This window comes from Eriocheir sinensis, chromosome 31 (genome assembly GCF_024679095.1).
Source record: "Eriocheir sinensis breed Jianghai 21 chromosome 31, ASM2467909v1, whole genome shotgun sequence".
In the NCBI taxonomy this organism is placed as follows: Eukaryota; Metazoa; Arthropoda; class Malacostraca; order Decapoda; family Varunidae; genus Eriocheir; species Eriocheir sinensis.
In genome coordinates, this window is record NC_066539.1 from 3,524,865 (window position 1) to 3,669,043 (window position 144,179).

General features: G+C 45.1%; 4 protein-coding genes across 10 annotated transcripts in view; 2 read left to right on the top strand and 2 right to left on the bottom strand.

Annotated features, from left to right (window-relative positions):
• The first annotated feature begins 25,659 nt into the window (after positions 1–25,659).
• On the top strand, positions 25,660–98,387 carry LOC127005805 (tyrosine-protein kinase Btk29A-like). Its single transcript, XM_050874927.1, has 13 exons — positions 25,660–25,681; positions 75,807–75,862; positions 76,933–77,007; positions 88,595–88,663; positions 88,853–88,920; positions 89,541–89,606; positions 89,745–89,876; positions 91,201–91,403; positions 92,395–92,563; positions 93,270–93,435; positions 96,777–96,895; positions 97,270–97,522; positions 98,057–98,387. The coding sequence occupies exons 2-13, from the start codon at positions 75,854–75,856 to the stop codon at positions 98,135–98,137; spliced, it is 1,410 nt and encodes a 469-aa protein (XP_050730884.1). The 5' UTR covers positions 25,660–25,681; positions 75,807–75,853; the 3' UTR covers positions 98,138–98,387.
• Positions 98,388–110,799: 12,412 nt separating this feature from the next.
• LOC127005806 (uncharacterized protein C8orf76 homolog) lies at positions 110,800–115,761 on the bottom strand. The gene is made up of 2 exons (XM_050874928.1): positions 115,568–115,761; positions 110,800–112,265 (listed from the first exon to the last, which is right to left on the bottom strand). Exon 2 carries the CDS (start codon positions 112,255–112,257, stop codon positions 111,220–111,222), a length of 1,038 nt encoding a protein of 345 aa, XP_050730885.1. The 5' UTR covers positions 112,258–112,265; positions 115,568–115,761; the 3' UTR covers positions 110,800–111,219.
• Positions 114,491–115,559, top strand: LOC127005997 (uncharacterized). The gene is made up of 2 exons (XM_050875479.1): positions 114,491–115,018; positions 115,116–115,559. Exons 1-2 carry the CDS (start codon positions 114,491–114,493, stop codon positions 115,557–115,559), a joined length of 972 nt encoding a protein of 323 aa, XP_050731436.1.
• Positions 115,762–125,407: 9,646 nt separating the features above from the next.
• LOC127005808 (uncharacterized) overlaps positions 125,408–144,179 on the bottom strand; it is a 105,276-nt gene continuing 86,504 nt past the window's right edge. For 5 of the 7 annotated variants that reach the window (XM_050874936.1, XM_050874935.1, XM_050874929.1 and 2 more), the window contains 10 exons: positions 143,797–143,949; positions 142,967–143,127; positions 142,227–142,374; positions 139,608–139,637; positions 134,649–134,848; positions 133,635–133,827; positions 132,578–132,842; positions 131,342–131,513; positions 128,552–128,695; positions 125,408–127,297 (listed from right to left, as the gene is read on the bottom strand). In XM_050874936.1, coding sequence (XP_050730893.1) covers positions 127,076–127,297; positions 128,552–128,695; positions 131,342–131,513; positions 132,578–132,842; positions 133,635–133,827; positions 134,649–134,848; positions 139,608–139,637; positions 142,227–142,374; positions 142,967–143,127; positions 143,797–143,949 — 1,688 coding nt within the window. In that variant the 3' untranslated portion in view covers positions 125,408–127,075. The remainder of the gene's footprint in view (positions 127,298–128,551; positions 128,696–131,341; positions 131,514–132,577; positions 132,843–133,634; positions 133,828–134,648; positions 134,849–139,607; positions 139,638–142,226; positions 142,375–142,966; positions 143,128–143,796; positions 143,950–144,179) is intronic. The other 2 variants (XM_050874932.1, XM_050874934.1) reach the window with 2 other exon arrangements.

Sequence of the window (144,179 nt, forward strand, 5' to 3'; positions counted from 1 at the left end):
CCATCACAGTCTGTCCTCTACTTCACTTTCTACTTAAAACATAAACACTCCATCTACTTTTTTTTTCTCCCTTTCTCTCCGCCTGTCGCTTTCTCATTGTTAACTTCTACCCCTCCAGCCGCCATAACCCGTTTCACTGCCTATAGCTTTCCCGTCCTTACCTGCTCTTATGGATTAAAGTTTTCTCGTTCCTCTCTCTCCTGCTCTATCTTTCGCTGCTGTTCTTCCGCCCATCCATTTCCCACTTTACCTTTTTTTATCTTTTGTATTCCACTCTCTCTCAATTCCCCATTTTAACCCACTGCGCCGTTTACTTTTTTCCATTCTTGCTTTTCTCTATATATTCAGGTTTCTCCATTCCCCATTTTCCGTGTCCTTTTTCCTCTCAATCCGTCGCTTCCTCCTTTTAACAATCTCTTCCGTTTACCTCCCTATCTTAACTCAGTCCACCGTTCCCTTTTCCCTTCCTTACTTTCTTCTATCAATTCAGGGCTGCTCCTTCTCCAACCATCCTTTCTGTATCTGTCTCTTCCCCATACTTAGTTGTTCCCTTTCCGCCCACCTTCCAATCTTAACCCATTCTTGCTGTCTTCTATATTCATGTCTCTCCATTCTCCACCACCTTTCCTCCTTTCATTCACTCACAAAAAGAAAGAAGACAATCTGACCGAATCCTTCCCATTGCGACACAGGCAGACCCCAGACGTATAAACATGCACCGCCTTCCTACAACGATACCATCTCGACCTCATTCTTGGCGTTGCGTTCTTATTGCTCATAGACGTTCGATGGAGAGTTTTAAAGCGCATGATAGTGACAGGCGTTTACTATGTTGAAGGTTAGGGTGAGAGGGGTGTGCTTGAAGGGGGAGGTTGGAGAGAGAGAGAGAGAGAGAGAGAGAGAGAGAGAGAGAGAGAGAGTGAGTGTGAGTGTGAGTGTATGTTTCTATGGGGGAGGGGGCTCGAAGGGAGAGAGAGAAAGAGAGAGGGGGAGCTCTTGGGGAATGAAGTCGTAAGGAGAGAGAGAGAGAGAGAGAGAGAGAGAGAGAGAGAGAGAGAGAGAGAGAGAGAAGGGGGGAGTGTTTCTTATGGGTGTTTGTAGGGTGAAGGGTGTGTGTTTTGGGGTGTTCGTAGAGTGATGTGTATTTTGGGGGGATGTTCGCAGAGTGAGAGAGGGATGTGTTTCTTGGTGTGTGTTCGTAAGGTAAGGAGTGTGTTTTTCGGGGCGTTGGCAAGACGAGGAGTGAGTGAATATGAGTGTTAAGTGAGAGTGGGCTGTCGTGTGTGTGTGTGTGTGTGTGTGTGTGTGTGTGTGTGTGTGTGTGTGTGTGTGTGTGTGTCTGAATGTATGATGAGTGAAAGGTGTCGCTAAAGTGTGTTGATGGGTACGATTGTAAAATGTGAGAGGGCGACGCGAGACAGACAGACAGACACACAGACAGACAGGGACGACAAAAACACAAACCAGACAAACAGCGGAGGGGCAAGAAGAAACCTGACACACAACATCAACAAACAGACAGACAGACAGGCAGACAGACGGACGGACGGACAGACACAGGTGATAGTGACCTTGGCCAAAAGCAGCGAGATAGATGCGAGTAGAAGGGATGCTGATGGGGGAGTAGAAGGGATGCAGGAGGGGGAGGGGGGGGCTAGGGTGAGGGATAGGATTGCGTAAGGGGGAGGTGGGGAAGTGGGGGAAGGGCCGGCTCTTGCACCTTACCTCCCCCCCTTCCCCCCCTTCCCCCCACACACACCTGCATTATCCCTCTCACCTGTGCCTCTCCTGCGTCCTTACCTGTCCGTCTCACCTTCACTTGGGTTCATTCGCCGTAACTTTAATTAATCCTTTCCTAATTCCTATCTTCTAATCCTCTTCGTCTTTCTCTAAGTTCTTTCAGTGTTTCTTTAATCTTGTCTTTCCGCTTGTTGTTTTGATTCCTGATTTGTTTTGTTTTGTTTTTATTTTCATTTGTTAGCCTTCTTTGCGTTTGTGTCTCTCTCTCTCTCTCTCTCTCTCTCTCTCTCTCTCTCTCTCTCTCTCTCCCTCTCCCTATCCCCTTCCCCCTCCCTCCTCCCCTTCCCTCCCCCTCCCCCCCTCTTCCTCTCCCTCCTCCCTTCCCCACCACATTTCTCGCTTCTCCCGGGTGGCGTGTGATCATTATTGCTTTCATTAGTATTACAATCACCACTATCAGACGTACTGTTGGTCGGCCTGTTTGGTACTCGGGCGGCGCAGGTTTTATACAGAACGGCGTCATCTTATCTCGATCGGCCGGACGAGAGGAACCTGACCTGCTTGCTCGCTTGCTTTTTTTTTTTTTTAATCTGGTTACTTATTCATTTATTCACCTTTGCTCGTTAGCTTACGTGTGTGTGTGTGTGTGTGTGTGTGTGTGTGTGTGTGTGTGTGTGTGTGTGTGTGTTTTGATTTGTTTGTTTATGCATGTATCTGTGTGTCCGTTTTGCTTTTATGAATATTTAGTAGAAGAACCTGACCAGCCTGCTTATTTTATTGGTGTATTTATGTTTATTTATTCATTTGTCTTTGTTAGCTTTTTTTTATATAATAGTATTCATTTATTTACTCGTCGTTCTTTATCTCATTTCCATATCTTTTTTTTCTAGGGCCTACGAAGGGAAATGTGCAAAAAGATTTATCTGTATTTTTTTTTTTCCATTTGTGTTCATCAGCTGTTTTGTGTGTTTATGTATTTTCATGTATTATTCCTTTATTTACTTTTCAATCTGTTTTATCTTTTTATTTTTTTCATTTATTCTCGTCAAGGTTAACGGAGGGAAAGGTGTGAAAAGGTTAGTCTGTTTATTTATTGATTTGTGTTCGTCGGCTTTTATGTGTTTGTCTGTTTTCATTTATTGTTTGCTTGTTTTTGGAGCTGTTTTTGTATCTTTTTGTTGCATTTTTTTGTCAGGGTTAACGAAGGGAAAGGCGTAAAAAAGATTAATCTGTTTATTCCTCGTTCGTGTTCGTTAGCTCTTATCTGTTTACCTGTTTTCACATATTATTGATTTATTTACTAATCGATCTGTTTTTATATTTTATTTCCATTCATAATACATAAGAACATAAGAACGTAGGAGTCTGCAAGAGGCCGGTAGGCCTGTACAAGGCAGCTCCTTTGAACCTAAGCTCCCGTGTATCTAACCCCACCTAACATCGCTGTCCATAAATTTATCTAATCTATTTTTTAATGTGACAGTTGTATTGGCACTCACCACATGACTGCTAAGCCTATTCCACTCATCCACAACCCTGTTAGTAAACCAATTTTTGCCTATGTCCCTGTTGAATCTGAATTTATCCAGTTTAAACCCATAACTACGTGTCCTACCCGGTTCTCTTACCAAAAAAAAATTATGAATATCCCCCTTATTAAAGCCCTTCATCCATTTATAAACCTCTGTCATGTCTCCACGCACCCTTCGCCTTTCTAGTTCCCACAAGGTTCTCACAAGGTTCTCACAAGGTTAACGAAGGGAAAGGTGTAAAAAGATGAGTACACCTTTCTCCTCCTCCTCCATACTCCTCCATCTCTCTCTAACCATTTCACTTCGCTTAAAGGGCACATGTAGTTTTTTTAGGCGTGGCCGCAGCCCTACACGCCACACCTGAACGCGGATTAGCGAAAAGGTGATAACTCGAACCGTGGCACGCGGGAAGGCCAGCATAATCATATTCTACCTGGACGAAATTAGACCGGGAAAAAAATTGGGTGACTTGTCGTATGCGCAGCCAGATAGGAAAAGGGCAACTGCTTCACCTGTAGAGAGGGAAAAGGGTAAGGGAAAATAAAAAGGTCATCTGGCTGTGATCGGTTCAGCCCACCTTACACTCCCTTCATGACCTTGGCGGGGAAGTAAAAGTCTGATTGGCGAACACCTGGGCGTCGACGTCAGGTGGAGCTGCAGGTGAGTCTGGGTGCAACCGGTGATGTAGAGACGGGCAGGTAGGGTGGAGGTGTTGATTAGTACCCCGAGGAGGAGGAGGAGGTGGAGGAAGAGGAGGTACCGGGAAAAGGAGAGGGTCAGACATGCAGGGAAGAAAAGAAAGGGAAGGTGGGATGCGAGTGAAGGTGACAGGGAGAGAGGGGCGCGGTTTAGGAAAGAAGGAAAGGGGTTGAAGTCTGGTGTCTGGCCGAGGAGGAGGAGGAGGAGGAGGTGATGATGATGGAGAAGGAATAAAAAGAAACGTATAGAAGCAAAGAAGTAGGAGGAGGTAGTGCGGTAGTGAAGGAGGAGGAAGAGGAGGAGGAGGTAGTGGTGATGATGGAGAATTAATAAAAGGAGATAGAAGAATTAAATAAAAGAAAAGGGAGAGTTAGTGCCGTAGTGGTGGTCGTGAAGGAGAAAAAAAAGAGATAGAAAAGAAAGAAAGAGAGGAGGAGCAGGAGAGAAAGGAGGAAAGAGAGAAGGAGCAGGAGAGAAAGGAAGAGAAAAGGAAGAAAGAGAGGAGGAGCAGGAGAGAAAGGAAGAGAAAAGGAGGAAAGAGAGGAGGAGCAGGAGAGAAAGGAAGAGAACAAGAAGAGGAGCAGGAGGGAAAGGAGGAGAAACACCAGCGATATAATGCAAGGAAGGAGCGGGACAAGTAGAAACAAGGGACAGACAGATATAAATTGACCAGATAAGAGACTGCATGTGGACTAGCCTAGCGTGGCGTGGCGTGGCGAGGCGTGGCGTGGCGTGGCTAGCGAGGCGAGACAACAACAACAACAACAACAACAACAACAACAACAACACAGCAACAGCACTGGGTCAGGGCCACGCAACACACTGCTTGGACGGGTTGCAAAACGTAAGGGCGCCCTCCTGTGTGTAGCAGCTGGCACCACCCTCGCCCAGAACCCTCGTGTGTAACTCCTTTGCCTGGGTGCCGACGGGGAGGAAAGGGACGCAGGAGGAAGGAGAGAAAAGGGATGCAGAAGTAATAGGAGGAAAGAAACGCAGAAGGAAGGGAAGGAAAGGGACGCAGAAGGAAGGGAAGGAAAGGGACGCAGAAGGAAGGGAAGGAAAGGGACGCAGAAGGAAGGGAAGGAAAGGGACGCAGAAGTAATAGAAGGAAAGAAACGCAGAAGGAAGGGAAGGAAAGGGACGCAGAAGGAAGGGAAGGAAAGGGACGCAGAAGGAAGGGAAGGAAAGGGGCGCAGAAGGACAGAGAGGAAAGGGACACGTGGTATAGATTCAAACTGTAGCATCTAGTCTATTATCATTAGAAGCCATATATGAAAACAGTGAAAAATATTGATTAAAAGGAAAGTTATGGTCATTTTAGTAACAAAAGGAATATTTCCACTGATCGCGACATGCAGGTGGCGCCACCTGCCACCAGGGGGCGCTGTCAAGGTGTTTCCATATCCAGAATGATTCGCAATGGCCATATGGATGACTGTGCCAAATATCAAATTTGTTTCCAAAAGTGCAAACATTGAGCTTAGCCACTGGCCTATAGCGAGAAAAGACAAGCTTCCCAAATCTTTCCCCTCCCTCCTCCTCCTTCTCCTCCCCCTCCTCCTCCTCCTCCTCCTCTGCTGTACAGTGACTTGCCTTCCTAATGTTTTTCTTATCATTCTTACATTAATGCAGCGCGACCTCTTCCCCCCATCCTCCTCCTCCTCCTCCTCCTCCTCTCCTTTCTTGCCTCACGTCGTTGCCATTTGTTATCACGGACGATTGCAATCTCTCTCTCTCTCTCTCTCTCTCTCTCTCTCTCTCTCTCTCTCTCTCTCTCTCTCGTTAATAATACACTGAGGCGGATATGTAAAGGTCCAGTCCCATCTCCCATCCCTGCCCCTTCCCTTCCCTTCCCCCCTTCAACCCGCCCACCCTCGCCCTAGTGACATAACATTTGCAGGAGTGTGAGGGAGACGGGAGAGGGACGGTAAAAGGATGTACAGGAAAGAGAAACAACACTGTGCCAGGGAGAATAACAGTAAAGAAGAAAACAAACAGCGAGAGAGGTAACCAAGATGAATACTGAGCAAGGGAGGATAATGGAAATGATAATGATAAATGAGACAAGAGTAGAAAGTAAATAATAGAGGAAATAACAATAATAGAAACAACAGGGAGTAACAGCAAGAAAGGTTAGAAAAAAAGAAACAAATATATATCGACCAAGCAATAGCAATCATGAATATAGTAATAACAAACCCGACAACCGTAAATAATAAGTAAATGATATAAGGACAAACAATAATATAGACAACACTGATAGCGAAAGAGAATAAAAAGGAAGTCAAAAACAATATACACCGACTAATGGATAATGATAAGGGACGAACGACGGAGATAATTTACTTAGTGGATTTACGAAGGAATGCTGACTGGAGAGTAACTTAAGTGGAAGGCGATTAGGAAATGTCAGAAGGGAGAAGAGAGGCGGAAGATTTCATTAGGGAGTAAAGTTGTGGGAGAAAAAAGGAAGGGAGAGGAAGAGGTAACAAGGGGAAAGAGGAAGAGGAAAGAGGAGCATAGGGAGAAAGATTGAGAAAGTGAATCATATTTAAGGAAAACAAAGGCGAAGTAAAAGAAGAATAAGACATGTTGGGGGAAAAAAAAGGGAAAGAAGAGGAGGAGGTGAATAAAGGAAAGAGGAAGAGCAAAGAAGAGTACAAGGAAGAAAGATCAAGAAAGAGAATCATATTTAAAGATAACAAAGATAGGAAAACAGAGGCGAAGTAAAAAAAGAATAAGACTTCTGGGATATAAAGGAAAGACGAGGAAGAGGCAACAAAGGGAAAGAGGAAAAAGCAAAGAAGAGTACAAGGAAGATAGATAAACAAGAGAATCATATTTAAAGATAACAGAGATAGAAATACAAAGGCGAAGTAAAAAAAGGATAAAACTTGTTGGAAATAAAGAAAAAAAGAGGAGGAGGTGACAAAAAGGGAAGGAGGAAAAGCAAAGGATAGCAGACAAAAAATTAACAAAAAAGAATGAGACAAAACAAAGATAAAAAAAAAAAGATATAACAACAAAATATGAATAAGTAAATGAGATGAAGAAGATAACAAAAAAAAAAGAAGGAAAAACAAAGAATAACAAAGGGAGACAATAACAAAAGGAATGATGCCCAAAAATAATAAAAATAAGAAGAAACCAAAACGCAGTAGGTGAAAATTAAGATAACAATGAAAATATTAAAAAGTAAACAATAACAAAATTTCTTAAGCGATGTAACGAAGGAACATACGTAGTACAAGTTCGCCTTTAGAGAGTGTGTATATATATTTTTACTCGCCATTTCGCTTTATTATTTATATTATTGGCTTTATTGATTTATTGAATTTTTTGCGTCCCTGCTGAAATAGAAAACATCAGAGGAAGAGTCGATGTGAATGTCGTGTTTTTATGGCCCAGGAGACGGCCTTCCCTGTCTCCCGTTTTGGGTTTTTATGTTGGAAAAAAGAAGAAACTGGAAAAAAATGATAGAAAAGAAAAAGAAAAAAGGTGTTGAAATTGAGCGTTCGACAGGAAGATTGTTGTGGTGGTGGTGGTGGTAGTAGTAGTAGTAGTAGTAGTAGTAGTAGTGGTCATGTGGGTAGTACAGCGATTAACACACACACACACGCACACACACAGAGGGAGATGATGTCACTCCTTCCCTCCCTCTCTCCCCTTTTCTCTCCCCATCCCTTCCCTCCCCCCCTCCTCTTCCCCCCACTCCTCCTCTCTGCCTCCCACCATTCTTCCCATATTATTTTCTCCGGCAATCTCAGCTGGTTTAGGGCGTGAGACGGAGCTTAAGAGACTGATACCCACCATCTCCTTCTCTTCCACCACCACCACCGCCACCGCCACTCCGGGGAAGAAGAAATCAGTGGTTATGGTTGAGTCGTGATTTTCTCTTTTTGTCTATTTCTTTGTATCTATGTATCAGTTCTCTGTATCTATCTATCTTATTCCACTTCTCCCTCCACCCAAGTTTGTCTAATGTTACGAAAAAACGTCTTAATTTTGTATGTGTTTATTTTTACTCCATGAAGCTGGATCACGCACAAAAAAATGTATAATTCACTTGTCATCACTATCATTCCTTTTTCGCCTTAAAGACTGTGCCATTCCATTTATTTTCCTCCCTCTCCCTTGTCTTCACTAACGAGTTTGTCTACGGGAAAGGAATGACCCAGGAGGTGTTTACGTTTTCCATCCAATCACTGTCTGCAGCGGCCCTTGATTTCCTTCCTTATACGTTCGCCGTCTTGCATCACCCGGCACCTCCAAGGCTCCAGATGTCTATGGAAAGGGAGGCTGAGGAGGTGTTTGTATATTTTCCCTCTTGTCATTGTTTGGATTTGGCCTCTGACGTCCCTCTCTCTCCCTTCATTTCCTCTTAAGTTCATTCCTGTTTGTCTCTTTTAACTACTTCGGAGACGAGAGAGCGTGGGGGAGGAAAGGTCTAAGAGTTATTTGTATATTTTTCCTCTCGTCATTGTTTGAATTGTCCCCTTCCTTCCCTTTCTCCATTTTCTCTTACGTTCAGTCTTGTCTCGTAATCTCTAAACACCTCCAGGAGTCAAGAGGGTATTGGAAGGAAAGCCTGAGACGTGTTTGTATATTTCCCTCTCGTCATTGTTTGCAGCGGCTCCTTTGACGTTCTTTCACTTCATATTACGTTCATTCCTATTTGTCTCTTAACACCTCCAAAGTCAAGAGGGTATTGGGAGGACAGGCCTAAGAGATGTTTGTATATTTTCTTCTTGTCATTGTTTGCAGCGCCCCTCTGCGTCCCGTGCATCGCGTCACCCCAGAAAGTCATGGTTTTCTCCCAGCACCTGACGGGGGAGACCTTCGGGTGTTTGCCTTGTAGATTATCATGTGTTTTCACCTTCCCTCCAAGATGACGTAATGTTCCTAAGGCTGGCTCGTGTTGTTCTTACTGTATGTTTTTCTCCCGTGTTTCTAATTCCAGCCGTGTCTGTGTAATTTTTTTTCCCTTCATCAAGTGACGTGATTAGCGGCCTCTCGTTGGCCTTTGCTTATTTGTGGATTTTTTTTTCTGTGGTATTTTTGCAGTTTCTATCTTTTCCTGTTTTTTTCCGCCTCTGATGGGTAAGTTGGCAGCCCTGACGCCTCCTGCTGGTGCACGCCTCGGTCCTGCTGAAGGCGGCGGGGTGGAGGAAGAGTTTGTTTTCCTCTCATTGTCTTTTGTTGCCCCCCCCCCCCCCCACACACACACACACACACACGCACACGCACACACCTCTTCCCCTGCAGACTGGCCCTGCCGCTGCCTGCACACGCCGCCAGCGTTGTCGCCGCCCCGTGCACGCGACGCCCCGCACACACCTGTGCTCCTTGACCCGGGGCTTCGGGCCGAGGTGTGCTCCATCGCAAAGATTACGCCTTGAGATGTTTTATGCATACACGCGTAGACCTGGCACACGGCATGACCATAAATGTCGAGATGCTGGACAGTGTGCAGACCTTAGGGGAGGGGGTGGCGCCGTGACCCCTCACCTGAGGGGAAGGGGGGACGCCGCTCCCACCCACGACACACACGTCCAGCCGCCACTCCTTTACGCCTTCAAGAGCACAAAACCTTGTTTTAACTACAACACGAAATGTTCAGCTTTGGTTAGTGGTGATTATAACTGTTTGGCTCATGTTGCAAGTAAAGAAAAAAATATGAGAATAAAAGTAGAGAAAAAATGTATTAATGATAAGATAATCATATGTTTGCAAGTTTGCCGTTGGTTTGATCCCTTCGTGTGCATGGCGACGGCGTTGTGGGCTGTGGCTAGACGCCAGGAGGTGACGGGCGAGGAGGCCGGCTCCTGCATGAGAGCCTGGCGTAGCATTCTCCCCGGAGGACTTTCTCAACACCAGTGTGTAGCGGCGTAGTCTGTGTCCACACAGACGACTGTTTGGTATGCGGGCACTTCCTGTCCAACTGTTTATGGATGTGCGACATGGACACCAACGTGCTAACTGATGACTCCTGTTGGCGCCATAGACATAAAACGCTAACACGAGGTAAATGAGTAGCAGCAGAAGGAGGTACTGAAGGACTGAATCAAGGCCCTTACGGCCGGCATGCTTTTAGTAGCTCCGGTAGTAGCCAACTCTTGCCGTGTGGACATCCGACAGGTGGAGGAAGCCAATGGAACTTCTCCAAAGCTCGTTGTATGGGCTGTGTTCAAGGTCGAGTCCTCTGAAGTGTGCACCTTTTTGTGCTCAGAGAATTAAAACTTATTATCATTATTATTATTATTATTATTATTATTATTATTATTATTATTATTATTATTATTATTATTATCATTATCATTATTATTATTATTATTATTATTATTATCATTATCATTATCATTATCATTATTATTATTATTATTATTATTATTATTATTATTATTATTACTATAAAAGCATGTCGATCTTCTATACGAACATTATGCCCACCGGTGTCCACTGAACCGGAGCTGCGAGCGCCGGGTCCACCTGGCCTGGTGACGCCACCCTCCCTGCACCGCCCGAGCTGCTCCTCACCAAAAGGGCACATTTTTCCTTGATCACTTTGCAGACTTGCCGGTGCAGGTCTGAGAAGACTTCATTTAGTGTACATGCAAGGGAGCATCGCCCCACTGAGGTGCAGCTTTCTTCCCGACACACCCGCGTGCCATGACGCGGATGGGCTTCCACTCGTCATCAGCCGTGAGGCAACACTGACTAATTGACATTTGGGTGATTACGTCAGGCCGGATTAATTTATTTTTTGCTCCGACCACAGAGTCGTGACCAACGCGGCCTCGACCCTGACGGAGTCGCCGACACCGCTACCACCACCACCATTACCTGCGCCCCCACCACCGCCAGCATTACCAACCACAACCACCAACATCATTGCCAACCTCCCCTAATACCACCACCATTGACATTCACCTTGTCCACCACTACCTCCAGCATTATCAACCACAACCACCGTCTTCCTTAACACCACCACCGCTACCACCATTCTCCCTAAAACAACTACAACCATTTCTAACCACCACCACAATTACCCATGAAACCACTACCACTATTACCAACCACCACAACCACTATACACCGAAGCTATTACCAACCTCCACCACCGAGAGGAGCCAGAAGGACTTGCCCTGCCTCATTGCCCACTACTGCCCGCCGCTGCCCACCGCCGCCCCCACCCCACGTCAGCGTCGGGGTAGCGGTGGTCGGCGCCTCCGTGGCCCGCGCGGCACGAAGCACCTGTCCACCGCCTCACGCCGCGGCTACGTTTCCAGATAATTGGAGGCCGTGTAATGGCGGTACTTTGTGTGGAAAAAGGTCGCCCTGTGTTGCTGCTGCGGCTACGTGTGTGTGTGTGTGTGTGTGTGTGTGTGTGTGTGTGTGTGTGTGTGTGTGTGTGTGTGTGTGTGTGTGTCCTGGAGGAGTCACGGACCTTGAACTGAACGTTTAAAAGATTAACCACATTGCAAGGTATCTCATGGAAGGCCCTGGACACCTCACATTACGTTTTACCACCCACTCGCCACGCCCTATCTCTCCCTGCGCCCTCCTCGCCTCCCCCTGCAATGTCCTGTCCCTTCATGCGTCCCCTTCCCTTCTACTGCAATGTCCCGTCCCTTCCTATACCCCCCTTCCCTTCTACTGTAATGTCCTGTCCCTTCCTATACCCCCTTCCCTTCTACTGCAATGTCCCGTCCCTTCCTATACCCCCCTTCCCTTCCTATACCCCCCTTCCCTTCTACTGCAATGTCCTGTCCCTTCCTATACCCCCCTTCCCTTCTACTGCAATGTCCTGTCCCTTCCTATACCCCCCTTCCCTTCTACTGTAATGTCCCGTCCCTTCCTATACCCCCCTTCCCTTCTACTGTAATGTCCCGTCCCTTCCTATACCCCCCTTCCCTTCTACTGTAATGTCCTGTCCCTTCCTATACCCCCTTCCCTTCTACTGCAACCTCCCGTCCCTTCTTATACCCCCCTTCCCTTCTACTGTAATGTCCTGTCCCTTCCTATACCCCCCTTCCCTTCTACTGCAACCTCCCGTCCCTTCCTATACCCCCCTTCCCTTCTACTGCAGTGTCCTGTCCCTTCCTATACCCCGCTTCCCTTCTACTGTAATGTCCTGTCCCTTCATGCGTCCCCTTCCCTTCTACTGCAATGTCCCGTCCCTTCCTATACCCCCCTTCCCTTCTACTACAATGTCCTGTCCCTTCCTGCGTCCCCTGTGCCTCATCCTGCTCCCATCCTATCCCCTTTCCTCATACTGTTGCTCCCTGTCTTTTTCTGCGTACCTTTTGCCTTCTGTTGCCATGTCCTGTCCCTTCCTTCGTCCTCCCTCCTATAGCCGCGTCCTGCCTATCCCTTCCTGCGTCCCCCTTTCCTCCTGTGCACTCTATCCCATCCGATGTTCCTCCGCCACCTATTGCTTCTTCTACCCTTTTTCCCGGTTATGCAAGTCTCGCGTCCCCGCCATCTCGCTGTGGAGCTCTGAAGCGTAAGCTCGACGCGCCACCATCGTTAGGAAAGCTCTGAAGGTCGTTGCTAAACCCTCCTCGCCTTCCCTCTACGCCCATTCCACCTCCACCTAAACCCAATTAGTGCCTCAGTTATCGCCACTAATTCCTATGTCGCTGCGTTTCATGATTTTGTTTGTCTGTTGCCTATTTTTTTCATCCTCGCTTCTGTTTCACTTATTCCTCTACTCCTTAATTCCTCCATCTCCTCATCCTCACTCATGCTTCACGGCTGTTTCACTCTTCTTTCAATTTTGTTTCTGCAGTGTCTTTCTCTCAACCCGACTTTCACAGCTTCCTTCTTTCCTTCCTCACTCTTCTTTCAATTTTGTTTCTGCAGTGTCTTTCTTTCAACCCTACTTTCACAGCCTCCTTCTTTCCTTCAATCCTGCCTTATCAAATTCTATGGGATCCAAGTTCTTCCCATCGCAACTTTCTTTTTCAATACTATTTCTCCAGTGTTGCCTTTCTTTCAACCCGACTTTTACACCTGGCTTCCTTTCCTCCATCCTACCTCACCTGATTCCAGAGTTCCTCCCGTTCCAACTCTCACTTTCACTCTCACTCATTCGCATCGCCCGGCTCTCCTTCCACCCCCCCCCCCCCCTCTCGCCATTTTTGCCTCACTATCTCTCCTCTCCCTTCATTATCCACGCCACATAACTCCTCCTCGCCGCCCCACAACGCTCTGCTCCCTCATCCAGACGACCTTCACTACAAGCACCACCTCGAGAGACCTCTGACTACCCGACTATACACACACACACACACACACACACACACACACACACACACACACATATGAAAATAGCCTTAAAGTGGAAAACGCAAGAGTGGTGTAAGCTGTACTATGGAGTGGGCGAGGAGGAGGAGGAGGAGGAGGAGGGAGGTTGAATGAAGAGCACGAGCGGTTGGCCTTCACTCGATTGCAGGAGCTACTTTTTTGCGACCTTTTTCTCCCCACGTATCCAGTTAGTAAATTACTCAGTGATTCGGCGGCGCTGGTCAGAGGGTCGAGTCTCCCGCGCTAACCCTGCCATCCTCTCGCCCCTCTGGACTCCGCCGCGCGTGGGGACTTTTTTCATCTGCCAGGCGTGGATGTTTTGGGTTTGGGGAAAGAGCGAAAAGTGTTGTTATCGCTGCTTTAGATACAGATGAGCTTTTTTTGTTTGTTTATTTTAGGGTAAAGGTGCGAGGAAACGTGCGCGTGCTGTTGGTGGTGGTGGTAGTGATGGCGTATAGGAGATAGGTATGTGGGTGGGTTGTGGTGGTGGTGGTAGGTGGGCGTGGGGGTGGTGGTGGTGGTGGTGGTTATGTGCTGCTCTCTACCGTCAACCTTATTTACCAGGTAGTTTAGAGGTAATAGTAGGGGTGTTTCGAGTGATGTAGAGGGCCGTTGTTGTTGTTGATGGTGGTAGTGGTGGTTGTGGTGGTGGCGGAAGGTTGAGGCAGCCCCCCCCCCCCCCCCCACCCCACACACACACCGATTATTATTACACACACACACACACACAGGGACACAAAGGCTATTAATTAAGACTTCAATTTTTGTTCCCTTTTTTTCCTGTGAGTTTCCTAAAGGTGTCGTTCTGGTTGACTTCTCTGGGGTCTCCGGTGCGCGTCCCTTCGTTAGAACCTGCTAAGAAGTGCGGCGGAGAGAGGAGAAAGAGATGTTAGAGGAATAGGACTGTGAATAAGAGAAAAAGAAGTTATATTAAAGAGGAAGAGGACTGTGAATATTAAAGAGGGTTACATTTAAGAGGAAGAGAAATGAATAATAAAGGAAAAGGGTTGAAAATAAGGAAGGAACTGTAAGAATAGAGAAAGAGTTAGAGGAATAGGACTGTGAATAAGAGAAAAAGAAGTTATATTAAAGAGGAAGAGGACTGTAAATATTAAAGAGGGTTACATTTAAGAGGAAAAGAACTAAATGATAAAGGAAGAGGGTTGAAAATGAGGAAGGAACTGTAAGAATAGAGAAAGAGGACTGTAAGCTATTAGGAAAGGGTGTTATGTTAAAGAATTAAGAGGGAGACTGTAAATATTAACGAGAGAGTCATAGAAAAAAAAAGATTAAGATGACTGCGCATATAAGGGACTGCACTGGCTTGAAACATTAGTCACTGTCTCTTGATATTACTTGATATTTTGTTCTTCCTTTCATGATTTCCCGCGGCTGTATAAACTCAACAACAACTTTATCATTAACTGAGAGATGATGGCTTAGTTGTTTATCTTTTCTCCTTCCGTCTCCTCCACCGCAATCTCTACTCTCCTCTCAATCTTCACCGTTTTTTGACCGCTAGTTCCCTCACGCTATCAGATGTCTTCCTCCCATTTCCATCGGGTTCAAAAAGATGATAATAGTAATGATGATGTTAATAATGATGATGAAAATGACAATAGGAATGGCGGTGGTGGTGGTGGTGATGACAGCTGCAGCGACTTTGGTTAACCTGCTCAATTTCTGTGGTGGTGATGGTGGTGGTAGCTGTAGCGGCATTGGTTAACCCGTTCAATTTCGGTGGTGGTGGTGGTGGTGGTAGCTGTAGCGGCATTGGTTAGCTCAGTTTTGGCGGCGGTATTGTTGGTGGTGGTGGCGGCGGCCGAGGTAGCAGCCCCATAACACCACCGCCCTTCAGGCCCAGCTGGCGGGTCTTCCTTCCTGGAGGGCTCGTGAGCGGGTCGTCACGGGCATTACAAACCCACCAAGCGAGGGTCGAGGCCGCGCAGCCCTGTCATTAAAGGCAATACATCGGCTACTTCCTCCTGGGCCGCCTTGAAGCTGCTGGAAGGGACCGCGGGCGAAATTGGGCCGGGAAGGAGGGGCGGGGAAGGGGAGAAAAGAACATAAGAACGTAAGGAGTCTGCAAGAGGCCGGGAAGGAGGTCGATTGGGCGAGGGGAAGAGGAAGGGGGCGGCTTAAAAGATGTGGATTCGTGTGGATATATGAAGATAGGATGGAGGTGTTGGGAGGTGGAGAGATGAAACTGCTGAAGAGGTGGATATTTCTGGGAGCAAGATGAGAGTTGGATGGATAAAATGAATTCTTAAAAGATGGGAACGGATAGAATGAATGGTGGGGACGGATGGAATGAATGAAGGATTGTGGATATATTGAAGATGGGGACGAAGAGAATGAATGACGGATAGAATGAACGCTAAAAAGGTGAGGACGGATAGAATGAGGATGCAGAAAGGACGAAGGAAGGGGATTTAGTTCAGTTGGGGAGAAAAAGGTCAAAGGGGGAGAATTTTGAGGATTAATTGGGGGAGAAACGGATGGAATGAAGATGCAAGAAAGACGAGGGAAGGGGATTATAGGATCAGTTTGGGTGGAAAGGTTGTAAAATAGTTGAGTACTTTGAGGAGCAGTTTGGGTGGAAAAAAAAAAAGGCAAAAAGATGGAGTTTGGGATGGCGTGAAGAGGAGCGGATGGGAATTTCAGGCTAAATTTGAGGAACGAGAAACTGTGTGGAGGCGAAATGGGTCTGGGTACGGGAGGTGTGTGGGCCGCGCCGAGTGAGGACAGAATGCTGAGTGGGAGGGGAAGGCTTCGTGCTGAGTGCTGACCGTGTGGCTGTGTTTTCATTACCTTCGTTTCGCTTCATTTTGGTAAGTTCTGTATGGTTTTCTGTATGGTATGTATGTATGGAGCAGCAAGTAGCGGGCTTTTTTTTTTCATAATTGTTTTCTTTTTTTTACGCCTTGCACTGTCTCCTCTGCTGTAAAAAAAAAAAAAATACCGCAAAGAGAGCACAAGATATATAAAAAAGAATTACGGCTTGGACCTTAAGTTATGGAAATGCGTAAAAAAAAAAAGTAGCCCCCGCAACATTCGGCTCCCAATAAAGACTCAAATAAAAAGGAGTTTCCAAAAATTTCCACGCCCAATTTATTTCCAGAAGAGTCTCATTGTTGCGTTCATCGCCCGTTCCGCCCTGTGTGTATGTGTGTGTGTGTGTGTGTGTGTGTGTGTGTGTGTGTGTGTGTGTGTGTGTGTGTGTGTTCCTCGCCAGCCCGGGGCATCAGGTGGCTCGTCGGTGGTGCATCTCAATTATTTAACAATTGCAAATGGTCTGGAGGCTGCGGCGGCGATGGTGGCGGTGGTGCAGAGTCAAGAGGGCCATTTATAGTGAAGGATGGTGGTGGTGTGTGTGAGGGGGGCGATGGTGGTAGTGGTGGTGGTGTGTGAGCGAGTAAAGGCTGGTAGTCGTGGTGGTGGTGGTGGTGGTGGTAGTGGTGGTGGTGGTGGTGGTGGTGGTGAATGGTAGGTAATTACACCGCCAAGGAGCTGCCTTTTCTGTATGTCCTTTTCGTCACAGCACCTGACCCTCCCTCCCATTCCTCCTTTCCTCCCTCCTTCCCTCTTTCCGTCTCTCCTCCCTTCCCTTGTCTTACCTTACCTAACCGTGTCTTGTCTTGCCTTGTCGCACCTCACCTTACCGAACCTTACCTTGACGTACTTCATCTTACCTTAGTTTACCTTACCTTTATCTTAACCTCTCCCAACATTACCTTATTTTACGTATCTAACCATCCAGCTAACCTTCCCTACCCTACTTTTCTTTTCTTCGACTATTCTTCCTCCCCCTCCATACCCTTACACTACCTTTCTTGACCTTCCCATTTCTCTTTATCCACTCCCCTCCCTTCCACTTCCCTTCCATTCCATTCCATCCCCTTCCCTTCCCTTCCATTTCATTTCATCCCCTTCCCTTCCCTTTCCTTCCCTTTCCTTTCCTCTCCTCTCCTTTCCTTTCCTTCCCTTCCCTTCCTTCCCGTTCCCCTCCATTCCCTTTCCTTCCCCTCCTTCCCTTCCCTCCCCTCTCTCTTTCTCCCCTTCCCCTTCCTTTACATCCATATACTTCCCTTTTTTTTCCACCCCCACCACCACCACCCCCACCCCCACCACCACCACCACTATCACTTGTCATCTCGCCTCCCACCACTCCCTTCTCGCCCATCCATTCCAGGCTCCACGCTCATTAACTCACCGCCTTACTCACTTAACTCATTCCATCACTCACTCTTTCGCCACGCAAGATCCTGTTTTCCACGCTTCCTTTTTTTTTTCATGCCCCTCACTTCTCCTGATGGTGGGGGGGGAGGGAGGGGGGGGGGAGGCTGAGCTGTGGATGCTGTGGAGATGAAGAATGTGGAGTTTTCTGTATATGCTTTCTTTCTTTCCCTTTTTTTTCTCTTTTCCTTCCTTCCATTTCTCTCCGTTATTCCTTTCATTCTTCTCCCTTCTTCCCCTTTCCCCTATTCTCCTCTCCTTTTGATTTTTGCTTCCTTCCATTCTTCTTTTTTTCCTTTGCTGTCTGTTCTCTTTTCCTCCCTCAATTAACATCATTCTGTCCTGTTTCTCCGTTTCTCCCTCCGCTTCTCTCTTGGCTCCATTTCTTTCACCCTTCTCCCTTTTTTTTTTATCTTTTACGTATTCTTACATATTGATCTTCCATTTACCTCCAGTCCCTCCATTTCTCCATCTCTCCTCTCTTTTCTATTTTTCATCTTCCATTCCCACCTCCTGATCTCCTTCCATTTACCTCCAGTCTCTCCATTTCTCCTACTCTCCTCTCTTTTCAATTTTTCATCCTCTAGTCTCACCTGACCTCCTACCATCTATCTCCCGTCTCTCAAATAAACAAACACAATAACATCCATTACAACACACTAACAACCCTAAATAAGCCCCAAATCACACTCTCCGCCTCCTCTTCTCCCACTCTCCTCCGCTTCCTATCTCATCCTCCATTCTTACCTCCGGGCTTCCTTCCATCCTTCATTCTAAACAAACCCCAAATCACACTCTCCGCCTCCTCTTCTCCCACTCTCCTCCGCTTCCTATCTCATCCTCCATTCTTACCTCCGGGCTTCCTTCCATCCTTCATTCTAAACAAACCCCAAATCACACTCTCAGCCTCCTCTTCTCCCACTCTCCTCCGCTTCCTATCTCTCATCCTCCATTCTTACCTCCGGACCTCCTTCCATCCTTCATTCTCGAGCAAGCAGGGGAAAAAATATTAAAGTCCTTACCCCTCTGCTAATTAGTGCCCCGAAACCTTCCGGGCCACTGTAGCCTCAAGCCCCTTCACCACCTGGGCTTCCCCACTCCCAGACTCGTTACCTGGCCCGCCCCTCCCTTCCCCAGCTCTCCTTCCTCCAGTGCAGTGTTCTTCTTTATTTTCCACCACCCTTCCCTTCCCTTGCCTTGCCTTCCACTCTGTTTTCTTGTGTTCTTCGCCTCCCCTGCTTTTGTATCATCTATTATTTCTTATCTCACTCCCTCTTTCTCACCACCTCTTGTGTTCTTGGCCTCCCCTGCTTCTCTGCTATCTATTATTTCTCTTCTATCTCTTTGTCTGTGCCTCTCGCTTTCTCTCACGACATTTACTTCCTTGGTTTCCTCAGTTTCTTTCCTTCCTCCTTCTTCCACATCTCCCTCATTTTCCTTTTTTCGCTTCGTTATCCGTTCTTCTCTTGTCTCCCTCCCCTTCCCATGCCTTATATATACTCATCCACCTTTTCTTTCCATTTCTTTCTTCATTTCTAATCTGTTTCTCTCATCCTATTCACCCCTTTTGCTCTTCTCATTTCCCTTCCATTCCCCCCACACCTTCATCCATATTTTTTTTTCTTCTGTCTCCCACTCGCCTTTTCTTCCCATTTCTTCCTTCGTTTCTCCTTTATTTCTCTCATCCTATTCACCCCTTTTGCTTTTCTCATTTCCCTTACATTCCTCCCACACCTTCATCCATATTTTTTTTATTCTGTCTCCCACTCACCTTTTCTATTTCCATTTCTTCCTTCCGTCCTCTCTTTCCCTTACTGTTTTTTCCCTCCCCCTCCTCTTACCACACCTCCTTCATCCATTTCCCCTCCTCCCTTCTCCTATAGCCCCCACCACCACCACCATTCCCATGCCTTACTTCCCCCTTCGCCTCGCCATTACGCGTTCATGCCGCTTGGATATAGCAGAAGGTAATTGGGTTATCAGCGGCAGTGGTCGGGCATCCCTAATGAAGCAGCGCTCGCCTTTATCAGCGGGTCGTAAGGCTTCCGTGCCGACGCTCCGCCGTGATTACCTCTTTGCCGGCCGACTTAATAAGGAGGAGACAGAGCGAGGCGTGGTATTAACAAGTCGGCGATCGGCAGCACAGAGGCCAGACCCGTGTTTACAGCCGAGGACGAGGGCTACCGGGGGTCTACTTATCCGTGGTCTGCTTCTTCTTCTTGTTCCTTCTTCTCCTCCTCTTTTTTTTTCTTTTGTCGACGTATTTATTATTTCTCTTCCTTCTTCTCCTCTTTCCCCTCCTTCTCCTCCTCTTCTTTTTATTTTATTTTGTCTACATTTTCATTATATTTTTCTTCCTTCTTCTCCTCTTTCCCCTCCTTCTCCTCTTTTTTTATTTTATTTTGTCTACGTATTCATTATATTTCTCTTCTTTTTCCTCCTCTTTCCCCTCCTTCTCCTCCTCTTTCCCCTCCTTCTCCTCCTCTTTCCCCTCCTTCTCCTCCCCTTTCCTCTCCTTCTCCTCCCCTTTCCTCTCCTTCTCCTCCTCTTCTTCTCTCTCATCTTTATATGCCATCTGTTTCTCCTCTTTTTTTCTTTTCTTTTGCCTAAGTATTCATTATTTATCTTCCTTCTCCTCCCCTTTCCCCTCCTTTTCCTTCTCTTCTTCTCTCTCGTCATTATATTCCGTCTGTTTCTCCTCCTCTTTTTTATTCTTCCCTTTGGTCTCTGTATTCCTTCTATTTCTCCTCCTATTCCTCTTCTACTCTTTCGTCCTTATTTGCCTTCTATTCCTCCTCCTTTTCTTCCTCTTTCTATTTTTTTTCTTTGCCGTCTCCGTTTTCTTTATAATTTTCTTTTCCTCGACGTTTTCTCCTGTTCCTCTGTTTATGTCTTTCGTCTTTTTCCTTCTCTTTCTCTTTTGCCATAACCTTCTCCTTCTCTTCTTTCTTCCCCTTCTCCTACACCTTCTCTGCCTCTTCCTCCTCCTCCTCTTCCTCCTCCTCCTCCTCCTCCTGTTGTTGTCGGGGTATTCTAATGTGAGGTTTCAACAAAGGTAGCAGAAAAAAAAAATATTTCAGGTAATTTGACCTAACACGCTCGCTCCAACAACAACAACAAAAAAAAAATGAAAGAAAAGAAAATTACTTACTGTTGAGGTGTTGTTAAGGTGCTTGGGTGTTAGTTGTGGGGTGTGGCGGGGAGAGGTGTGGTGGTGGTGGTGGTGGTGATAATGGTGGGTGTCATTCTCTCAAGGTCCAATCACGTGCTGGACTCGTAATTCCCATCCAGTTTATTCACTCTTTGTTTTGAGCTTGTAGGGGATAGATTTGTGTGTGTGTGTGTGTGTGTGTGTGTGTGTGTGTGTGTGTGTGTGTGTGTGTGTTGAAAGTGAAGATAAAACGAGTACAATAACCTGTGTGTGTGTGTGTGTGTGTGTGTGTGTGTGTGTGTGTGTGTGTGTGTGACTTAATAATGCACTCTATAATATTTCACTTCCTTTCCCGACCAAACACTCAACTGTCTTTGAATCGCCAACACAAAAAGTCGCGGGAACAACTTTTATCCCGACCATTCCACACGCAGCAATATTTTCTTGGACGTGTTTTGACGAGCTCGGAAAACTCATAGAACAATATTATGCGGCGGGTGACGAGAGAGAGAGAGAGAGAGAGAGAAAGGAGGAGGAAGGAGAGGGAACTGATGAAGGAAGGGGAGAGAGGCAGGAAGGGAAGGAGGGGAGAAAAAAGGGGAGGAAAGGGGAGCAGGAGGGAGGAAAGGGGGGCAGGAGGGAAGGTAGAAAAAGAAGGAACAGGGAAAGGGATAAAAAGAGGAGGAAGGTTTGTGTTATGTTAAAGGAGAGAGAGAGAGAGAGAGAGAGAGAGAGAGAGAGAGAGAATTACATAAATGACACACTATTTTCGTTCTATGCAAATTTAAAGAAAAAAATCAAACACTTTTAGTCTCAAATCACAGTTATTGTTTTTAAGGGCGCAAACATTTAACACCAAGACATTTTCATATTTCTATTTATATCATATTCTATAAAAAAAAAAAAGTCTTTCCCCTCTTCCCCCTTTTTTTCCCCTTTTCCTGTAATCCTTTAAAAACCTGAGTCACGTTCCCAAGCCAGAAAGAGAGGAAGGGACGCAGCAGATACATATTTACACACGAGGAAGGGAGGAAGGATAAAAAACCACACTTCCAAGTCATCTGAAGTGTATCGCCGTGTCATCACCCTCCTGACGGCGATGATGTTATACTGTTGAGGGAGTCACTGAAGGGCGTCTGTGGAAGGAGGGGCCAGTGAAGGCTTTGGTAGGGTGATTAAATTTAGCCTTTGAGCGGGAGATTACGTAATGTGTGTATAGACGTGAAGAAGAAGAAAAACAAGAAGAAAAACAAGAAGATTAAGAAGAAAAAGAAGAAGAAGAAGAAGAAGAAAGCGAGGGAGAGCAGGAAGCAGAGGAAAAATAAGCAGTAGAAAATGGAAAAGAAGTAAGAGAAGAAAGAAAAAAAACAAAAAGAAAAATAAGGAGAAAAAATAAAATAAGAAAATGAGTAAAAAAACCTAAAGGATGAAAACGAAGAAATAAAAGAAGAAAAGTGAAGAGACAAAAGAAGGAAAAGAAGACAAGGAAACATAAGAAGGAAAACAGGAAAAAAAAACGAGTAATGTGGCTAAGAGGTATTATCTGTCCGAGTCTACGCATTGAGGGTCACGCATGAGGTTGTTTGTGTACAGGCTTAAGAAAGAATGGGGAAGGCGCATATATATGGGAGACTTTAATACTTTGCCGAGTCACCGTTGCCCTTCCTCCCCGTCCTTCTCATAGCTGTCTTCTCCTTCTCCTCCTCCTCAGCGTTGTCTTCCTCGTTCTTATCGCGCTTTTACCTCCCATTCCTCCTCCTCCTCCTCCTCCTCCGCGGTTACATAGCCTCCTCGTGAAGGTACTGGGCACGCAACATCCCTTTCCCCCATAAAATGTATCATTGTTGTATACGGGAGGACCTACCTGGAATGGCCTCGTGTTTCTCTCTCTCTCTCTCTCTCTCTCTCTCTCTCTCTCTCTCTCTCTCTCTCTCTCTCTCTCTCTCTCTCTCTCTCTCTCTCTCTCTCTCTCTCTCTCTCTCTCTCTCTCTCTCTCTCTCTCTCTCTCTCTCTCTCTCTCTCTCTCTCTCTCTCTCTCTCTCTCTCTCTCTCTCTCTCTCTCTCTCTCTCTCTCTCTCTCTCTCTCTCTCTCTCTCTCTCTCTCGTTTCCCCCCACCCACTCCCCTCCTGCCCTCGAGCCTTCCATGATATAGCACACTCTTGACCCTCCTCAACATGTACCGTACCTGGTGGGCCCACGTCTCAGCGGCGGTATCATCCAGGAAGCTCATTTGCTCACCCTCGTTAATTATGCAGCGGGAGGGCGGCTCGTGTAAAGGTTAAAGGTATGTGGAGCGAGGCGGCGGTCGGGCAGGTGTATCAGTGGGTGCCCCCCCGTAGAGAACCTAGTGGTGGCGTAGAATGTCCCTGGTGAACCTCTTATTAACCACACTACTCATGGTATTTTCTTTTTCTGACGGTGTTTCTTCATATTCTTTTCTTTTGTTCTCCTTTTTCATCATATATTTCTTCTTGATTTTCTTTTCATGTGTCTTCTTATTTCATCTCTTAAACTCACTTCTTTTCATATTCCACTGCTCTTCTTTTAAATACATTCCTTTATCTTTTTTTTTTTTCGATCTTTATGTGTTGTTCCTTTTCTCACCTGTGAACTAAATTTAAAGCCCCTGAGATTGGCCCTGGCGACCTTTTACTACGCTTTTCTTTTTAATTTTTTCTCCCTTTTCTTCTTTTATTTCTTCGTTTTCATCTTTTAGGTTTTTTCTCATTTTCTTCTTTTAGTTTTCTCCTTTTTTTTTTTTGTATTTCTTTTTCTTCCTTCTCTTATTTCTTTCTTCTCTCTTTATCTTTCTATTTCATTCGTTTGGTCTGTGTTCTTTCCTTTCCTCACCTGCGAACTAAATCTACAGGCTCTGTCCCTGGTAACACTTTTTCTCTTTTTTTCATACATTCCTTTATCTTTTATTGGACTTATTTTATTTTATTTTATTTATTTATTTATTTATTTTTGTCTTCTTCCTCCCCCTCCTCACATGCGAACTCAGCCTAGAGGTCCAAGTGACATTGCAAGTTTTGGGGATGACTTTAAGATCAGTTTGTGGACGTATTTTAGCATGTATAGAGGTATTATGTAGGAGCATGTATGTAGTTTATTAGATTTGAAATATGTTAGACTTATTTAATATTTTCTTCCTTTTATCAGTTCATTTCACAGGTGTTCTCATGGTTTCCCGCCGCGATCAATTATGTTATCTTCGTTCTATCCGTCAAATTCATTATTATTATTACTTGTTATCATGTCAGCGGTGTTTTTTCCCGTATTAATGACGAAGCAACACGCCATATCGACTCAAACGACTTTTTTTCAGTTACAACGCTTATCTACCCACCGTATCCCTCATCGCGTTTGCTTCCGTATTATCGATGAAGCAGTGCGCCATCTACACTATATTACCGATGAAGCAATGCGCCATCTACACAATCGGTTTCTTTTCTGTATTTCGTGACGATCATCAACAGTCACCCACTTCCTGGTTGTTTTTTCTCGACGCTGTGGTCTTCGGGCTCTCAGCGGTACACAAGGTCCGCGGCGCCCTACCAGGTGACGCTCAGGTATGCCACGCCTGAGTTATGCGGCCCTGGCAGCCTCGAGGTCACGCCGGTGGGGGGGTGGGGTTGGAAGGGGGGAACGGATGACCTCACGACACAAAACCAATCTGGAGCAGCGTTGGACACCCCACTGTCGTTTGTTTTGTTTGCCTTTTGCTCCACTCTCTCCACCCCCTCCCCGCCCTCCACACTGATGGCCATATTCGTACACTCATAGTATCAAACGTTTGTGGCTCTTGTTACGAACGTTTTTAAGGCCAGAGAGGAGCTATGTCAGGTTGTCACGAGTGTTTGTCCCGTTCACAGCGCGATAGCCTTGCAAAACTTCCTCCGGGATCATGAAACTGCCAATGGAAACTCGGACAACTTCCACGAGAACCTTTTGAAATAGATGGACTGAGGCTTCGAAGAGTTTGATAATATTGACCTTAAGCATTTCGGTCCCCAAGCACACACATTTGATTGACAAGGATTTCGTAGCAGTTGTGAGCTTTTCCTTGGGTAGTTTTGTGACTCGGGTGAGAGTTTAATGAAGTTTCTGTACCATGAACGTGAAAAAAAAACACTCAAGAGAACGTGACCAATCTTAATTTCGGCCCTTGGAAAGAGTTGATATGAGAGGTGAAAACGTGTGCAAATACCGACCTGTCTCGTTCTGGGGTGAGGCTGAGGCGGGGCGGGGTGAGGAGGGTGAATGAACGTCCTCTGTATTCTTAACCCCTTGGATACGGATTTCTTGCAAGAAGACATCACCAAGCTTCAGGAGTGGAACAAAAAGTGGCTGCTACAATTTAGTGAAGAAAAATGTGAAGTCATGCATCTTGGGAGGGGAAATCCAGCATATCAATAGCACATGGGAAACACTCCACTACCCACCACAGAGGGACAGAAAGACCTGGGAGCATATGTTACCAGGCTACCAGTGAAGGCGAAATCCGTGTCAATCGCAGCGGACCGGTTATGTGAAGTATCCTACGTATTTCGGGCTTCTTTTTTTTTTTTATCTTTTTTCTCTCCCGTACAGTAAAAGGGCAAAGGGTATGAGGGAAGCCATTTAAACCAGGCTTTTTTGTTTTATTTTCGGCGTTTTTTGCGTGTTTGTTTTTGTCCTTGAACTGCTTCCTTTAACACAAGAAAAAAAAAACACTGATTAGGACATGATTAGGCGAATTAACTGACCTTTTTTTCCGTATCGCTAAAGGTTGAAGGTGGATTTAAAAAGCTGCGTATGAAGGTAAAGGTAAAAAGGAGTTTGAATTTGTGTGTCCAAGACTTGATTTTATTTTTATTTCTCGTTCCGAACTTTGATGTATTCGACTTGACTTGAGGGGTTTTAAATATGGTCATGTTCAAGTTTTCCCTTTCACCCGTCACCTGTTGGCTTTTCTGATTTGTGTTTTCTTTCTCTCCCCCACAGGTAAGACCAACAGGCGGAATGCGTCAGGTAAAGTGAAATGTTGTGTCTGCTTTTGGTTAAACTTCTTCCCTCCTTTTCGTTATTTTTTTTTTCAGTTTTCTTCTTTTTCCACTCATTTTTTTTTTTTAAGATATTTTACTCCTCCATGTTGTGTCTGCTTTTGGTTAAACTTCTTTCCTCCTTTCCGGTATTTTTCTTAGTTTTCTTCTTTTTTGCCATCACTGTGTTTTCTTTTTAGATATTTTATTCCTTCATTCCCTCTTTCTTTATCTGTCTTCTTTATTCTCGGTCTATGTTTTCCCTCATTACATCCTTCCTTTCTTTCTCTGTGGCTTCCGTCCTTGCTCATTTCTCTTGATATCGTCTTTTTTTTCTAGCGTGTTATGAAAACTAGCCTAATACTAAGACACTTTAACTTGTATACCAGAAATTTATGTGCGCTGATGTGATGTGTGTATTAGAATTTGTGTGTATGAGTTTAGTTTCGTTTATGTCTGTGTAGTGGTCTGAAGTGTTGCCTTTGTGTATCTCGCTGGCTTCTACACCTAACTGATCTTGTATAACACCACTCCGCCCTTACCTGTCTCCCCTTCGTGTTGGGTGCTCAGGTTACATTCATTTAAGTGAGTCAAGTCTTATCAAGATTATCTTATTCGTGTACTTCTTTCGTATAGCTACCTGTGTCCCGGTCAGGTTCCAGCTCCTCTTAGATTAGTTATTCTCTCTCTCTCTCTCTCTCTCTCTCTCTCTCTCTCTCTCTCTCTCTCTCTCTCTCTCTCTCTCTCTCTCTCTCTCTCTCTCTCTCTCTCTCTCTCTCTCTCTCTCTCTCTCTCTCTCTCTTGTACCTGTAATTCTTCTTCCTTACCTGTATTTAATCAGATCCTCTCCTCTCCTACATTACTCTCTCTCTCTAGCTCTCTCTCTCTCGCCCTCTCTCTCCCTCCCTCCCGCACTACCTGTAACTTAACATATTGGCCCATAAAGGTACCGACAGGCCTCTCCGTCTTCTTAGCCTGCCAGGAACAAGGCCTCCTCAGCACACCTTGAAGCCAGCAGGAACCCCGACAGCCGCCCAGGACCCGCGCACGCCATCCGTCTCCGCAAGGGGCGTAATGAAGGTGTTAGGCGGTGCGAGTGAAGCGCCGGGGACGAGGTGTGAACAGGGCGGGGGAGGCCTTAGCGAGGTAAACACGGGCTCTGGGAGTGGGGAAGGGAAGATAGAGGAGGTTGTTGATGGCCGCGGCGGTGGTTGTGTGGATTTGGGAAGTGGTTGTCTTGGCTGGGGAATGAGAGGGAGAGAGGAGGAGCAAGAGAAGATGAAGATAGGCAAGAGGGAGTCAAGGAAGAGGAGGAGGAAAAGGTAAATTAAGGGTGAGAGAGAGAGAGAAAGAGGAAGTGGAGGAATAGACGGAGGTTCAAGAAGAAAGCAGAAAGTAGGCAATTCTAGGGGAGGCAAGTGAAGGAAAAGGAGGAAAAGGAAGAGTTGTACTGATGGAGAGAGAGAAGAAATGGAGGAGAAAGAGAAGCAGAAAGTGGGCAAATAAGAGGACGCAAAGGAAGAAACAAGAGGAGAAAGTGTTGTACTGAGGGAGAGAGAGAAGAAATGGAGGAGAAAGAGGAGGGTCAAGAAGAGAAGCAGAAAGTAGGCAAATAAGAGGAAGCAAAGGAAGGAAGAATTGGAGGAGGAGGAAAACTAAGAACGAAGTTGTCTATATATGTGATGAGAGGGAACAACAGGAGACGAAGCAAAAAAGTACACAAGCCGGAGGAAGAAAGAGGAGGAGTAGATGAAGGGAAGAGTGAGTACGTATATTATGGATGGGATTACCTTGTCTATAGGATGAGAGAGGAGATGGAGGTAGAGGAGGAGGAGGAGGAGCAACAGCAGGGAGAGAAGCAGGAAGTAGAAGGATGGGGTAATGGGATAAGGGAATGAAAAAAAGATGAAGAGGGGGAAGGGGAGGAGAAGGGTTGGTATATATATTATGGATGGGATTGTCTTGTCTATAGAGTGAGGGGAGGAGAAGGAGAAGGAGGAGGAGCAACAAGAAGAGAACCAGGAAATTAACAAGTAGGAGGAGGAAAGAGAAGAAAAAGAAGAAAGGGGGATGAGGAAGAGGAGGAGGAGCAACAGGAAGCGAAGCAGGGAATGGACACAAAGAGAAGGAGAAATAAGAGGAAAAGAAAGGGAGAAAATTTGGGGTTGTTTTGTTTAATTAAAGAAAGAGAGAGAAGAGATAGAGGAGAACAAGAAAGAGAAGCGGAGAAGAGTAGGAGAAGAGGAAGAGGAGATGTATTTGTGGTTAAGTAGACAGAGAACGAGAAAGAGAAACAGGAAGTGGACAGGTTGAAAAAGAGGGAAGGATGCAGAGGAGAAAGAAAAAAGAAATGCGAAGTAATATCAGTAATAGATGGAAGTCCTACCAGATTGTTTAACAGGATGGGAGAGAGAGAGACCGAAGAAGAGAGATAGGAAGAAGGGAAAGGAAGGATGCAGAAGAGAAGGAGGATGAAGAAGAAGCATGGTGATAATAGCTGTAATAGATGGAAAGGGCTGTCAGATAGTAGATGATAAGTACATGGGAGAGATTATACCCATAGTCTGTGTCTGGGGTCTGTAAGGGAAACACCTGCCGCCCATTAGCGTCTGATGTATGGCTGTATTGTGAAAGTGTGGGAGGGATTGTTGCCTGGTAGCCTGTCGTCATTAATATCCCATCACCCATTCCTGCCTCCCATCACCGCTGACTTTCTCTCCCTCTCTTCAGAACTTCTCCTGTCTATGTATCCAACGCTATCTATGTATCCTACGCTATCTATGTATCTTACGCTATCTATGTATCCAACGCTATCTATGTATCCAGCGCTATCTATGTATCCTACGCTATCTATGTATCCAACGCTATCTATGTATCCAACGCTATCTATGTATCCAACGCTATCTATGTATCCAACGCTATCTATGTATCCAACGCTATCTATGTATCCAACGCTATCTATGTATCCAACGCTATCTATGTATCCTACGCTATCTATGTATCCAACGCTATCTATGTATCCAACGCTATCTCTGTCTTCTGTCTTTTATTTTGTTTTCTCTTGTCTTTGTTTCCATTTTTCTCGTTATCTTTCCTTTTCTCTCTTTTCACCTTCTCCTGTTTTTCTTTCTCTTCTAGTCAATTATCATCCTTTTTTTCCCTTGTTTTCTTTTTCCAGTTCTTTCTTTTCCCTAGTCTTTGTTTCCACTTTTCTCGTTATCTTTCCTTCTCTCTATTTTCACCTTCTTTTTCTGTTTTTCCTTCTCTTCTAGTCCATTATCATCCTTTTTCTCTTGTTTTCCCTTCTATTCGCCTCTTCTTTTCTCTTTCCAGCCCTTCCATCCATCTCCTGTCCTCCCTTTTTTTCTCTTCTCTTTTCCTTCGCTTCTATCTATTACTTTCCTCTTCTCTCTTCTCCTCTCGTTTATTCTTTCCTCTTCTCTCTTCTCTCGGTTATTCTTTCCTCTTCTCTTCTCTTTTATTCTTTCCTCTTCTCTCTTTTCCTCTCGTTTATTCTTTCCTCTTCTCTCTTCTCCTCTCGTTTATTCTTTCCTCTTCTCTCTTCTCTTCTCGTTTATTCTTTCCTCTTCTCTCTTCTCCTCTCGTTTATTCTTTCCTCTTCTCTCTTCTCTTCTCGTTTATTCTTTCCTCTTCTCTCTTCTCCTCTCGTTTATTCTTTCCTCTTCTCTCTTCTCCTCTCGTTTATTCTTTCCTCTTCTCTCTTCTCCTCTCGTTTATTCTTTCCTCTTCTCTCTTCTCCTCTCGTTTATTCTTTCCTCTTCTCTCTTCTCCTCTCGTTTATTCTTTCCTCTTCTCTCTTCTCCTCTCGTTTATTCTTTCCTCTTCTCCTCTCATTTATTCTTTCCTCTTCTCTCTTCTCCTCTCGTTTATTCCTTCCTCTTCTCTCTTTTCCTCTCGTTTATTCTTCCCTCTTCTCTCCTGTTCTTCCCTCTCCACAAGTTTTCTTTCCTCTCCTCTCTCTCCTCTCCTCGTTTAATCTCTCCTCTCCATTTTCTTTCATCCCCTTTACTCGTCTTTTTCTCTCTTCTAATCTCACTCCTCTCTCATCCTCCAGCTCCTTTTATCTCTCCTCTCCTCTGCTCTTCCTTCGGCTGCTCTCTTTGCTCCTGTTCCTCAAGCTCCTTCCCGCCACTCCTGAATTGCTAAGGTGACTCTTTTTTTAAACCTTCCCTGCCTCCTTCCTTCCTCCAGCTTCCTTCGTTCCTTCCTGCCTTCTTATCTGCCTCCCTTCCTTCTTTCCTACCTTCTAATCTTCCTCCCTTCCTTTAACCTTCCTCCCTTCCTTCAGCCTTCCTCCCTTCCTTCAGCCTTCCTCCCTTTCTATCATTCTCTCTTCTTATCTACCTCCCTTCCTCCTACTCTCCATCCTTCTTACTTTTTCCTCGCTTCTTTTCCCTTCCTACTTTCCTACCTTCCTCCCTTCCTTCAGCCTTCCTCCCTACTTAGTTTCTCGCTTCCTCCCTTCTTCCCCTCCTCCCTTCTTTCTTTTTTCTTATCTGTCTCCCCTCCTCCAGCCTTCCTTCCTTCCTTCCCTCAACTTTTCCTCCTTTCCTCAGTTCTAATCTACCTATTTTTTCTCTCTTCCTCCCTTCCTCACTCCCTCCTTTCCTCCCTTCCTACTTTCCCACTTCTATACCTCCCTTCTTCTCCTCTTATCTGTTTCCCTTCCTCTCTTCCTCCCTTCCTCACTTCTTACCCGCCTCACGCTCCACGCCCTCACGTAATCACCGGGGAAGGAAAAACACTTAACCAAGGATCTGAGTGGCACTTGATGTTTTGCGAAGTGGCTCTCAAGGCTATCTATCCCTTCTTGTTCCCGCGCCTTCCTTACCCCCCCCCCCTTCCTAATCCTCCTCCTCCTCCTTGCCTTCCTTCCCCTCCCTTTCCTCGCCTTCATGCACTCTGTTTCTTTCTCCTTCACCTCATCTTCATCCTCTTCCTCCGTGATGTTTTGTGAATTGCCTCAAGGTTCTCTGTCTTATCCCTTCTCCTTCCTTCACCTTCCTTCTCTTCACCTCTTCTTCTTCTTCTTCTTCTTCTTCTTCTTCTTCTTCTTCTCTTCCTCCTCCTCCTTATTCCTCTTTCCTCGTGTGCTTGGCGTTTCTCTTTGTTGTTTTTCCTTGTATCATGCGTTTCTACCTTCATTTCTCTTCTTCCTTTGCTGTTTCCATCTTTATTTTCTATTCTGTTTCTCATTCATTCATCCATCCTCCACATATGACGTTTTCTCCACCTGCTTTCCTCCACCCTGTTTTTCCTCTTAACTCTTCTTTCTCTTCCTTCCTTGCACTCTATTTCTCCTCTTGGTTCTTCCTCCTTTTGTTTCCTTGCACTCTTTCTCCTCTTGATTCTCCATCCTCTTGCTTTCTCCACCTCCTCCTCCTCCTCCTCCTCCTCCTCCTCCTCCTCCTCCTCCAGCAGCCTCCATCCTCACCCTCTTTATTGATCCTTCGTAAAGCAAATTTGACGTCACGCATCGCCATTCCATTGATCATTGTTACCTGCATGTGTGTGTGTGTGTGTGTGTGTGTGTGTGTGTGTGTCCCTGTTTCACGTACTCAAGGTAGAAGGAGGAAGAAGAGGAGGAGGAGGAGGAGAGGTATGACGGTATGGCGAAGCTGGGAAGGGGGAGATACAGAGAATTATGAGACTCAGTAATTACGGGTTGGGTTAGGTAATGCTTGGCTGGGTTAGGCTTGAGCGGAGATCTCTGGCAGGGGGGGTACTGGATGCTGGCAGGGGGGTAGGAGGGCACGGCAGGGGGCTACAGGGCTTGAAACGAGGTAAGGATACACCGCCTGAATGAAGGAAATTGGCAAACACTCAAGGTGATTCTCAGGTGTGTAGGAAACCAATGAAACTCTGATAGATAAATTGTTCTTAAGGTGTTGTGTTGGCGTGGATGTGTGTGTGGGGGGGGGAGGGGAGGGGGGGGTCCGCGTGTGCGTGGGAGGCTGTTTACCTTGGCGGGTGCTGGTGCAGGTGTGAGGGAAACGTGAGAATGCAGGGGATGTGGAAAGGTGTGTAAGATAAGGGTGCACATTGGGCCGTAAAGCGAAGGGGTGAGATAAGGAACAGGTGAATATAAGTGTTAGGGGACTCAAGTGGTATAAGGGACACGTTTATCTACTACGCAATGACTAACGTATGAAGACTCGGTAATATAAGTGATGTAAGATAAGCATCAGGTAAAAGTGTAAGGGGGATTCAAGCGGTATAAGGGACACGTTTATCTACTACGCAATGACTAACGTATGAAGACTCGGAAATATAAGTGACGTAAAATAAGCAGCTGGTGGAAGTAACTGTAGGAAACAAAAGAGGGTATAAGGGACACGGTTAACTACTATACAATGACGAACTTACGAATACAGACTCAGATATATAAACAGACAACGGTGAAGACTTAAACGGTTAACTACCATACAATGACGAACTTACGAATAAAGACTCAGATATATAAACAGACAACGGTGAAGACTTAAACGGTTAACTACTATACAATGACGAACTTACGAATAAAGACTCAGATATATAAACAGACAACGGTGAAGACTTAAACGGTTAACTACTATACAATGACGAACTTACGAATACAGACTCAGATATATAAACAGACAACGGTGAAGACTTAAACGGTTAACTACTATACAATGACGAACTTACGAATACAGACTCAGATATATAAACAGACAACGGTGAAGACTTAAACGGTTAACCACCATACAAAGACGAACTTACGAATACAGACTCAGATATATAAACAGACAACGGTGAGGACTTAAACGGTTAACTACTATACAATGACGAACTTACGAATACAGACTCAGATATATAAACAGACAACGGTGAGGACTTAAAAGAACGTAGAAGTATATGAAGCCAATGTTTAGGAGATGACAAACAGGTGAAAGTGTACAAAAGAAACAGGGAAAGGAATAAAAGGCTTGTGAAAGTATGACAGGGAGGAAAAGAATACATAAAAACACTGATATTTGTGTAAAGCGAATTTGTAAGAGATGAGAAACAAGTGAAAATGTAAAAAGAGGGACACAAGAAGGGGAAAAAAAAGCCATGTAAAGGTGTGAGAGGAAGAAAAAATTAGATAAGAAACACTGAAAAAAATATAAACGAAGGAAGTGTTGAGACAAAAAAAATATTAAAGGTTTGGCATTACGCGATTGTGCTGGAGATGAGAGAGAAAAGTGAAAGAATAAAAGAAATAATATAAAAGAAATACAGGAGAGGATGAAAGGCCCGTAGAAGTATGAGCGAGAGAAAATAAAATGAGATAAAAAAACACCTTAACATAAAAAAAAATATTTAGACCCACGAAAAGTAGTGCGAGACGTGAAAATAAAAAAAAAGGAAAGAGGGAAAATCTGTACCTATTGATGAAAAATAAAAAGCAAATACAAAAACACTCAAATATATAAAGATCAAAGTGCCAAGAACCAGTGAAAGACCTGAGCATGACGTGAAAGGCGAAGAGGATAAATCAGCGCGCCTGTGGAATGTCAGGTCATCAGGGGCTGTAATTTACGAGGTCAAGACAGATGGCTGTAGTGTCGTTTGTCTCGTGTCGTCGCCGAGCATTAGATGGGTATTGCAGGCCGTGTGACCGTGAGGGGGGGGCTGAGGGGGTGACAGGACCAGGACGCGCGGACACTGGCTCTCATATACCGCGTCCAGGGATTTATGGGACACACACACACACACACACACACACACACACACACACACACACATAAACCTTCTCCTCCTCTTCCTCTTCCTCCTTCTTCCCCTCCCCCTCTTCTTCTTCCTCCTACCTTGAATACGTGAAATAGAAACACACACACACACACACACACACACACACACACACACACACACACACACACACACACACGCCGGAATGGATCGTTATCTTCGTGTTATCTTCACTTTCTATCTCGTTAACGATCGCCGAGGTTCTCCGCCCACCTGCTGTTCTTACCTGAGCGCTCTGTGTTGCACTTACCTGTAGCACACCTGCGGGAAAGTCGTTTTCGTGGCTGGGTTTAATGAGTTACGTGTTTGTTAATTTATTTGTTCTTTCTCTTTTAATTTTTTGTAGTATGTATAATTTTTCAGTTTTAATTTTTGGCGTTCTTTTTGTTTGTTTATCAGTGTTTGTTTGTTTGTTTTAAGTTGTTTGTTTGTTTTGAAGTTTTGTTTTAAGCATGCATATTTTTGGGGGGACACCTTTAATACTGATTCGTTTGTTTAGTATGTATGTTTGTTTTCGTCTCTTCATTCCTCTACCTCTCTCTATGTATCTTCATTTTTAATTGTGTTTTTAGTATGTGTAAATGTTGTCACTTTTAACTTAGGCGTTTTTCTGTGTATGTTTTTAAGTATGACTCGTGTGGGCTCGTTTCTGCATTGTGTGTGATCGTTTTAGTTTCTTCATTTCCATCTCAATGTCTCTTTCTCTTAGTCATGCGGCCTTGCAACTTCATCTCTTCCCACGTCTGTTTTTGTCTCTGTCTCCTTATCACTCTGCCTCTGCCTGCGTGTTTGTCCCTGCCTGCCTGCGCCTCCCCCGTCCCTCCTTCTCTCCCTCTCCCTCTTCCTCAACCTCTCCCCCTCCTCTCTCTCTCTCTCTCCGTCCCCGTCTTGGTTCTTTTTGATGACGAACGCGCGCCAGCAAGGAAGAGACGGCCAGCAGCAAGCCATCAACGCCCGCTCCCTAATTAATGTTCGTTCCTTCCTTGGAGTGTGTGTGTGTGTGTGTGTGTGTGTGTGTGTGTGTGTGTGTGTGTGTGTGTGTGTGTGTATACCTGTCAGAGGGAAGATGACACCTGTTTGTCGTGCACGGTTTTATATGTAGGACCAAGAGGAAGAGGAGGGAAAGTAAAAGGAAGAGGAAGAGGAGGAGCATTAAGAAGAGGAGGGAGAGAAAAAGGAAGAGGAAGAGGAGGAGCATTAAGAAGAGGGGGAGAGAAGAAAAGGAAGAGGAAGAGGAGGGAGAGAGAAAAGAAGGAAGAGGAAGAGGAGGAGGATTAGGAAGAGGAGCGAGAGTAAAAGGAAGAGGAGGTGGAGAAAAAGAAAGACAAAGAGGAGGAAGAGAAAAAGGAAGAGGAAGAGAAGTGGGAGGCTTAAGCGTTTTATCCTCCAAGAAACGAGCATGTCATATCGATCATAGTCTCCCCCCCTTACCCCCCCCTTACCTTACCCCCCTCCCCCCCCCCCCCCACGCAGGCACAGCACGCATGGATGGTTGGGGGAAAAGGCGGAGCAGGTCAAGGGCGGAGCGCATAGGTGGTGGGGAGGAAGAGGAGGAGGAGGAGGAGGAGGAGGTTGAGGCTCTCTTGCATGCGAAGCCCCCCTCTCCCCCACTCTTCATTCCCTCTTCCACCTCCTCCTCCCTCTTCCACTCTCTCCTTTGATCGTTCGCCTCACAGTTACTCCATGCAAACGCCCCCCGCATCCTCCTGTCACTGGGGAAAAGTGGAAGAGTGGAGCTGCGTCTGCGTGCTGTGACTGGTACTGTCCCCTTCCCTCTTCCACCTCCTTCCCCCTCCACTCTCTCCTTTGATCGCCCTGTATCCTCCTGTTACTAGGGAGAAAGGGAAGAGGGAAGAGTGGAGCGTGATGTGACTGGTACTGTTCAATGTTTTTTTTTTCTTTTTTTTCTTTTTTGGCAACAAGGGAGGCAGCGCGAGGGCAAAAAACAAAACAAAAAGACAGACACACGAAAAGACGCTGCTCATATACGAAAGAAAACAGAACGAGAAGCGAGGAGAGAGGACAAATTAGAGTGGTTACCAGATGCTCCTCCATAAATCAGAACGAGAGACCAAAGGAGAGGGAGGTCAATTTCGAGTGGTTACCAGAATCCCGTACTCAGAACACTGCCTTTACGCATCAGTTCCGGACCCAAAACTGTCGTACACCCACACAAACAACGATAGAAGTTATTATTGAAACCGCTAATTATCGATGTGGGTTTTTATCATATGTTATAAGTCAGAAAACGGGAAATACAATATGCAGAGGACGACAATCTAGAATGTAGTGTTGTGGTACTCTTTTTGCCGCAGTGCTGGGAGGTAAGAATGACAGGTTAAGGAGAGAAGGGAGGCATAAGGAAGAGAATGGAAGTTAGAAAGAGATTGGGAAAGAGGAATAAATGGAGTAAGAAGAGAAACAGAGGTACATAAGAAGGGCAGACTGATGGAAATAAAGGAAGGAAGGGTAAGGAGAAAGGAAAGACGTGAAGTAGAGAATAGTAGATGGAAAGAGATTGAAGAAGGGGAGTTAATGGAGTGGAAGGAGAAGTGGGTGTTAAAGGAAGACTGAGAGGAAAGAAAGACTAATGAAGAGGGAGGGAGAGAGAGAGGAGAAGAGGATGGTAGAGGGTAGAAGCTCGAGCGGAAGAAAAAGGGAGTTGGTGTTGCAGAAGGGAGGTAGTGAAGAGAGGAAAGCCAGAGGTGGAAGAGGATAGTTGATGCTCTGTGGGAAGAAGAGGTGGAGAAGAGAGGATAGGCAAATGTGGAAGAGGAGAATTGATGCTGTGAGAAGAAGAGAAGAGAGGGAAAACAAAGTGGAAGAGGAGAGATGGTGCTGTGGAGAGAAGAGAAGAGAGGAAAGGCAAATGTGGAAGAGGAGACTCGATGCTGGGGAGAAGAAGAGGAGGGAGGGAAAGGAGAGGTAGAAGAGGAGAGTTGATGCTGTGAGAAGAAGAGGGAGGAAAAGGAGAGGTAGAAGAGGAGAGTTGATGCTGCGGGAAGAAGAGAAGAGAAGAGAAGGAAAGCAGATGTGGAAGAGAAGAGTGGAAGAGAAGAGATAGAAGAGCAGATGTGGAAGAGAAGAGTGCTGGTGTGGAAGAGGAGTGTTGATGCCGCAGGAAGAAGAGAAGAGATGGAAGAGCAGATGTGGAAGAGGAGTGGAAGAGAAGAGTTGATGCTGTGGGAAGGGAGGTCGAGGAGGAGGGAGAGCAGGCAGATGTGGAAGTGGCCAGCGCCTCGGGGAAGAAGGAAGGAAGAGGAGGAGAGGAAGGCGGAGGAGGAGGAGGAGGAGGAGGACACATCCGGGTTGGTCGGTGTGGTCGTTTACCTTCGCGGAGTTTTTGTTTAACTTTAGATTAAACCGTCGCCGCCTAATGCCAACCCACTTTCTTACGGCCGAGGTTTATGAAGATGGAATTTGCGAGTTCAACAGCTGCGGCCAAACACGGAGGCTGAGATTCACGCGTTGATGCTGTAGCTTTGTCTTCTGTGTGTGTGTGTGTAGGGGGGGGGGAGGGGGGGGGGGCAGCTACTGGGGCGAGGGAGAAGAGACGGGAGTGCTTTGAGGCGGCTGAGGGAGAAGAGAAGACGAAAGAGTTTTTAGATGGCGTTACCAGAGGAGAGGGGAAGGTTTGAGGCGGCTTTGAAGAGAGAGAGGGAAGAGGTCTTGAGAGGGCTGAAGGAGAGGAGAGGGAAGAGGTCTTGAGAGGGCTGAAGGAGAGGAGAGGGAAGAGGTCTTGAGAGGTCTTGAGGAGAAGAGAGGGAAGAGGTCTTGAGAAGGCTTGAGGAGAAGAGAGGGAATAGGTCTTGAGACAGTTGGGTAAGAGGAAAGGGAAGAGGTCTTGAGAGGGCTTGGGGAGAGAGAGGGAAGAGGTCTTGAGACGGCTTGGGGAGAGAGAGGGAAGAGGTCTTGAGAGGGCTGAAGGAGAGGAGAGGGAAGAGGTCTTGAGACGGCTTGGGGAGAGAGAGGGAAGAGGTCTTGAGAGGGCTGAAGGAGAGGAGAGGGAAGAGGTCTTGAGAAGGCTTGAGGAGCAGAGAGGAAATAAATCTTGAGAGAGTTGGGTTAGAGGAAAGGGAAGAGATCTTGAGACGGCTTGGGGAGAGAGGGGAGAGGTTTGAGACAGCTTGGGGAGAAGAGAAGGAAAAGAACTTGAGTAGGCTTGGGGAGAGGAGAGGGGAGAGATTTTGAGAGGGCTAAGGGAAGGGAAAGAGGAGAGCTTTGAGACGGTTTGGGGAGAGGAGCATCCAGGGAAGAGGTCTCAAGATGGCTGAGGAAGAGAGAAGGGAGAGCTCTGTCGGTTTTGGAAGAGCGAGAACGGAATGAACTTGTATATCATGTTTGTAGTAGCGAAGAAGACCCGCCTCAAGGGACTGGAGAAAATAAACAATTGAGTTGTCGAGGTTAATCTTTGGCCTGTAATGTTTTTGTTTGTTGAGAAAAACTGCCGTGAGGGAGATGAATAGTTGTCGAGGTGAACATTAGATAAGACTGAAGCATATTTGAGGTTGTGTTCATTCTGGTTAAATACGAAAGGGTGTAGACAGAGAGAGAGAGAGAGAGAGAGAGAGAGAGAGAGAGAGAGAGAGAGAGAGAGAGAGAATAATTTTAGGTTTGAGGGAGGCCTATCATGCGACTTGCCTTGATTATGATGATGATGGAGATGACGGGAAAGGTGATGAGATGATGAGGGAGATGAAGAAGGCGTTGGCCCTGGGCTGGACTGGCAATTTTTGGGGATGATGAAGATGAAGGTGAGTGTGATGAAGATGAGAAGGAGGAGGAGGAGGAGGAGGAGGAGGAGGAGGAGGAGAAGAAAGCACAGAAGGAGGTTGAGAGAATAATGAGATGGTTAGATAATGTAGGCTCCTTCCCACGCTCTCAAGGTATTTCTCTCAGCATTTTCAGTTTTCAGCATTTTCCCCGTTTTCATCTCCCTTTCCTCAGCATCATTCTTCCCCAGCATCTCTCTCCGTCAGCTTCCTCTCTTCAGTATCTCTTCCGGTCAGCATTTCTTTTTTTCAGCTCTTATCTCCATCAGCATTTCCTTCCCTCAGCATCTTTTATCTCCCTTTCCTCAGCAACTTTTATCTCCCTTTCCTCAGCATCTTTTATCTCCCTTTCCTCAGCATCTCTCTCTCTTTTTTTCAATATATTTCCTCGTCAGCATCTTCGTCTTCCAAGGCCATATTCTTACACATCTCGGCCCCAAGCACACACATTTGGTAGACGTTCATAAGAGTTGAGGGCATTTCCATGGGTAGTGTTATGATCCTGATGGTAGTTTGACGAAGCCTCTGTAACTTGGACGTGTAAAAAGCACTCATAAGAACCCCGATTAATCTCTACCGGGCGTTAAGATGAGTTACAGTGGGACCTCAACGCTTACAGTGCCAGAAAACAAACGGTGAAGGTCGTTTAGAGTTTCCCCTCGAGACTTTAACACGGTAGCAGCGACGGGCCAAATTTGTGGCTTTACCGTGTACCAGCGACGGGCCACATTTTTGCCATGATATAAACCCCCCAAAAATAGATGATGCATAAACTGCTCACAAATGCGTTGATATATATTATGAAATGGTTTGCGTGAGTGATGATTTTTTTCTCATTTTTCTCACTTAGAGGGGCCTTTAAGAAACATGACCCCCGCAGCTACCGGGTTAAGACTATTGATGTTGGAAGTGGAAGCTCCTGAGAAAGCGACCCCATGCAGTATTTCTCTTCCGTCAGCCGGTAATATGATGCCGAGGAGCCGAAACACAGGCATGAGATCCACGAACCCACGCCGGCCCATAAATCAAGACGAAGCGAGGGAGGACTTGATGTACGGCCGTGCTTCTCCTTCCTCCTCCTTCCTCTGCACTCCCGTCTTCACCCGTCTCTTCCTTCCTCCTCCTCCTTCATCTTCACCCGTCTCTTCCTTCCTCCTCCTCCTCTTCCTCCTCCTTCCTCTTCACTCCCGTCTTCACCCGGCTCTTCCTTCCTCCTCCTCCTCTTCCTCCTCCTTCCTCTGCACTCCTGTCTTCACCCGTCTCTTCCTTCCTCCTCCTCCTCTTCCTCCTCTTCCTTACTCCTATCTTCACCTGCCTCCCTTCTCTTCCTTACTCATGTTTTCTTTTCGTCTCCTCGTTTCAATTCCTTCTCCTTCTCCGTCTTCTTCGTCCTCCTCCTCCTCCTCCTCTTCCTCCCTCATATATCCTTTTCATCTTCTTGTTTTAGTTCATTTCACCGCTAATTGTTCACCTGTCTCTTATCTTCTCCTTCTTCCCTATAGTTTTGTTTATTTTTCTTCTTTTTGGGGGTTAATTTCCGATGCTTATTTCTCTCCCTACTTGTTTACTCTCGTCATCATTATTTCTTCCTCTGTTTTTCCTATTCCATTTCGACAAAAGGTTTCGTCTTGTGGTTGGTAGAAGTAACCTCCTCCTCCTCCTCCTCCTCCTCCTCCTCCTCTTAAATCATCATCATTACTATTCTCTCTCTCTCTCTCTCTCTCTCTCTCTCTCTCTCTCTCTCTCTCTCTCTCTCGCTCTCGCTCTCGCACACGCACACGCACACACGTCTCGCTTCAACCTTCCTTTTCCAGCGCCATCGGAACCTGAACTCCCTCCATCTCTCGCCAACACCAACGAGTTTGACTACAATTTCCCCTTTAACCTCCTCCCTTCCGTCCTAATGCGGGAGAGCTATCAACGATCTCACACGGCCAACCCCCCATCACCCCTCCCCCCCGCCAGGTACTTTCCTCCGCCCCCCTTCTTAACCCCTCACCTGCGCGCATATTACCCCCCCCTTCGCGTGCATCTCACCTCCGCTTCCTGACATACCTTTCCCCTCTTCTTACCTTCCTCGGTGAAAAATGCGATTATGGAGGTCCTGTTTAGAGAGAGAGAGAGAGAGAGAGAGAGAGAGAGAGAGAGAGAGAGAGAGAGTATAAAAAACCTTAATGATTGTTCGCGGTCTAGTGTTACGGAGACAAAAATGAAGCAACAAACACCAAAATAAGGAAAACAAAAAGTGAAAAAATACGAAGAGAGAGAGAGAGAGAGAGAGAGAGAGAGAGAGAGAGAGAGAGAGAGAGAGAGAGAGAGAGAGAGAGAGAGAGAGAGAGAGAGAGAGAGAGAGAGATGGATGGGGGAGGGGGAAGGGATGTTGACAGAAAAGAAAGGCTGCGTTCTATTGGACAACAGTTATATTGGAATTTTTATCGTATTGTTCTTGTGTCAGTCTGGTCGACGGGGGAGGGAGAGGGGGAGTGTCGGGCTGAGGGAGAGGAGGAGAAACTACAGAGAGGAGAGAGAAGAGGGACAATAATAAAGATATGGTAAAAAGGGATAAAGGAGAAAGGTAAAGAAAATAAAAAAACGTCACCTAAAAGTTATAATTAATCCTGGTTAAAAGATAATTAATATGTTAAACAATACATTCTTTCATGCATACATAAGTACGCGCATTCATCCATGCATAAATGTGTAAATACAGAGAGGGCGTGGGGAGGAGGGTTAGTTCAGATGAGTAGTTTTTTTATCATTGCGTCCGCCATCTGCAAAAAGGTCATGTTTTTCAGTGTGATTTATTTGTATGTTTGCCTGTTCAGTTTGGTTCCCTACAGGTACAGTAACGCATTACGCAAATATGGATTGACAGTTTGACATCAAATTCATACGTGAACATCCTTAGGTAAATATCTCAGGCGGGTTAAATTTTTGGAAAAGAACCATATGAACTGACTGAATGCCGGCCAAGGAATAAAAAATATATATATAAAGAATGACAGGGCGGCCACTTGGAAAACCCCGCCTCTGCTTCAAGGGTCGACCGTGAGTGTTTCCTCTCGCACCGATGTTCACCCAGCCGTGTGTGGGGACCGGAAGGGTTTTCCTGCTTCGGGGGTGATGTGTCTGTCGCCGAGAAAAAAACATTGTAAAAACTGACTGAATGAATGGCTGAATGGCAACCACCTTCAAAATCAGATTCTGGCCAATATACCGATCGATGTATTCTTTGATATTCGCCACTTAATAATTTAAAAGAAATATCAAGAGTTTTCAAGACACAGTATATATATATTGTGGTTGGGGTTATAGATTTGCATATCACAGAGGAGTCGGGTATTGTTCTTAGCGGGGATCCTCGCTCGCCGGGTGCCCTTCTAGTTTGTGGTGTTATTTGTTTTTATGTATTATAATTTGTTTGACATTCTGAGTGACCTTATCGTGTTAGTTCACCATTCACGTTCGTTTGGTGTGTGTGTGTGTGTGTGTGTGTGTGTGTGTGTGCCAATCATGCCTCAGGTGAAGGTTTTCCTACATGGCGGGGTTAGATACACGGGAGCTTAGGTTCAAAGGAGTTGCCTTGTACAGTCCTACCGGCCTCTTGCAGACTCCACGTTCTTATGTTCTTATGGTCTTAAAACTGAACCACCGAACCACTGAACCACCCCTCCTGCAGGGCTGCCAGCTGTGTGAGGGGTTTGGTGTCCCCCGCCACCCCCTCTTGGGTACCTCGTTTCACGGGGAGGGGCGTGTAGGTCCAAGTACCTCCGGGGTCGTGACTCTTGGTTTTTATTTACTCATTCTGTGATGCGTTGTTTGTGCATGCGTCAGAATCACCTCCTCTACTCGTCATACTTAGCCACTCCCTCCCTCCCCCACCATCCCCTCCCTCCTACGGGGCTCCGCAGCGGCCCCCGTGAGGCTGGACTCAGCAAGGTCACAGGTGCCGCGGGGGTGCTGCTGCTGACGTCATTTCCTGAAGCAGCTGTTTCCTTCCCGGGGGCGGTGAGGTGAGAGACATCAATCACTTCCCCAGCCTCTCCCCAAGCTTTACCCTGCTCCCATTCTCCTCTGCTCCCATCATCTGCTCCTATCCCTGCTCTCATCCTTCCTCTCTCCCATCCCCTGCTTCTATCCCCCATACCTTTTTCCCATCCCTTGCTCCCATCCCCAACATAAGCCCTAAGCCTTCTATGATCCCAAGCCCCAGTCCTCGCCACTTCATTCCCTTCCCCTTCCCCTCCTCCAGCCCTAGTCACTGCCCTCGTCCTAGCCCCAGCCTCTACCCAAACTCTGGTCCTTTACCCTGCTCCAGCCCAAGCTTTAGTCCCGTCCTCAGCCCTATCTCTAACCTAAACCCCAAACGTTCCTCTTTTCCCAAGTCCCAGTCCTCTCCACTCCATTCCTTTCCCCTTCCCCTCCCCCAACTCCAGTCTGCCCCTGCCCATGGCCCTCGCCTGTTTGCGGCAGTGATGGCTGGGGCGTAGCGAGGAGCCGCCCAGGTCAAAGGTGTCCCGCGAGGAGGAGGAATAGAGTCGTGAAGGATCCTGAAAGACCACTCCACTATAATCTGATTTTCTTGAGTGGCTTGGCGGCTGTGTGTGTGTGGCGGGGAGCGGGGGATGGGCGGCCCCCTCAGCATCTTTTGTATTTAGATTCTATTGGCTACTGTTATTAAAGCTCCTCTTCTCAGCCCTGCATGTGTGGCTAACGTGGATGATGTCAGGGTGAAGGTAATGATGATGGTGATGATTATTTTGATGAATTAATTGCTAGGCCATTAGCGTTCCACCGAAAGTTGTCAAAGAAAAATCTAATTTTTCTCCCGACCCAAGAAGCGTAACGAGGATTTCAGTTTGAGAACTAAATAAATAATGTAATACGAAACTAAGTCTTCAAGTGCTGTGTGGGAGGCTGCTTCATCTCTTCTTCACAAAATAGAATCGACAGCCGCGAGTCGAGACTGCACGTGGGGGTCCCGAGTCACCGCGGCTGCCACGGCGACGGCGCTCTCCCCGGCGCGGCATCGACTGCAAAATCCAAAGAGCTCGCAGGGAAGTGATAGTAATGGGCTTGAAACGTCCATGTTACAGAGTGACTGTGATAATTGGCTGTCAGTGAGATCACAACAGTTTATGATCCGAGGAAAACCTTCGCCGTCGTGAATGGAGAGTACAATGAATGAAAAACTTGACGTGGCGCGTCGCGGCGTCGGGGTGCAGTTCCGCGTTCCCTCACGCCGCACCACCGGCCACCACGGTGCTGACTTTCCCGGCCTGAAGCTGTCTCGTCCCGGTGATCCCAATGACGGATGCGGGACAAGGCGCCGAGAGTCACCCGGAACTTGCCGCGCGTGCAGGCGACGAGAGGGAAGCGGTCGTTTTTACTCGGGGCTCGGCGGATCAGGACAGCGATGAGCGCATCCACTGAACCGAGACGCTGAAGGGACGCCTTTGTTGTGTCTTGATGCGCTCGTTCCGGAGGCGATGGTTGTTTTATGCATCGTTCCCTGCATCATTCCTAAATAAGGTTCACATAATTTGCCAATCTATCAGTTACTAAAAGAACTCCCCCTCTCATTCAGCAGCACCGCGCAAGGCCTCCCACGCCCGGCCTTTGTCTGTGTGAAGCAATAACTGGTAAGAAAAAAGGGCGGCGGTGGATTAGTACCGTTTTGTACAGGTTAATTGCTTTATGATGCTGTTCAACACGACGACCCGCCCGCGTGCTGGCCCGAGGCGCGGCGAGGCGTCCGGGGTCACACATCTCAGATTAGGAGGAGGAAAAAAGTAGAAGGCACAGAAAAAGAAGGAGAAAAAGACCAAGAGGAAAAAAAGTAAAAAGAAAAAAAAAGTTGTTCCGGGGCGGTCTAAGAGTAAAGGTTATTGTTATTGTTAGTAATATACGATAAAATAAAATGAAGACAATGGCGAGCGTTTTTGTGAACAGTTTATTGCTCGCTATTGTTTCTCTTCCACGATCATTCAGGGCACGGTGAGGGGGGGGGGGGGGATAGGGCGCTTCCCGGAGCTGGTGGGGAAAGGCGGGTTGAGTACCGCTTCAACGCCCCTCTTTACCACTTGCCCCCCTAACCACCTGCCCCCTTTACCTCCTGCCCCCCTTACCACCTGCCCCCCTAACCACCTGCCCCCCTAACCACCTGCCCCCCCACCCACCTGCCCCCCTCACCACTTGCCCCCCTCACCACCTTGCCCCCTTAAATAGTCATACCCAACCAGCCCCGCAAAGGAGGCCACCGCTGTCTCTCTACTCTTCTTCCGCCCTTCTCCATCCTCTTCCTCCCTCCTCCTTCCTCCATCCTCTTCCTCCCTCCTCCTTCCTCTTCTCTCTTCTGCCCCTTCGTCAGTCTTCATGGGGTGTCTTGTCTCCTCTGCGCCTCCTCTACCACCAGATTATCACAGGCCATAAACCACGACTTCCTCCTCCTCCTCCTCCTCCTCCTCCTCCTCCACACCTGTCTTCATGGTCGTGTCCGGCAAATTAATGAGAAGGAAGACTCTCAGGGAATGTTTATAACTGTATTTTTGAGGAATGTGAGTACGTGATTGCTGTGGGGTCAGGAGAGGAGGTGAATGGGCGAGCTAGCGAGTGGGTGTAAATGTGCGTAAATGTGTGTTTGGGTGTAGGTGTGTTTGTAAGTGTGGGTGTTGGAAGTGGGCTTGGAAATGAGGGTTAAGAGAGTGGGTGTAAATGTGCGTGTGTGTATGGGTGTAGGTGTGAGGGTGTGTAGTGTTTGTGGGGCTGTGCAGATTCATGGGTGTTGGAAATGGGTCTGGAAAGAAACGGTTGAGAAAATGAGTGTAAAAGTGCTTGTGTTTGGGGTGGGGGAAAGAAACGGTTGAGAAAATGAGTGTAAAAGTGCGTGTGTTTGGGGCGGGGGAAAGAAACGGTTGAGAAAATGAGTGTAAAAGTGCTTGTGTTTGGGGTGGGGGAAAGAAACGGTTGAGAAAATGAGTGTAAAAGTGCGTGTGTTTGGGGTGGGGGAAAGAAACGGTTGAGAAAATGAGTGTAAAAGTGCGTGTGTTTGGGGCGGGGGAAAGAAACGGTTGAGAAAGTGAGTGTAAAAGTGCGTGTGTTTGGGGTGGGGGAAAGAAACGGTTGAGAAAATGAGTGTAAAAGTGCGTGTGTTTGGGGCGGGGGAAAGAAACGGTTGAGAAAATGAGTGTAAAAGTGCGTGTGTTTGGGGGGATGGGGGGCGCTTGTGTGCGGACGTGTTTGTGAGTGTGTGTGTGCAGATCCGTGGGCGTAGGTGGAGGACGTGGGTGCTAAAAGTGGATGTGGGTGAGGAAAAGAAAGTGAAGACGTGAACGTAAACGAGCTAAGTGGACCACATGAAACACGTTCGGGAAGACCTTGGGACACCTCGACCTTGACTCATGACCACGTGACTCGATGTAGCGTGGGCGGGAAGGCTGGTGAGTGTGGGCGTGGGAAGCGGGCGTGTGCGTGGAGAGGGTGGCGAGTGTGGGCGTGGGAAGCTGGCGATGAAACTTGGAATGTAGGCTTGGGATATAGGCGTGTGGGCGTGGCGTGGCGTGGTTATTATAAGGCAGAGAGGCTGGCGTGTATAGGCGTGGGAAACAGGCATTACTATAGGGCAGAGAAGCTGGCGTGCGTGTGTGGCCGGTGTCTGGGGCGAAGAGAATGACATAGGTGGGCGTGGGGCAGGCGTGTGTCGGCGTGGAAAGCGGGTGTTCGGGCGGCGTTTCACCCCACCGCGCGGCTGCCTGGAGGTGGCGTGGGGGCGTGAAATGTTAGGCCATTATCTTGGGCGTCGGGGGTCAGGCGGGTCGAGGCTGAGGGAGGCTAAGTCGAGGAGGGAAAAAAACGGGAGGATTACAGAGACGCGGCGCTTCTTCTGTGTCCGGGGGCGTGGGATGCTCGGAGGCACAGAAATGGGGAGGGGGGAGGGGTGAGAGAAAGGGGGTTAATACACGTCCATCCCAACACACACACACACACACACACACACACACACACACACACACACACACACACACACAAGGTTGCATGGCACTAAACAGCCTATGCGTCACTGCCAAAGGACTCGCCGTGAAATCCCGCGTCCGCCGTGATCGATGTGAGCCGCGGCGGAGCGAGGACGCGGTGGGGGGGTTGAGGATAGGAGGAGGGGAAGTGGGGGAGGGGGCTTACTTTCTTCCTGCTTTGCTCGGCCCTTAGGAAATATAAATAGATGAATAGATAGATAGATAGATAGATAGATGTAGATAGAAAAAATAGAAACATATATCCTCTCCTCCCTCTCTCAATCCCTTTCTCCTTCCTCTTCGATTCCTCCTTCTACTCTCCTCCTATTCCCCTTCCTCTTCTTCTTTCACCCCTTCCAAGACCTTTTCCTTTCCTCCTCCATTGTTTCCTTCTTTTACTCCTACTCCTCTCTTCTTCCACTTCCTCCTTCTTTCTCTTTGTTCCTTTCTTTCTCCGTTTTTGGAGGAAATCTGCAGATCCTTTTTCGTTTCAATCACTCAGTCGGAAGTCACGAATTGTAGGCCGGGGAGGAAGAGAGAAGAAGGCTGCGTGTGTCAGGTGGTGGTTGGGAGAAGGGGGGTGGGGGGGGAGGGGGAAGAGGTGCCCAAAATAACCCTCAGAAAGACGTGAAGGAGAGAATTCGCATGCGTCTCTTTTCCTCATCCTTCTCTTCCTCATCTCCTCTCTTCTTCTCTTCATCATCATCATCATCTTTGTATTTATAGAAAAGACAAAGCTAACGAATCATGTGTATCCGGAGGGCGAATCTGAAACACGGCTGCTAGATTTGGTTAAGCGGCTGACATCGACCTCATGGAAACAGGAAGAGGAACAGGAAGGTAAGGTCATAAGGAGGAATAGGAATGGTCGGCGTAAGGAGGAATAACACAGGTAGTGGTGAGGGGTGGCGGTGCTGAGGGAGGAGGGCATCTCAGAAAGGAAGCGGTGTGGGAGAGGAGTGAAAAACAGTAGGGAGTGGAGTGTGGGGAAGGAAAACAAGGGCAAGAGGAAACGGTGAGTATAAATATAGGTTGTACGGTCTTTATAATGGCGCTGTGTGTGAGTGGATGATTAATAAAGAGCAGAGAGAAAAGTTGCACCGCTGTACCATCAAAAACAGTCTGTCCGTAATCCTGCCACGGGCGTCCGAGCCTTAATAATGCATGGCGCTGAGGTTAATAACGACACGCCTGCATAACGAGACACCGTGCCATGAATACACAACCACCGCGCTCATAAATATATATTGAGGGAATATTTACAAGCCGGGGGGACGAGGGACACCGCGTCATGCCCGTGTGTGGCGGCCGCAGCGGGCTGGTGACCCGACCTCGAGGCACACTGGGCGGGGCCTCCTCCTGGCAGGCGGCCTACACACGCACACCTTTTGTTTGTTTGTTTTTCCAGCTCACACACACACACACACACACACACACACACACACACACACACACTGTCGGTCTCGCATCACAACTCCCCCCCGTGGCTGGCCCCCCTCCGCCCCCCGGTGGGTGGTGAAGAGGCGAGGGTCGTGTTGAGTGGCCCCGCATTCCCCCACGTCAGGCTGTGGCCGGCGGGCCGCACTCTGTCACCGCGTAATTCACGCCGCCATTAAGGTAATGGTGCAGTGGTGGCGGCGTGACGAAGCTTGTTGTATTGAGAGGTGAGGCGCTGTCGCCCGCAGGTGTCGGCCAGGTGTGGCGGGGCTGCGGGCGGCGGGGAACCAGGAAGCGTGGCCGCCATGCTGGCCATCAGCAACAAAGCCTCCCGTGGCTTCATCTGGGCCACTGTGGCGTCCGCATTATTGTCTCGCCGTTGTATTTTTAGCTTATGTGTTTTATGAACGAGCGGCTAAGTATTCAAATAGGTTTCCAGGTCGTTATCAGAGATCTTCCATATTCATAGTATGCGATCACCAACGCGGAGGTTTCTGCTGCAGCTGGAATGTAGATTATCTTCGTTTATTGTCAGACAAGTCACGGTGGCACTTGGTCTTGTGCACTGGCACGGGTACCCGTGCCTTCTTTGGGCGGGGCGTGTGCCGGAGGCCGCCCTCCTCGGCGTGGCCTCAGTGAGAGGGCGTGGTCACCCTGCCGAGGCTGGCGGGCCGCGGCGCCGCCATTGTCCTGGCACGCTGCTCCAGTTTAGCAATTATGTTTCCCAATTGTTGTTTTTGTTGGGTGTCCGCAGCCAAAGACGGGCCAGTGAGATCAGCGATAAGTAAACAAATCAGGCAAGAACCGTCGTTTTTGTGGCCTACCGAGCCTCGAGTTCCTGTTTGTGCACATGCTCGCCAATAATTGTTCACTGGCGTTCCTGACCACCAAGGCGGCTACCATGGCGGCCAGCATGCGGGGAAGACAACGGCAGGCGGTCAGATCAGGTCGGGCCTACCTTCAGCTTTTTAAAGATATTGTTATCCATTTTAGGGTTGCACCGATAAGCAATTTGGCCGATTACCGATTACCGATTAATCGGTAACCAATAATCGGCCGATACCGATTAATCGGCCGATTATTTATAAATTGTAAATGTGATTAATCTTCATTAATTATTGGACACTGGTACCACAAAGTTAAAGACATACCGTAACCCTCATGTTTACAACTTTGTTTACTGCCCAACTGTCATCTGCATGGAGAACAAATACGTCTAGTAATTTGTTACTTATAATTTAGCCTTGCTTTGTGGAAACATCCTGATTTTAATATGTTAGAATTTCCCAGTTTTCTCGTTCTTGTGGTGATCCTAGATGCTACTAGAAATGGTAGTGTACAGAAGGTTTATCAGTCTCTCAAGTCTTCTACTAATTTACTGTCCTATGCACGGCAGGCTTGGTGAAGAACATTACTCAGTTACTGTGCTAAGCAAGTTGAAATAAGCATATAATTTTTCTTGGTTGTAATATAAAGTAATATGTTGATTTTTTTTCTAGTTTCAAAGTTGAAGCAAATACCAGTGCTTCAGTTCATATCATAATTTTATATATCAATTTGAATTACATAATATACATTTGCATAGGGACTTGTTGGAAATAAATGCTGTGGAAAGGTATTAGAGTTTTGGTAACATCACCATCCTTACATTAACATTATTAGTACTGTGTTATGTGCACTGTATTATAAAAGAGAGAAAAAATAATAATCGGCCCCGATTAATCGGTCAAAAGACCGATTACCGATTAATCGGCAAAGTGGCCGATTAGGCCGATTACCGATTACTTACCGATTAATCGGTGCAACCCTAATCCATTTATCTCCTAGATTCTTCTCAACTAAAAATTCAAACCTAAAAGCCAAGGAACGCCTATTCATGCCGCCATTAAGGCACTCGTTTTATTTTTTTTCCTGGGCGGGCAACACTTTTGTTCGGGTGACTTAGATAACCACAACGTCGTGCTGGCGGGCGGTCAGCGGCGGGTGGCAGTGCAAGGCTGAGGGGCGCTGAGGAGGACCATTACTCTCCGTCACGCCTTGAGGGAATAGTGCCACAGGTAGAGGAGATCAGGTGTGTGTGTGTGTGTGTGTGTGTGTGTGTGTGTGTGTGTGTGTGTGTGTGTGTGTCCATGCATACACAAAATCGCGCACCTGGATCTAATCGCTGGCGCTGATCTTGAGGGGAAAAAAAAATAAGGACGATTCGGTATAATATGCAGCAGCAATGCGGAAGACAGTGTGGGATAAGACAAAGAAAACCTGCTTGAGCGCGCAAAGAACGCAACTAGAAGGAAAGAAGGGAAGAAGCGAATTAGGGAATTGGTGATAAGAGGAAAGCAACAGACAGGAACGTGGCCTTATCTTATCCAATGACGAAGAGATTTAAAAGGCAGAAAAGAACGAGAAGGAAGGGGTGGCAAGAGGAAAGCAACAGACAGGAACGTGGCTTTATCTTATCCAATGACCAAGAGATATAAAGGGCAGAAAAGAACGAGAGGGAAGGAGTGGCAGGAGGAAAGCAGCAGACAGGAACTTCGCTTAATCATATCGAACAACCAAGAAATATATGTGGGAGCAAAAAAGAACAGGAAAGAAGGAGTGGTAGGAGGAAAGGAAGACAGGAACATTATCTTATCGAACAACCAAGAAATTTAAGTAGGAGAAAAAGAACAAGTGCAGAAGGAAGGGGTGGTAAGAGGAAAGTAAGACTGGAACATTGCTTTATCTTATCGAACGACCAAGAGAAATAAATAGGAGAAAAAAGAGGAACAGTTAAACAAGGAAACTCTCAATTACACGCCATATCAAGCCTCGTTTAGAATCCCGTCCGTTCGAAAGGAAACAAGAATGAATTTAAGAAAGGAGTCGAGGGAAGGGTATAAGAACCAAGCAACAGGCAGGAGCATTACGTTATCTTACCGGACGACCAAGAAATACGGTGAAAAAAAAGAAACGAGAAGAAAGGAATGGGATCGAGGAAAGGGTAAGAAGCAAGCAATAGACAGGAACATCCCTTTATCTCGTCGAACAACCAAGAAGTATGAATAGGAGTTAATACAGGAACAGGTTAACAAAGGAAGCCCTCCATAACACGTCATACTTATAGCCTCGTTTAGCGCCCCGTCCGCTCCGCCCCGACGCACGCCAAACGGAATGCACTGTTGACTCGCCTCCGTATGTGTGTGTGTGTGTGTGTGTGTGTGTGTGTGTGTGTGTGTGTGTGTAGAGTTTTTCCCCCCACGAGACGCGAGCGATGGCGAGATAGCGTGTGTTTTTGTGCCCCGTGACTCCAGAACGTGTGTGTGTGTGTGTGTGTGTGTAGTTTTGCGTCAGCTACAGATATAGAAATTAATGCCAGCAATAAATAAGGGTCGAGAGAGAGAGAGAGAGAGAGAGAGAGAGAGAGAGAGAGAGAGATGGAATGCTGTACGTGTCCGTTACTTACGACGAAGAAGGAACCGAAGGAAGGAAAAAAAAACGCTAAATGCATATCTATAAAGAGAGAATCAATGAATAAATCTAAGAGGAACATGGACTCCATACCACAGCAACGTTCTCAACAACAACAACAACAACAACAACAACAACAACAACAACAACAACAACAACAACAACAACAACAACAACAACAACCAGGAAGAGTATTCACCTCGTGTCAGCCTGCTTGCTTTGCTTGTTTGCTTGCTTGTCGGGTTCGTGCGTGTGTGTGTGTGTGTGTGTGTGTGTGTGTGTGTGTGTGTGTGTGTAGGGTTGTCGCGTTAGTGTATTGTGTCGTGTTACTGTCGTGTCTGTGTGTGCTGAACGAAAAAAAAAAAGTAGAGGAGGAGGAGAAGCAGGAGGAGGAGGAGGAGGAGGAGGATGAAAAGAGGAAGAGAAAGAAAGACGAAGAGGAAAAAGAGGCAGAGAAGAAAGCGTCTACTACTACTACTGTTACTACTACTGTTACTACTACTACTACTACTACTGTTACTACTACTACTACTACTACTACTACTACCTAAGACTGCTACCTTCCCTGAGCACCTGTGAATTAGTTATCTCCACAGGTCACTCTTAAACTGTTCTCACTACCTCTCCCTCCCTCCTTCCATCCCAGTCTGTTCCTTCCTCTATCCCTCCTTTCTTTTGGCTATCCTCCTCCTCCTGTCTCTTATTTCTCCTCACCCACGCTTCCTTCCTCGTCCGTACTCGCCTCTCTATTATACTCTCTAGTTTTTCGGTATTTGTTTTTCGCTTCTCGTTTGTTTCTTGTTTCGTTTTTTTTATCGTGTTTTATTGGTTATTCGCAACTTTTGAACACAGTAACGCTTCCCGTGTGACATTATCTAGTTGGTTTATATGTGTGTACCCTTTGTTTACCCGTGTGTGTGTGTGTGTGTGTGTGTGTGTGTGTGTGTGTGCGGGTGCGTTTAACCTTGGAGTGCTGATGGGTAAGTGGATGCAATGTATTTTTCGTGGAGGAAGTTACCTTGGCTCCTTCTGGTGCTCCGGGGGACACTGGAAGCACTCCCTCCCGCGCGCTCCCTTCCCCGCACACTTTCTCTGCCTCCCGCTGCGCTGCTTCCCTCGACTCCCACAACCTTCCCCTCGCCTTGACAGTAACAACCCCTGCAGCACACATACATGTTCCGTAGTGAAACCATCCTTCTTGCTATCTCTCTCTCTCTCTCTCTCTCTCTCTCTCTCTCTCTCTCTCTCTCTCTCATCATTATCATCATCATCGTCAAAATCATCGTGTTTCGTAGTGAGGCAGAACAACGTCTAAAGTCATCATCATCGTTATCTTCATCATCAGCATTATCATCCTCCTCCTCCTCCTCATCATCATCATCATATCGAGTCAATTTATAATGGAGTGTTAATTATTAGTAAGGCAAAACAAGGGTTAAAGAGTCTGACGGATGCTTTACGTAAATGTTGCTAGCGGCGACATCACGGGCACCCTTTACCTACCCGCTAACATGTGTAGGGTCCACACGTCTTAACCCGGTAGCAGCGACGGGCCAAATTTGTGGCTTTACCGTGTTCCAGTGACGGGCCAAATTTGTGGCTTTACCGTGTACCAGCGACGGGCCAAATTTGTGGCTTTACCGTGTACCAGCGACGGGCCAAATTTGTGGCTTTACCGTGTACCAGCGACGGGCCAAATTTGTGGCTTTACCGTGTACCAGTGACGGGCCAAATTTGTGGCTTTACCGTGTACCAGCGACGGGCCAAATTTGTGGCTTTACCGTGTACCAGCGACGGGCCAAATTTTTCCCATGATATAAACCCCCAAAATAGATGATGCATAAACTGATCCCAAATGCGTTGATAGGTATATATTATGAAATGGTTTGCGTGAGAGATGATTTTTTCTCAGCAATTCGCTTAGAGGGGCCTTTAAGAAACGTGATCCCCGCAGCGGACGGGTTAATACAAGCATCAGGCTCACGCCGCAGGCACGTGTTTCCTATACAGACAATACTACAGGCTGATCCCCCGCCTCTCACCCCACAGACTAGCTCCATCCATCCCTGCTGCTTCCAAGGCTTATCGCCCTTTGCCATCACCAAGGCACGAGAGCCATCGCAATAAAGGGAGGTGGGGGGGGAGGGAGCCGCCGCCACAGCCATAAAGTAAACAGCATGGCGCTCTGAATGGCCTCAGGGACAGCAGAAGGCCGGTGATGTAGTGGCCTTGTTGCTGGCTAATTGGTGTGATTTACTCGCTGTGTTGTCGGAAGTATTATGGCGGCGGCTCGGGAGGCAACGAGGAGCCGCGCCGCCCCAGTACTGACTGAGCCAATGTAGGGCGCCGCGGCCTGCCCGGGAGGGTGTGTGGTGTGTGGTGGGGGTGGAGGCCATCCGACCCACTTGTTTGCTCACCAGCTTAAGACGAAGAAAAAAGAAGCGCCGACCTTCGCACCCGCAGTAAGCATCTCGTTTTTTCTTCACCCGAGGCAGGCGACGTTCCCATTGGCTTGGCGTCTGAGGGAAGGTCGAGGCGGCCAGCCAATGAGCGCCTTCCCCAGCCAGGCACCGCTGCGGGATGAAATCTGCGGGTCATTATCGACTTAAAACACAGTGCTTTTACTGGGTTTAAGTTCACTGTTTTCTCTTCGTGGGGGAAGGTCTGGCTCGCTTGTCACTCTGGAGGGGCTCGTGGGATGACGCGAAGACGCACAGGTGGCGAGGGCGAGGGCGAGGGCGGCCTTCACACGCGGCCTTCGCTCCGGACCAAGAAGACCCTCGCTGCCCTAGTGGCGTCGAGAACTTCACCTCCTGCATGCTAATTCTCGCCCCATCTCTCATCACCCCCGCCCTGACACAAGGACTGCTATTCCCCTTTCTTGAGTCCCTTTTTGGCTTCTGAATGCTCGGCCTCCTCTGCTCTTCCAACCTTCAGTTTCTCAGCATCACGTCCGCAGCATCCGATGACTATCTCTTTTGCGTAAATTAATCTCTGAAAGTAGAAAGTGTGGGTTTTCTCCTTCGCTTATATCTTTCTTTAAATCGGTAAGTGAAAAGAAAATTGAAAGAAAAGAGCGAGGAATACAAATAGAAAGGCGTATTTGTGGCAGAGGCCCCCGAGAGAGAGGATTGCCGGCCCCCTGGAGTGCCGGCCGTGACCCTCTTCACGGCACCACTCCATCGCTTCACCGGCGGCCGTGTCGATGTCATACCTTTGATGGCAATGCTGATAAGAGGCTCTTCCCCGTCCCCGGCCTCCTATCACCCACTACTCGCTATAAATACCCGCCACTGCCTTGTGTCGCCCGCTGCCTGTCCCTACCCCACCGCCCCCGCCCTGCGCCCCCTGTATAGCCCCGGGGACGATGGGTGATGGATGGTCGTAAGGTTCTCGGCTGGCGGGAGACTCTCCGGGAAATTAGTGACGCGTAACGTTGCCGGGGCAGAGGCTGAGTAATGGACGGCCTGGCTGGTGCCGCCTCGTTCACGCTATTGATCACGCCGACCCAGCAAACAGCCGCCCATCACCTCCACGCACCCCGCCGCCGTGCCCTCGTCCCGTCCCTGCCTCACACATGCTGCCCCCCTCTCCGCTCCCAGCTCAGCCCCGGCGTGGTTCCTCCCCAATGACCTAACGTTTCCCTGGGCCGCGTCTCGCCTCGCCTCGCCAGATCCATTATGACATATCTCCCCGCTGAAGACTCTTAAATGAAATTCCGCCTTGAGCTGCATTTACATTCCCGCCCACGAGGCCTGGCGGGGGGCCGGGGCGGGGGCGGCGCGCGCGTGGCCTCATCTTGCCCGCCGAGATGTTATCAGCTCATTAACATGGAAGGCGCACACGCGACCTATACGGGCCAAGGGTGTGGACGGAAGATTTTTTTTTTTTTTTTTTTTTTTTTTTTCCAGTGTCTTCTCCGTACTAGATTTTTCCCAGCTTCAGTGTCGTCTTCTCTGTACCAGCATTTGTTTTTCTTCATATTTTTGGCCAATGTTTTCGCTGTACTAGTATTTCTTTCATATCTTTGGGCCAGTGTTTTCTCTGAGCTAGTATTTTTTTATATTCTCCCAGCATTAGTGTCTTCTGTACAATTATATTTTTTTTTTTATATTTTCGCAGCATTAATGTCTTCTTTGTACTAGTATTTTTCTTCATATCTTTGCGCCCGTGTTTCTCTGTACTGGCAATAACTATCTCGCTCTAATCTTCCTTATTATCCCCTTTGACGTTGAACGGGCTATGAGTCTCCCCCACTCTTAACATCTATCTAGTTTTAATGCTTCATATATTGCAAATCTAATTATCTTCATCGGTTATCTGTGTCGAGTATCGTGATCATTAACCATTAACTAAACACACATCAAGGTGGATATATTGCGCAAGATCGCTCTCAAAGGATGTGGTAAGACCTGAGTTCACCTGATACACTAATTGACTCCCACGCTTCGGTATTACACCCATTACCTGCCGGCTGGTAAATATGCCCCCAGTGTTGCTGCATCTTGGAGAGCAGCCAAGATGAAAGGTGATAGTTTGAGAAGACCTGAAGCTGCGGGGTGGCGGAGGAGGAGGAGGAAAAGGAAGAGGAAGAGGAGGAGGAAGAGAAAGAGGAAAAGGAGGAGGAAGAAGAGAAGAAGAAAGGAAGGAAAAAAGAAGAAGAAGAAGAAGAAGAAGAAGAAGAAGAAGAAGAAGGAGAAGAGGAAGAAGAAAATAACAGTAAATGTAGAAGAAAAAGAAGAAGAAGGAAAAAAGAAGAAGAAGAAGAAGGAAAGACGGAAAATAAAATAAAAAATAAACAGAAGAACAAGATTAAGAGCAAGAAGAATAAGAAGAGAAGACAGGAAGAAAAGCACCGAGACTAAGGAAACGAAGGAACAAGGAAAGAGAGGAGAGTGTCTTGTTGACGTAGGAACCTGAACTGTGGCGGTGGTGTTCCTTACAGATGTTGACGAAGAAGAAGGAGGCGAAGGAGGAGGAGGAGGAGGAGGAGGAGGTGCATTGGGAAGGAAGGCTACTGAAAACGGCCTGGAAAAGAGACACAAAGACTCAACACACTTACCTCTCAATCCACAAACACCAACTCCCACGACTTCGATTCCCCTTACGTTAATTTTGGGTCGTATTTTAAAACATTTCGTCGCCCAAGTTCACATTATTTGACAAGGCTTTCATATGAGTTGAGAGCATTTCCAGGAGTAGTTTTATGATCCTGGTGGTGGTTTGACCCTTCCTCAGTAGCATGGGCCTAAAGAAACACTCATTAGAACCCGATTGATCCCTTTTATGACCTTTAGAAATAGGTGATGTGAGAAGCGAAAGTGTCTTATAATATCGACCAATATCCGCATCTGATGAACGGTTTGGGCTTCGAGGAATTGTGAAGAAAGAATTGCGTAAGAAATCAACATTTTTCACCCTGACTTTCCTCTGAGCCTCACGACGTCGATTTCTCCAATATATATATAATTTCAACTTTTATTTAAGGACGATTCTCTTCATGCGAGACTTTTCACGCGCGCATCTTCTTCAGGGAGGGATTTTCTTTATAAGGATATTTCCATCACTGCAGCATTTTTCTTTTTGCCGACTTTTAAGAGTGAAACCTCCGGCCAATCCACTCGATCCCTTCTTTACCGCCTCCGTCCTCGCCCCCCTCCCCCCCCCCTTACTCCCCCAAACACCCTACCCCCCTTCACACTATTACACGCCCCCGCACACACCCTCCACGCCATCACCCCCCATACATCCCGTCTTCACCCCACCCCCCATACCCTACCCCCACTACCCCCTCACACACACGGGTATTGGACGGAGCTGTGATTTATTGCCAACTCGCGTCTCCTCTCGCCCTGAGGTGACACACAGACCGCGCCGCCCTCACCTTCGCCGCCCCCCCGCCACCTCTGCCGCCCCCCTCACTGCCCTCCTCCTTTTGTGTTCCTGCTTTTATGTTTCTGATTTTAAAGAAAGACTAGCTGCTATTTTTCTGGTTTTAAAGAAAGACTAGCTACTATTTTTCTGGTTTTAAAGAAAGACTAGCTGCTATTTTTTCTGGTTTTAAAGAAAGACTAACTGCTATTTTTTCTGATTTTAAAGAAAGACTAACTGCTATTTTTTCTGGTTTTAAAGAAAGACTAGCTGCTATTTTTTCTGATTTTAAAGAAAGACTAGCTGCTATTTTTTCTGATTTTAAAGAAAGACTAGCTGCTATTTTTTCTGGTTTTAAAGAAAGACTAGCTGCTATTTTTTATGATTTTAAAGAAAGACTAGCTGCTATTTTTTCTGGTTTTAAAGAAAGACTAGCTGCTATTTTTTCTGGTTTTAAAGAAAGACTAGCTGCTATTTTTTTCTGATTTTAAAGAAAGACTAGCTGCTATTTTTTTCTGGTTTTAAAGAAAGACTAGCTGCTATTTTTTTCTGGTTTTAAAGAAAGACTAGCTGCTATTTTTTCTGGTTTTAAAGAAAGACTAGCTACTATTTTTTTTTTTCTAAAGATGTGCTTTTTCTAAGACCTACAGTGTTTTCTCTATATCTATCTATCTATATCTGTGTGTATCTATCTATCTATCTATTTTTTTCCTCACTACTAGCTTCCATTCCTCTTGCCTCGTCTTTTATCCTCATTTTCCTCCCCAGCATCTACGTAGATCTTAACTTTTATCCCTCATATAAACATTTTACCAAGCCAAGTGTGGACACATATCGATGCATATAACTACTTTTTTTGCATCGGAATATCGAATAATAATAATAATAATAATAATAATAATAATAATAATAATAATAATAATAATAATAATAATAATAATAATAATAATAATTGGTTTATCTTCATATAAAAATACATTGAGTGGTGTACAGGGAAGGGAATGTGACCTTGGAGAGAGAGAGAGAGAGAGAGAGAGAGAGAGAGAGAGAGAGAGAGAGAGAGAGAGAGAGAGAGAGAGAGAGAGAGAGAGAGAGAGAGAGAGAGAGAGAGAGAGAGAGAGAAGTTAGGAAAACAGTGAATTAAGAGGAGTAATAAAAATTGTGAGGGAAATGGAAGAGTGTTAGAGAGAGAGAGAGAGAGAGAGAGAGAGAGAAGGGGGACTGAAAGCTTTTTTATTGAGACTGCCTGGGGTGAACTATATGAAGAAGGGATTACAACACCATTACCACTACTACTACTACTACTACTACTACTACCACTACTACTACTACCACTACTACTACTACTACTACTACCACTACTACTACTACTATTACTACTACTACTACTACTACATTTTCTCTCGTCCTTGGCAAAGTCGTGTATGCATTGTTTGTCGTAAAATCATTGTCTGGAAATTTTTTGACCTCTCGCCCTCTTTCCCTTTTTTGACGCTGCCACCAGAGTAAACGCTTCCCACAGGGTTTAATTCTCTTCCCTTTTTCCTCCTCCTCCTCGTCCTCCACTTCTTTATTTCCTTCTCCTCATCCTCCCAATCCTTCACTCCCTTTTCCCCCTCTCTTCAAACACTTTTCTCCACTCTTTTTTTTATGTCATCTCTCTGCTTTTATTCTTCTGGTTTTAGTATTTTTCCTCCTCCTTCTCCTTCCCCCCTTCTCTACGTCTTCCTTCTTCTCCTCCTCCTCCTCTTCTTACTTTGCTTCCTTGTCCCCCTCTCCTTAAATACTCTCCTCTCCTACCCTCTTTCTTTTTCGTCTTCCTGGTGTTATTCTTTCCTTTTTTTTATTCCTCCTCCTCCTCCTCCACTTCTTTCTTTTCCCTCTTTTCCTCCTCCTCTTCCTCTTCTTCCTTGTCTCCCTCTCCTCATGTACTTTCCTCTCCTACCTCTTTTTTTCTTTTTCGTCTTCCTGGTGTTATTCTTTCGTTTTTTTTATTCCTCCTTCTCCTATACTTTTTTTTCTTCTTTTCCTCCTCCACCTCCTCCACTTCTTCCCTGTCTCCCTCTCCTCAAATAACCTCTTCCGCTATCCTCTTTTTTTATCTCTTCCTGGTGATGTTATTCTTCCGTTTTTGTTGTTGTTTTTTAATCGTGATCGTCCTCATCCTCGTCCTTCTTGTCATTCTTTTTCCTCTTTGTTTTCATTTTCCTGTTTCTTCTTCTCTTCATCCTCTTCCCTCTCTCTCATCTTCTCTCCTCACACTTCCTTCTTTTCGTTCTTCTCTTCTTGCAATTACTCGTTTTTTTTGTGTGTTGTTCTGTTCCTCTTTTAATGCCTTTCCTTCCTTCTCCTTTCTTCCTACTACCCTCATCTTCCTATCGTTCACTTCATGGTTAAACTCCTTCTATACATCATTTTCTTTTATTTATTTGTTTATATATTTATTTTCGTCGGCAAAATAACACAATAATCATTAGTATCCAGGTGAAACGAACCATTTTTTTTTACTTACTTTTATTTAACACACGGAAATTTTCTTCAGGTAAATTTTCTCTTCCTATATATATATGTTTTTAGCCTCGTTAATTCTCGCTTCTCATTCTCTCCGACTTTCATTCTGTGTGTGTGTGTGTGTGTGTGTGTGTGTGTGTGTGTGTGTGATCAGGTTGTCGAGTACTAATTCTTTCCCGTGTCGTTTTTCTCTCTCAACCTCAACTCGCCGCATATAAGGCTTGGAAAATATTTGACCTGCAGGGAGAGAAAGAGAGGGAAACACGAGGAGGAGGAGGAGGAGGAGGAGGATCAGTTTCTTCTCATATATTGTAGGAGGTGAAGGCTGTTGAGAGAGAGAGAGAGAGAGAGAGAGAGAGAGAGAGAGAGAGAGAGAGAGAGAGAGAATGCTGATCAGGTTAATTCTTAAAGACCCAATGCTGACTCTTCTCATCCTCTATCTTATTCTCCTCCTCCACCTCCTCCTCCTCCAAGAGCCTCTGGAGACTTTTTTTTTTGTTTACTCTTCTCTTCTCTTCTCTTCTCTCTCTCTCTCTCTCTCTCTCTCTCTCTCTCTCTCTCTCTCTCTCACCTGGGCATAGCATGTATTACCTATTAGGCTTCTTCACCTGACCTCGTCTTCAGGGCCGCTAGTGTGTGTGTGTGTGTGTGTGTGTGTGTGTGTGTGTGTGTGTGTGTGTGTTCATATATGTGTACAACCTGATAAGCACGCACGCACACTCTTTTACACACACACACACACACACACACACACACACACACACACACACAACGGCAACAACCACAACGATATAGAAGAAAAAAAAATAAACAATAAATCGTATCACAGCCTTCCTTCTACAACACGACAATGCAGTGATAACCTTCAATCCTCCTCCTCCTCCTCCTCCTCCTCCTCCTCCTCCTCCTCCTCCTCCTCCACTCCCTCTATCATCATCAATGCCCAGGAACAAGATAGTGTGTTGGGGAAGTGTATGTGATGGGGGTATTGGGGGAGCAGGCACGTGATGGGGGTTGCTTGGGGGGAGGGCACGTGATGGGGGGGTGTTGGGGGAGAGCACGTGAGAGGGGCTGCGTGTCGGGGGTGTAGGGTGAAGGTGGCGGCAAGGGTGGCGGGTGTCTGCATGCATAGATGGTGGTGAGCGAGGCCATTTAGGACCAGGAAGGTGGCACTGTGGCGGGGACCTGTGGCTTGGAGGAGGAGGAGGAGGAGAGGGAGGGAGGGAGAAAGAAGAGGAGGAGGAAAAGTACTAAATAGAAGAAGAAGAAAGAAGAAGAAGTTAAAGACAGAGAGAGAGAGAGAGAGAGAGAGAGAGAGAGAGAGAGAGAGAGAGAGAGAGAGAGAGAGAGAGAGAGAGAGAGAGAGAGAGAGAGAGAGAATTGGCGTAGGAGGAGGAGGAGAAAGAGAAGTAGAAAGAAAAGGAGTAGAAAAGACAGCTTAAGAGAGAGAGAAAACGATGTAGAAGGGAGGAGGGAGAAAGAGGAGTAGAAGGAAAAGGAAGAAGTGAAAGAAGAAGAGAGAAGTAGAGAAGACAGCTAAAGAGAGAGAAAATAGCAGAGGATGAGGAGGAGGAAGAAGAAAGAGGAGTAGAAGACAGAATTAACAGAAGGGACAGCTAGAGAGAGAAAAACGGCGGAGGATGAGGAGGAGAATGCAGAAAGAGAGCTAGAAAGAAAAGGAAGAAGTGAAGAAGAGTAGTGGAAGAGACAACTTGAGGCAGAGAAAAAGGCGGATGTGATACAATTCCCATGAGTCTGAGTTGTTTGTTAAGTACCTCATTGATGCCTGGCCGTGGCTTCAATTGGCTCTGGCGTTTATACATGAATCCAAGGGTCGTATTATGAGACATTTCGCCGCCCAAGAACACATATTTGACAAGGCTTTGGTAGGAGTTGTAGGCATTTCCAGGGGTAGTTTTATGACCCTGGTGGTAGTCTGACCCTTCTTCTGTACCATGAACCTAAAGAACCACTCATTAGAACCCGATTGATCCCCTCTTTGACCTTTAGAAATAGCTGATGTGATGTGGCAAAGTGTCTTGTAATACCAGCCTTAGTAAGAGACGTGTGGAGGTCTGTGTTGCTGCTGGAGAGGCGATTAAGAGGAAGACGAAGGGGACCAATAGAAAGAAGACTCCATTGAAATCAAACGTCATATAAACCTGACCTGCCTCCAAAGTGCCTCATTGATCCACGCTCTCGCCATAAAACGAATCACTGCGTTGTATGATACCGCTGTTCGCTCCGTTCCATTTGCATGCGTATCGGTTATTAAGCCATCCGTTTAGTGAATCATGGCCCGCCCGGTGATTCACTTTCGATACTGACGCAGAAAAAAAATAAGTAATTGCGACCCCCCGAACATTATGCAATCAGAGCACGTCCATATCTCGGCATTCGACAGTGATTTACGACAGCCACCAGTTATAGTTGTGAGCCGCTAATTGGCAGTGTTTTATGCGTTGTGGTTACTGAGGCCTGCAATGGGAGTGGAGGAGGATGAATGAGAGGCGGTAATGGTGGTGGTACGGGGGTGGGAGGGGGGAGCTGAGGCGAGGGCTGGGTTAGGCTGTGCTCAGTTAAATAGGCCGACTTGAATATCGCGACGCTGAGCTCTGTGGGTTGGCTGGGCTCAGATGGGCTGGCCTGTAGACTGGGTTAGGTTGGACTAGGTTGGGTTCTATAGGCTTGGTTGTCCTAAGTCAGACTACATGGGGCTAAAGGCTGGACTATATGTGAGCTGAGTTAGAGTGGGCCACGCTAGGCTAGGTCGGGCGGAGCAATATGTAAACTACTAGGTTGAAATACAAGCTGGGTTGGGATGGTATACATTAGCTATCGACTCTGCGTGGCGATGCAAACTGGACTGGGCTACATAGATTGGGCTGGATTACATAGGTTGGCCTGGGCTTTGCAAATTGGGATGGGCTACGTAGGTTGGGCTGGGCTTTGCAAATTGGGATGGGCTATATAGGTTGGACTGGGCGATATATGCTGGGCTGGACTATATATGCTTGGCTGGACTATATCGGTTGGGCTGGCCTATAGAGGTTGGCCTGGGTTATGTAGGTTGGGCTAGGCTGGGCTATATAGATTGGGGGGACTTATAGGTTGGGCAGGTCTTATAGGTTGGGTTGGGATATGCAAGTTAGGCTGAGCTTGTAGGTTGGACTGGGCAACATAGGTTTTGTTGGGCTACGTAAGTCGGGCTTGACTATGTAGGTCGAACGGAGGTAGTCAATATCACAGGTGTCTCCGAGCTTCTCACGCCACTAATTGATTCTTCGTAGCGACATTCAGGGATGGGACGGGCTGTCAGTGCGAGTCCCAAGTTCGAGTTAATTAAAGTCAGTTCGAACACACACACACACACACACACACACACACACACACACACACACACACATATATATGGTGCTGTGTTAACGGGGCTGTATGGGGGTCGAGTTGTGTTGGGAAGGGAGGGTGAGGGGTGTTGGGGAGGGGGGAGAGGGGTGCTGGGAAAGGGGGGTGATTGGTGTCGGGGAGAGGGGTGAGTGTCGAGGGGGAGAGGGTAATAGGGAAGGGGAGTGGGGGCTGCGTGGGGTGTGACACGGAGGGGCTGCTGTGTCCGCGTCTCGCCTGGCTGGCCACGGCATGTCTTCCGCTTAGCCAAGGGTTTTATTATTTGCTTTTTACTCTCCCCCATGGCGACGCTCAGACGAGGATGGTTGATATCTGTGTTACCATCTGACATCGATCCGGCAGTCTGTCTGTTTTCCGTCCGGGCCTGTCCATTCATCTCTCTCTCTCTGTCCTGCATTTGATGGGGAAGGTGTATACTTGTTAATTGTGTGGGGAAGGTGTATACTTGTTAATTGTGTGGGGAAGGTGTATACTTGTTAATTGTGTGGGGAAGGTGTATACTTGTTAATTGTGTGGGGAAGGTGTATACTTGTTAATTGTGTGGGGAAGGTGTATACTTGTTAATTGTGTGGGGAAGGTGTATACTTGTTAATTGTAGCTCTCTTAGTTTACTTAAAATACATCCTGGTTAATATTTACTCGTCTTACGTCAGTGGCTTGATATTATGGCGTTGGTAGAATAGAGCTTACCATTTATATAGCGAGCGTAACTTTAAAACATTTATATGCAAATCAAACAACATATGCACCGTACAGTGGACCCAACTACTCTATGCTCTACTTGTTTTGGTGTGTTCTGTTTCACTCTTCAATATATTTTGCTTGTGGCTGACCTACTAACCTCATTGTCTGTTGTGTCTACTCTAAACCAATCTCAATGTGAAAGGGTAATTACAAACCTCGGTATTAATTATCATTTTTCATCATTATGTAGTGTCCCAAAGAACGTTACTTTTATTGATTGGAGAGAGAGAGAGAGAGAGAGAGAGAGAGAGAGAGAGAGAGAGAGAGAGAGAGAGAGAGAACCATCACGTAATTTCCTCAAACCCGGAGATCGGACAAGGCCTCGAAATCGCCTTCTGAGTAAACCCCTGCGGCGTGTGTCCTTGTGCTGGCGGTGAAGGACGGGCCGAGGCGAGGCGAGGCTAGGCGGCGCTGATAAACACTTCACTACATAAACCCATCATCCCCTCTTACTGCGCCCTTACGTAGAAGTGTTGGGGCGTCGACCGTAGGGCTGCTGAAAGGGTTTGAAGTGAGACTGGTGAAGGCATTTTAGATGAACTGCACAATAGCTCGTTGGTCCGTATTCTGAGACGCTTTCGGCTCTCATGACATGTTTTCAAAGTTCACGAAGGACATTAGTCGGGTTCTCGTGTTTTTATTATTGTTTTTTATTACATTCATGGTGCAGAAACCTTGTCAGACTATCATTAGGCTCATAAAAAATAATCCACGGAAATCCCCACAACCCCTACGAAAGCCTTATCGAATTTTTTTTTTCTTTTTTTTTCATGGTGCAGAAACCTTGTCAGACTATCATTAGGCTCATAAAAAATAATCCACGGAAATCCCCACAACCTCTACGATAGCCTTATCAAATGTGAGTATGTATGTAAGTCCTGAAATGTTTGAGAGTATAATAGGCCGTTTGATCATGGGAGCACAGAGGCAAGATTCAGTTTCCCGCGAACAAACACTCCAGAAAACTAATCCCTTCCGCCTTCATTTTACGTGCCCTGAAAATGCCTGATGCGTCGATTACAGTGTGCTTCAAATATTTGTGTACATGTGCTGTTATCTCATGGGGGCACCGAGGCAAGATTCAGTTTCCCGCGAACAAACACTCCAGAAAACTAATCCCTTCCCCCCTTCATTTTACGTGCCCTGAAAATGCCTGATGCGTCGATTACAGTGTGCTTCAAATATTTGTGTACACGGGCTGTTATCTCATGGGGGCACCGAGGCAAGATTCAGTTTCCTGCGGACAAACACTCCAAAAACTTAATCCTCCCCAGTTTTACGTGCCTCGAGAATGCCGATGCTTCGAGTGTATCGGTGGCAAAGGGGACAGAGGGTAAGTTTAAAGGGGCAATTACACTGGGCAAATTTTCCATGGATCTTCAGTCAAACCACGATCTCCGCTGGCGTGGTTCTCATATTTCCGTGGTTTTCTGACGTGTCCACGATCTTCCAAAGCTACGGTAGATTTCAACGAAGGACGACGGTATTACTCACCATCATCATCAGCAGCAGCAATAACAAGAAACAAATGAGAACCACGCCAGCGGAAATCGTGGTTTGACTGAAGATCCACGGAAGATTTGTCCACTGTAATAGCCCCTTAAGGAAAATTTAACGTAACAGTACAGTAGGTCTTTTATTTGCCCAGTAAATGCTGATGCGTTGAATGTAGTGTTGGCGGAGGGAACTGAGGTTGGGTGAAGGAAATCTATCGTAACATTGCAGTAACTCGCGATTTCTTGTGGAAGAGCAAGATTCGATGTTTCAGAAGCGTCTCGACTCGTGGTTTGTCTCGCCCGTTACCCTTGCCGTTAGATGTCGCTCCTGGTTGTTGTCTCAGCCGCTCCGCCGGTCAGCCAGCAACGCGCCGCTCTCCACCGCCCCATCGCCGCCATGTCTGCCCCACAAAACATCGGGAGGGACATAACGGGGCGGCTGCCCGTGTTTACAATATTTACGTGTTTAGCATTCATCGCACACCCACCTGCCGAGACGCACCATGATCAAGTAAGATGATAAGAGGGAGACAATCACCACGATGACTATCAGTGATGCATTAGGCCTTGATGTGTGGGGAGGAAAGAAGAGGGGGGAGTGGAGTGTATGTGTGTGTGTGTGTGTGTCGCTGAGTACGTGCTTGTTCGGCGTGTCTCCTGCCAAGATATATGTTCTTGTGTAGCCATTTGTTTAACTTAGTGACGGGAAGACGTCGGCAGAGTAAATGAGGGGATAGAGAGAGGCGAGTTTCACTTTAGCTGTTAGCGGAAGGAGACACTAAAAAAAATAGATGCTGGTAAAAGATTTGAGGATATTTTGATTATTCTCTGTTGTTGCATTGTAAGTATTGGTAAAAAAAGGATGATATTTTAGTTTATGTATAAAATTAAGGTAACTTTAGGTTTTGAGGGAATTTTTTTAGTGTCGGTTTGTTGCAGATGATGGATTAGTACGGCTTCCATCCATCTTAATCAACAACTGAAGCATTATTCCTTTGTTCATCCATTGGAGTTTATTATAGTCTGATCGAAGACCCGAACGTACATAGAGCTGGGCATGGAGGGCTAAGGAACAGCTGGTGACAAAAACAAACACGAGTCACTTGGAGGGGAGGACACGACAAAGAAAACTGATGGGAGACGAGGACGGGAAGCAGATCAGGACGAGGATTAGGACAGTTAGGGCGAGTTCTTACGATTACCTTGTTAGCAATCCTGTGTTTAGTGTCGTCAACAGACCCCCTCGTTCTACATGATTGGCGCCCTCTACCTTCCCTCGGGGCATGGCAAGGAGGAGGAGAAGAGGAAGATGATGAGGAAAGGAGGAAGAAGTGGAGGAAGAGAAAGAGGAAGAAGTAGAGGAAAATAAAGAAGAGTTGAGATGAGGAGAAAAAGAATAGAAGAGAAAGAGGAGGAGGATGAGAGAAGGAGGAAGGGGAAGAAGTGGAGGAAGAGAAAGAGGAGGAGGAGGCAGAGAACTTACCCACTGTTATATTTTTCTGGCGGGGATTAGAGAAGCGACTACGCAGCAAAAATTAACAGTGCCTTGGATGCAAATTACCCAGAAAGTTGCGGATCTGACGAGAACGACTTCGGGGGGCAACAAGTTTACAAGGCCTGTGCATAATGGAAGTGTTTAGGGGGTGGGGGATTGGGTAAGGGGGGGGACTGCGGGGAGGGGGGTAGAAAGTTCGGGGCAGGCAAGGGATTTTTATATGGTAGTTTTAGGGTGCTTCAAAATTAGGGCTGAACGAGAGAGAGAGAGAGAGAGAGAGCATACGGTACTACTTTACATATATATTAGTTCTTGTTATATTTTTTTCCCCCGCGAGACATGTGTTGCTCAGTCCCTTGTGGCCGAAAACACCGCCGCTCACTGATGTCTTGATCTGCTTATTCACGCTGCTTTGAAACTCTCCCCTCCCCTTCTCCTCCTCCAACCCCCCCTCCCCTCTCCTCCTCTCTCCTCCTCGCCTCCTTTACCCTGCACGTTCCCCCTCCCCTCCTCCCCTTGTTTGTCACTCCCCACTTCAACCTTTCCCCCTCCCATGCTCTCTCCCTTGTCCTTCTTCCTCCCCTATCCCCTCCTGCCTCTCCTTGTCACCCCTCCGCCCCCACCCCACCCCCTCATCCCCGCCTGACGTCAGTACCAGCAAGGCGTCAGCTGATAAGAGAAAGGAGTGGATGTTAGTAAAAGTAAAGTAAAATAAAGTTAGGGGCATATGCCATAGCTGCGCGTGGCCTCCGTGCTAATCTCCGTCACTAGTAAAAGAGGATTTGATAATTAGTAAAGTATAAGTTGCCGGGTATGTTATGAGGGTTGGGTAATGAGCATTGAAGGGTAGTAATAGTTGTGAGATCCTTGGCTGTCGAAGGGACTGAATAGTGATTAGATAATTTTATGTTGGTGATGGTGGTGATTGTTGTTTGTGATGCGGAGTCTTCTTTTAATGTGCTGAACGTGACATTGTGAGTGGTAGGTAGGCAAAGGGTGGTAAGGTACATACGTAGAGGTGAAGGTAGGTAGGTAGGTAATGGGTGGAAAAGGTAGGTAATTAAAGGGTATAGAGGATAGGTAGGTGAGAGAGAGAGAGAGAGAGAGAGAGAGAGAGAGAGAGAGAGAGAGAGAGAGAGAGAATTATTACTAACGTTGGTATTTGAAAAGTCCATCTCCTGTCCACATTATTAGTCCTTCCAGTGTGTGTTTTGTCCGCTGAGCAAGTTGAGGCGACCCTGAGACACGAGACGGGGAGGAGAGGCAAAACGAAGGGGTTGTGGAAGGTAATCATATGGGTGAGGGGCATGAAAGAGGTGGCGAAGGTGAGTTTGAAGAGAGCCGCTCAGTGGATGTGGGAATAAAAGGAATAGTAGAGGGGTATCGAAGGGGAGGAGAGTGGATAAAAGAGGTGTGGGTTAAAAAAAAAGGGGGGATGGAGGAGGTAAAGAAGGATAGTGGTGGGGAATGAGAGGGGTGTGGAAGGGGTGGGAGATAATGGCTGGTGGAGGGGAAGGAGAGGGATGGTGGAGAGATGTTGAAAAGTGGAAGATAAAAAATGGGGTTGGAGGAGATTTGACAGGTGGAGGGAGGGGATGAAGAGGGATGGAGAATAGATGTTAAAGGGATGGGAGATTAAAATGGGTAGTGGAAAGGAACGAAGGGAATGGGGAGGGGGAAAAGGGGTGGTGGAGAGTCGTTGAGGGGTGGGAGATGAAAATGGGTAGTTGAGAGGAATGAAGGGAATGGGAGGGGGAAAGGGGGTGGTGGAGAGTCGTTGAGAGATGGGAGATGAAAATGGGGGTGGAAGGGAATAGAAAAAAATAAAGATGGGAGTAAATAAAGAAAATGAAAAAAGAAAAACAAAGATGAAAGAGGTATAGACGGAGTAAAGAAGGGGTGGGCGCCGCAGACCAAGCGTGACTCCCGGCTATTAATTACTGTAGTCGTGTCTGTTTTCTGAAGTTGATTGGCCGAGAACTGACATGGAAGGAGACGGAGACGAGGGAGAAAAAATGTGTTGGTAGTTATTCCTGGTAGTAGGGGGAAGTGCTCTCTCGCTCTCGTTCTTGTTCTCGTTATCACTCGTTTTCGCTCTCATTCACACACACACACACACACACACACACACACACACACACACACACACACACACACACACACACACACACACACCTTAGGCCTCAAGGATGAACATGGAGGTGTCGTGTTTGTGGGCCGCGTGACAAACCAGAGTGACTTGCTCGGCGGCGCGGCACTTCCAGGCATAACGGGGAAGAGCTGTCGCGCTGCCTTGGCCTTGATGCCGCCGCGGTGACGCTCTCGTAATGAAGGGGCCGAAGGGAGACGCGGACCTGCCCTCGCCCTCCCCTCGACGCTCCCGTAAGATGGAACGTCTGTCTGCTGTCACGGCCGCAAGGTGTCGCTTCTGTTGACAATAAACGAGGGGGTCCCAGGCAAGATTGAGCGGTGTTGAGGGGAAGCGTGTGTAATATAGTGAGTTTTAGGCCTCCTCTCCCTTCTATAGGCTCCCCCTCACGCAGTTACCTAACTCGTCCTCCAACATATCTTAAACTCAGACTTCCCTCACTCCCTAGGGCCTAATTTTGTTACCATGTCTCTCTCCTCCCTTAGTATGTCGCCCCTCTGCCTTCTCTACCATATTTCCTCCACTTCCACAAGTATAACGAACTTCCCACTTCCTAGGCCCTTTTTGTCACCTGTGTCTCCGTCGTCCTTCAAAATGCCGGTCCTCTGCCTCCCTGTACCACGCTTCCATCTCTTTCTAACTTAAACTTCGGGCTTCCCTCACTCCCTAGGCCCTCATTCTGTCACCTATATCTCCGTCCTCCTTCAGTATTCCGCGCCTCTGCATCCCTCTACCACGCTTCCATCTCTTTCTCACTTGAACTTGGGCTTCCCTCACTCCCTAGGTCCTCATTCTGTCACTGCATACCTCCATCCTCCTTCAGTACGCCGCTCTTCTGCTTCTGTAACACGCTTCGTCTCTGCCTAACCCAACGCAGCGCTATCGCCTTCAGCACCGCCTTCGCCTGCAGCCCCTGGTGGAGTCTCGTCATTAATCTTCGCTCCATTTGTAACGATTATCCCCCGCTTCGAATCCGCCAAGACGTTCAACGCCCACCCCATCAATTTTACCCTCGCTCGTATCTTTAAACATGGCTGCCGTCGTGTTCGGGGCAAGGAAACACCGACTCTCACCCCGGCCGCCCCGCCATCACGCGTGTCCTAAGGGGAGGTTATCGAGCTACTGGCAATCACATTCTTCCAGTCTATTAGTCTTGATATTCCCCCTCATCATTGCTATTTGGCTTTTGTCACCCTGCTCGCCTTGCCTGTCTCTACCTTACCACGCACGCCGTTGCCTCTGTTCCTCGCCGCTCCATGGGAAGTTAAAGGGGAGTATAAAGATAAGCTGTAAAGACGTGGGGATCAACAGAACAAAGCCCGTATTCTTAAACACAGCGGCCCCTCTGTTCCACTCTGTTTGCCCGTTGAAGAGAGACTCGTGGAAGGTGCTGGGAATCACATGGACTCTTTTTTTGCCTCTAGTGATAGCTTGACCCTCTTTTTTCGCCTCTAGTGATAGGATTACCCGACCTCTGCACCATGAACGGAAAAAATCACCCATCAAAACCCGATAAGTCTTCTCTGTGGCCTTGGGAAATCATAATAAAGGGAGCTCTGTACGTTTGATAATATGAAGCCAAGTCTCTTCGATGCGGAACACGAGGCGCCCCACCCGTGCGGCTCTTCCCCCTATAAGCACGTCGGTCCACTCTGTCCCTCCCTCCCTCCGCCTCTGTTTGCCTACCGCTGTTTGCATCAAGTGGCTTCCCTCCATTAGAGACGCCCGCATTGCTCCACCCTTACCTTGCCTTACCTTGCCCTCTCCAGCCCTCCCCGCCCTTCCCCTCCCGCCCCGCCCCACCAAAACACACACAACATTGCTAATCCGACTAATGGTAATAGGAAAAAAAATCCTGCAGACAAACAAAGACACGCACAATCATACTTAAGACGCAGCACATATAGACAGCTAAACAGGATCCCGAGCTGCGACGAACGTGTCTTGTGTATCCGGATCATGACAAAACACAAAAACGCTTCATTACCATAAGCACATACAGCTGCTTAAAAGTGCTCCCGAGACGTGGTTGGGAGAAGAGGAGGGAGGCGAGGCAGGCAGGAAGAGGCTCGGGGTGGTATTCATACGTTGGTATTATAAGACACGCTCGCTTCTCACATCAGCTATTTCTAAAGGTCACAGAGGGGGTCAGTCGGGTTCTAATGAGTGTTTCTTCAGGTTCATGGTACAGAAGAAGACTCACACTACCACCAGGGCCATAAAACTACCCTTGGAAATGCCCACCACAACTACGAAAGCCTTGTCAAATATGTGTTCTTGGGCTGCGATTTGTCTTGTAATACGACCCTACAGACCCTTCCACCTCTCACCTCGACTATTTCCGAAGGCCAAAAAGGAGATCAGTTGGGACCTCGTGAGTGTCTCTTTAAGCTCACGGTACAGAAGAAGGGTCAAACTACCACCAGGGTCATGAGACTACCCCCGGAAATGTCCAAAACTCAACGAATACCGCGTCAAATATGTGTGCTTGGGCGCCGAAATGTATAAGAATATGACCCTCGGCCCTGCTGGTGCATCGGGAAGCTGACGCCGCCCCGAGAAAGCCACGAAGACCCCATCAACGTGTATCGCGATCGCTCACTCCGCCACTAATGACTGCTATCAGGGAGGAAGGTCGTGACCCCGCGTGCTGCTGGGAGAGGCGGGGCAGGCAGGAGGCAGGTGGCTGGTGCACTTGAGGCAGGTGAATGAAGCTTTTGCCTGAAGGGAGGTTAAGTTAATGTAGATGGGGGAAGATTGAGGCGTGCTACTGGGAAATTAAGGCAGGTGAAGGGACCGTGATGGAGGTGTTAGCAGGCTCCGGGGCAGGTGGGGGAAGGTGGTGTGTGCGGCGACCCTCCGACCCTGGCGCGTGGAGAGTGGAATACACAATGTTAAAAGTAGTTGAATAATGGATTGTATGTTGTAAAGGTCACAGTTTCTCTTTTCTCCCATTTCTCTCTCTCTCTCTTTTTTGTCACTTCCTACACCTTATTTGGTAAGGCAGAAATGGAACGTTTAGGTTTCACTTTTCATGTCATGTCGATTCAGACCATTTAGTCTTGACCACGGGGTCTGTGTGATCTGAAAATCTATGTAAATCTATTTCAAAATCAGGTAAGGTGTATCGAGCGAGGGTCGGGGCCAGCACGGCACATTAGTGTCAGAACACGTCTCGGACCAGCGGCGGGCTTGGTGGAGGCAGCCCCGTGCTTACAAAGGCTGGGTGTGGCTCCGGAATGACAACTCGTTAAGAACTCCCGGGCCGGCCGGTTAGCCACACCAGCGTGCGATGGCGGGGGTGGTCTTGCTTAACCCTGACCTGGATGGAGGCGCTAAGAAGGCTGAGACTCATCAATGGTCTGAACCAGGGGAGGAAATGTGGTTGAGGGTGGAGGTGGGGGTCGATGGGTATTGGAGGTGGGTGTGGGTGTGGGTGAATTAGTATTGCGTATCGGCTTCCACTCCGCCCCGTCAGTTGGACTTGCCTTGGGTATTCCAGCCCTCAGTGGCTTCATTACTAAGGTTTTCTTGATAAATGGCTCGCTGATGGTGCTCACAGTTGGGTTCAGGTGGAGGACGAGGGACGCATGAGGGCCAGCAAGTGATTAGCTTTGCAGGGCCACGCCAAGGTTCGGCCGGCGTGCGAGTGCTTTAGTCCGGGGCCTCATCCAAGGGAGATGGACGGGCCGACGATTGCTGCTTCATTCACGGAAAGTGGCGTTCGTCTGGGCTAAGTGGCTCTTAGTCGCGCTAATGTAAACGTTCACTTTGTGATATACGAGAACTCCTAAGAGAGGCTGAGCGTTGATGGGAACATGTATGCTTCCTGGACGCTCCACTCCCTGTCGCAGACCTTGTAAAGCAACACCCTGTCTTTGAGGCGCGCCGCTGCACCGTTCTGAAGGGAAACAGATGGGGTCCCATACCGTGAATGTGTTATTGCTGGGTGGAGTGATGGAAAGGAGGGAGGGAAAGAGGCCATCAGGTTCCCACGGCGCATTACACCCACACTGCTGGGAGTCTTGTGGTTTGCGAGGGTGTATTTATAGAGCGTTGCCGTCCCTCTGGCGGTGGCTTAGTAGAGCGTGGCAGGTTATTACCGCTGAGTGTGGGCTGGACGGGGTTTGGCAAATCCTCTGTGTGTTTATTTGCTGCTTATGGTTATGTTGGCAGTAATGGCGGCAGAGGAAAGGAGGTGGAAGATGTTTGCTGCATTGCTGACTGCCGTGAATTGTAAATTTTATTTTTAAAGGTAACAATTTTTCAACTATAGCTTCAACTTGGAGTGAGGGACGACGATACCAACTGTATCACCACAAGAAAGGATTCATTTAACTTGAGTGTTTGCTCGAAGGCCGGAGAGTCGCCGCAGAAATGACGAGTCATGTTGGACACGAAGAACGTGAGATGGTGCAGCGGTCCGGGGTCATTTCTTAGATGGAGCGTCGAGTGGCCTCTAGACCGCGGATCGAGCATCGAAAAATCACTTCGCGGCCGCTTCCGGCAGAGTGATAGATGTGGCTATAGATAGATAGGGATATAAGGATAGAGAGATAGCTCGTTAAAGGAGGAAGCGTCGGAGGAACAGAGGAACTGTACCGACAATTCCCTCAGTCACCTAACCTTCCCCAGGGTGCCTACACGGTCTTGACAGATTTTTACATAGCCGGCTGGTGATGCCAATAATTTTCCAACGCCTCCTCATCAAAACGTGTGTGTGTGTGTGTGTGTGTGTGTGTGTGTGTGTGTGTGTGTGTGTGTGTGTGTGTGTGTGTGTGTGTGTGTGTGTGTGTGTGTGTGTGTGTGTGTGTGTGTGTGTGTAGCGACAGCGACGACGAAAAGTAAGTTTCTCGTAAGATGTGAGACAAAGCTAAAAGAAGAAAAAGGTCGTGTCTTCGGGAGTTCCCGGCTGTGCCTCGTCAACAGCGTCAGGTGCCCAAGCCCGGCGCCACGACCCTCGCCATCCGCTGCACGGCCCCTTCCTTCGCCGCTTCCTGTGCCGCCGCTCGCTTGTCAGCCGCCTTTGTCAAACTGCCTCCGTCGGACTTTGAGGATGTTTATTCATGTTGTTGCCGCCGCTAACGACCACCACACGCCGCGTCCAGGGTTGAGTGGCGCCTCGTCCCCTGCACCCTTGGCGGCGGCGTGGCTTATGCCCGCCTTAATTCTCAAACGCTTTCGGCTCTCAGCAAATCTTTCCAACAAAGGAGATTAGTTGGTACTCATGGGTGTTTTTTTTTTTATATTCATGGTGCAGAACCCTTGTCAGACTATCACTAGGCTCATAAAACTATCCATGGAAATACCCACAATTGCTACGAAAGCCTTATCAAATGTGAGTGTGTAAGCTCCGAAATGTTTGAGAGTATAGCGCCTTACCCTCTTGTGGCGATGTTGCTTCTTGTTGTGGCTCATTTCTCCTCCGCCTCGGCTCATGCGTCGCCCCACACGTCGGCCGTTATGCGTCCCTGTGTGGCGATGACCGTCGACAAATTTGATCCGCTTCTGGTTGGCGGCGCGGCTTTGTCTCGGAAAGGGAAGGACATCATTTCGGATTTAGTCGCCCGCACACGTCGGGAGCTCGCCTTGTAAGCCCTCCCTCAGCCCGACACACGAACACATGCGGTACTGCAGCGCCACCCAGAGCTGTGAGAACACAAAGGGAGAAGAGTAAGAGGAAGAGAATGGAAAAGAAAAGAAACATTGGGAAGAGGAAAAGGAAAATGGGGAGGAGGGGGAGAAGAGGAGGAGGAGAATGGGAAAGAAGAGGAGAATGGGAAAGAAGAGGAGAATGAGGAACAGGAGGAGGAGGAGGAGAATGGGGAAGAGGAGGAGGAGGAGAATGGGAAAGAAGAGGAGAATGGGAAAGAAGAGGAGAATGAGGAACAGGAGGAGGAGGAGGAGAATGGAGAAGAGGAGGAGAATGAGGAAGAGGAGGAGGAGGAGAATGGGAAAGAGGAGGAGGAGGAGAATGGGAAAGAGGAGGAGGAGGAGGAGAATTAGGAAGAGGTGCATGGGGAGAAGACGGGGAAAGGGGAAAAGAAGGAGAAGGGAGGAAAAGAGGGAAGAAGAGGAGAATGGGAAAGTGAAGAGTGAAGAAGATGAATAGGGAAAAGGGGAAAAGGAGAAGCGGAAGGAAAGACAAGGAACAGGACTACAACAAGACATCAAAGTCACATCGGGTTTTGCATTCCGTGGTGCCACCAAAGCCTCGACATCGGCGGGAAAGTAAAACAGTCGTCCGCCCGCAAATGCCAACACTTGCCGTCCACGTAACCGAAGCACCGCGCTGGGCCAATTAATCCACCTCGTTACCTCGCAGTCTCATATGCAATGCAGAATGAGTTGCCAGGGGGAGTGTTGGGGGTGTGGGTGGATGGGTATGTGGTGGGAGGGGAAGGGGGTCAAGTGTTGTGTAGTGTGGTGTCTGTGTGTGCGAGGAACGAAAATGGAAAGGTAATACATATGACCTACATGACCTCACCATCTTTGTGTGTGTGTGTGTGTGTGTGTGTGTGTGTGTGTGTGTGTGTGTGCGTGGCTGCGTGTGTACATTCATCGGCCACTTGCAGACTCCTTATGTTCATATAGATGTCTTAAAGGGATTACTTGACTCTGCCTAAGGAAATTGCGATTATCGGGTGCATAGTAAAGGATGCAGAAAGCTAAAGAAAGGAAGAGGGGGAGGAAAATGGAGAAGGGGAAGAGGAAAATGGGAAAGAGAGGGAGGAAAATGGGGAAAAGGAGCTAGGAGGAGAATAAGAAAATGAAATACTAAACTCCAAGGAAGGGAAGGAAGGAAAGGAACTATTGCAGTAGTAGAGTAGCGGGCTTTTTTTTATTATTATTTCATTTTTTTGTGCCCTTGAGCTGCCTCCTTTGTTGTAAAAAAAAAATTGACTGGTTTGTGTTGAGATGGAAGGGAGGGTTGTGTGTGCGTTGGTTGGTTTTGATCAGCACTGGACAATGTTATTAACTTTTCTTTTTCTTCCGCAGGTCACCCGACGCCCAGCCCGACCCCCCCGAACGGCCCCTTCACAGACATGATGCCGGTGAGTGGCTGTGTGTGTCGGTGTGTCTGTATGTTTGTGTATGTCTGAGTTTTTTGTTTGTTTTACCAGGAATGAGACGCTTCCGATTTTAGTTCCAATTCTTCACTTTCTTCATCAATAAAACATGTGCATAGAAGTCTTGTGGAGGGTAGAAACACACACACACACACACACCACACCACACCACACCACACCACACACACACACACACACACACACACACACACACACACACACACACACACACACACGTCATAGGTCGCGCGGAAAGTACAATATGACCCGGCCGTATAATTGGAAGGGGAGGGGCGGGAAAAGGGTTGGCAGTGGACGAGGGGAGAGGGGAGAGGAGGCAGTCGAGGGGGAGGGGAAGGGGAGGTGGGGTGGGTGAGGTGGTGTTGCAGTCGCCCTCCCCCCCCTCCTCCCCTCCCTCCTCCCCTCATGTGACTGCCAAGGCTTTTCCATGGCCTGAAGGGAATATACTCATGTGTGGAGTCTGAGGTAAAGGTGTAAGAGAGAAAGGAAATAGGAAAAGGGTACTGAGAGGAAAAGAAAATAGGGAAAGTGTACAGAGAAGGAAAACAAAACAGGGAAAAGATTTACAGAGAAAGAAGAAAATGAGTTTGGTGGTGGTGGCAGTTTTCCTGGTGAGTGGGTAATTCTGGCGGTGGGTGGTGCTGCTGGTGGTTTTATTGGTGTTTTCGGTGGTGGTGGAGATGGTGGTGATGGTGATGGTGATGGGTGGGGGTAATGCTGATTGTGCTGTAGTAGTAGTGGTGGCAATGGTCACCCTCATGAGCCGGGCAGGAATAGAACTCGACAGTGGCAGGACGCGGCGCTCTGTCTCCTTCCTTCATCCACGAGGCAGGAAAAGGAGTGCAGGAGGGCTGGAGGGGGACGGCTACACTTGCGTTGCAGTGTTTAAAGAGGCAAAAAGATAAATCGGCCGGGAATTCCCCCTCATAATACTCTTTCCACGTCCCCCTCCACCTCAACGTTCCCTCCTGTACACTCATGTTTTACCCTCTTGTTGTTTTGCTCCTCTCACCTCAGTGACCTTGTGTTTTTAGACTCGGACGAACTACAAGAAGAAACTTCCCCTCCCCAAACCGCCAGCGAAACCGGCGAGTCAGTTGGTCATACGGGTAAGTCTGGTTGACACGTAGCAGGGTTTGAGCTTGTGATGCTTCCCCTCAGCCGTACAGGAGCCCAACCAAGGCCATGCAGTATATACGAAGGCCTTGCTCCAGCCAGCCGTGTGTCCCTATCTCCGCGTCTTTATCTCCGCTTTTACTTGTCCGTCTCTGCTTAGCCAGGACCCGCCCCGCCCGTCGCCCCGTTTGTTGCCTCGCGTGTGTGTGCTTCAGTGGCGACGGGGCGGCTCGGTTCACGTTACCGTTGCTCCTGATTTGTTTGCAGGCGTGTGGCTGGCAGGGGGTTCCCGGCGTGGGTGACGAGGCTCAGGTGATGGTCAAATACAACGTCTGCATACACAAGAGAAGAGGAAGGGAGGGAGGCAGGAAAGGAATATGAATGTTCTGTGTGTGTGTGTGTGTGTGTGTGTGTGTGTGTGTGTGTGTGTGTGTGTGTGCGTGGGGGAGGGAGGGCTAGAGTTCGTGGTGAATGGAATCTTTAAGGAAGGAAACAGAGATCAAAGGATTGGCGTTTACTCAATTTGCGTCAACATATACACACTCCCAACCCTTCCCTCCGCCTCCCGCCTACTTCCCCTTCATCGTGCCTTCCCTCGCCTTCGCCTCCCTTCCCTCTCCTTTGCTTCCTTCCTTCCTGCCGTCTACCACAACGCCACTTCACTGCTCACGTTCTCGCCCTCCGACTTTTCTGGCCCTGTAATTGAATTGGAACGTTCTTGTGTGTGTGTGTGTGTGTGTGTGTGTGTGTGTGTGTGTGTGTGTGTGTGTGTGTGTGTGTGTGTGTGTGTGTGTGTGTGAGACGGGATCCGGAGGATACCCCAGTACAAACTTTTATCTTTCCCTCTTTCCTGTTTTCTACTGAGCTCGAACACACACACACACACACACACACACACACACACACACACACACACACACACACACACACACACATTTCGTAAACTAAACCAGTCAAGACGTGCCCCGCTCATGAGAGAGAGAGAGAGAGAGAGAGAGAGAGAGAGAGAGAGTGTGCTTTATAGTCTTGATTTGTGAAGGCCGGGCAGTATTGCCAGCTGCGGATAGGCTCCAGCAAACACCTATATAGGTAACCCACGAACTCATTGACACACGCAGCTTTGATTTGGTAACACTGAAAAAGGAATTTCTCTCTCTCTCTCTCTCTCTCTCTCTCTCTCTCTCTCTCTCTCTCTCTCTCTCTCATACCTTCTTCACGTTCTTTCTCATTTTCTTCTTCCTTCTTTCTCCATTACTGCCTATCTCATTCCCTCTCTTCTCTCCCTCCCTCCTTCATCGTCCCTGACCCGCCGTCCCTGAGTCAGCTAGTGTGAGGGAGGGAGGAGGAGGAGGAGGAGGAGGAGGGAGGAGACGTGGAGAGGAGGCGGCCTTTTCACGTGCGTTTATTGGGGGAAGAGGAGGAGGAAGAGGAAGAGATGGAAGAGAAGGAGGAGAAGGAGGAGGATGTGATTGTTGATGTGAAGTATTGTGTAAAGATGGCACTGGAGAGAGAGAGAGAGAGAGAGAGAGAGAGAGAGAGAGAGAGAGAGAGAGAGAGAGAGAGAGAGAGAGAGAGAGAGAGAGAGAACAACCTACACAACCATAATTCATCGGTAATGGTATGGACACCTCGCGTTACCTCAGCCACGGGGAGTTGATCGTGTGCCTGTAGCGCCTCGCCTATGTAGAGGGGGGAGCGATCGGCGTACAGGACATTCTTGAAGCGGTCAGGAGGAGGACGAGACTGGTGGGCGGGCGAGAGAAAGAAGCGAACTTACACCATACAGACATACACTACTTCTGTCTTCTCCACCTGCACCTTCTCCACTGACCCACTTCCTTATTTTTTCTATACCCCTGATTAAAAAAAAGGCGTAGATGAGGAGGGAGAGATATTGGAAGTGAAGAAGGCGTAGGGGCGAAGGAGGGAAAGAGAGAATTGGTGTGTGGTGCCGATGGGGGGCAGAGAGAGAGAGAGAGAGAGAGAGAGAGAGAGAGAGAGAGAGAGAGAGAGAGAGAGAATCCGTAATGCGTAGGGAGAGATATTGGGAGTGAAGAAGGCGTAGAAGGCGTATACGTAGGAGGCGAAGAAGGAATGTCAGAGAGAGAGAGAGAGAGAGAGAGAGAGAGAGAGAGAGAGAGAGAGAGAGAGAGGGGATGACCAAGGGCGGGAGGAAAAAGGACGAAGGCGCTCGTTTGCAGTGTGACGCGTTGGTCAACAGAAAGGTTTGTTTGAACGGCGGCGCATGAAAAGACTTGATGGCTGAGAGAGAGAGAGAGAGAGAGAGAGAGAGAGAGAGAGAGAGAGAGAGAGAGAGAGAGAGAGAGAGAGAGTTTATATAAAGACAGGAGGCTAAACAGAAAGACCGGCAGTTAAGGAGAAGCGGAGGTCATGGGGTCGCTGCCGCTGGGCCAAGAATAATACCATGGCGGATTGACGTGCAAGCTGAATACGACAGTGGTTTAATGTCTTGCTATTTTCCCTCCTTGTTTTGATGTCTGTCTTGTGTTTTCTCGCTTCCCTTTCTTTTATACTTTATTTTAATCAGCTCTTATATCATATTTATTAACTTTTACGTCACATTTTCTCTCCTTGTTTTATATCTCCATCTTGTGTTTTCTTTCTTCCCTTTCTTTTTTTTTTATTTATTTGATTCAGGTTTTGTTATTTCTTTTTCTTCCCATTTTCTCTCCTTGTTTTTATATCTCTATCTTGTTTTTTTTTTTCCTTTTTTTTCCTTTATTTGAATCGGCTTTTGTTATCTTTCTTTTCTTCCCATTTTTCGCTTTTCTTTTATTTTTTATCTTGCATTTTCTTTCTTCCCTTTCTTTTCTATTTTATTCTGATCAGCTCATTATCTTTCTTTACATTTATTTATTATCTTTCTTTTATTTTCTCGCCTCTTTATTATTTGAATCTGCTCTTTTTTTTCTTTTTTTTTCATATATTTTTTCTTGTATTTCTTTATTTCCTTTTCCTTTTATTATCAAGTTAGTCGGGTGCTGGGAGACCTGAGGAGAGGATTATCACTCCACCTGGACTTGAAAAACATAATTAAAAATCTTAACCTCACCGAGATACCATAAATATCACGGTTATTTTTTCCCCTTCGAATGTTACTCTTGGCGATTGGATGTGACTGGGAAGTGCAACGGGAATTTGGGAAGGGGGGGAGAGGGATGGAGCAGGGGGGGCGGGACGGAACTTAACCCCTGAAGCAGCGGGGATAATGTTTCTTTATAGTCCCTCTAAGCGAGAAAAATGAGAAAAAATCATCCCTCACTCAAACCATTTCATAATATATATAAAAGCATTTGTGATCAGATTGAGTATCATCTTTTTGGGGGGTTTATATCATGGCACAAATTTGGCCCGTCGCTGCTACACTGTAAAGCCATAAATTTGGCCCGTCGCTGCTACCGGGTTAAGTTGGCCACGGAGGAAGGAGGAAGGCAGCTAGGAGGGTCCAGCCTTTTATTGCCTCATTTTATTTATTTAATTTTTTTTTTCCCGCGTTTCATTCATTGTTTCATTTCATTGTTCGTGCGGCACAGCGACGCGAGGCCACACGGGCGCTAGACAGCCGTAAAATGACTGACATATTTTTTTTATTGGCGGACTTAATCATTTCATTGTTCGGCACGCACAGACAAGACTGACTAGCCGCCGGCCCCGCGTTGAATAGACTGAGATGAAGGAAAGGGGGGAGGATGTGTGTGCTGGGTTAGGTTAAGACAAGTCAGGCCTCCCCAACTAACCAGTCTCATTCCAGAGAGAAATGTTTTAGTAGTAGAAGTACTAGAAGTAGTAATAATAGTAGGAGGAGGAGTCGTAGTAGTAGCAGCAATAAAAGTAATAATAGTAATGAAATAATAATGGAAATAGTAATGAAAATAGCGTTGACAATAATAAATATAGCCAATATTTTGTTTGGTTAAGGGTCATTCACTAACCTCCAAAAATATTTTTTTTTAATACCACTTTCACTTCTCTCGAAGATTAGTTTTTTTTTTTCTTTTTTCTTCTTCTTTTTATGTGCAAACATCTTATTTCAGTCATTGCTTAACTACTGAACATTTTTTCTTCAGGCCAAAACTCGAAGGGTACATATGGCAGCCAGTAATGATAAATATGAGGAGACATTCAGCTTTGTGTCGCGAATGAAGAGTGAAGAGATGAAACGAAAGTCAAGACGAAGGTGGAGAATGGCTTTGCTGGGGGTCAGAGAGATGGGTGGGGATGGGAAGGAGACGTCTTTGTGGTGGAGATGGACGCGGAGGGAAGGGCGACACAGTGGTCAGTCTTATTTTATCCCTTGACCCTGACTGCCGTGACCCCTCAGCCTCACACACGCCACTACTTTCCCCTTCTCCCTTCCCTTTCACCTTGAATTATGTATAGATGTGTGGTGTAATGTTTCTCTCTCTCTCTCTCTCTCTCTCTCTCTCTCTCTCTCTCTCTCTCTCTCTCTCTCTCTCTCTCTCTCTCTCTCTCTCTCTCTCTCTCTCTCTCTCTCTCTCTCTCTCTGTCTGTCTGTGTCTGTGTCTATATCGATCTATCTCTCTTACACACACATGAGAGAGAGAGAGAGAGAGAGAGAGAGAGAGAGAGAGAGAGAGAGAGAGAGAGAGAGAGAGAAGAGATGCAGCCAAATCACAGCAATAAGGGGAACTACCGCTGCAAATTGCACTGCCGCTTCGAGTCAGATTGGCACATTAACACTAATTGTTCTTCCCTGCACCCTTGTCCCCCCCTCCCCTCCCCACCCCTCCCCTCCCCTCCTGCCACCCTGCAAATTAAACCCTGCAAATAGAAATCCATGTCAACGCGTCTTAGTTTGGTGTGTGTGTGTGTGTGTGTGTGTGTGTGTGTGTGTGTGTGTCTCTCTCTCTCTCTCTCTCTCTCTCTCTCTCTCTCTCTCTCTCTCTCTCTCTCTCTCTCTCGTAATGCCTTTAATTGCTAGGAAATGGACGGGATGCGTGTTCCCTCTTTATCTCTCTCCTCAACAACATAATTACCATCGTTAAGCGGCCCGTGATTCGCAGATAACACGCTCATGATTCGGTGGTTCGGAAGTGGAAGGAAGCATTAAAGTTTTATGGCTGCATTTTTATATCCGAAGAGGGAGTCATTCGTGTAAGGGTTGGGTCGCTTCATGTCTTGTTTTCTTTCATCTTGTTACCTGTGCAAGCGTTCGGTGTTTGCATTCGACTCGTTATCCCTCGCTCACTTTTTTGCTTGCTTTCCCTTTCCTGCTCTGTCATGCCTTCCTCACTCCCCTTTCCTACTACTCCCTCATATTACCATAGCCTCCCTTCCCTCCCCATCCTTGTCTTTCTCACCGACTTCCCTTTCCTTCCCTTATAAGCCCCCATTCCTACTACCCCCTCATATCATAGCCTCCCTTTCCTTCCCATCCTTGCCTTTCTCACATAGACTTTCCTTTCCTTCCGCTCCTCGTTGACCATCCTCCTACATGCTTTCCCTTTCCTTCCTCTCTAAACCCCCATTCCTACTACCCCCTCATATCATAGCAGTCCTTTCCTTCCCATCCTTGCCTCTCTTACACTGACCTTTCTTTCTTCTCTCTTCTCCTCCCTTACCATCATCTCAAGCCTTCCCTTTACTTCCCTTCCTCACGACCTTTTTTTTATCACCCTTCGTCTCAAACCTCTCCTTGCCTTTCCTTGCTCTTCACCTCGGCCTTTCCTACCAGCCTCTTGAAATTCATAGCTCTCTTACACACAGAACCGATGCCCACACCTTATATTTCTCCCTCTCCCTCTCTCCTTCGCCTTTTTTCACAGTTGTTGAGTCCTTCGGGTGATTTTGTGTCCCTTTATTATGGTATTCATTACGCTGCCTCGCTCATTATAGACCACACCTCTCTCGCCTCCCCTCCCCCCCTATCTCTCTCTCTCTCTCTCTCTCTCTCTCTCTCTCTCTCTCTCTCTCTCTCTCTCTCTCTCTCTCTCTCTCTCTCCACTTCTTCATTCTTCTTACCTTTTTTTATTTTACTTTCGACTGTGCTGTTACGCGTATTATCATTTACTGGAACTTGATGAATAAATAGGGAAGAAATGAATGAATGAGCACGATGAATAAATAGGGAATAGGGATGAGTAAATAGGGAAGAGGCCGTCTGAGAGAGCGGGAGGGAATGGTGAGTGCGCGGAAGGACGACTAACAATAAACAAGAGGCGCCAACTACTGGATTCTGGTTGTCATCTAAGACGACCCCTCGGCACTGGAGGAGCCGTGGAGTGTATGGGCGCAGAAACGACAGTCATCGAGGCGTACTCATTACCCGCGGTGGTAGTTGTTGTGGTCTTGGCCTTCCACGTGAGACGCACACCACTGGCTTCCATCTGCAGTTTGTTTCTGTAAGTGAAGGTCACGAGCCGGGGAGAGGGTGACACCTTTCTTGTGAGGGATAATCCTTTCTCAAGAGAGTTGGAGCCGTTGCTGTGAAGAATGGGAAAATGATGGCGGCGGTGACCTGGAAAGTGACGAAGGGAGAGGGAGAGAAAAATAATCCTTAATGGAAAAGCCTCCTGCGTGTATTATTTCATGGTTAACTCGTATCAGTTTGGGAGTCATTTGTGGAGATGTAGATGCTGCCCACGTTTAAACCTTGAGGTGTATATCTGTTTGGTCCGTGGCGGTGCTGCTGGGACAAGGGATGGGGGGCTTCGTGGTGCAGTGGTTAGCACACTCGGCTCACAACCGAGAGAGCCTGGGTTCGATTCCCGGGCGGTGTGGAAAAATTTGGGCTGCTTTTCCGATACCCTACGCCCCTGTCCACCCAGCAGTGAATGGGTATACCAGGTATTAATCGCGGGTTGTGTCCCGTCTCCTGGATCTGTTCCCTTCTCCTATAATTCCTTCCCCTTCTGTCTCTCTCCGGCATATGACCACAGATGTTGCGCCGACTAAACGAAACTTTCTAACTTGGGACGAGGGATCAGTCAGTCAGGTGCGAATGGGAGCCTCAGACTGAGTAATGAACGTCGTCTGTTTAGTAATGAAGGTTGACGAAGACTGTCTGGAGGCCTCGAGCACTACGCGACCTCAGGAGTGTGTTTCTGGGCGCCAGACGTGCAGGATACGGGAGCTGTGATCCGTTCAAGCACCTCAATAATTAGTGGATGTGAGACGTGACAACACCTGCAAGTCAAGCATTTGGGGTCGCTTAGACAGGTGCCAATACTAGGTCAACCAACAAAGAAACGCGAGGTTGCCTTTCCTCCCTCCCTGACCCCGCCGGCATCCAGCAGAGACACCGCGGGGGCCAGGTTTACGGAGGCAGCAATCGTGGCTTCTCGTTCGCACCACCTGCTTGGCGATGCACACCCACTTGACCCCTTCATCACGTCGCCCGTAACGGGGCATCAGGAGGGCTAGTGAGGGCAAGTCGAGCCGTGGCGGGATGTGCTCAGGCCCTTGTACCAAAAGACCATAAAGAAAGATTTGGTTACAGGGCGCGGCGGGGAAGGCGTGGGAAGATAAGGCAGCACCGCCGGGGCCTTGACGAGGCATGGGAGAGCGGCCCTTCGCTGCTCATCTCGCACTTGTGGTTTATGCAACATGCGCACCGCCCTTTGTCTTGCTCCAGCGATTCATTACTCTGAATAGATTAACACTTCGTTATGATATGTTAATATAAGTGGCGTTTGGTGTAGCGAGGTTGAATAACACGATGCTGCAGGAACAGTGCGCGAGGAGTGGTTGCGTTCAGCTTCGTTCAAGAAACATAGACGCTCCCTACACTGATGTTTTTTTTTCATAATATTTACTAGTAGTAGTAGGAGTGATAGTAATAGTGGTAGTTGTTGTATCTGGAGGAGGAGTTTCGTCTTTTACCTTGAGGAGTAAGAAATATTTTGAAGGCCTCCCCCCTCCTGTCGTCCCTGGGGTGCACGTGGGCCTGGCACCAAGGAGCGACAAGGTAGTGAAGGGGGGCGGGGCGAGGCCTCAGTGGGATTAGCCATTAGCCAGATGAACGGCACTGACTTTATATGCTCTTACTCCCCCCCCCCCCCCACCCCCCAACGGTGGCGTTAATACGAATGCCTGTACTTAAGTTGAAATGTGTAACGAGTGTGGATTTGTTCATGGTAGTGGGTGTGTGTGTTGGGGGGGGGGGGGGGGTATGGGTATGGGAGTGGGTGTAGGGTCTGTGTCCGTGTGGCGGGGGGAGGGAGGGGGGGTATTGGTGTGTGAGGAAGGTGGTGCAGGAGTTATGGCAAACCTTCCAAAAATGTAATCTTATCATTTTTTCTTATGTATCTCCCCTTCAGAAAAAAAAGCTTTGTTTAATCATTCGTGCAAATACGTATCCTTGTTCCTTCCTACAACCAAAAATCCCTTACCATCAAATTATTTTTTTTATCTACATTTTTTTCTTTTCCCAGGATTAACTGTTTTCGTTTTCGTTTCACTAGAGGCTCGACGCTCATTCTAGTTTCTTTTTATTTCTCTCCACAGCCATCAGTCTCCAAGTTATCATCATTAATATATTTTTCCCTGCCATATAATTCCCAAAACCTTAATATTTTTCTTCCATTTTTTCACCGTTTCTTTCCTGTATGTGTGTGGCGGATCGATGTGGCGGGATCCCTTATCAAGCGCCCACCTGCTGGAAGCCGTTGTGGCAGGGTTTATGGGAGCCGTTCCGGGGGTAATGCCGCGGCGAGGGAGTTACGCGGGTGTCTGGTGGCGGGAAAGGCCTGGCTGCGAGGGGCGTGAGGCGGGAAGGTGTAGTGTGGGTGTAAGGAGGCGTGGGGGTGACTGGAAGAGGTGAGATTGGAAGGTATACGTAATGGGGGGGTGAAGGAGGGGGGCGCATGGATGGAATGTGTTGTGGAAATGAAGGTGTGGGATGAGAGGCCTGGAACTCGTGGACTGGAAGGGAGGAGAGGGAACGAGTGCAGGAAAAGGGACTGGTGGAATAGGAACTAGCAAGATCCCTCCCCCTCTCTGTCTCTCTTCTCTTTCATTCTTCTCTTCGCCCTCCAACCTCAACTCTTTTCTCTCCTCAACCTCAATCCTACCCCATCTTTCCTCCCCATCCTGGCTAGCCTCATTCAAACCTACCTATCTTTTCTTTCCCCTCTTTACCTCTTTCCTTTACCTCCCCTCCCCCCACCCTTACCACCAGCCACACTCCACCTGCTCCCGGCCAAGATGAAAAGGGTGCTAGACGTTCTCATCTGGAAAATGTAACGACGGAGCTCCTATTTCCCCGCAGCACTCGAGGAGGGGCGGGAAGGGTCGTGGGCCAGCTAGGCGTTGTTATACTTCTCTGGTGGTGGTGTTTGGTTGTTGTCCGCTGCGCATTGTTCCTTGTGGACCATTCTCTATTGTCTGGTTGTTGTTGTTGTGTATCGAGGCGAGGTTTGGTTGATTGTGTAGTCTAATGAGTGCACATATTCCGGGACGAGGAGGAATGAGGATGCGATGGGTCAGGGTTTTAGATTAATTCATGTATTAGTGGTAGCGATTTGAGGCGTGGCGGGGGTATAGGAAAGGCAGGGTCGAGAATGAAAGAAGAGATGCAAGTCATGATCAGTAACAGACCAGATTATTGCTTCTCAGTGATTACACACCCACACACAAACGAAATAAAATATATACAATCATTTAAAGAATTGTACCAGCAACACACAAGTAACAACCATGTACTATACACACAAAATTGGTTTCCCCGATAAAGAAGCATTAAGACTGAGCAGGATATACAGGTTGAGGTAGTGGGAGCACATGGACACGTAGAGGCGCAGGACATCCATGAATAATTTAAAGTTGCTACATAAGAGGAAATACCGAAGCATTATGACAGGAGCACAGGCACAATCATCCATACTTAAATCCCGATAAATACAGCTCTTAATTTACGGCGTTGGCAGGTCTTATACACGGTGCGCCCTAACCATCACCACAGGCTACCGTCACCCATCACAACACAGCTTTACTCCAGAGATCAGAACCCTTCCTCTGCCACACACACATCGCTATCTCCCTTGCATGCGTCCTTCAGCGTTGTAGCGCAAAACGGTGATTTCTTACAAGTGTGGCGAGAGGTGGAGAAGCTGAGGCATCCAGGTAGTGGAGGGGACGTGGAGAAGGACAAGAGGAAGAGGTTAGGAAGCTTAGTCAATTAATGGCGGCCGAGCTAGGGAGAGCTGGTGGCCTCGAAGCACGTTCTTGTGTATACTCATATTTTTTATAAGACCTTTGTCTCTGCTTTATTGCCTGTTCCAGCCTCCCCCGCCGCCCACATAAGTACTAAAGTGTGCCCTTGTTGCATGTTGTAGGCCCATTGTAGGGGATATGGAGGGGGAACAAAGGCAGTGAGGATATGTAAGCGATCAGTCATCCTCGTCTTTCCCTCGCCTTCTCTCTTCGTCCACACAAAAGGATCCGTTTGTTGCATGTTGTAGAGGTATGGAGGGGGAACGAGGGTAGTGAGGATTTGTAAGCTATCAGTCATCCTCATCTTTTCCTTCGCCTTCTCTTTTCCTTCTGCGGCGTAGATGAGGCAGAGCATTGTAGTTACGCATCCCCCTTCCCCCGTCAGGCCGCGGCGTGCATTGTCAGCGGCCTTGTGGGGGCGGGCGGGGGCGACGGTGATGAGTTGAGGCTGCTGATAACGGAGAGGCCCCCCACCCCCCTTTTCCCTCCTCCGGTATCTTCTTTTTAATACTGGGCAGGAGCAGGAAGAGGAGGAAAATGATAATAATGCGTGGTATCGCTGTTGGCTCTGAACTTGACAAATAATGTAGTTAAGATAATGATGCAATTAGTGATGACTATATAAGCTGAAGATTGTAATTAGTGGGGAATGTTGCTGCTGCTGGTGAAAAAAAATAATACAAAAAATATCGAAGAGGGGAAGGCACTTGTGGTGGCAGTGTGAAGAAACATGTTTTAGTAGGCAGGCTTCATGAAAATTAATGACGAGAGGCCTTAATAACTCTTATAGACCGGAGCTGCCAGGGTGGCTTAGACGTAATCGCAAGAAAACAAATATTGCGGCAAAGTTTTTACAGTATATGCGGGGGTCGCCTGGACGCACCGTTGTCCGTCTCTGGTTCATCTCTGCCCACTTCTGGTTCCCATAACATTTTTTTTATATTCACAGCCATCACTTTCCAGGAATAATATTTCCTCTTCTGGCCATATCTTGTTCTCTAGTTTGTTTGTTTTACTTTTTCCTGAAACTCTTTCCAAAGTTTTCTCTCACCGTGGTTTAAGCATTCTTATGTTTAGACTCCTGCTTCATGTTTAGGCGCCACTTTGCTATTTACACCTCATTGGTTCCCCAGTGGCTTGAGTTTTGGTGCGCGCGTGTGTGTGTGTGTGTGTGTGTGTGTGTGTGTGTGCTTCATATAGCATGATGCTGAGCCACCATTTCCTGAATTTGATCAGAAGCCAGTTAAATACTCTTCTGTGCAGCCACCTTAGTCCTGAGCTGTACTGTAAGTTGTCACGAGTTTCTCATACACGTGCATCTTTATTTCTCGTCCCTCCCAGTCACAGCGTGCATACCTTATTAATGCAGTGTCTCTTCTCCAACAGCACAGGAAGATGGTTGTCGCCCTCTACGACTATGACGCGACGGAGGCCGGGGATATGTCACTTCGAAAAGTAAGTATACAGTGAACTCATTTTTAGTAGGTATATAACTCCATCAAGATAGGTAATGTCTGTTCCATGCTTATCATTTAATTCATCAGTGTTGTACTTAATGAAAAGTTTGTATGAATATAATGCTTGATCGACATCAGAGCACTGTTCCATATGCTACAGATTACTAAATTTGTTTTCATTTTCCAGCACGACGAATTGGAAGTCCTCAATGATGAACAGGAACACTGGTGGAGGATGAGGAACATCCAGACTGGGTATGATAAGGCCAATTTAAATTTATAGATGTATTGTAATCAATAAGCAACAATTAGTTAAAGCAAAAATCTTTCTGTGAAAACCAATTACATTATCATGAAAATGTAAATCAGAAAAGGTAATATTTTAGCCTCAACTGCCTCCTTATGTACAACAATGGAAAGAAACATTGCTGCCTGTGTGGTAGAATATTGTGAAATCCCATCTCCAGATATTCTAGTACCTAGAAATATTCTACCACACCTGCACTTTATAGTGGGCCGGGTGGCTCAATAGGTTTCGTGCTTGATTGACGACTAAGCTAAGGGGTTGAGAGTTCAATCCCAGCCCACAGCAGCTTCTTGGTGAGAGAGGTAGCACTCTTGTAACCCTGGTTGAGCTATATGGTCTTAGCTGCCTAGCTCTGGAGATTATTAAATCACCTTCTAATCAACAGAACGAAAGACCTTGCATAATACATTTGCCTGGAGATTGGCAAGTCATCAACCTTATTTAGTAGAAGGTGAAGCAAAGATGGAGACAATCACAATCGAGTAGCTTTAAAATGTCCTAGCCCTCCAGGACATTCTGAACATTAATAGACATGTCATTCCTTACTAACTGGCTGATTGTCTTGCAGACTTGAGGGCTTTGCTCCAAGTAACTATGTGAGGGAGCAGGGCAGCATGTGTCTACAGCAGTATGAGTAAGTAGACTACTTGCATTAATAGTTACTCTTAGCTTTTCCTGTACCATATAAATATTTATCAGAAAAAGCATTTGTTCTTGAGTTCAATTTGTGTACTCTCATATCAGTGCAATGAATGTCTGGGTGTGTTCGCAGGTGGTACTTGGGGGACGCCACCAGACAGCGAGCAGAGGTGTTGTTAATGAAACAGGAACGGGAAGGCGGCTTTGTTGTCCGGAACTCTACCACCAACTCTGGAATCTATACACTCTCTGTCTTCTCAAAACAGTAAGTGGAGGCCTTGTAAAGAGTGGAGACCTTGTAGTTGCAGTAAATGTGTTCAACTTTGTGGAGGAAACAACATTTGTATGTTGCCTTCACAAAGCTGCACTACCTCAGACGAAATATGCGAAGAAAAGTTGTCACAAAGTAAAGTCTTGTGTACGTTGCCAGTGAACATCAGGAATGAAAACTGTTCTTACCCAGTCTATGAGGATATCATTATCCTTTGGAAACTCCTCTCCTCCTCTCGTAAACTCTGGAACAGCCTTCCTTCGTCTGTATTTCCTCCTGCCTATGACTTGACCTCTTTCAAGAGGAGAGTATCAAGACACCTCACCACCTGAAATTGACCTCTCTTTTGGCCACTCTTTACTTTTATCTTGTTAGGAGCAGTGATTAGAAGGCTTTTTCTTCTACACCTTTTTTTTTGTTGTTGTTGCCCTTGAGCTGCTTCCTTTCCTGTAAAAAAAAAATAATAATAAAAAAGGCAATCAGATTGTCTGATTTAGTTGGCATTAATTGGTCCACCAACTTTAACATGTCCATAATATCATGTTTGGCTCATTTTTTTCGAAATCATCACCTGTCAATGGTTCTCTAATGTTGGTTTCATCATAGTTTATAATAATATGACTTGCAGGAGCACCTTCAAATGATTATCATAGTATTATTACACATCTTCCTCAGTAACAGCAGCTGATATTTTGGCAGACTGCAAAATAGAATATCTGAAAGGTGGTCTAAGAAACTATATATGCCCAACTCCACTGTTGAAGGAAGATTGTCAACAAACTGTTTTTCATGTTCTAGATTTCTCTTAAGAATTTCTGCATCTCTGTCTCACCTCACCCTCAGCCAATCAGGGGTCAGGAGGGACTCTGTCTTCTGCCAGTTCTCAGCTTTTTTCTGACTTGCATTACTGTTGCATGGCATGGCTGATTATAATGTAGCATTTGATTTGTTCTGAATTTAAAAAAAAAATAAAGTAATCAATAATGAATTTCAAATTCATGGTCTTGGGTTAAGTAAATAATTAAATATATTCACTAAAATCAATGTTTTCTATGTATGTTCTAGCATCAGTTCATTTTGGCAATGTATGAGTATGTACTGGTATCTACAAATTGTACTGGTACACCCCTACTAAAAAGACAGCTCTATATGCAACTTTTCAGTAGACCTAAAATGGAAAAATTAATATTGCAACTCTCCAGAATTGTCCCCCTGTCCAGGCTTGCCCAACTTGATTAATTCTTTTTTCCACAATTTACAAAATAATTCCAGCATTATTTTACAGACTGTGTACTGGTTTTATCTAATTCCCCCACTGTCTCCCCAGGTCTCGGCCGCAGGTGAAACATTACCACATCAAGAAGGACCAGGAAGGGAATTATTATCTTGCACATCATATCAAATGCCCAACCATTCCTGAACTAATATACAGGCACCAGCACAACCCAGCTGGATTATGTGCAAGACTCAGGCCACCCTTACAAGGGAGACAGGCTCCTACAACTGCAGGACTGGGCCATGGTATGTATTACACAAACCTTAACAGTGTGTAGTCTTTTAATGTTCCAATCCATATCAGACAAAGGCATTATCATTTTCCACAAAGATGTAATAGAAAAGGGAAGGTAAAACTGGGAACATACACTATAGCTGCATGTGGCCTTGGTGCTCATCTTGTAACGGGCTTGTCGGGGGGCGTTTAAAGGGTGTTCATTAAGACTTCAGCTTCCTTAAGGCGAATTATATTCGTAGCCTTTATGTACAAGAAGCGACGGAGCGAGAGCGACTGTCGTTGTGTGTCAGTCGGACTCTCGTGAAGGAGTCGGCGAGTTACAGGTTAGAAAATAATTGTTACAATTGGTCACGTATGTCAAGGTGACCTCCACGCACCATCAGAGTGCAAAGTATACAAAACTGAGACGGTAAACACTGACGGACGACATTCCTATAAGGTGGCGTGATCTATCTGTCGTGGGTTTTTCCATTGACAATTGTATGCCTAATTCGTGGTGATATTAAATAATAACAATACATTGATATCCTACTATAACAATCTCTGTAGCATTGGCCCTTGAGTCTGTGCTGGGTGAGAACATATTATCCTGGGATGCAGGGCCAGTGTAACCTCTGAGTTAGCACAGTTTGCCCTCCCAAAATTTCACCAGGTACCCATTTATAGGCCATCCTGAAAAGGATGGACACTGACTGCCTAGACCGGGATTCGAACCCAGCCTCGCAGATTCATGACTATAGGGTAACCACTAAACCATGGAGGCACTTAGATGTAGAAAGGCATCTTTAAAACTTGTTTTAACATATTTGTTTGTATGTTGTCTCATGTACTATAAACATCATTGGAAACTTTTACTTTAAAACTATTGCCTTACACTGTGAATCATTGTTGAATGCAAAATTGCACATTTCATTGCCTGTATATTTAAGTCTGCTTACAAGTTTTCAGCACGAATAATTTGATATAACCATTTTTTAAAATTTGTGACCAAACTTTCAGACAAGTGGGAGATTGACCCCAGTGCACTAAATCTGATGGAGGAGTTGGGCTCCGGACAGTTTGGTGTGGTGCGTCGTGGTAAGCTCCGCTCTCTGGACGTGGCCGTAAAGATGATGAAGGAGGGAACCATGAGTGAAGACGAGTTTATTGAGGAAGCTAAAGTGATGAGGTAAATAGCATGGATCCCTATTTTGTTCAATCACTTCTTATTTTTCATGATGAAATAATATATAGTCTATCGATTTTAACTTGAGCCCTTGGGCGTGACTCACACAATGGACAGCTCAAGTAGATCTCACTCTTGCGCCCTGCATAGCCATGCAAAAGAGAGAGAGTAATGGAGTGATGTGGCACCAGCACAGTCTCGTAGGGAATCCCTGAGTCGTGCCCAAGAGCTCAAGTTAAAATCGATAGATTTTAGTATATCAGCTAACTCTTAGTAGTAACTGCTAAAACTGCTTTTGAAAAGAAATGTGATTACTGAAGTTGAGGCATATCAGGTAGGAAACAATTTTCATTGTAAATAGAGAAGGATAATCAAAAGATCCATGACAGGTAATAATAACAGATTAAGTTAAAAAGTGGCTCTGTGATATTGAAAACAATATATACTTTTTTTATTTTAAGCACTAATTCTCAGGATCTAATTACAAACTGTATGTATATATATATATATATATATATATATATATATATATATATATATATATATATATATATATATATATATATATATATATATATATATATATATAAATATATATATATATATATATATATATATATATATATATATATATATATATTAAAATTTGTCTGCTCATTGAATTCACAACTTGCCCATGCTTTGTAATGTTTACTATAATACTTTTCAGACAACTGCGACATCAAAACTTAGTCCAGTTATATGGAGTTTGCAGCAAGCGTCGCCCAATCTACATAGTGACAGAGTACTTGTGCCATGGCTCCTTGCTGAACTACCTCCGAGACAATGAAAAAACTCTAATGAACAACACAGCTGTCTTGGACATGTGTTTGCAAGTATGTCATTTTCTTTTCTTCCCACATCAGTCATTACTATTTTATGTAGTTGTCTATTTACTTAACCCTTTGACACACCAAAAGTTTAATAAGTTTCTCTTTCCACTGCGACATCCGTCTGGGGCTCCCTAGGGGGCCTCGTGGAATGGCCTGACCGTGTAGCAAAATTTTTATCATGTTATCGATATCACCCATGAGTATTCTTTTTTTCCTGGCATTATTATATATTGTTGGTTCTGGAAGAGATTATTCTGCCTTATGAAAGAAAAAAATATCAAGAAATGCAAATAAGTAGCGAAGTTTGCTGACTCTGAAAAAACAATTTAAAGGGACGACAGTCACGTTCACAGGCTGCCTGCTGAGAGGCAACTAAACCACAGGCAATTCAAATTCAATGGCACGAGCCTGTGTCCCCATCCAGGGGGTGGCAACAATAAAAATAAAAAAAATAAATAAATAAAAAAAGGAACAGGATGCCTGTATACCAAGTTACCGCTCATAATCCAAGGCATTTTTTGCGAGATTCTTTTGCTCATAAATCAAAACACTTGTAAACTAAGGCACTCGTAAACCGAGGTATGACTGTAAATCAAGTGAAAGCTAAAATTACTTATAAAATCTTACACCCTCTCTCCCAATCTTGCCCTCATACACTTTTCTCATAAAGTTGTCCTTGTTTATCCTCATTATATGTCCAAACCATCTCAGAGTGCCATGCTTCGACCATTCCAAAATCTGCTCCCTTCAGTGTTACACCCATACCAAACCTCTCATACACACCTTCATTGCTTTCTCCATCGCATCTCTTATATAGCTCATATCCACTGTGTGTACTTGTGATTGCTGTGCTACATTCCACGTCCACGTCTCTGTTGCATATGACAGATTTTAGAGGATAAGGCTCTTTCTTATACCCTTCTTTACCCCCATTCTCACACTTCCTTTCATAACTCTACAATGCACCCATTACCTGTTTCCCCTTCACTGCCCTTACCCTCACCCCTCCCTACATGTTCCCATACTTAAATAGAACTGTCCCTAAGTATTTAAATTTCACTCCATCACTTCCTCCAACCTTTCTCTCCCCAGTCAGATCTGAAACTGTTTATGCTTTCTTTTCTAATCTATATGGCATTGCAAAATCAATAGTCTGCTCTCTTGCCCTCTCAAAACACGATATTCTTACTTATGCCAACATTTGCTTTCAACTTTCTCGTATTGTACATCACATAAATTTCATTCATAATTCTCTGCGGGACCCCCTTAGTTTCTGCAAAAAAAACACCACCATTTGCAAATAGGCCTGACACCAAAGGTTACTCTGTACCTATCACTTTCACCTTTTGTAATGTGTATATTATAATTTACATGTGAATGTATGACTGTACGTGTGGTGACATCCGGTCGGTGTCGCACAACAGGATACACAACAGGACGTGTTGTTAAACATCCTGTTGTGCGACACCGACCAGGTGTCGCCACACATACCATCATACATTCATATGTACATTATAATATACACATTACACTTTGGACCTAACTCACTCTGGGTTTCATTTCTTTCATACAAGTGTTAAACAGCCACAGTTACATCGCACACCTGTCTCACACCAACACCGAAACTTTCGCTTCCCTCCCTGTTCACTGTGCACAAAAGCTTTGTCATCCTTCTAAAAAAACATGATCCCTTCAAGTAAATGCCTTCCCCTCTTCTTTCTCTTCAGGATGTACCAGAAACCCTTACTGTCAACCCTGTCATAAACCTTTTCCAGATCCATGAAAGCAGCAAAAATCTTTTTATACTTATCTAGGTAATTTAAAATACCATTTTCAGTTCAAAAAATTGATTAACATATCTCCCTTTGGTAAGACCTACACTTTAAACACTTTTATCAGTTCATCAGTCATCTGCATTCAAAACTTTTCCAAATACATTTTCTGATACACTTAGTAAGCTTATTCTCCTATAACTGTTAAAACCATCCCTACTACCTTTTCTTTTAAGCAGTAACACAATCAGGGCCTTTCTCCAGGCTTCCAATACCCAATTCTGCTCCCATACCAGATTACAGCATTTCTGTTATATACTGTAAATTGTGGCGTACAAGTCGACCTCCAGATTATTAGCTCAAAATTATGGGTCAGGCATATATGTGCCCTGTAAATCAGCCCTAAAAATACAGTAGGTTACTGGTAGGGCAAAACTTAAATGTGGATAGGCTACTGTATGGTATACGACAACCTGTCGCAAAAACGTGTTAAGCTGGTATCCCATTGGGCCTTTTTTCACATGGCCAAGGTCAGTTACTGTATCCACAACGTAAACAAAGAACGGACCATTCACTTCTTTTTTAATTCTTCTTGGTGAAGTTTTCATGCCTGTGGTCTTGCAGCATGGGGTGTTTTCTTATCTTGTCAATTAAATAGTAAACAAAGCAGCTCTGCTGTTCACTTTACGAGTCTCTTGGATGGTCATCTTCCACTGCTCCTCACTCCTCAGCCACTGCCGCCGTCTGTTTATTTACATACATATGCAGTTGCTCATACCCACAACTGTTTTCCATCCGTACAGATAACCGACGACCCACTCCCGGTTGAGCGTACGGGCAACCGCGGTTGCCATTCGGTGGTGTAGGCTCACATTTTATTCTAGCTGTATGTCAACCCCTAGTTTTGGAGAATTTTTTTCAGGCTCAAAAAGTCAACTTGTATGATGCAATTTCCAGAAATCAGTTCGAGGATTTTCTCCTACTTTACACTTTTCCTCTATGTCGCTCCCCTCCACTTCCCCTTGTAGATACGGCCACACTGTAATCACTATTTTCATACTGGCCACTCCATGCTCTCCTTCCCACACAGTAGTCAGTCACATTCAAAATGCCTTTTCTGTAACTCCTCTATCTCCTTACTCATTTTCATTGTTACTCCATCACTTTCCTTTAGCTTGCTCATGTCACTCTTCATCTATTTTTCTTTCCAGAAGAGCTGTTTGTTCTCCAGATATTTTACTGATATTTTCTTACCATAATTGTCATTTACTCTCTTGATTTTCCCTAACCGATCTATCTACAAATACCTTACTCTCTGTATTTCCTCCCTCCTGCACTTTGAATACTATCAAGAGAGGGAAAACCTCTCTAACCAAATGTGACCCCTGTTTTTTTCACAATCTCCTCCTCCTCCTCTATTTGCACTCTATAAACCAGCAAATATGGTAATCTTTAAAATTTAATAATTTATTTCAGACTCTTCTCTTTGCTCAGCTTCTCCCATCTCTTCCTATCTACACCTCTTGCCCTTCACATGTTTGCCCTTTTGACAAGATTTTCACTTTTTTGCAGGTTTGTGCTGGTATGGAGTATTTAGAAAAGCAAAAGTTTATTCACCGTGATTTAGCAGCAAGAAATTGTTTGGTAGGAGCAAATGCTGAAATCAAAGTAGGAGACTTTGGTCTTGCACGGTAAGAAGAAACACTATCACAATGCATGTGTGACCCATTATAAGGACATGGCTAAGTTTTGTAAAAATTACATGTTAAGTTCTATCTTTTCGCTTCTATCCTGCTATTTTATCCATAGGTTTGCTTAGGGTAATGGATACTTTCAATATTTTTTTTTGTTTTTCACATGTTGCATATTGCAATATTCTGAAGATCTTAATATATCTGCACAGCTTTACATCAGTTGAATTAATATTATTTCACAGGTTTCCTTTTCCATGCCACTGATGCATTTCTTGATTTATATCTTATTTTAAAATATATACATACAGCATTTGCGGTTATTGGCATTGAGTCCTAAGTGTTATAAATATTCAAATATTGTTCCCCATCAGGTATGTTGTTGATGATGAGTACACCAGCTCTGGGGGTGCTAAGTTCCCAATCAAATGGGCTGCACCAGAAGTGCTCAATTTTATGAGATTCTCCTCCAAGTCTGATGTGTGGGCATTTGGTGTGCTGATGTGGGAAGTGTACACCTGTGGAAAGATGCCATATGGCAGGATGAAGAACCCAGAAGTGGTTGAGATGGTGCAGAGCGGACGGGTTCTGGAGCAGCCTAGATACTGCCCAGATTATGTATATTGCGTAAGTATTAAGGGGGTGGCTTGAGCAAGTTGATCAATCCTGCCATATGTCTGGAGGAACTGCTGGGTTTAGTGTCATAGGGTGGGTGAGGCAGTGTGCCCCCCTTGGCGTATGCCCCCACTGACTAATTGACAAGTCATGTTGTATTTGATACAATTATTCACTTTTAACCATAGTGTTGATATGAACCATTTACTTTTTCCCTAACTAATCACTTTGTATTTTTTCATATCCATTGATCTATTTGCACCTCATGATCTGAGATGTAGCATTATTCTAGGATGCCAGTGTCATTTCTCCAGGAAATGTAGTTAACTGCAGCTAGTCCATGGCCAATGGATAGCCAGCCTTATACAACCTTGCAGTTCTTATGCCTATAAAATATCTCTACAAGCTGAAACTTGAGTATTTAGGTTACTTTATTGCTATGCAGTTCTTATGCCTATAAAATGTCTCTACAAGCTGAAACTTGAGTATTTAGGTTACTTCATTGCTGATTTTACACTTAAGTTAACAATTTTATCATGTTTCCAGGTTATGCGGCAGTGTTGGACTCCACAGGCAGAAGCACGGCCATCCTTCAGTGAAATTTTAAGAACTTTTGCAGATGAATGAATATCACATAGCCATGTCGCCCCCACCCCCGAGCTCACACTCAATATGACTGTATAAACAGTCATTTGTAAACAGTGCAGAATGTTGTGGCCAAGATGACTTGCTAAAAGTTATTTTTAATTACTTGCAATACTATGAATGACAAAGTGTGCAATTAGATATAAGATTATATAAAATGAATTAACACTTGTGATAATAATGGACTCTTGTATATGGTAAATTCTGAAACAAGTAAAAAAATACCCTAGTACTAGGTTTTTTTTTTTTTTTAAGCTGTACATATCACAAAACTTTTGTCAAATACTTCATACTTTTGCCAACAGGTGTTGCAATTCAAATTATTTAAACTATTAATATAGTATCTTGACTGACTAATTCAGGGTAAACAGAAATTACAAATTTTTTTCTGAAAATTTGTAAGAATTTTCTGAAAATTAATGCAGATTATTCTGCATAAAGAAGGTAGAAGTAGTGCAGAAGGCATCAGGTATTTAAGTGAAGTGATAATGGTGAGGTAACACTTGTGATTTAAATTATACATGAACATTGGTGAGTGACACTACCAACCATGAGGAATCTGTAAAAAAAAAAAGTGCAATTAGACAAATTATTAAACTATTAATATATTATCTTGACTGTAATTCAGAATCAAAGAGTAGTACCGCATTTTTTTCTGAGAATTTGTAAAAAGTCTCTATGAATTAATGCAGATTATTCTGCATAAAGAAGTAAGAAAGTAAGCAGAGGGGTTTTAAGATTTAAGTGAATAAATGATGGTGACACTAAATTATTAATGAACATTGGTATATGAAAAAAAAAAAAAACAGAACTTCCACTGCTTATTCAAAGGCATTTCTATCTACTTTTTCCTGCCATGCTCTCCAACTGAGGCCCATCTTTGCATTCATCCCTCATGATGTAGTCTATATCAAAAAGTCAATTTTGTAAGTTATAGGTTAAGATAGTGATAAATTCATATCAATGCTTCCAAAGCCCTTTTATATTGAAGGAAACTTAGGGACTCTGATCCTAGAATTGCTGGCTCTTTCAGTATTCATCTTTATCTACTTTGGGGACCAGTGAGTCAAACTGAAACTCTTGCTAAGACTGAGCACACACACATATGAATCAACTAAAGTAATATTTCATACAAAACTTGAAATAAAACAGTAATTCCCAATTTTTTGATTTTGCCTACTGAAAAGTTTATTCATTTATCGGACACTTCACTATTACCATGCTTTAATCTTAGCAAGATGTTGGTGTTAATATGACCATCAACTTAGCCCAGTGGCTACCTAGTTCATTACAGTGAACCTCACATACTGTCATATATTACTTAATCCCTTATATCACTTTTCAGATAATGGAAAATGTTTAAAAAATCTTTAGCTGTAAAATTTTATACAGTAAAACCTATGTATAAGCAGAGTCAGGCTTTTATCCTCTGCAATATTATTGGAGGAATCATTTTTTAAGGATATCACTGAGAGGAATGTTAGCAACAGGAATAGTCTTGAAGATGGCAGACCTGCAGTCCATGTTGATTAACAGTATATACACAGACCCTGCAGGGATTTTTACAGATTTTGTCATACGTCTTTGAAACTTTGAATTTTATGCATATGAATGGTGCAATAGATATTAATATTAGTCAGTTCACTGTTCTACTGATCTCAGATACATGAGCTAGATACCTTTCAATCAACAAAGTTTTTAATCACAGTCAATCTCCTCTTACATCTGTAGGTCTAAATTGCATTTCTGTGAGGTTACTCTACATTTTCCTTTATTTCTATCTTAATTACCATCATACAATCTACAAAGGTTTTACTGTATAATAGTCTCAATTGATACTATTACACTTTTATAAATTTTACATTTTTATATTGGATTTTATGCTGTAATTATTGAATGAGTGAGACGTAGAGGTTCTTATCTGATAGTGATGTACCATTTACAACTGTAAATCAAAGTAATTTATAAGTTAATGTGTGTCTTAGTTAGTATATGAAAAATGAGTGAAATATTTCTGGCCACTTTCATAGTAAGAAAAATAGACCTTTTTCACACACTATACTACCTTCCGAATTTATCACATTTTCTAGATTATATTCATAAACTACATGCTAAGTAGGTGGTGTGAGTGGTAAAAGTAATCATCTGACTTTGACAGTCAATTTCCTCACCCTACAAGTATTTTCTTTTATGCTTTGTGAGGATGGATATTTACCTCACCCTCACAAAGTGTGTAGCGACAGCTAGGGACACCTGGCAACTTTTGATCCGAGCATGAAACACAAGTGAACCAAGTCTGGCACTGCAGAGTATTAGCAGAAATCTCAAAAAATTGATGAACAAGTGTCCTATCAAATTTTAATATTAAACTGGGACATTACTCTAATAATCAGGCAGGGAAAGTTGATTCAAAGGAGAAAACACTTAATGTTACCACATTATCACACTTATCAGATGGGGTTTTCTAAAGGTTTGACTTTTCACTCAAGCATAAACTGCTAAATGAAATCGTTGCAGATTGTAGTTGTTGACTATGACATAAAAGTCTGATACCTTCCTTCCTTACATTAATTGTTGGATGCTGCCATTGGCCACAAAAGTGAGGGGTAAAATATTCCTTCTTACCTTGAAAAGTACATGAAAGTGAGCATTTGTTCAAATGTTCAATGCTTATGTAGTACTGGACAACAAGAGAGCACACAGCATACTTGATGGGACATGTGAGAAGACTTGATTGTGACCAGGAATAATTTAACTCATAGAGCATTACTGTTCCTTTGAAAATTTACAATTACAGCAACACAAAAGTATTACAGAAGTAATAACCTACTTCTAGAGACGATAATATTTAAACAGTTAAAGCACCAGGTATTGTTACTACTAAGTGCATTAAATTGTGATTCTGAGGGTAAGTGTGAGGTGAGGAGTGTGTCTGGGACTAATAATACATGTCTTAAGGTGGTCACAGTATCTAGTAGTTTATAAGTGGCCTACTGATCAAAGTGTCTAGGGAAAATATGATTTATCAGATGGACAAGACAATGCTAAGAACATATGAAGTGACCTTGATAATACAATACTATAGCAGCATTACTCACTGAGTAGCTGTGGAGTGCATTCACACATCAGTTGTCTGCTGCTGATGACAGTGGTCACCAGTGCTTGTTAATGGGAAAACCACAAAAGTTCTCTGTTTAATGGAATGATATGAAATTTTAATGAATACGCACAAATTAGAATAATATTTTTTTTACCAATAGGTAAGTGACTGCAGAAATAGACACTATTTGTGATGCCAAGTGCCAACTTACTGTGCAATCTCTTAAAAATAAAAAAAATAAAAAATGAAAATCCTGCTTCAGGGTCTACCACTATCTGCCAAGGCAATAGTATTCCTTGTTTATAAAAATAAAATAAAAATTATCAAATGCAACATTGGCTAAGCACCTAAATATTATATATTAACCCCATTATGATAGCCAATTTCTGGCTTATGTATTTTTTTTTTTTTTTTTTTTTTTAATACAATATGTAAAGATGTTAAACTCAAAACATAGGTGATGTGCATAATCAGTATTATAATTCACTCCATAATGTAAGTTACTTCACTTTTATTTCTTAAGGTAGGTTTATCATGATTAGGAAAATTATCCAGTATATGCAATACTTTAGGAAATACATCAATGTACTATTATAGTTACGCACTTCAAATTCTAAAACTGTTATATAAAAGTGAAGATGATATGGCATCAGAGTTGATTCCCATCAGAAAATGCTACTCAGAATCCAATGCACAGGCTGATGCCTCAAGGTGGTGGAAGTGTTGATGCTTATGATGCATAGTTACTCAAACTCAGTGACAGTTGCTGTTTGATTGTGTATTGTTTCTTATGCAATTGAATGTCTTGAAATATTTTAAGTAATTCAAACAATACTCTATTTTTTAACCATAAATATCCAAGTCCTGTGAAACAGCTCAAGATTCCAAATAAATGTAATTACTGTATGTACTTATAATAAGTGACATAAAACACTTTTTCATAAAACACATTATGTTTACCTGCACACCTTTGTTAGATGCAAACATACACAAGATGCAGTCATTCACTTATTTTTTTAAATATTTTACCATACGTTGCATATATGGCAACTGCCTGATGGCAGTAAGCAAAAAATAATGTTTTACACACCCATTTCCTTAGTTCTCCAACCTCCTCTATCCCTTCTCCCATCCTCAGCAGTTTCCTTCCACAATATCTTATCTCTGTTGAAAGAATATATCATATTTTGAACTGTAAAATCTTCAGAGGTTTTGAATCCCCACATACTTTCAGCAAGCTTGTTTGCATGTGAGCCTATTAACTTATTCCTTTCTGAGTAGAATAACCACTTAGACAGGTACTTACTTGAGCATAGGATAATTAAGGCTGTATTCAAAAACTTTGGTATTAGCCTAATTTTACTTTTTTTCTAAGCCCATAAGCTGATCAAGTCAGCAAGTTGTTCTGCCAACAAAGCCATTCTGGAAGAGATGATCACAACTGACTGAGTCATGCCTACTCTCTGCTTGGTGAAAATGCACTACAGCATGAAAGGAGACCAACCTGAATTGTAAATGTTTACACTAAACCCAGATTGCAAACCACCCTCCAAAGTTGTTTGCTAAGTTTGCTTATCCACTACATAGTACTGCAATACAAAGCTATTAGAATAAAAAGTTCACTTTGTGAACTTAATTCTAACCACATTAAGAAAAGTACTTTGATAATGAAACATTTTGAGAAAAGATAGATTATGTATGGATAGCTGATGGTGTCCCCATATCTATTCAAACTGTAGTGACATTGAATTTTTGTATCACTGCACAAAAAACTACCTTAATTATTTCACTATAAGAATAAGTACCACTCAGGGGTTTGTGGAGGTACCTAACAGCATGACTGCAGCTAAATATATTAATTTCATACCCACATGTGCCAAGCACACAAACTGTTTCAAACCAAGAGCAACAGAATGATTAGCTATTGTCTCTTGTGCTGATTGAAAACACGCATGATTGTTTATCATTATGCAAAATCTACAATATATTTAATAACACATCACATACATCAATTGCCAGAGCATGATTATACATATATGCATGCTGCAGTGCAGTTGAAGACTGGTATAGAGGTCACCTAAATTTTGCAAACCTTGTAACATTACCTGATGGATATATACTTAAATGGTTGCGCTGAATGCTTTAAAAGCTTGACTCATGCTGCTGCCTTAACATGGGCACATTTTTACCTCCTTGTACTTATTATAAGCAAAGTCTTTGTTCAATGTATTTGATGCAGCGGACTGTGACATGAGAATGCCAAAATATAAAGCAAACTAAACTACTTAGTTTGCTGTTTATACACTTATGAAATGAGCAAAGGTGACAATTTTATTAATGATCCAATGCCTGATCACGTTTTGAATGGTCTGCCTGAGTATACCATAGTGCTTGTCAGTGCAGAAGCCCCCCACCGTTCGCGGGTATTTGGTTCTGCGAGATTCCCGTGATCCGCAAATCCGCGATCGACGGGATATTAATCAAATAGGGAAAATAGGGTTTTGTTCTACCATCTCATTCGAATAAAAAAATGTATTTCTAAGGCATTTCTAAGCATTGTTATAGTTTTACACACACAAATCACAAATTAAATATGGTCTGTACTAATTTAACACTCACTCTGTGGTTGGTTGTGGTGAGTGTGAGTGCATAGGCGGTGGTGGTTGGCAGGCGAGTGGTGTTTTTGCGGTAGTTATCAATCGGAAACTACGAAAAAATGCAATGCGATGAGTACGATAGTTTGGCAACACTGCGCATCAGTATTTACCGTCTTCCACCCAGCCATCAAGTATTAGTGAATTCTCATCTCTTACCTTTGTTCTAATATATGTATATCCATATACATCCAGTATGTTATTAATTAATTTGAGTGTTTACTGGACCCTTGGAAGGTCCATTTGTTGCTGTTCCCGGCGGTACGCCCGTACAAACTTTATACTAGTCTCCGCCATGTTTGTTTACTCCTCAAAGCAGTAGCCTCGAGTCTCTAAGAAGGACCAGTTCTGGCAGGTCCCAGTAAGTCTCAAGGATTTTAAATGTATAATATTGGGATTTAGGGCCATTTTCACAGTCATTTTCTTTTGTTTTGATTGTTACCAATGAGCGGCAATTGCCACTATGCTATTTCCACATGAAACTGGCCGATGGGGTAGTGGCGGCTGCGGGGTTAGCCCCGCCCCGCACCTTACCACACACTCTCAACACCTCTCCCTTCCTCTGCAGCCACCACTACCCCATCAGCCACTTTCACGTGGAAATACTGTGGCGGCGATCGCTGCTCATAGGTAACGATCAAAACAAACAGAAGTGACTGTGAAAGCGGCACTTAGTAAGGATCAGACCGTGTATACGCGAGTTTTCATCAGCATTCGGCGGGGGGTGTCGCAGTTACCCTACCCGTGTATAAGTGAATCCGTGAACGGCGAGGCCGCGAATGGCAGGGGGCGTCTGTGACATAAAAAGACAATTTAAGTAGCATGACTACCATAGCAAATTGGTATATGAACACAGAAATCCTCAGATGAATCAAGAGTGTTTCCATATAACCAAACAAATAATGTAGGAATGTTTGTCATTATACATGATGCTGCACAGTTAGAATATGGTAGTTGAGCCTGTTTTTAGGATATCAAATATAAACCTGAACATTAGACTTTGGTTTACTCCATATATGTTAACTTGTGATACGTGGCTTTGTACATGCCTGTGAAACTGAAGCTGGTGGTATTCATTCTAAGAATTACAAATCAAATACTCTGTATTTATTTCCCTCGGTCCTATTAATTTGATCAAAGTTGAGCATTTTAGTATGCTGGACAGGCCTTGCAAGATAAACTCAAGCCTGGCAAACTTCAGACTGTTGATCAATACATGGGTATTATCTGAGAAACGGATGGCATAAATTATGCTTTTATACAGCTTCATTATCAAGATAATTATTATCTCGCAATGAAGAGAAAGAATTGCAGCCAGTGGATACCAAAGGTACAAGACAAGGGCATGTTTAAGTAAACATTACTGCCCAATGACTCCCATCAATAGGGCAGCAGCAAGAGAAGCAGATGAGGGAACATGTACTATAGTCATGTGGTCATTATGAGTTACTGAAGAGACATAACAACAATTTGTATAACATAATGACTATCTTGGAGTCTTGCACAAAAATTACAAAAAAGTATTATTCCCTGGCATTGCATTCCACAGTGAATGTAATTAACATTATAATACATACGTGTTCTCAGTGTTTTTTTTACTCATTGTATAATTCATCCAGTAAGTTGATATATGTATATACTGTCAATATACATGGACTGGTTCACCATATATATATATATATATATATATATATATATATATATATATATATATATATATATATATATATATATATATATATATATATATATATATATATATATATATATACATACATACATACATACAGTAAACCCTGTTTAAGTCGGACCCGAATAAGCCAGATATCAGATAAGTCGGACACTCAGGATTTTATTTATTATTTTTTATTTTTTACGTTCTATCCCGAGTGCACCGGTAGGCATTTTTTGCCCTTTGATTGAGTAATTTTAAGCCACTCGGCTTATATACCGGCTAAAATACCCCTGATAGCTCTTACATCGTCCGAGTCAGTTAAGGAGTTGTCCGAGCCGCTGGAGACGCATGTGCCATGGCAATGCTGGCGCTAAAATCAGTGTTTACACAGCTGACTTAGCAAACGCATGGCAGTGTCGCCCTCAACTTTCGCTCGCTCTGTGGCCCTTATTGTTGCCTTATCATGTGTGTGTGTGTGCCGCGTGTGTATGTTTGTGCGCGCCATGTATGTAGTACCTATTTACGTAATGCATTACACAGACCATTTCAACTGTTAGTGGTAACAGGCGTGCAAAATGCTAAAAAAAAAATATATATATATATATATATATATATATATATATATATATATATATATATATATATATATATATATATATATATATATATATATATATATATATATATATATATACACACACACACACACACACACACCATGGTGCAACTGGTCAGAGCGCTGCACTGCCAGGCTTCACGGTCTGACAAAGCGGCGGCTCGAGCCCGCTCAGGCCGGATTCTTTCCGTTGACTAGGAGTGGTTACTGTCTCCCCTTGAATAAGGGGATGGGGTGTGTGGTGTGTGAGGTCCTGACAGTATCCACAGATCGACGATAAAGAGCACTTGCTCATATCGAGAGGGTATCTGCCGGTGATTACGAGTCCAACACGTGATCAGGCCATGGTGAATTACACACACACACACACACACACACACACACACACACACACACACACACACACGGCGCAGTAGCTCAGTGGATAGGGTGTCTGCCTCACAACCAGAAGGACCGGGGTTCGATTCCCCGGCCGGGTGAAGATAAGTTGGGTTTATCTTCTTTCACGTGTAGCCCCTGTTCACCTAGCAGTGAGTAGGTACGCGACGTCAGGCAAGGAGCTGTGACCTCGTTGTCACGGTGTGTTGTGTGTGAGTGGTCTCAGTCCTACCCAAAGATCGGTACTATGAGCTTTGTGCTCTTCCGTAGGGGAACGGCTGGCTGTCTCGAGAGACCCACAGCAGACCAAGAGGTGAATTACACACACACACACACACACACACACATATTCACTATCTTACAAAACAGCACTGTGTGTCACCATGCACTAAATATGAAATAATAATCTGTCTGTATAATAATCTTGCTATTTAATGTTGGCAATATCCAACGGCTGCCTGAATTTCACATAATTACTTCACTATAAACCCGTGTCTAAATTAATATCCCTTCAATTTTGGGTGCTGTTATTTTTCATCTATAAAGAATTTTAAACTTTGCAATATACATTAGTTTTTTTTTTTTTTGGTGTGAGTATTTTAAAGATTTACTTGAAATAATGAAAAGGAATACCTACCTTCTTTACAAAAAAAAATAATGTTAAGGAAAACAATCGCAAAGACAATAAAAATCAATGATACAGTATACTGGAAGTGCTAAACCATATATGCAACAAACTTTCTCTTAATCATTTATGGTGATTTACTTGCAACTATGCAATGCAAAGACATATCTGATAACAACTAAGATCTGGGCACACTTTAATGTAGGCTAGGTAACTGATGGCATGAACTAGTTATAATCTTTGGATAGGAGTGAATGACTGTACATATACATTATGAGCATGTGGTTCTTCTGTATTCATGCCCTGACAGGAAAATGCTTGAAATGCTTCAATTCCCTTCTATATATTTTTTTTCCATTGCACAAACATTCTCCAACACAAACACAGAATGCCTCCCCAAAGTTTTTATATGTATTGTGTCAAGAAATATTATTTTTTACAGAAAGAAAATTAAATTATTTACTCAGTATGTATCTTATATAATTCTATATTTCCTTCTGTCAGGGAAAAATCTTATTATATATATATATATATATATATATATATATATATATATATATATATATATATATATATATATATATATATATATATATATATATATATATATATATAAAATTGATCTGCCGTTTATAAAACAAGACAAATCCAAAAAGAAATGTATGCTTGACTTATTTCACAGATATAGGAGTGTGCTTGACTGTTATGAAAAACAAATTTTCATCAAGAAACACTGCAAAAACTTGCAAAGTTGATGAGAAAGAGAAAAAAGAAGAGTTAAACTGTCAAGTAATTTTGTGCTCAAGAGCTATGAGTATTGGCAGTTTCACTTCTGGCTGAGGAAAAGGTTGTCATAACATCTCTTATGAGGCAAACACAACCAGGATGTGAAGATATTACAAAATGTAATTATATATTCACCTATAAACATCCTTTCTTACTGGGTCATTTGAAAGAAAGACTTAAGAGTGATCTTTGGAATAAAAAGATAATTTATCTGTGCATCTTTAAACTTAGACAACGAATAATAAAAAATTGGGTTGAAGTAAAACATGGATTAAAACTAGAGCTTATACGAAAAAAAAAATGCATTAAGACACCAAAACTGACAAATTAGGGAGACATCAGACTTTGATAAAATAAAAATGTGGCAATTCATAGAGATTGCCACCAAAACTGTAATCTTTTATCAAAGGATAAAAAGATTATTTAAACAAAACAACAGACCATCTACTTTGATACCCTGTCCCCTCAGGAATTTCTACCCTGGGGACGGCCATGGCAAGAGTGTCTCCAACCTTCCCTGTTCTGGCCCCACCATTCACACATTCATTCCCTTGGCTGCCTACTCTCTCTCTTCAGCAGTCACCCTCCACTTCACTGGTGGTCTTATGACATCAATTCTATCCTAGTACACTTTATTCATAAAATCATTCTTATTAATTATAATCACCATCATCACTGTGGAATTCTCAACAATCCATTTCCTTTGCTGTTACACCCATACCAACTCATATATACAGTAGTGTTACCTAATTACTGCCGAGTGGCTTAAAACTGCCCACATGCTGTCCAGAAGACCACCTATCAACCCGGACTCTAGATTCTAGGATCAAAGATGAGCTCTGGGAGGGCAGCATGAGCCAATGCAAGATGGCGCCACTATAAATACTCGCCTTCGCCAGAACGGGCTGGGCCGACCATCAGGACCCACTGGAAAGAAGCCTTGGACTGACCATCAGGATCCACCGGGAAGAAGCCTACCGGCGCAATAGGCCGCAATGTAAAAAAAAAAAAAAAAAAAAAAAAAAAAAAAGTGAGAATATGGGCAACAGAACCACTTGCACTTAAGAAAGAAAGTATTACGTTCCATGGAAACCCATCTTATAAAGGGTTTAAGGTCAGATGCCTGCCATTATAGGCTAATTAAACCATGTAAACATAATAAAGTACAGGAAACAAAGTACATAATATAAAAAGAAACTAATAAATAAAAAAAATTCAAATGTCACTTACCTGAAATCATTTGGCTCTTGAACACTAAGGGAACAAGAGGATGGGTTTTGAGGTTCAAGGCAGAACTATTGGGCCCACAGAAATTGCAGCTTGCTGCCGTAGATGACACAGCCAAAGGAAGACTTAGGGGCTCCACGCCCACACCCACACATTTTATCTCCAATGCACCTGTTACCTGTCTGTCTTTCACTGTCTTCTCTCTTCCCTATCCCTCCTTGATTCTATGCTTATACAGAAACAGCCCTAAATACTTATATATTCAATCACTTTCTCCATCCTCTCTTCCCCAAACAAAGTTTTGCACTCTGCTGTGCTCTCTGCCCTTACTCTGTATGGTTTTAAAAGTCTCTTGCCCTCTGATATACCACTACCTTACTCTCACCAACATTTATCTTAAATATTTTGCTCTTATACACCCTGTTAAATTCATGCACAATCCTCTGCTGCATCCTCTTTCTTTTTGCCAACAACAGTGTCCAAGAGCAAAGGAAATACTGTAGAATAATGAACCAGAGACTGAGGATGCAGTATCTTTGGAGACAAAGAAAGAAGAGCAAAACAGTTAACAGCATAACAGGTTTGAAAGTACTTAGTATATACTAACACAGATGGTCTATTCTCAAAGAAGCTGGATATAAACAATATCTTAAAGGAAAAAGAGCTTGACATCATCAAGGAAGGAGAATGTCAATGTTCAGGGAGAAAATGGCAGATATCTACAACGAGAGAGAGAGAGAGAGAGAGAGAGATATATATATATATATATATATATATATATATATATATATATATATATATATATATATATATATATGCGTAATGTGGAGGAAGAGATATTGGGGGTGCAGAAGGTAAAGAAGGCATATACGAAGGAGGCAAAGAATGAAAGGCAGAATAAAATGAGTGTGTGGTGGTGATGAGAGAGAGAGAGACTATATATATATATATATATATATATATATATATATATATATATATATATATATATATATATATATATATATATATATATATATATATATATATATATATATATATATATATACAGTACCCTTCCGAGTTTCGCGCTTGCTTCGTTCTGAAGACAAAAAAATATAGCTCCCCACAAAGAAACAGAGGTTTGGAAAGATGCAGTATCGGCAAAGAGTGTGCACAACTTTAAGAAAAAGCTGGACAAATACAGATATGGAGACTGGAACACACGAGCGTAAGCCCAGGCCCTGTAAAACTACAACTAGGTAAAAAAACTAGATAAATACACACACACACACTCACACACATAGTGCACATACACATGCCATTGTGTGTACACAAACGCATGCTCAAGCACATGCACACACAAGCTTAGACATACATACACGTATGTATCATGAGCCCTTGCGCGATACCATACGCCCGTGCACTCCCATACATGCGTGTGTGTTTATGTGTGCACACACAGGTGTGACAGATGGGATTCTAAAGATGGCCTTTAGTTATTTCTTCATTGAGAATTCTTTTATAAATCAGTCATTTATTATTATTTTCATATAAAAAATAACAATTATGAATTTTAATTTCATATATAAATAAAATAACGATTATGGCTCAGAACAAATTCATTTCACAGTTTTGGAGATTCTCATTTTGGCAAAACCTTTTACAACTCCAACTATGTACTTGCAAAAATGGCAGTTCTATTGTACTTCAAAGTGTATTGATAGACAGCCATGTAACTGCTGAAGAACAGCTACGGTACTACTGCTTGGTCTCACTCTAATAACATTCTCCTTAAAAACAGGTACATTCAGGCATTTATCTGTAACACTAAAATATATTACATGAGAAGACGGCCCTGTAGGGCTGATGTGTCCTTTTCATTTGTACAGGCACTTAGGCAGCTTCCACATTTGTCTCATGGTTAATCTGGCCTATAATCCCACATCTGACTAAAGACAGTATCAACTTTATACACTCCAAGTGTTGCAAGGACACCAATCCGACATTAATTATGTCATTAATCACAAAATCCACCTGAACCACTTTTCTTCAAACTTTTCTTCAGAATCATTTTTTTCTTTATCTTCATCATCAGTTCTGCACTTTGCATTTTCATTATCATTGGAAGAAGAGGATTCTGATGAGCAACTGCTTATTTCTGTTTTATCATTTTGATGCACATTATGCCTCAGCTCTTTCAAGGAGTAATCATCTAACAGGAACTGTAAATCTCCCAGCAATTTTTCTTTAAAAAATTTTGTATTTGACACTGCAAACCCTACAGCTGTTCCCTCAGTTTTCAATAAAATGTAATATGCCCTGTGCAAGCAAGCAGCCACAATCAGTATGTCTCTTTTGGCTTTTGCCTGTCCTCTATCTTCTTGAGCAGAGTGCAGCTCTCCCTTCTGAGTACTACTTAGTAAGCAGTTTGGAGCATTTTTTTCAAAGTGAGTTGGGTCAGCTGCTGGTGCCATGCTGGTTTTCCCAGGTCCAGAAAGGTGATCATTTAATAACCTTGCAACATTGGGAAGTGTTATCTTATTAACAGACGCATACACATAGCCAAGTTTCATCCAGAAGTGGCCATTGTCAGGATGTAGTGAGATTAAATTCTGAGCTGCTATAAGAGCATCATCATATCTGCCAACAGCCAGGTAGACATCCAGAAGCATGGAATAACTTACAGTCAACTGATCATGGGTCTTAGAAGTTGAATGCAATTTCTCTACATGCGCCACTGCTTTATCTGGGAAGCCTGCCTTTATGTGGCACCTAGCCAAGTTTTCTTGACACTCTCTTCTGCTGGTGGTGCTGCTTTCAGGTAGACCATCCAGTATTTCCTCAAACTTAGCTGCAGCAACATCAAATGATTTATTGAGGTAGAGGTAATCTGCAGTAAACTTCTTAACCCCAAATTCATCCTCTTGGGAGACCAACTGATCTGGATTCACCTCCATGAACCATCCGGCCTCACACTTGCGGGCTTGGTAGTTGTTGGCCACAGTGCCCCGGGATGGCTTCTCCTCAAATAGGTCATCATCAAAGTCAGCAAACTCCATTCCAGAATCTAGTAAAATTGAATAGAATAAATCCCTTTGATTGAGATGCTGGTTTCTCTTATGGTAATATGTCAAATTTACATCATTGGATCATCTGCCAAATATTCTAGCATCCATTTAGTCAGATCCGTATTTGTAATCCACCAGATAACAGAGCTGAGATACTCTGAGGAAAGAAAATAAGAACTTCTTAAAAGGATGAATCAGACTAACTCAAAACACCTGATACTTTTTCTTGAAAACTTTTGTTGTTAAAAGAGAAATGGTGCTTGAATTTATCTTTCATTCAAAATTGCTATTGTGTTCATCGCACATTCACTGCGTTGTAAAATGTTTTGAAAATAATTATTATACCTGCTGGTGCCAAAGACAGTATTTTCTCAAAATGAGACTTAAAAAATTAGCCTGTGTCTTGGATGACAAATGTTGCATTACCCTTAGCCTAACACTTGTCGACGGACTGCGAGGGTCTGAGTGTGCCAGGTTGGCAGTGGGTCCCTGTGGGGCGTATTGTTACAGGTATGGATAAAATTTTACGAGTGCACCAATCTCACATCAGCAGATGAAACTGTTTTATTTTTTGGTAATTTTCGGAGTGTTATGAAATAATCTGCTAACTGTTTCTGTCACAAATCATTAAATAATTGACTTTTCAATGCCTGTCGTACACACGTCGCCACAGTCGCAAAATAACTCACAGAGAGAGATTCAACTTGCTTACTGTTTCTATATTTCACTCACTGCTCACAAAGATTAGAAGTGGACAAACTAGAACAAAACCAGGCAAATTAATGTTTTTCCTGCTGTGTATTCTCCCAGTGCGCATGCATGGTGGACAGCAGAGCGACTTACTTCTGTGAGGAGATATTTCTCGCTACACCAGCAGGTGTAGTGAACCACCCTCGCCGCGGCCCTGTCCCGTCATGCACGGCGTAGTTTTGCCGCATTACACCGCGTGGTAAATAAATTTAAACTAACCAAACCTAACTTAACCTAACCTAACCTACCTAATGGAGGGGCTTCACCCCCCTCGACCCCCTTAAGGGAGCCAGACGTTTTTTACCTTTTTTTCTTTAATCTTTTTTTTTTTTTTTTTTTTTTTTTACATCCCCGCCTATAGCGCCGGTAGGCTTTCTTCAGGGGCCAGATGGTTGGCCCAAGCCCATCATGGCGCAGGCAATTTTTATAGTGGTGCCAGTTATGCTCGGCTCATGCTGCCCCCCAGAACTCATTCTTGATTCACTGGACGGTTTCTTCTAGAGTCCGGGTTGATGGGTGGACTTCTGGACAGCATGTGGGTGGGTAGTCTTAGGCCACTCGGCGGTGACTGAAAAATCCCAGGTGGTACCGTGGGGATTCGAACCGACATTGTCCATGGCGTGGTGAATGTGAGCCCAGTACGCTAACCACTCAGCCATGATTTATATACCAGACGTAAAGGACACCCTACGTTTAAGATTTAGCCAAAAAAAAAAACAATCTATCACCTTTCCATTTTTACCAATGACCATTTTTGGAAAATTTGAAGGTATTTTTTTAAAAGGCTATTTCTACTATAATAATTGCTCTACATACATGGGAACAATTAATATAGTACAAGAACCATGTTTAGGCCAATGAAAGTATAGCAAAATATTATATCAGTATATAATCATTAGTTTGCAGAATATAAATTTTCACTTTCATGGTCATAATTTCCCCAAAAAATTCAGACATAAATACACCATAATTCAGTCACATCATATACAAGAAAAAACTCACTATAGTTTGATTCTTACAAGTCTAGGGATGGTTTTGGTGTTGGTTTCATCGAAATCAGTTGAAAAATGATGGAGAAATTAGAGTGCAAATGTACATAACTCACATTTTGAGTTACGGCCAGGTATCTTTGAATGCGTAACATTCAAACATAGCAAAGTGATATCATGGCATTTATCCTTTCATTTATATGTAATGATATATAAAAGGATATATCTTCATGTCCCCCCCGCCTCAGCTTGAGGCGGGGTATAAGCTCACAAAGGTGTTTCATAGCTGCCAAGCTACTCATTGTTGCCAGGTTTGTTTCAGAATGCTCATGGAGCATATGTCTCCTCTTTCTTCTTCTTTTTGATGTTCTTGGATCTCTTCTTCTTCCTCATGCTTTTCCTTTAAGTATCTTTTTCTTGAATTTTGAGTGAGTAGTCGATGTTACAAGAAATTTACTTTGTTAAATCCAAAATTATAGTGAAGGATGATGATTTGGGAACCAAATTGGACTCTTAATGCCACACCACCCCCCACCCACCACACCACGGCCCTCACCACACCACCCCCGCCCGCCACACCACGGCCCTCACCACACCACCCCACCCGCCACACCACAGCCCTCACCACACACCCCGCCCGCCACACCACGGCCCTCATCCCCCCCCCCCCCCCCCGCCCGCCACACCACGGCCCTCACCACACTACACCCTGCCCCTCACCACACCACGGCCCTCACCACACCCCGCTCCTCACCACACACACCCACCTGCCACACCACGGCCCTCACCACACACCCCGCCCGCCACACCACGGCCCTCACCACATCCACCCCGCCCGCAACACCACGGCCCTCACCACACCACCCCACCCGCCACACCACAGCCCTCACCACACCCCGCCCGCCACACCACAGCCCTCACCACACCCCCCACCGCACACCACAGCCCTCACCACATCCACCCCGCCCGCCACACCACGGCCCTCACCACAACACCCCACCCGCCACACCACGGCCCTCACCACACCACCCCACCCGCCACACCACCGCCCTCACCACACCACCCCCCCCACCACCACGCCTCACCACCACCCACCCGCCCACACCACAGCCCTCACCACACCCCCGCCCGCCACACCACGGCCCTCATCCCCCCCGCCACACCACGGCCCTCACCACACTACACCCTGCCCCTCACCACACCACGGCCCTCACCACACCCCGCTCCTCACCACACACACCCACCCGCCACACCACGGCCCTCACCACACACCCCGCCCGCCACACCACGGCCCTCACCACATCCCCCCCGCCCGCCACACCACGGCCCTCACCACACCACCCCCGCCCGCCACACCAAGGCCCTCACCACACCACACCCCGTCCGCCACACCACGGCCCTCACCACACACACCCCGCCCACCACACCACGGGCCTCACCACACACACCCCGCCCGCCACACCACGGCCCTCACCACACCACACCCCGCCCCTCACCACACACACACCCGCCCCTCGCCACACCACGGCCCTTACCGCCTCACCCTCACACTGACAACTCACCTGCCACAGAACACGGTAGCTGTGGTGAGTCAGCAGGCCAGCACAGCCATTACTGGTGTTCCCGAGTGAAGACTGGCCAGTTCCCTTGTGTGTGATGCCCGGCGAGACACACGTGCTTGAGTGGCTGCCCTCCGCGGTGACAGGCTCTGACGGCCCGCCCACCGCCAGCTGACGCTCAGGCCTTACAACGGGGGCACGGAGGGAAGGTCAGGCCTATACAAGTGTGGGCATTTACGCAAAACATTGATAAAAGTTTATTTTCGTAAGTCACTTGATAGATGTAAAAGATGACAAGGAATCCATTGGTACTTTTAAATTGGTATTTTGATCAAATGTAACACACACTTGTGAGACCAACACTGGAATACTGCTCCACGGCGTGGGATCCTTACACACACAGAAACATTGATAGGTTAGAACAAATCAACACCAAGGCGGCTAGGTTCATTACAAACAATTACACTCGAACGCCTGAATCACAACACGGATCAAACAACAGATAAACATGGAACCTCTTCACATACGCAGACAAGCACACACTTACACTTATGTACAAGATCACAAACACTCACATTGACATTGACCCACAAACATACCTACACAACGCAAACAGTCAACGTACTCGTAACACACACATCCATAAATACCAAACATATCACACTAACACTGACGCATACAAGCACTCATACTTTCCACGCACCATACGCGACTGGAACAACCTCCCTCAACAGATTTTAAGACTGCGGTACATTAATAGACGCATTCAAAAAACAAATACACACCCACTTGTCACCACAACACACCAACACTAACAATTACACTTGATTCACTTCCCTCCCCTGCACACTCGGCTCCCCCGTCCCCCCAACAGGCAACACAAATATGCGTGTTATGCACCTGTCCGGGTGCCCTGCGCATCATGTATCCAGATCCAGATCCAGAACAGAAATACAAGAATTATTGGAGTTTCTTTTTTATCTCAACGTACCCAAAATCCGTGGCAGTTATGGTTAGTGTTAATGCTATGATAAGGTTCCTATAAGTGGAAACATATAAGAGTTACCTACTACCGTAGAGCGCGCATTCCATATATATATATATATATATATATATATATATATATATATATATATATATATATATATTTTTATGCCGGACGTGTTACTTGGGTTCCGTGTCGCCGTCAGGAGACTCCGTGGGAGGGAGATATGTAAACACTTTGCACAGTTTCTGTAGTTCCTTAGTAGTACACTTCACTCTGACTCTTCACTTAACACTAGCTTACTATGACTGGGACTGGGACTCTCTCGCCCTCTTCTCCTATATATATCCAGAACAGTATAGTCTAGAATGTTACAGTATATTTTAGATCATACAAGATTAACAAGAACATGTAGCTAAAGTATGTGCGAGTTGGCAACACTTCCCGCCTGGCGCCTGGCCGCGCCCCGCGGGGCCCGGACGAGGCTTTGCTCCCCGCCCTCCTGCTCGCTTCTCAAATGCAACGTTTAGGAGCCTTCTGATTAATGTAAAATGTAAATCTATGTAAATCTCTCTCTCTCTCTCTCTCTCTCTCTCTCTCTCTCTCTCTCTCTCTCTCTCTCTGAATGAAGTGAATATTTATTTTTTCGAGAAAAAAAATAGCATGTATAGTTATTATGGATGTACTCGATCATAGTCTAATAACAATAAAAATATTTATTTGCAACCTAAAAAAGAAAAAGAATCGGACATGAAGAATTATCCAGTAACTCCAATAAATAAATCAAATAGTAAAATAATGGAAACGAGAGCTGTGATGGAAACGGAAAGCAGGACAAAATGGTGGGAACTTGGGGAGACGGTCAGCGGGGCAGTGACTCAGCGTCTACACCCAGGGCCCATACCGCGTGATACCACATGGAGGCGGGCGGGTGAGCGCCGAGCGTCACTAAGATCCTAACGGTACCGGTACTAGCGGCAATGCGCAGTGCCGAGTGATCATTAAGCTTCCCGGAACCCAAGTGATCATGATGCTTCGCGGTACCAGTACCGATACCAGTTATCGATACCAGGTACCGGCGAGTGATCATTAAGCTTCCCGGAACCCAAGTGATCATGATGCTTCGCGGTACTAGTACCGATACCAGTTATCGATACCAGGTACCGGCGAGTGATCATTAAGCTTCCCGGAACCCAAGTGATCATGATGCTTCGCGGTACCAGTACCGATACCAGTTATCGGTACCAGGTACCGGTACCTGGTACCGATACCTGGTATCGATACTGGTACCGCGAAGCATCATGATCACTTGGGTTCCGGGAAGCTTAATGATCACTCGGCACTGCACATTGTCGCTAGTACCGGTACCGTTAGGATCTTAGTGACGCTCGGCGCTCGCCCGCCTCCATGTGGTATGGGCCCTTTGTGTAGACGCTGAGTCACTGCCCCGCTGACCGTCTCCCCAAGTTCCCACCATTTTGTCCTGCTTTCCGTTTCCATCACAGCTCCCGTTTCCATTATTTTATTTATTTATTGGAGTTACTGGATAATTTTTCATCTCTGATTCTTTTTCTTTTTTAGGTTGCTAATAAATATTGTTATTGTTATTAGACTATGATCGAGTACCCATTACCCATATCACCGAGATATCCGTGCACTCACTAAGTGGTGATCTCTCTCTCTCTCTCTCTCTCTCTCTCTCTCTCTCTCATGCTACAAATCAAATATATAATCATCATATATAATTCATCAAGCAGTTATTTAAAGACAGAAACTCTCGCCAAGGATTCAAACTTTTTCGTTAATGCTTTATTGGATAAATATGATCTCTCTCTCTCTCTCTCTCTCTCCTACTCACCTCCAATATTTAATCTTATATAATACATCGTGCAATTATTTATAGCCAAAAACTCTCGCCAAGGGATTCAAACTCTTTTTTCGTTAATCCTTTATTGGATAAATGGATAAATATGATTCTCTCTCTCTCTCTCTCTCTCTCTCTCTCTCTCTCTCTAAAAGTTAACGAGTCATACGAATTTAACAGTGGCAAGTAAAAAGAAAACGAAGTCTTGGGTTAAAAGTTAGTGAGTCCCACGAGTCTTTAGAAAACGCTAATATATATTGTTATTGTTATTAGACTATGATCGAGTACCCACTACCCATATCACCGAGATATCCACTTACTAAGTGGTGATCTCTCTCTCTCTCTCTCTCTCTCTCTCTCTCTCTCTCTCTCTCTCTCTGAATGAAGTGAATATTTATTTTTTCGATAAAAAAATAGCATGTATAGTTATTATGGATGTACTCGATCATAGTCTAATAACAATAACAATATTTATTAGCAACCTAAAAAAAAAATCGGACATGAAGAATTATCAATAAATCCAATAAATAAATCCGAGCAACTGGTACCGGTACCGAGCAATCTGGTACCGGTACCGTACCGTTTAGCTGGTACCGTTAGTACCGTACTGGTACCGGTACCTGCCCACCCCTACTGTCTTCTGCTAGGTGCCTCCTGCGCGTCTGTGTCCTGGTGCGCCTCGTCGTCATCCGCTTCTTGGGGTGTCCCTGGAACATCTGCCGAAGCCGGGAGGTTATCTCTCTCGGCTGAAAGGTCCAGAAGGCCTATGTCGTCGTCGACCTCCTCTCGGTCCTGGACGTCCCTTTCGTTTTCGTCGGCTGCTGGGTGTCTGTAGTTGTTCCAGGTGTAGTTTCCCGGACCGTGGTACCTCCATAGGCGGTTGACGTGGACAACTTTCGGCTTGGTCCTTTCCGTTCTCCGGATTCGGTAAGTCACGTCGGAGAGGCGTTCTAGCACAGTGTAAGGGCCTTTCCAGGGGCTCTGTAACTTCGGAGACTGTCCTTTCTTCCTCTGCGGGTCGTAAAGCCAGACTTGGTCTCCTTCCTTGAAGTCAAAGTGGCTTGCCCTCATATTGTAACCGCGCTTCATAGCCTCCCCGGAGAACTTCAAGGCACCACGGACTTGATGGTGCACCTCTTCCAGCCGTTCCTCTATTTGACGGGCAAAACTGGAGGCGTCCCTTGGAAGGCTTTCCCCAGGAGGCCTTCCTGTCAGTAGGTCCACCGGCAATCGCAGCTCACGTCCAAACATCAGCTTTGCCGGTGAATACCCCGTAGTCTCGTGGGCGGCAGACCTGTAGGCCATGAGAAGCGCAGGCAGCTTCTGATCCCATGAAGACTGATCATTGTTGCACTGCTTGGCCAACTCCTGGCCCAACGTCCAATTAAACCTCTCCTCCATTCCTCTGACTGTGGGTGCAGAGGGGTGGTCCGGGTCTTCTTGATACCCAGAAGCTTGCAGTACTCAGCAAGGACTGTTGACTCAGAATTCCTTCCCTGGTCGGAATGGAGCTCGTTAGGCACACCGAAGCGACAGAAGAACTCCTCCACCAAAACCTTGGCGATGGTAGTGGCTTCCTGGTCAGGGATGGCGTAGGCTTCCGGCCACTTGGTGAAGTAATCCATTGTGACGCAGATGTACCTATTTCCGTTCGTCGTCAGAGGCAAGGGTCCTGCTATATCCACTGCCACTCGTTCCATGGGGGCTCCAACCTGGTAAAGTTGCAATGGGGCACGGTGACGCTTCTTGGGGCCCATCTTTGCACAGCACACCTCACACGCGTGACACCATTCTTCCACGTCCTTCCTCATGCCAACCCAGTAGAACCTTTGGCGCAGGCGACTCAGTGTCTTCTTTACCCCAAGGTGTCCGCTGGTGATGCTGTCGTGCATTTCTTTCAATACGCCTTCCCAGGACTTCACAGGTAGCACCGTGGACCAGTAGTGGTCAAGACCATCATGAGAGACCCAGCGTCGCTGCAACACCCCGTCGTCCATCCGAAGAGTGTCCCACTGAGTCCAGTAATTCTTGGTGGTAGGGCTTTCTCTCGAGATGACTTCCCACCCAGGTCGCGTTGACGACTGACTCAGCCACTCCATAATTGGTCTCAGATCTCGGTCCTCCCGCTGCAGTTTTCCCAAGTCTTCCCATGGCACCTCCGCTGTCTGTTCCACTGTAGTGCGGCGGCACATATTCTGGACGCTTTCCCTCTGGAGGCAATGTTGACACTCAGGCAGGCAGGGACGCCGGCTCAAGCTGTCCGCGTTACCGTGTGTTAGCCCAGATCGGTGCACAATAGTGTAGTGATGCTGCTCTAGTTTACCTATCCAGCGAGCAAGCTGGCCCTCAGGGTTTTTCAGTGACTTCAACCACCGCAATGCAGCGTGATCCATGCGGATGGTGAAAGTTGCACCGTACAGGTAAGCATGGAAAAAGTCAAGGCTCTTGACTACTGCCAGGAGTTCTTTCCGGGTCACGCAATAGTTTTTCTCGGCTGGGGTGAGCTTCTTGCTGAAGTAGGCCACAACCCGTTCCATGTCGGCACATGCCTGGGACAGCACTCCACCAATCCCCTCATCACTGGCATCACAATCCAGTATAAAAGGCTTAGAGGGGTCTGGGTAGGTGAGTACGGGCGAGCTGATGAGGGCCTCCTTGAGCTTTTCAAAGGCAACCTGAGTTTCCGCTGTCCACTCAAACTTGCGCCCCTTCTTCGTCAGGAGGTGCAGTGGTGCAGCAATCGTAGCGAAGCCTTTCACAAACCTGCGGTAGTATGAGCACAACCCGAGGAAGCTCCGCAGCTCCTTCACGTTGGTGGGTGTCGGCCAGTCCCTTACCGCAGCCACCTTCTCAGGATCAGTGCGTACTCCAGCCTCGCTCACGACGTGTCCCAAGTATTGGACCTCCCTTTGGAATAGGCAGCATTTCTTCGGGCTGAGCTTAAGGTGTGCAGCTCTAAACCGGGCGAAAACCTCTGATAGCCTTTCCATCTCCTGCTCGAAGGTCTGGCCAAAGACAATCACGTCGTCGAGGTAGATGAGTGCCATCTTCCAGTGGAGTCCCTCCAGCACCCTCTACATCAGCCGCTCGAACGTGGCCGGCGCGTTGCACAGGCCAAAGGGCATGACCTTAAACTGCCACAGGCCTTGACCGTAGGAGAAGGCTGTTTTCTCTTTGTCCTGCTCCACCATTTTGACTTGGTGATACCCAGACTTCATATCCAGTGTTGAAAACCACTTGGAGCCCACCAAAGCATCGAGCGTGTCGTCGATCCGTGGGAGTGGGTATGAATCCTTGATGGTGAGATCGTTGAGGGCTCGGTAATCCACGCAGCACCTGAGGGAACCGTCCTTTTTTTCTGACGAGCACTACAGCAGACGCCCACGGGCTGCTGGACCGCTCGATTAACCCCTGTTGCCGGAGATCATCCATTACCTCATCCATCTCCTTGCGACGGGCTGGTGCCATCCTTCGAGGAGCTTGCTTCACTGGGTGGTGGCTACCTGTGTAGATGTGGTGCTCTACCAGGTCCGTACACCCCAAGTCCAGGTCTCCTGTGGAAAACACATCTGCATTCCTCACGAGAAGCTCCCTGAGCTGTTCCACTTGGGGCTCCTCTAGACACTTGGAGCTCCTGTCAAACAGGTCGCGCAGGTAGTCGGGCAGCTCCTCCTGGGGCTTCGTCAGGGTTCTCCTGCAGACACAGGTTCTTGGTTTCTGGTCGATCTCTTGGCACAACCCCACCATGGTCCCTTGTTTTATTTTCTTTGGGCTGAAGGAGACATTGGCCACGACGACAGGCACTTCCGCTGCAGTAGGGTCTGCCAAAGTACTGCCCACAATCACCCCGTTTTCTACCGGACATCGACTTCCACTCTTTACCACACACAGACTAGCCGGGGGGGCACCCGTAATTTGACAGGGTTACAGCATTTCTGACCTCGGAGGAATAATGGTGGTACGGTTGACTGTCACTGGCAGGCCCTCTTTGTGCACAGTCGTCAGTGGCACCCTCCTTCCTCCTACAGTCAGTTGCTTAGCGAGGAAGTCCAGCTCGCACCTGTGGGAGACAAGATAATCCATACCTAGGATGCAGGGGTTGTCCATGTCAGCCACGTACACAGAGAGGGACTCTTCCTTTCCTCCGAACTCAAACTTCACGTCCACTGGGCCTCTGAGCTCTGCATAGTGTCCAGTGACTCCGCACAGTCGATGCGACGTCTTAGGAAGCCGACGATGACTCACCACGTCAGGCCGCACCAATGTGCGTTCCGAGCCTGTGTCGACGACCACAGGCCACAACACTCCGTCAACCTTGCCCTCCACTTGGCAGCTCGTTATGGTGGTTCTCCTGCACGTTGATATCTTCGGGGCAAGTATACAGGACAGACTGGTCGTTGTTATGCCGGACGTGTTACTTGGGTTCCGTGTCGCCGTCAGGAGACTCCGTGGGAGGGAGCTATGTAAACACTGCACAGTTTCTGTAGTTCCTTAGTAGTACACTTCACTCTGACTCTTCACTTAACACTATCTTACTATGACTGGGACTGGGACTCTCTCGCCCTCTTCTCCTATATATATCCAGAACAGTACAGTCTAGAATGTTACAGTATATTTTAGATCATACAAGAACATGTAGCAAAAATATATGCGAATTGGCAACACTTCCCGCCTGGCGCCTGGCTGCCCTGCGCGCGGACTCGCCTTGCTCCCCGCCCCCTTGCCCGTTTCTCCGGGAGCCTTCTAGAGGCCTATGGTCGCCGGGGGAAGCTTCCAGCACAACAAGCTCAAACTGAGCGCGGTAAGCCTCCCAGGAGACCTTGCCCTCAAAATCCTGAGGCTTCTTTCTAACAGGCGACTCCAGCAGACTCATGGGGCTGGCGGAACTTCTCGCGGGGGTAAACTCAGGCGTAACAGGGCTCAAACTACCCCGGACTTGCGCAGGAGAAGCATCTTGGATACAACTAGCCCCTGCAGGCACTGGCTGTCCGTTTCCAGCCAAACATGCAGTCTTCAAGGGCCTTCACTCTGTCACTTACTTCTAATATTTCTTTGTGTGTCGTCTCCCGTACCACCTCCATCTCTTGTTGAAGATTTGTGTGTTCTTTCTCCACTTCTATCAGGCGTTGTCCCAAGTTCGTGGTCACATCAGTCATTTCTCTTCGCACTGACTCACTTCCATCTTGTACTGCTTTTAGCTGTAGCTGTAATCCTGTGAAGCGATCTTCTAGCTGTTCTTTGAGTTCTTGGAGTGTTCCTTTTTGTTGATGCTGTGCTCTTTCTTATTGTTTCTCCCCCTGTAGTCTCAAGGCTTCCAAAAGTTCAGTCAACATGCCGTCCCTCTGGGCAGCTTGGGAACGAGTCTCCATGGCGAAAAAACAAATGGCTACACTCCTGACGCCAATGTTATGCCGGACGTGTTACTTGGGTTCCGTGTCGCCGTCAGGAGACTCCGTGGGAGGGAGATATGTAAACACTTTGCACAGTTTCTGTAGTTCCTTAGTAGTACACTTCACTCTGACTCTTCACTTAACACTAGCTTACTATGACTGGGACTGGGACTCTCTCGCCCTCTTCTCCTATATATATCCAGAACAGTACAGTCTAGAATGTTACAGTATATTTTAGATCATACAAGAACATGTAGCTAAAGTATGTGCGAGTTGGCAACACTTCCCGCCTGGCGCCTGGCCGCGCCCCGCGGGGCCCGGACGAGGCTTTGCTCCCCGCCCTCCTGCTCGCTTCTCCTGGAGCCTTCTAGAGGCCTATGGACGCCGGGGGAAGCTTCCAGCACAACAATATATATATATATATATATATATATATATATATATATATATATATATATATATATATATATATATATATATATCGAGTGTGTCAAACAAGTGACTGCCATGCGAGTGATTCGAGGCCTATTACCTGCATAGTCCATGAACACCAACTCAGGCTAACTGGGCATATGGCATGTTACCCAGAAGCCAACCATACTCACCTGATTATTTCTGTAAGAGATGGTATACAGGTTTTGGGCCTTGTATCTTATGCAATACGTCAAGGCCGAACTCACACCCACTAACTCGCCTCATATTTTGAAGGCTGGTCACCTTGCTAACATAAGAATGTTACGCCACCCCCGACCACACACCATCCACGGGCAGGCAGGCGGCGTGATCCCCAGAATAACCACACGGGCACCAGTCACTGACATCTGCCCACACAGAACACCGAGGGGAGGAGAGCACATTCGTAACAAGAACATAAGGAGTCTGCAAGAGCCCCCCAAGAGCCTAGCTTATTTAGAGAATATAACCTTTGAGTCACTTAACGAATCGGTCGGCGAGGTGAGGCCGGCCCTTGTTGTAGTAGCAAGTTGTAGTTCATAATATAATTAAGCGTGCTGCAGCCGAGAGAAGGGAGGGAGATGTGAACTGGCCGCAACGCAACGAGTTGCCAACTCTTACTTTCCGAAACCCCAGAATCTCCTATTCGAACCCGCTTCTGCTATCAGTAATATTGTTCGCTATCGGACTACCAATACTTCCCTAAACAACCCTTAATTCCTAACAATCTCTAGCTCTTCCAAGTCTGGCATACTCCGTTTTTAACACTGTTGCTTTCTCAACCCATTTCCATTGTCAGCTGTGTTATATCTGAAATGCTATGGCATGTTCAAAGTTGGGGGCACGTGATGTAGCTGCTCACTGTGCTGGTGCTCATCTGTCACATCAGTCTTTGAGCTTAAGGTGGGTAAGAACCCATTATCCAGGACGCTGTTAGTCTGTTATATAGGTTACCACAGTTTACCTTCCCTAGATCCCCAGGTACCCATTTCTTAACCTGCCTGAAAGGGAAGAATATACAGTTGGGTATGCTGAGCATTGACTGTCCCAGGCTGGGATTGAACATGGGCCTGCAGATTCATTGCTAGCCGTGCTAACCACTGCACCACAGAGGCGCCAGTAAGCAGGAAAGGGTAAAAATAAGCAGCAAATTATCATAACTATAATACATAATTTTATTCATAAATACTACAAAATTAGTCATCTTTATAAATGAGTACATCATAACAATAACCTTTACAGAATATACATAAAAGAAACATTTAAATAGTAAAGAATGTTTAGCATCAATTATTCTGGTCTCAGTAATACCTTATAGCACATGCACATCTGTGTCCTCTCTGGAGCAGATGTTGGGCAAGATGCAGCTCTGATGCAATATACTTATATCTTTAATGTAGGCCTACTTATAACTGTAAATACCCGGTATATCAAAAGTGTACTGGGCTTTACTTGGGATTCCTGAATGTTAGGCAATCATATTTATTTGAAATCAATCTGTCTCAGCTGCTCACTTTGGTTAACACTATTAATCAGTACTTGCTCTGTGCCAGAATTACAGCCTATTATTACTGCAGTGTTCCATAACAATGACTGCAGCCTTCATGCCACTAAGATATATTCTAAGTCCAGGTTTAGGATTTTCAAAACATAAGAGATAATAAGGAGGCTAAAAATTTGTAAAAGCTCCTAGTTATAACAAACTTTGAACAAGTTTAGGGTTATCTAAAAAATGTAATATAAAATATTTAAAAATATTACATTTGATCTGTCACTCAGGTGTGATGCTGGTGATACAACAAGAAATGTTCCTTTATCATGTGCAGAAAGTTGAACTATTAATAACTTACAGTGCAACATTCATCTTATAAACAAAATTCAACAAAATTCAGTCCTACAGTAAGTCACTGGTAGTGCCAAGTGCCAAACACTTGCCTGCTGCAAGTGTACTCCTGAAGTGCAGTGGGTTCAGGGTTTTTGATGTCGGACTGACAACATCTTTCTGCTGTTAAAGATCAGTCTCAAAACTGACACCCTTGTGGTGTTTCATACAAGTCATCACCACCTGTCCCACCTCAGTGTACACAGGCTGGGGAGTCAAAATGGCCTCGGTTATAAACAAGATGAAAACAAAGTAATAAAGATAGAAAGAGGAAAGAACACAATCATCCAATGTTCAGGAGCATGTATCAATAAATATATTGGGAAAGTAGATCACACAGTCTTTTGAAAATGTAGTTTGAGATGAGTATTTGGCAACATTAGCTTTTCCTTACAACGCTAGCCCACCACTGTACTAAACTCTTGTAGTAGATCCTTGAAGTGTGTGGGGATCCAGAGAAGTTAATCCACTGTTTCTTTAGCATCACCCCCACACAAGCACTTCTGAAGAAGGAGCACTCATTGCTATTAATTTAGAGGTTGATCCACTTGAGAAGGAGTGTATGAACAGGGAGAACTGGAGACTCTGTGGTTACATCATCAAGGGGGAATACCCACAGCAAACAGGCTATCAAAACTGTAGAGCAAATAGACAGATAAAAGAGCAGCATCTTTGACATTCATTTTGTCTTCAGTTTCAGAATATTTGCACCCATTACCCACCACAGCATTACCATTATAGTAATACTAGACACTGTGAGTTGTTAAGGAGGAAAACTGGCCTTTGAGCTCTAGTATGCTTCATGTTAATGACAGCAGTATTGAGAAAGTAGGGTGACAGTAAGGTCTTCCTCTTGAATGCTTCTTCCAGATATTGCCTTTTATGTCTAGCACTCTTATCCTGATAACCTCACAGCCTGGGTGGCACGTAGGCTAATCTAAAACTCATTCTTGAGTTTGTAGGATCTCTTCCATATCTCACATAGGCAGACAGTGACATGGAATCGGTAAAAGATGGCGAGAGGCATTGATATGTGGGAAATGATGGTCCATGCCCAGATGCCGTAAAAGTTGAGCTGCGTTGGGTGGGCGTCTGCACGGGACGTCTCGAAGGTGTTGATCGCCCACATCGCAAGATTACACACCAGGAGGAAAGTAACCTGGAACAAAATATTGCAAGATGAGACATCCCCATGTACACAGATAACTCTTGTTTTACTTTCATGACTTATTGGAAGGATGAAATTTAAAAAATCCATTTTATTTCTTATTTTGCACATTTTCTTTTCATTTCCCTTCATGCAGCCTATTTGGAAAGGCAACTCTAGTCTAAAAGGATAGTTGCCAGAGTACAAATGGGGAATAACGGAGGAGGCAAGTTAATAGACACTAGGGGTGACCCACTATACAACACGGGCAAGGTGGAAAGCTAGAAAAAGCCTCAAAAAGTAAGTCTTATCAAGTTTTCAGGTCACCTGCTGGAATAATGAATGTCTTGCTACCCTGAACTGAACTATGTGACAGTAGAAATTTATGAGATTACTGACATAGTTAGCTGAATATCTGTTTACTTTCCAGTAATATGACAACTTCCTGTAACCACCTAGCCCAGTTCAGGGTAACTCCTAGGATTTGGGATTAAAGCCTGGGCTGGTAATGTAAATGCTTCATCAATCTGAGGTAGAATCATACTTGCATGCCTCTAACTAAGTGTCATTCTCACCAACACAAGCCAACAGGTTGGGATGTATAGGTTGCAGGGTCACTGAGATGAACTTTATTAGGCGATGGAAAGCTGTTTTCTAGGTTCCCTTTCTAAGAGAGCTGGAGATTTTTTGGTGGCCCATCAATATGTTTGCATAAAATGGAAATCACAATGAGTGTAAGGATGTTGTTGGCATGATATACTGTCACAATTATCGTCTTATGAATTAACCCAGTAGCTGTGGGGATCATGTTTCTAAAAGGCCCTTCTAAGCGAATTTATGAGAAAAAATCATCACTCACGCACACCATTTTATTAAATGTATCAACGCATTTGTGATCAGTTTATGTATCCTCTATTTTTTTGGGTTCATGTCAAGACAAGAATTTGGCTCGTCACTGGTACGTGGTAAAGCCACAAATTTGGCCCGTCGCTGCTACTGGGTTAATATATGCATTCTTGTGTGTTTATTATTTTCAAATATGCATCTATTTTAATACAAAATGATAACTGATAGCATATATTCCTAAGAACATTCATACATTGCTATATTCTTCTTTTGTAATCATTTGGATGGGCTCCAAGAAGCTCTCAGGCCTCCCATGGCTCTCTTGGCTCTGGAGAAATGCACCAGCCCTGTGCCCTTCCATGGGCCATAGTAACAAAGTGTAAGTCTATAGCTACAACAAGAGTGTCCTGCTGAGCTTACCATTTCTCTTCCAGGCTTACGCTCAAGTTGGTCATGGTTGTAGCAGCAGCGACGCGTGGCATCCAGGATGAAGATGGTCTGCAGAGTGGTCTGGGTGAGTGTGATGATGGCTGACAGCAGCGGCAGCACCATGAACGATCGGTCCTGAAAAGAGAGGTGTCATTACCTGCCATGGGTGGTGGCACAGGGGACATCCAATGTGAGTGGCAATCAATTTTGAAGTGTTTCACTCAAATTATTTCTGTGTCACCCATAAGACCAATACTCAGAAAACCTTTTTTGCTTTACCCCGGTAGCAGCGGGGATCATGATTCTTAATGGTCCCTCTAAGCAAGAAAAATGAGAAAAAATCACCCCTCACACAAACCATTTCATAATATATATCAAAGCATTTGTAATCAGTTTATGTATCATCTATTTTGGGGGGTTAAAATCATGGCACAAATTTGGCCTGTCGCTTCTACACGGTGAAGCCACAAATTTGGCCTGTCGCTGCTACCGTGTTAAAGGACACAAATGGTATATCACAAATAATATGGAGGATGTAGTTATTGGGGATGAAGAAAACTTTACATGCAGTTTTATAGTTATCACTGTTGGGAAGAGGACAGGAATGAAGAGAATGATTTATGTGCCCAACTTGGTAATTCTTAATGTAACAGTAGATGAAGTAAAGAAAGCTGTGAAAAGAATTAATTAGGAAAAAGTAAGAAGATGAGATGGCCTAACTATAGACCTAAATGAAGATGGAGGCAATTTCATATTTAAAATTAGGAGAAATACTGCATTGTACATCACACATTGTCAAATGTTTGACAGGTGATAAAAACATCTTGTTAACCTGTCACAACATCAATACACTCACCACTTCATGCTGCAAAATCAAATATCTTATCTAAAGACAGTATTTTATCATTCTAAGAAACCTCTTGACAGAAGCTGTGGAGGAAAAATATGGCTGAGGAGTTGTGCGATGGAGAAGTGAATGAAACTGTGCTGCCTGTGTACCTAGCTGACAACCCTAACCTTTATCAGTGGTGACCAAAGGTGGACAATCCGCAATTAAGTCCTCAAATTGCTAATCCGCTAATAGTGAACTAACAAAAAATTTGCAGAATAACGTTAGCAGAAAATATGAAAAATTAGTGGATTTGCAGTTAGCGGAATGCCAATATTATAGTCTGCTAATGCAAACTTTAAAAAAACACCAACAATGAAATTTCCTGGAAATTCAAGAATATCCTTGAAAGTGTGGAGAAACTTCTAGATTAGGGTGGCCAGACGTCCCGGATTCTCTGGGACAGTCCCGTATTTTAATGGTTCGTCCCAGAAATAAAACTGTCCCGGATATAAAAATATAGAAAATAAATAAACATAAATTGTAAGGTAATTTTATTGGAAATTATGTTTTTAACTACCAATAAAGGGTTAGTGGACTAAAAAATGTTTAGTGGACTGTTGCGGACTTCATAAGTGGACAAAAAAAAAAAAAAAACTTATTAGTGTTAGCATTAGCGGATTTGTGATAGGAGACCGGCGGAGCCGGAAAATTTGTGGATTAGCAATTAGCGGAATGCCCAACAAAGTTAGCGTAATTGCGAATTGCGGACTAACAAAAAATTAGTGGGTGCCCACCTCTGGTGGTGACTCCAGGATCCTATTATAGGGAAGGGTTAAGAGGGTTTCTTGGTGCTAGGAGGGGGCTGGGATATTTCTAAGAAGAAGGAAAGACAACTTCTATTATGAGGTGTGCCAGGATGGGATAGAGAAAGGAATTATGGCATGTATGAGGGTTTGGTGTGGATGTAACAGTGAAAGGAGAAAATTGTTGAGGGGTTGAATGGATGAAACCTGGTGCCCTGAGATGGTCTGCACATGTGATGGGCATGAAAGAGGATAACTTTGTGAAGAGTGTATAGGGCAGGATTAAGGGTGGGGATGTAAGAGGCAGATCACCAGAGAAATGGATCAATAGAGTGGACAAGTATTAGAGAGAGTTGACAGGTGAGGAACTAAGTGTGCTGAGAGGGTGTGCTGAAACAGAAAAAGCTGGATATGATTGTGTTATGGCTAAATGACTGTGTTATGGCCATCCCCCTTTATGGAAGTTCTCACAAGGAAACAGAGTGTCATGTATGGAAAACCTTTGATCAAATTTAATGGGGGTGGCTGAAACAATGTGGGTGATAAAGCCCTCTCAAGCCTATCTTGGTGCCATCAATTACTGCTGTGCTGAAGCTTTGTGAACTGGTTGATTTGAAGCTTAACAGCCAATATACATACAACAGGATTATGTTGAAACACTAAACAATGATTAGATTAAAGCTTTAGGACAGAATCACTACAAAGTATCATGACATTAGTGAATCCTATAATGGTAAAAATAATCTATTTGTTCAATCAAAATGTGAGTTTTAAATTTTAAATAAAAATCTCTGCAGTCATGGAAAGGCAAATAAGGAGATTGCTGTGCAGTCACTGCATCAGTGGCAGTTCCTAAAGAGTAAAATTTTCTTTACAGCATAGGAGGTAGACCAAGGGCAAAACAAAATTACAAAATGAAGCAAGCAACACTCTGCCTCGGCAACATTAGCAAAGGGATGAGCCTGAGTAGAAGGTGTTGTGCAGCAAGGCCGTGGGAGGGGCAGAGGCATCCACGAGGCAAGCTCAAAAGAGCAGTGAGCATGTAAACAGCAATAAGGGATACATGGAAATGCAACTAGGCAGGATTGCTGCCTCTGAAAATTTCCCAAGCCCAGTCATAACATAAAGGAATAAGGGACAATGTACTTCACTAACGCTCATGGTGAAATGTCCCCCGATGATGGAAAAGCAAGTGTAGATGTAGACACCAGTCTGAGCGATAAGCAGCAGAATGTTGTCCAACTCTATGTCGCCTTCTGGCACAAACTCCAGCTCCCGCATCTGTATCATCCCCACCACTACTGTCACAGTGGCAACGCTGGCAAGACGAGAAATTATGAATTATAACCCGACTAAAAATATGTTTCATTTCTCCCACCATGCTTAGCCTGTGGAAAAAGGCGGTATCAATAAGTACAATATGCAAAAGTCAAACTTCTGGGAGTCAAGTTTTGCATGGATACTACTCTTCTGTGGACTTCATTTATTCCTCTACTGAACATATCATAGCCTTAGAAAGAAGGATCAACTTATATGTGAATGGCTTTTACACAAGTATAAACACCAATCATGATGTGAGAACACTACTTCTTTATGAGTGACAAAGCAAAAGGCTATTGTACTCTACTGTATCTGACTATGGGATCCATTTTGCAACAACAATTTGGTCTTCCAGCCAAGGCCAGATTTCACACATAGACATTCTAGGTTAGTGTCTAGGTAAGGTAAAGGTAAAGACGGGGGAATATGCTATAGCTGTGTGTGGCCTCTGTGCTCATCTCCGTCACACTAACCCTTGAGCCTGTGGTGGGTAAGAACCCAATACCCCAAGACAATGTCTGAGTGACATCTAGATTCCCTCAGTTTATCTTTTCCAGGTTTACCCAGCTACCCATTTATCGACTAACTCGAAAGGAAAGATGAACAGCTAGGTTAGCTACATGCCAACTGCAAAGACTGGAATATGAACCCGAGGTCATAGATTTGTAGCTAGGCATGCTAACCACTGCACCAGAGATGTGCCTAGAACAGTAATTTAATTGGGACAGCAACCCATGGAAAAATATGATAGTTTTGATTATGCTCAGTACCTCTGTTCATGCCATGGGATTTTAAATTTTGTATCACAAATGTCTGTTTTGATCAAGTAGGCTATGATCAGTCATTCATAAGCAAAGTGGAGAAAGGGAGGCTTGAGGAGGTGTAATAATATATGCTTAGAAAACCATTAACTAGCACTCAAGTCACATTGTGGCAAGCTTCAATGTATAGATGGTCAACTCTTAATTAAATAGTACTTTTCTTGATACTTAAATTTACTCCTGAATCAAATTTTTCATAGCTTCAGGTGGTTAAATTTTACACAAGGTTGCCTCAGCTCACCTGTACACAGACAGCTCAATGATGTTGGCTTCCATGATGGCCAGGGACTTGTAGGCTTCATTGTTGATGAGCACAAAGAACAGGATCAGGGAGATGATGGTCAGCACCAGCATGAGGATGCCCATGAACAGCCCACGATTGGCATGGGCACAGTCAACAGAGTAGTGGTGACGGGCCTTGCGAGCAACATATGTTGAAATGTCGGAGTCCCCGTCACATGCAACCTCTGGCTTGTTTATGTTGTTCCACACCACATACAGGACACCTGAAAAGCAGTAACAAGATGTACCAAAGTGTTCTGGCTACTTGTATCAACCTCTGTATAAAACAGTGGTTCTCAGTTGATGGTCCTTGATTGTTTCATTGGTGGTCCATAAGACTAAATGGAAAGTAAAAGGTATATTAACACAATGTGTTTAGGCACCATAGGTGTGGTGCAAGGAAAACAGAGGGAGGGAGTACAAATCTTAGGGAAAACAGCAATACTGTTATGGGCAACAGTAAAAGGTGGTGTAGTGTGCCATTATCATTGCAATCTCAGGCTTTCAATTTCCGTCTGTATGAATTAAATTTCATGACTGCACCACCAAAAGCAGACCAATAAGAGAAACTCAAGATTGTTTAGATGGCTGAGTTAAAGTACAGCATAGTTCCCAATACTATATAGGTATCTACAGTGGTACAACATTATGCAAAAGGTGGTAATCTTCCTTTACTTAGCATGCAGTGGAATCTAATGAAACATACTTTGCACACTGAGAGTTAAACTAGAACACACAAGTTCAAAAGGAGTCTACAAGAGGCTAGTCTGCCTACATGTGATAGCTCCTGAGAATCCATAATTTAAATAATGGATTTCCAGGAGCAGGAGAGCAGATGGTAATTACCATCTGCTCTCCTCTACCATGAATTTGTCTAATCTTCATTTGAATCTTTTGATGGTTTTTAACACAACCAAGAATCTGTTTAATTTCATCCACTCACCCATTCACCAGCCAGGGAATGTAACACATTTTAAAAGGTACAGTATGATGATTCATGAGGTTGGGATACAGACCAGCACACAGTAGCGAGTACTCGATGGTGCACGGGAAGAGGAAGGGCGATGCATTGTCCACCAATTCTCCCATGAGTTCTGAGCGACTGCACTCATAGATGCTGAATGCTTGTCCTCCATGGCCTCCATGTCCATGGTCTGTTTCTCCATGCGAAACAAGTGCTTCTGCATGGGGGTAGCTGCTGTTGTATACCTGAGAAGTGACAATGGTAAAAGTATTTTTTCTCAAGGCACAGAAGGCGGGGCAAGGGCAAAACAATTTTTTTAAAAACTGCCTGCAACATGCTGCCCCTATAATAAGAAGACATAGATGCTGAGAGTATAAACAATTTTGGTTTGAGATGAATCTTCAAACTTCCTTGAAACCGTGTGAGTTGCAGGATAGAGGAAATAACAGAGAAAGGAAGACAGTGCCAGAGTGTATCAGTGAAAGATAAAAGAATGAAGATGCTGTCTGAAAAATCACACTTACCTGATCATAATATACCCCTGCCTCATTTGATCAATGTGGGTTTTCTTTTCCTAAACGAAGATATCGATTACCTTTTGCAAGTACGTGTACTGGCTACAAAAAATGCAAAGTGACTGAGAAAATCAAAGATATTTGTAACTGTAGTATGGCATGATGAATACAAAAAGAAATAAGGAGACTGCTAGTGGGCAGTCAGCCAACACATGATAGCTCCTGAGAAATTTTTAACTGCCCTCCCCATCCCTCATCATGAGCCATTACTGGTCCATTGCAGGACATAAGCCTTTCAATATGTTTTCCCCTCCCTCTGTCTGTGGTTAGTTTACATCATCTTGCTCTGGTAAATACTGTAATTTACTCTCTTCTGGTTCTCTGCCTGCCCTAACTTCAACAATTCTTGGGTTGCCACTCTGTTATTTGGTTGTCCATCTATTGCCAGTTCTACACATTATATGACTTACCCAAGACCATTTCTTTTTCTAAATTGTCATTATAATTCCTGTGCATTTGATTACAATGGTTCTGATTGAAAAATTGCTCACCTCATCTACTTCATGACTGTCATGGTCATTGTGAGTGTCATTTAGAGGAGCATGAGTCACATGAGCCACAGCATCATGTCCATGGTGGCCCCCATGGGTGCCCCCACCATGCCCATGTGAACTCCCATGGCCATGGTCTCCCAACACAGCGGAATCTCCATGACCTTCACGATGGTGACCCGTCAGGTTGGTCCCACGAACTAATGATGGAGAAGAACATGAGAAAAGTCATCTGGAGTTCATGGTGTCAGAGGTCAGGAGTCCAAGCAATCACCACCAGGGCTTTGGCAACAATGAAAATGTAATGTTTCAATGAGTGTGAGACATTTGCTGGACTCACAAGGCCTCAAACTTTAAGCTGAAGTGAATTAACACAAGTATTGAAGTGAGCACAGTAAAGCTTCTATTTAACAAACTATTTGGGAAAACAGCATATCATTATATCCAAAAGTTTGTTAAAATCAAGATATTTATAAATACTAGATACTAGGTCAAGTAAAAGCAAAACCTATCTATTACAGACATTGTTTGTCAAACAAAACTTGTACTGCTTGAATTGTGTGAAAATTATTTTTATCATATATGAGAGGTACCAAACAGAAAATAAAAATATTTGTTAAAGAGAAGTTTATTAAAAAGAGAATTTACTGTTTATCTTGTGTGAGTTTTTATGGTCTTAATTTACACACGCATGTTTAATGTTTAATTCACATGTGTAACCACCATTCCTGTTTTTGCCTTGCACTACCCTCTACATCAACTCCCTCAAGACAATCAGTATTTTCTACATGCTTCCTCAGTCCATTCCTGCCCAGACCACTCCAACAAACCACTACTTTAGACTCAAAACAACCAACCCATCTGAATCAGCACGCAGCAAGGCAGGAGGAACACCGTGAAATTACCCGATTCCCTCCAACCCCCCCCACACAATGCTGCCTAACTCACACTGGACTCTCACTACATTCAAGTGCTTTACTCCATTTAGCACATGAATATATACAAGGATAGGCTTCCAGATACTAGACACAAAAGCTAAATCAGTCTGCCTGAGTGTAAAATCCTTACATACTACCATCAGCTGAAGGGGACGGGTAATGGAAGAGTACAGTGAAGATGTGGACCACTTCAATTTCATTTCATTTATACAGGCTAAGAATTACAGTACCTTCCCGAGTTTCGCGCTATCCGAGTTCCACGATCCTTGAGTTTCGTGCTCAATCCTAAATTCTTACCATCCCGACTTTTGCGCATTATCGCTCCGAATTTTGCGCTGCTTTGACACGTACGGGTCATGTCTACATATCGTTGGCGTCACGCACGATTCCTTAAGGCGGTGTCACATTGGTCGTTTTCCTCCAACCATTGGGGCTACTGGCAACCGCGGTTGCCCGTGTGCTCAACCGGAAGTGGGTTGTCAGTTGTTTGTATGGATGGAAAACGGTTGGGGGTATGAGCAACCGCGTGGCTGTATGTAAACAAACAGACGATGGCAGTGGCTGAGGAGTGAGGAGCAGTGGAAAATGGCCAACCAACCAATTAAGAAACTCGTAAAGTAGACTGGCAGAGCTGCTGTTTACTATTTAATCGATACAGGGCAACTGCATTGTTTACGTTGTGAATACGTACAACCAACCTTGGCTGCGTGTGACACACACTCGAAAAAGTTGGAGTTGCTGGTCGCCCCTATCGCCAACGTGGTCAGAGGAAAAAGGCCCAGTGTGTTACCAGCAGCTTAAAGACGCGGTCACACAAGCTAGTTTCTCAGGAATTTCCCACCGAAATTATCTCGACAAATTTCTGCCTCGAATTTGTCTTCAAGTTTGGTCACACAGAGGACTGTTGCATTCTGGGATATATCAGCTGAAAACCAAAACAAACAATGAATCCCGACATTGCAAAGTTTGCTTTGTGGTGTTTGCTGAAGAAATAGAAAAAAATGAAGAGAAAGCATTTGTTGGTTCGTGAGTGGTTAGCTCGGAGACAAAGGGAGAGTGTATTACAGCTTCCTACTGTTAAGTGCTACAAGAACTTAGCAGTGAGGACTCAGACACAATGAGGCAGTAGCTAAGCTTGAACACGACTCATGTCCAAGACCTGCTCAACCTGGTTACTCAAAGGTTATCTAGCTTTGTGGAACTCAAGTGTGGTACTGGAATAAACATACGTTTAGCTACTGAACCGATCAGCTGATATGCTCTTCTTCTTGTGACCACAATTTACTGACCTCACGTGGAAATAACCAGTATGCTGATTACTGAGTTTGAGTAGAATTTCGATGAGTTTCCCATGAAATGCAGCCGACTTTTAATCTCTGTACAAAATTCTCGAGAAACTAGCGGTTGGGTGACAGTGTTCACACGTGCTGGGGCGAGATTCACCGAGATGCGCACTAATGGCCCGCGGTAAAAGCTACAAACTAATTAATTAATGATTTAACTATCAACGTTGACTTCAGATTCACAAAGCTTTCGTTTCGTCATAGTTAGAGGCCACTGACTGGAGGACCGCCGTCAATGACATCAGACTTGGCCAATCACAAGCGTGTTTTCAGAACTGTCAGCCAACTGTAAGGCAGCCAGCCGCCTTCAGCTGTGGCTTCAAAACGACCTGTTCTTATGTCACATTTTCTTCCTTTTTACACAGTATGCATTTTGAGATAACAAGGGAGTAAAGTGGGAAAAGAAAGTCAGCTTCTCCACGGGCCGGAACAAATAAGCACTTTTTCAGTGTTTTCAATACCCCGAGTTTCGCAATCCGTGAGTTTAGTGCTATACCTGCGGAACGAAGCAAGCATGAGACTTGGGAGGGTACTGAATCAGATTTATTAAGAATTTATTTGAATATTGATTTTGTTGCACAGAAAATTGAACATTGGTAAAATTCCTGTTCCCAGGAAGCTGTGATACATTACAGACTCTACTTATTGATAGAAAGGAAGCCCGAATGAGAGGATCAAGGACGGTTATGCATGGACGAACAACTGTGTGAATGATCATGGTGCTGAAACTCCAATGGTCATATGGCTCCTTATGCATGGGGGAAAAGTGCTCAAAGGACAGAAGATATCAAGAATGGTGTGGAGATCAAAGAGAATCTCCATGAAAATTACAAAGATGTGCCAAACAAGAAAGAAAGAAAAGAGGTATACAGTGACAGGAACAAAAAAATTGTTCTTGTATGAAAAAGTGCTGAAAGGACAGAGGAAATCAAGAGCCTGTGGAGAATAAAGAGACTTTGTGCATGAAAATTACAGAGAAGAATGTGCCAGCCAAAAGAGAGAAGGAGAGGAAAAAAAAAGAGGTATATCAGATATGAAAATATCCCCGATAATGTTAATAAGATTAGTCATGGCACAATTGTACATTAATAAATACTTCCCTACTTCATAGTAGGGCAGCATTTAATTAGCATAACATATACTGCAGGGACAGGCAACTGTCACTCAGGGTGAACAACAGTTACTCTGGTGATTAACAGTTGCCAAGTGTATCACCAAATCACTGCTGGGATCACTCTCTCTCATGGTGATAAATCCCAGCCAGGCCAAAGAGAGTTAGTACAGTGGTGTTAGGCAGTTCCCTCAAATATCAATCAGGTGAAAAGGCTAAGGGAGTCACTGTGACTCTTTTAAACAGGATGGGCAAGGAAATCACTGTGACTCTTTTAAACAGGATGGGCAAGGAAATCACTGTGACTCTTTTAAACAGGATGGGCAAGGAAATCACTGTGACTCTTTTAAACAGGATGGGCAAGGAAATCACTGTGACTCTTTTAAACAGGATGGGCAAGAGAGTCACTGAGGCCCTCCTTTAAGTAATACATCTAATTAAAGTCCATTGATCCAAATACTGGTAGTCTGAAAACCCTAATAGTTTGATTTTTTGAAGGCAGAAAATTATAATTTGATAGTACTCAATAAATGTGTACATGCTTATGGTAGCTTGGCCTGCCATCTGAAAGTCTGAGAAATCTGTTAATCTAAATGGGCACCGGCCCAAGGCCATCCAAATTAACGACTTTTACTGTAACTTTTGTGTTTGTTTGGAAATTTGTATTACTTGAGTTTGCCTTGGGTGTTACATGTTCATGCATCACAATCTGTCAGAGTAAAGTATCTCCAGTGTGAGTGAACCAACCTTGCCCTCAGAACCTCTGAGAACCTCACCACCCAACCAAACCCCATCATTCCTTTCACTGCATCACAGGCTCATGTGTGTGTGTGTGTGTGTGTGTGTGTGTGTTGTGTGTGTGTGTGTGTGTGTGTGTGTATTTTTTGTGTGTGTGTGTAATTCGCCACGGCCAGATCACGTGTTGGACTCGTAATCGCCAGCAGGTACCCTCCCGTCATGAGCAAGTGCTCTTTATTGTCGATCTATGGGTACTGCCAGGACCTCACACACCACACACCCCATCCCTCTTACTCAAGGGGGGACAGTAACCACTCCTAGTCAACGGAAAGAATCCGGCCTGAGCGGGCTCGAACCGCCGCCCTGTCAGACTGTGAAGCCTGGCAGCACAGCGCTCTACCAGTTGCGCCATGGAGTGGTGTGTGTGTGTGTGTGTGTGTGTGTGTGTGTGTGTGTGTGTGTGTGTGTGTGTGTGTGTTTATGTGTGTGTGTGTGTGTGTGTGTGTGTGTGTGTGTGTGTGTGTGTTGTACCATATGAACTGATCCACTCCACCATGAGAGTTCAGACTATCTACCACAAACCACCACAAAAGGAGGATAGCCAAAAAAGCAGGAAAAAATGTATGTGAAAGTGGTTCCAAGAGTAATTTTGTCCAATGATCACTAAGTAACAGACAAATGGAAAAGGCTACACAAAAAAAACTGATAAATGATAACAGTGGTTTATATTTTCTTGTTCTTTTTCTTCACACATTATTTCTTGCATCTGCTAATCAAGCCCAAAACGCACAGGCAACACCTTCACCCTGTAACTAACGACACAGCTTACCTTCATCCAAGATCACAGCCCAAAGATTGCCTGTAATGCAAGAGTGTGATGATTATTGAGCTCATGACTTGAGTGGTGCATGGAAGCGCTGATCTGCTGGTGCTGGGCTCAAGCAATGCTAAAGTCCTTCACACACATGAGAATGTTCAGTATAGGATGTGGGAACAAACGGTTAAATCATCAGCTGAAATGCTACTGCTCTCTAAGATATATGAACTACATCAGACCTGCAGAAATACTATTACTGCATATACTTGTGCAAGAGTCAAGTTTTTAACAATATTTTTAAGGTCATTTTTTTTCAATGACTTACATGGACACTGCTTCTCTAGGGGACATAAATATATTCCTCAATTGAATAGATGAAAATTGGTTCACCAATGAAGCAGTGGTTAAGTGGAACAAATTAAGTTAATATATAAACTGAACATTTCAATAGAAGGTGAGACAGCTGTATATATTAGGGAGAAAGATGGTAAATAAATAATTCTTAGAAGCTAGCATATGCAAGCCGACCGGCCAGGTGTAAGTCTTCTCATATCCTTGCGCTATATAGCTACCATGGCCTTGGGAATCAGCTCTACATGAGGCCAATTTTTACATGAGTATCTATAGCCCTCATGGAAGGAAAAAATCTTATTAATTTTTAAGGCAAAGTTCTGAGTGCTTAGTTTTGATCTGACACTCTCTCTCCAGGGATTGAAACTAATTCCTCAAGTGAAAATGCCTCAGCCTTGAAGGGTTGAATTTTACACAAAATCAACTTTTGCACAAGTCTATACAGTCTGTGCAAGGTGAGGGAGCTTTGGCCTAAACAGGTCATGCAACATTTAATGTCTGTGAATAGTTAAATTTTATGTAAAGAGGTGCATGTGAGCTAAGAATGAAATGAGTTTAAAGAGAGCAGAATCTTAGCATACAAATGGAGAAAAGACATATGGACAGAAAACTAAGAGACATACATGATGAACATATAGGCTACTATACATATACAGACAAATGGAGACAGACATACAAAACAGATGAGACACAGATAACACACACACACACACACACACACACACACACACACACACATAGGAGTGGAGTGGTACATGGCAGATGGAATTCAACCTTGGGAAATGTAAAAAAATAGTTTGGTAGGAGTGGTAGAAGATGTGAATATGATTATATGATGGGAAGTGAGATAATATGCAGAGGAATGGAAGAAAAAGATTTGGGAGCGACTATCTCAGAGAACATGTCACCGGACAAACACATCAACAGGATAACGGGACAAACTATGAATTTGCTGAAGAACATAAGGACGGCATTTGTGTATTTGGACAAAGAGATGATGAAGAAAATAATAGTTACAATGATAAGGCCAAGGTTGGAGTATGCAGCAGTGGTCTGGTCTCCTCATGAAAAGAATAATATAAGCTGGAAAGAGTACAGAAAATGGCAACTAAGATGGTACCGGAACTTAGGGATCGGACTTACGAGGAGAGACTCAATAGCATGGGGCTCACAACCCTGGAGAGAAGAAGAGAAAGAGGAGACCTGATAGCGGTGTACAGGGTGGCGAGTGGGGTGGAAAATCTGGACAGAGAAGACCTGTGTGTGTGGAGCGAAAGAGAAACAAGAGGACGTGGAAAGAAATTGAGGGCGACCACGTGTAGGCGAGATGTGAAAAACTTTAGCTTTCCAAACAGAAGCATTGAGCTGTGGAATGGACTGGAGGAGGAGGTGGTTTGTGCAAGAAACATTCATGATTTTAAGGAAAAGTTGGATAAGAGCGGATATGGAGACGGGACAGCGCGAGCGTAGCTCTTTTCCTGTATGTCACAACTAGGTAAATACAACTAGGTAAATACACACACACACACACACACACACACACACACACACACATGTACGAATACACACACACGCACACACACACACGCACTGGGAGACAGGACTGACTGAGCTTGAGCTCAGGCCCTGTACACTATAAATAGGTAAACACACACACACACACACACACACACACACACACACACACACACACTGCATATGTCTATAATATTTGATGTGCAGGAAAAACAAACTGACAGGTCCCCAAGAGCTCAACACAGAAATGTAATTTTCCTCTAAATTTCGGAGGCACAAGTCAAGTGCTTCAGAGTGCACTTGCCCCTTCTTATCTCATTACTTACTCAGCTTCTTATAGTTTTCACATGTCCTGTTACCTGGTCTTCCACTTTCATACTGCACAGTTACTACCATACATACTCATGTGAAAGCTGAACTTCTGGAATGATTTTTAATAATACAGTTCATGGGATTTACTTTCACATGGATACTACTTTCCTATCATGTTAGAATTAATCTTAAAGCATTCTCAGCTTTGGGAATGGAATTGACTTTAACATGAGTATATATTTTGGTATATGAAAGTTGCATCAAACTTTTCTCCATCCTGGGGACATTTCTTTTAGCTGTATGTGGGAAACATTCCTCCTAGCTGCTAGCACCATGACATGTATTATGAGTACCACTTTTTGAAACACTTGTTCAGAGCTCTCATCTACCAACACATCAAGGCCCAGCATCCTTTCCTGCCAGCAGCTGTGTGTGCCAGTGGCCTAGCCTCACCTCCATGGTGGCCGCCATGGCCGAAGCGAAGGTTGATGATCTCGTGTTTGGTTTCCTGCACCAGCACATTGAGCCAGATGCATAGATTCGTCCCAATCATGTGCATCAGCCCAAACCTGGCAATGACGCGGTGGCGACTGATGGCAACCTGAAAAACAAGGTCAGTGAGAGGCACTGTCACAACAAGAACTGATATGTTTAGCTCTACAGAAGATATTTTTTACTCTTAGGGACAGAATGATCAATCTTTTTATACATATATTTATGGTTTAGCCCTATTCCCTTTGGTGGCTATGACTGCAGTCTCTTCATACACTCCCTTTTTACAGCATTCACTCCCCCACACACTTCTCTCCTTCATGTAGTTTTCATTCATGTTGCTCACCCTTACTGGGGTCTCCCTACCACCTCTGCCCTCCTAATGGACTTTCTTAAACCCTCTGCACAAAAGCACCAAACTAAATTCTCAAAGCATGAGTAAACCACCTTAATGAACTTCACGATATGTATTCCACAACTTCTTATCTAAACCTTTTGGTTCTACACCCATACTGAATAGCTCTTCATTACTCGTGCCATCCCATCTTGTTGCATCATATGCTTCACTCAAGTAACTCATTGCTTGTGCACTTATCCTTGCCTATTGATACTTATGTCATGGCCATGTTTAAGAGATGAAATGAATGGATTGGAATTAATGAAATGAATTCTGAATTCCAGCTCCTGCACTTGCAACTCACCCTTGAGTTAAGGAAGATGAAATACATTTGTATGAAAGTGAAGAGCATCCTGGCTGCTGGCGAGATCACCAGCAGAATGTCAGCACAGCTGTCATCTGCCTGCAGCTCAAAGTACTGCCCAACCTCCAGGCCACTGTAGATCATGCTGCCAATGCCAAACACTGGGACCAGGGAGAAGGGACACAAGGCACACAGTTAGCAACACTCTGTTATGTGCCAATCAATGTTCATGCATCATTGTGTTCATCACTAGCCACAGCATCCTCTGCAGCTTCATAACAAGGAAAGTGATCATCAGCACAAGGCTCTAGATCAATCCATGGCCCTTAGGTATTACTTGATGTTGTATCACTTCAAGTGTACTGGTGCTGGTCATAATCCCCTAACCCAGAATATAGATGCATAGATTCACGTAGGGTAAAATAAAAATATATTGTATGTCTATCACTGAGCCACTTTAAAAATCATACCATCATCACTAATAGGCTATTAGGATGACCACTGGTACTCTTCTAGCTCTATAGGTTCTACAGGTAAGTACATAAAAAAATTATCAATGTCTGAAACTTTAGTTGATAAACTCAATGAGTTAAAGTACTGAGCCATATCCTGCCTTTTCCCCAGCACTATTGTGTCCAAAGAAGGCAACTGCATTAACAGGCTTTCCATGACACACATGTACCCCTAAGATTCATTCACATAACCAAGTTTAATTTAGAACCCTACCCTAGAGATAGAGACAATTGGCTATGAGTCATCAGTCCACAATATAGTGTTATCACCACAACCTCTGACAACTGAATATGTTCAATTAAAAAGCATTTACTCACAGACAGCTCCCATCTTGAGGTACATGGACCCATGGTTGTCATCGGCAAGGCCATACTTGGGCGGCTTGAAGCTCATGGTGTTGATGGAGGCTCGGTCACTCTCCTTGTCTATGTCACCGGGGTACCGTGAATCTTTGCTGGCATTAAGGCGACCTGTGAGAGAGTGGCCAAGGTGTGGTGGGAAGGATGAGAAGAATGAGTCAGGACACTGTTCATCAGACAAGAACTTTACTCCACATGCTTGTGTAAAAGTTGGTCTCATGTAAAAGTCACCCCCCCAAGGCTAGCTATACATTCGACTAAGAAAGAAATTCAAGCCCTAATAGGAGTAATGATTGCAAAGGAATATACAGTATGAACTGGTGAAACTGTCCTACATATAA

What these genes read in the sequence shown, in the direction of transcription:
- LOC127005805 (XM_050874927.1), top strand. An exon ending in ATGAGGAACATCCAGACTGG is followed by an intron (nt 88,921 to 89,540) that starts GTATGATAAGGC and finishes ATTGTCTTGCAG; the next exon opens with ACTTGAGGGCTTTGCTCCAA. An exon ending in GAGGAAGCTAAAGTGATGAG is followed by an intron (nt 92,564 to 93,269) that starts GTAAATAGCATG and finishes AATACTTTTCAG; the next exon opens with ACAACTGCGACATCAAAACT.
- LOC127005806 (XM_050874928.1), bottom strand. Translation starts at nt 112,257, where the DNA reads ATGGAGTTTGCTGACTTTGATGATGACCTATTTGAGGAGAAGCCATCC.
- LOC127005997 (XM_050875479.1), top strand. Translation starts at nt 114,491, where the DNA reads ATGATGATTTGGGAACCAAATTGGACTCTTAATGCCACACCACCCCCC. An exon ending in ACCCCACCCGCCACACCACG is followed by an intron (nt 115,019 to 115,115) that starts GCCCTCACCACA and finishes CCCACACCACAG; the next exon opens with CCCTCACCACACCCCCGCCC.